At 38.8% G+C, this 115,920-nt stretch overlaps 4 protein-coding genes, 1 long non-coding RNA gene and 1 other non-coding gene across 7 annotated transcripts; 3 read left to right on the top strand and 3 right to left on the bottom strand.

Moving 5' to 3' along the window:
- Positions 1-47,398: 47,398 nt before the first annotated feature.
- On the top strand, positions 47,399-63,612 carry MED8 (mediator subunit 8). The gene is made up of 12 exons (XM_077382383.1): positions 47,399-47,708; positions 48,872-48,996; positions 49,207-49,331; positions 49,418-49,601; positions 49,778-49,885; positions 50,033-50,103; positions 51,510-51,788; positions 54,774-54,830; positions 55,378-55,587; positions 57,638-57,685; positions 62,774-62,834; positions 63,311-63,612. The coding sequence occupies exons 1-12, from the start codon at positions 47,524-47,526 to the stop codon at positions 63,493-63,495; spliced, it is 1,638 nt and encodes a 545-aa protein (XP_077238498.1). The 5' UTR covers positions 47,399-47,523; the 3' UTR covers positions 63,496-63,612.
- On the bottom strand, positions 61,035-61,137 carry LOC143880512 (U6 spliceosomal RNA). Its single transcript, XR_013251736.1, has one exon. It is a non-coding gene; the product is annotated as a U6 spliceosomal RNA (small nuclear RNA).
- Positions 63,613-65,194: 1,582 nt separating the features above from the next.
- Positions 65,195-81,823, bottom strand: LOC143879796 (putative ATP synthase 24 kDa subunit, mitochondrial). The gene is made up of 7 exons (XM_077382384.1): positions 81,665-81,823; positions 77,973-78,066; positions 77,042-77,186; positions 70,039-70,149; positions 67,398-67,544; positions 65,698-65,820; positions 65,195-65,531 (listed from the first exon to the last, which is right to left on the bottom strand). Exons 1-7 carry the CDS (start codon positions 81,701-81,703, stop codon positions 65,468-65,470), a joined length of 723 nt encoding a protein of 240 aa, XP_077238499.1. The 5' UTR covers positions 81,704-81,823; the 3' UTR covers positions 65,195-65,467.
- A 1,989-nt stretch (positions 81,824-83,812) lies between these two features.
- LOC143878403 (uncharacterized) lies at positions 83,813-88,690 on the top strand. Of its 2 annotated transcripts, XM_077380693.1 has the most exons (5): positions 83,826-83,979; positions 85,428-85,648; positions 86,711-86,798; positions 87,172-87,317; positions 88,266-88,690. In XM_077380693.1, exons 2-5 carry the CDS (start codon positions 85,549-85,551, stop codon positions 88,454-88,456), a joined length of 525 nt encoding a protein of 174 aa, XP_077236808.1. In that variant the 5' UTR covers positions 83,826-83,979; positions 85,428-85,548; the 3' UTR covers positions 88,457-88,690. The 2 variants fall into 2 exon arrangements, with proteins under 2 accessions (XP_077236806.1, XP_077236808.1); XM_077380691.1 differs by lacking the exons at positions 87,172-87,317; positions 88,266-88,690 and having other exon boundaries at positions 83,813-83,979; positions 86,711-87,137.
- Positions 88,691-91,581: 2,891 nt separating this feature from the next.
- On the bottom strand, positions 91,582-92,809 carry LOC143879798 (uncharacterized). The gene is made up of 2 exons (XR_013251392.1): positions 92,371-92,809; positions 91,582-91,925 (listed from the first exon to the last, which is right to left on the bottom strand). It is a non-coding gene; the product is annotated as an uncharacterized LOC143879798 (long non-coding RNA).
- Positions 92,810-95,815: 3,006 nt separating this feature from the next.
- Positions 95,816-113,140, top strand: DWF5 (Ergosterol biosynthesis ERG4/ERG24 family). Its single transcript, XM_077382385.1, has 13 exons — positions 95,816-95,961; positions 97,092-97,314; positions 98,867-98,922; positions 100,154-100,256; positions 100,354-100,419; positions 104,284-104,397; positions 105,437-105,563; positions 110,448-110,548; positions 110,782-110,907; positions 111,041-111,105; positions 111,281-111,362; positions 111,451-111,533; positions 112,615-113,140. The coding sequence occupies exons 1-13, from the start codon at positions 95,870-95,872 to the stop codon at positions 112,679-112,681; spliced, it is 1,305 nt and encodes a 434-aa protein (XP_077238500.1). The 5' UTR covers positions 95,816-95,869; the 3' UTR covers positions 112,682-113,140.
- Positions 113,141-115,920: the final 2,780 nt, after the last annotated feature.

Here is a 115,920-nt window from a genome sequence, read left to right on the forward strand (position 1 = left end):
GACAGCAATAGCAACCATCTGGCTGTTCTTCCAGTAAGAGCGGGTTTTTCGAACAAATACTTCAACGGATCCATCCGTGAGAGCAAAAATATCTTGTTCGACAGAAGATAATGTCTAAGCCTTTGAGTCGCCCAGACCAATGCTAAACACGTCTTTTCCAAGACAGTGTATTTGATTTCATATTCCAACATTTTCTTACTGATGTAGTAGATGGGCTTTTCTTTCTTAGACCCTGCCTCCTGCTGAGCAAGCATACAACCCATTGCTGTATCCATGATGGACAAATACATCAACAACGGTTGACCAGGAATGACTGGGGATAAGACAGGAGGCAAAGACAAACACTGCTTGACCTTTTCAAACGCTTCCTGACATTCTTCATTCCATTTCTTGGAGGAATTCTTTTTTAATAACTTGAAGATTGGTTCACATGTCATAGTTAAATGAGATATGAATCTCCTCAAGTATTGCACTTTACCAAGAAATCCACGAATCTGCTTTTCTGTTTTTGGTGGTTGCATTTCTTGGATAGCCTTGATCTTCTGAGGGTCCACTTCGATTCCTCTCTCACTGACCATGAATCCAAGCAACTTCCCTGACGTGACTCCAAATACACATTTATTAGGGTTCAAGCGAAGCTGAAACTTTCGGATTCGCTCAAAGAACTTTCTCAAAGCGACTGTATGCTCTGGCCGAGTCCTGCCTTTGACAATCATGTCATCTACATAGACCTCGACCTCCTTATGAATCATGTCATGAAGAAGAGTAGTCGCGGCCCTCTGATAGGTGGCACCAGCATTCTTGAGACCAAATGGCATCACTCTGTAGCAATATGTCCCCCACTGAGTAATAAATGCCGTCTTCATCATGTCCTCAGGCGCCATTTTGATCTGGTTATACCCTGAGAATCCATCCATAAAGGATAAGAGTGCATGTCCAGCAGTATTGTCAACCAGGAGATCAATATTCGGAAGCGGAAAATCATCTTTTGGACTTGCCTTGTTCAGATCTCTGAAATCGACACACATCCTGACTTTTCCATCTTTCTTGGGCACAGGTACAATATTTGCAAGCCATTCAGGGTATTCAACTACTTCGATGAATTTCACTTCGAGTAGTTTCTTAACCTCATCATGAACTTTCAACTCCCATTCTGTTTTAAGCTTTCAGAGTTTTTGCTTCTTCGGCTTGATGCCAGGGATTAGAGGTAATTTGTGTTGGACAATGTCCTCACTCAATCCTGGCATGTCGTCGTAAGACCAAGCAAAAACCTCCTTAAACTCTTTTAGCAAGGTGATTAATTCTTCACGCTCCTCAGGAGATAAAATTTTGCCAATTCGTATTTCCCGAATTAAGGTTTCATCACCTATATTTACGGTTTCAATTTCCTCTTCAAGTGGTTTAGCGCGGCGACTCTCCTCTTGTTGAATCATATGCTTGATTTCAAGGGGAGTTTCGTCGGCTACCTCATTAGAGGGGGAGTCTTGATTATCATTATTTGTTACTTGATCAGGTTTAGAAGCAGGATCAGTAGAAGAGACAAGTACAGGAATGTAAGCAAAAGAATCTTTTATTTCATCAGAATGAATGATTACATCAGATGACTTGCCCACATCAGGCGTTACAGATTTTGAAACAGAATGAAAAAATAAGTCGACATCAGTATCGACACAACTAGAAACATGTACAGCCAAAGAATCAATGAATATGCCCTCAGACTCGGACTCAACGCTACCCAGGACAGACTTGTCACCTACTCCAGAGGTAGACCCGACTTCTACAGTACCTGCATCAAAAGAAAAATTAGAAATGACAGACTCTGGGACGGACTCAGAAATTGACACATACTTTGAAATAACTGACTCTTTTGAAGGGACTGGAATGTACTGAGGGATTACTTGGGGTATAACCTGTGAGGTCCAGTTATCCAGAGGTCCCTCGGCTGGGGTGATATAGTCCTCTGGGTTCAGAAAAGGTGCGTCTCTTCCAATCATAGCAATGACTGGTGCCTCAGTTTGAAACAAAGAATCTAGGAATTCTGGCTCAAAATTTTCAACCCAGTCTGAGTCTGGTTCCTCTGTCACTACTGCCTCTGTAATCTGCTTACTGTAAAATTCTGCTGGCAGCTCATCTGCAAAGAAAATCTCAAGACCCGGCAGCTTGGTCCCATTCTCATCATACCATGGCTCTGAGAAACCGTAATAAGGGCAATCAGCTCCCTCTTTTCGGAATCTACCATTCATGACTTTGCTGAAAGGTCCCATTGGAAACTCTAAGCCTCTGCGGCGACATTCTGCCCATTTAAACATGTAGGCTCTCATTTCCTGCACCTCCTTGCGAGTCGGCTTATATCCCAACCCAAACAACCCATCAGATGTTTTCAACTCGGGCCGCTCAATCAGACCCTGCATATTCTTTCCCAAACCTGCCCCTGGGAGATACCCAAATCGGCGCATCATCTTGACTACCCGAGTATTGGTGCTAGAGAGAAACATAATTTCTTCACTCATAGCCTCTTTCATGGTGATAGCCGAAACTTCCATTGAAAATCCTGTCAGACTGATATCTCTTGTGTTTTCAGTAACAAGCTCTTGAGATATTTGTCCAACTTCTGGCTCGGGATCTCCTTTGACAGTGATCACCCGATTGTTTCGAATGAATTTCAATTTTTGATGAAGTGTGGAAGGGATAACTCCAACCTTATGCAACCAAGGTCGGCCAAGCAACAGACAAAAAGAAGTCTTGATATCTAACACCTGAAATTCAATATCAAAAGTTTCTCCTCCAATGACAATCTCAGTAGCCAATGTTCCAATAACATCTCTTCGAGTCCCATCATATGCCAGTATGCCTTGCTCAGACGGAATGAAGTCTTCAGGCCCAAAACCTAGAGTAGTGGCAGTGCTCAAAGGACACACGTTCAAAGCTGACCCATTGTCTACCAGTACTTCGGAGACTTTCTTCTGGTTGCAAAGCAGGGTAATTTTGAGAGGACGAGTATGGTCCTTCCCTTCTGACGGCAAGTCCTCATCTGAGAAAGATAAGGCTTTTGAAGCCTTGGTCATGGCCACCAAACCGACCAGCTCGTCAGGAGTGATCTCAACTGATACCTGGGATGAGTTCAACTCACGAAGTACACCCTGTCTGTGCTTCGGCGATGCCATCAATAAACCCCAAATGGACACATTGGCTTGTGTCTTCTTGAGCTGATTCAACAAGTTATCTTCTTCTTCCTCAAGCTTCTGTTTCTGCCTCTGACTATCAACCCCTCTCGCAACTTCAGCGGGATTATCAACTCTGAGTTCAGCTGGCTTAAAGACTCGTCCACCCCGTGTGACGTGGCGGAGTTCATCACATTGATCGTTCAGGAGCAACAAATCTTCATCTTCTATCCTAAGGGTGTAAGGGGTTTTTATTTCTTCTCCCTCATCATCACTCACCCTTAAGACATATAGAGATTCAGAATCTTTCTCCTCATCTTCACACTGGAAAATATATGACTGGTTTGATGGCCCAGCCACATCAGGATCGTTCCAGGATAAAACATATGGCCTTTCGGATTCTGCCAACTGATCTCCTTCTTCAAATTTCCAGACATAGGGTTCTTCGGATTCCACAGCACATATGAAGGAAGCCGGATCAATGATAGACTCCTCGGCGCAAATGACATTGACCGAGGATGGAGGCGGCATTGCATGCGTAGGAAGAGGGTTTCTAGTTACATTTGGTAACTGGATTGACAGTTCCTTCCTATCGATCATGTTCTGAATTTGGTGTTTCAAAGCTAAACACCTGTCAGTGATATGGCCAGTGTTACGGTGGTAATCACAGAATTGATCTTCTCTCCAGGTTCTTGGCAACGGGTTGGGAGGAGGTTTAATGTCAGGCAACTTGATCTTCTTGTCCTTCAATAGCTTCTTCAAAGCTACGGACAAAGAATACGGAAGGGGATCGAAATGACGAAGAGGCTTCTGCTCCATTGTCGGCCTTCTTACTTCAGTAACTACTCTGGGTGGGGGCGGCCTGACATAATTGACATTATGGACCTCTTTCGGCGCCATCACAGGTCGCTTCCCTTCTCTGCCATCAGATGGTACTCTAGATCTCAGGCCTTTAGCCAATGCATCTTCTATCTGAGTCCCAGTTTTAATAAGATGGTTAAAATCAAGGAAATATTGGATAGCCATATGGTGGTAATATTGTGGTGATAGATTTTTCACCACAATCTTGATCTGATCCTCATCTGACAACCGATGAGTCATCTGGGCAGCTTTCCTTCTCCATCTACGGATGAAGGAAGTAAAAGTTTCATTATGGCCCTGTTTCAAAGCCTTCAAATCTCTCTTAGTTACATCGATCCCCTCTTCCATAGAGAATTGTTCGACGAACCTGTTTGCAATACTCTCTAGAGTTCGGATCTCCTCTGTTTTCAAACTCAGGAACCACTTCTTAGCTGTTCCAACAAGGGATCTAGGAAATAATAGAGCAACTTGCTCCGGAGATAGACCATGCTGTTGTAAAAGCGGAAGAACTGACATTAGATGGCTTCGAGGACACCCGGTCCCATCGTATTTATCCATGTCCGGAACTTTGAATCTAGGAGGCAATGTGACTCCCGGATACAACATAAAATCGGCCATGTTCAACTTTTTCGGGCCTTGAAATTTTATGTTTTCCATCTCTTGGGCCAGCCTATCCATTCTGTCCGCCATCGCTCTGTCCTCATTGGCTCTATTCAGATTAGGATGACGATTTTCTTCTTCATACTGCTCATTATCAAGATCGTCTTCGACGTTCAAGACAGCAGGCCCGGCCATTGCAGGAGGGGGAGGAGGTATAACTGATGGGTGCTGAGCTACATGCTCTCTGGAAGTAGACTCTCTGTCATTTTTCAGACGGGCTATCTCTTCATTCATATTATTCATCTGTTGAAGCATAGCCTTCATCATCTCACTCATCTCAGCTATAGCGTTTCCAGAGTCAGCCATCGGTGCAATAGGAAATTGGACAGGCGAAGGGATTTCCTGGATATTGGAGAAAGGTAATGCAGGGGAGGTAAAAGAAATTGGTGAGGAAGAAAAACGACTCAGCCTGGAATCAGCGGACTGACGGGACCAGGTTGATTTTGAAACGAGGATTTTCTTAGGAGCAATGGCTGCTCAATCAAGAATCCTGATATGGAAATATAAACACTAGATTAAAATTTTGATAATCGAGATAAACTATTTTGATCAAATAATGACAAAAGAGACAAAAACACACTTTCATTAATAAAATTCGAATTGTGATTACAAAGGATGAAAAATATTAATCTCTAATCACAACTGGATAACAGACTCACAAAAATGAGAAATGCAAAAATCAGAATAACAAAACATGATACGGATCTTCAAGGTTCCTCAATCCGAACTCTTTTGCTTGCGGGCTTTTCCGATATTTCTCCACGTCGGAATTTGCGAGATAAACCTAACCTTCTTTCTACATTTTTGTTTCCCCAAGCAGCCACAATGGATCGGACGAGATCAGGAGTGAGATCTTCACAGAGAGGAGGGACTATGATTCCGGGAGGACACGGAATTCCCGTAATTTGGTGGAGAATTCGCATGGGTGCATAAAAGGAAGATTTCTCGGTACCCATGAGATAAACAAATGAATGCGGGTAAGTGCATGTAAAAACATGGAAACATGAATGACTTATCCAGCGAAACTGATTCTCCTCTACATGTTGCAACCAATTGTGCCATTCATCGATGGACTGAGGTTGATGGGCTATTGGTTTCCATGTATGGAAATTCTTCAGGGTATATGGATTTTGGTTTTGTCGCTGAAGAATTTGAAGTTTTTCACCAAGCCAGACATACAATAACTTGACACATCCATTGAAATTGTCCTTGATCTCTTGGGAAGCAATAAGATCTAATCCCAAGAAGGTCTCTGCTAACATGGTAGGGATAGGATTCCTCCCCTCATTGATCTGATCTACCACTCCCAATAGTATCAAAGATGCGACATGAGAATTTCTGCGAAGAACATGACGTGCGAAGACCATAAAAATCAAAGCATTACGTCGGCAATCCTGAAAACGAGAGTTAGTAGGATCGACGTTTTTCGAAAAAAGTTTAATAAGGTCTTGAATTTTTACGCACGTATCCGTTAAACATGGCAGAGAATCCACAGTCTCATTTTTGAACAGTTTACAAAACAGACCATGAGGAGATTCTATCCTTGAAGGTTTGATCCAGAGTCCCTCAGATGGGAGCTCTAGCATGGTACACCAATCTTCAAATATGGGACAAAGTTCAAAACGGCCAAATCGGAAAACATGAAGAACAGGATCCCAAAGTCTAGCAGCTGCTTGGAGAAACTTCCAATTTATATCCCGACTGTTCAAATAGGTGAACGAATTGATGAAATGATCAGCCATATTTCTCTGCGACTGCTCACGCGGAAGAGCTTTAATGGTATCGGCTATCCAGTTGTCCAACAAAAGGTTTGCCATAATCAGACCTGACACAAAGATAGGACGGGATAATGAGGGAATGAAGATAACTTCGAATAAATAAAGAATAAAAATGAACTTAACGATCAAGCATAAGAAGGATATTATGGATGACATCGAATGTTCCACTACTGATCAAAGATGATCAGAAACTCAGAAACGAGACCACGGTCACAAAATGACAAAAGTAGATCATAGACCGGATCTAAATCTGGAAGATGGATGTCAAAACTGAACGATCAAAGAGATCAAAAATAGAATATGACCATAAAGACAGCAGACAAACTGTCGATCATATCTAAAGACGAAAGAAGAAAACAATCTGAATAATATATGACACAACTAAAGAATGGATAAATGAAGCTTCAATCTGAGGGATAAAAACAAATGAATTTTATGATCACCGAGTCAAAGAATAAACTGTAGCTATGAGGGTGACAAGTAGAAGCCACTAGCTAGGTTTAGATCTGAGAGATGCATAGACATGACTGATTGATCAAAGCCAGAAATCTCTACTAGAAAGTAGGTCCTGATCTTATAATCAACAGATATAGGGACATAATCTCAATAAATAGAACAACAGAGAGGCCACGACCATGAGAGGGGCAAGTAAAAGCCACTGGTCGGGTCTAGATCTGAAAAAAAAAAGGACTGACACAACTGATTAGATTAGACAAGGAAACCTTACTAAAGAGTAAGCCCTCAATCTGATAATCAATATATAGATATATACATATATATCCTAACCAGGGGCACCAGCCATAAATATAATCCCACAAAGTCAAGACACTTGACTCAATACAGACATGTGAGTGTACTAGGACTGCGTTGTAGCCACATAAGGTGAACTACAATAATCTATGTATAGGACACGGCTCCTAGATCTAGGCTCCAACATGTGTAAGCAACACATGTTCGTCCTTATATGAATGCAATATATATATATATATATATACGCACATGCAGATCCTAATTGGGTTTCACTAAGTTAGCAAATATATTCATATACATAATATATGTAAAATGAAAGTAGAGCTCCGGACTCAATATATCAGGTACTATGCTTATGATCCATACTTAAAATGTATAACACAAGTACGCCTAGTGTTATACATAGTATGCTTCATTGCTCATCGGCTGCTGTAAACACAAGTACGCCTAGTGTTTACGACTGCAGCACTGGCGCATAGTTTGGTAATAGATACAACAGCACCATCTGGATAGTGATATCCCATGAGGTACGCATTATATCTATCCCATGGAGCTAATAATAAGAAAATCAATAAAAGAAAAAAAAGAAAAGAAAATAAAATGATGTATGCTGTGCAGTGTGTGAATCCCTTGTTTTAAACACCTATCTGGTGCCCCTGGATTCTAAGCGATTAAATTCCCATTTATAATGATTTTAGCTCAAAATTCTTCAAAATTATTAAGTAAATGGCATTTTAACAGAGTTAGGCAATATCTTGAAAGAAATCCCCAGCAGAGTCGCCAGCCTGTGGACCCCGATCCGAGAGAGAGGCGGGGAACGGGCCCCACACTAAGTCTCAGGATCATCCACGTGAATGGAGAGCTCTACCAAGGAACTCTCGAAAGAAGTGCCTCTCACAGCATGAGTGGCGATATGAAAGGTGAGATACCTCTCGATTCGGGGACTAGCCCAGATTCGAGGCGTACCTTAAACAAAGAAGAGTCGCCATCCAAGGAAAAGGCAAATGGGCCCTGGATCCCATACTATGCTCTGTTGCAACGGATAACCAGAGATATAAAATAAGGTTCGTGCCTGGTTACGAATTCGGAAGGTCTAAAGAGCACCTCATCCGCCCAAGTGCAAACACCTGGTCTCTTATGCCATTTACTTAATAATTTTGAAGAGCTTTGGGCGAAAATCATATGGAATGAGAATGAATATCTCCGAGAAGACGTCTATCTAATCATGCATGTCTCGGAGATGAAATCAAAGGCACACGAGATAAAATAAAAGAAACATGTGTCACCTAAGCATAGCTAGGTTATAAGTGACATGCCTAATGGGTGTCTAAGTTCTGATGAACAAACACATGCACGACACACCAAAAAGTATAAGGTCTGCGCAATAAAGTAAGAAAACACTGCAAAACATAGAAAAATGACTCGATACTATACAACCCTAAGACTCTAATCTATACCTAGGCCCGAGTCTTTAGATGATCTGATGTTCATCCAAAGAAGCCTACGTATCCCCGCCTCCACGAGAATCAAGGCAACGTAGTTCTTCGCACCTATTCTAAGCTATGATGCCTAAGACATCTAGACCTCTATCCTAGACTCGATCTAAAAGACCGGACTAGTTCTTAAAGCTTCTTATGTGATTATTTAAATTCCAATGGATTGTAGATTTTAGGACACCCTATATGCCTTAACTAAATGCAGGTTAGCCCTAAGCTAATGCAGGTGGTTCCTATAATCTATGTGTAGCTAGGCTGTATATCCTAAGGAAAACAGTAGGATCTATCGCATCTTAGACCTAGTCATCAATTGGCGATGTGGATCGCCAACTGACCGGACGGAGGCGCTCCTATAACTCTAGGACAAACTCCTAACTCTAACACAAACACAAACAAACCACACAACACATCAAAGACAAATTCAAAACTCTAAAACTCTTTATCTAGGACAAACTACTAACTCTAGAGGAAGATCTTGTTGAAAACAAGGTTTTGAAGATTTTTGGTATTTTTTCTTAAAATGGGTAAATGATTTATTTACAAAGGTTTGGCTGGACCTGAGATAAGAATCTCAAGCTGCACTACGTACCTCGTGGAAGAGGATCAAGCCAACGTAGTTCGAAACAGATTTCCTAACTACTCCTAATGACTCAAGATTTTTGAGATTTTTGGTTTTTCAGATGTTTTTGTTGTTTTTAAGTGTTTTTGACTCAAGGGAGACAAATCCTATCATCATAAGGGGAAGACAGACTCCTGATATCCCGCAAAGGTTGGACAGCATCCTATGCTTTGCGGAGGGAAAATGAACAGAATAACAACTCTGCAAGGGTTGGACAGCATCCTATACCTTACGAGAGCGGATAGAAAAAACACAAGATTTGATGAGAGGTTGGATAAAATCCTAACCCCTATGATGATAGGACTGACTCCTGAAAGAAAAACAGACTCTCTAGCTAAGGACAGACTCCTAGGCTAAGGACTTACTCTAAAAATAGGATTCTTAAGAAGGAGGTGCTAATGAGACAAAGCCTGTCTCCTAAAAGAAAAAGAGATAAAGAAGGGTGCTAGTGAGACTATCAAGCTGAGATAAAACTCACAAGTAATAAGGAAAGACCTTGTGCATATTTAGCAAAGGTAAAACATCCAGCCGGGCCGGACAGCTACCTAGCCCTAGGGTGCAACAAATGTGCAACCAGATACCCATATAGGATAGGGGTATGAAGCCAAGCCGAGTAGGATGTTCTCCCAAAACCAAATGATACACAAAGAGGAGGTTTAGCAAGAAAATGAGACTAGGTAAGTCTCTTAGACACAGAGGTAGGATAGAGAAAAATATTAACAAGGAAAAAAAAAAAGACTTTGTGCATATTTGGCAAAGGTAAAACACCCAGCCGGGCCGGACAGCTACCTAGCCCTAGGGTGCAACAAATGTGCAACCAGATACCCATATAGGATAGGGGTATGAAGCCAAGCCGAGTAGGGTGTTCTCCCAAAACCAAACGACGCACAAAGAGGAGGGTTAGTAAGAGAATGAGACTAGGCAAGTCTCCTATATACAAAGGAGAGGTATGCAACTTGGACTGAGCAAGTCCCCTAAGGATGGGCTTGGGCTAGCGCCTTCATCGCCCTTGCAACGAGAGGGAATTCTAATATCTAAAGAATCTTAACAGAAATCTATAAGACTGTGTTAGTCTATCAAAAAGAGAAGAAAATGCTATCAGATAATCGCAAATTTTATTCTAAAAATAAATTAATTGCCAAGCAAAGAAAAATATACAATCTAATAGCAATCATAAAATGATAAATAACATTAATTAGTCCAGACCAGCCGCTGGATAGCCTAATAAAGTAAAAGAAAATAATATCAAACACTTCTATGCCCAACCACAAACACCACCCCAATATGGGGATGAAATCAGATGATGCTAAAGTAATCATCTGATATCATAATACACATGATAATATTTCCACATCCCGCCTTGAAATCAGACAGTACTCATGTCGATAACATCGAATAGAGTAGTCATCTGATTTCCTTCTTCCTATTTAACAATTTATTTAAATAAAAAGAATGAGTATAATAAGCTTCGAGATAAACTCACCTGAACAATCCATTTATTATTGAATTTTAAGGTGTCCAAGAAGATTGTATATAATATTTTAAAATGATCAAATGAGACAATGATATAAAATAAAGACTGCAGGAAGATCTCGTTAATATAAAATGAACTATCATAAACATTAAAATAATAAGATATCAGCAGTCTATACTTTTCTTAAAGAAATGACATCATCTCAGCTTAAAATATTATCAATGACAAGTCTCTTTTAAAACATTTGAACAAGCATGAATTATTACCTAAGAATTTAACCACTTATAAAGGTGGCAACTATGTGCAATAATGGGCATCAAACAATGAACTACAATGAACATCAACTATGTGCTAGTGAAAAGAACCAATAGACAGCTTGTTTATACAAAATAATGGGCAGCAATTTATACAAGATAATGGGCAGCAAGCGGTGAATAAAAATGGACAACAGCTTTGTGCTTATGAACCAAATCTATGGGCAGCAGTTATACACAAAATGAACAGCAAGTAGTAAGCAAAAAATGGACAATATCTATGTGCTTGTGAACCGAATCTATGGGCAGCAGTTATACACAAAATGGATAGCAATTAGTGAGCAAAAAATGGACAATATCTATGTGCTTATGAACCAAATCTATGGGCAGCAGTTATACACAAAATGGACAGCAGATAGTGAGCAAAAAATGGACAATATCTATGTGCTTGTGAACCGAATCTATGGGCAGCAGTTATACACAAAATGGACAGCAGATAGTGAGCAAAAAATGGACAATATCTATGTGCTCGTGAACCGAATCTATGGGCAGCAGTTATACACAAAATGGACAGCAGATAGTGAGCAAAAAATGGACAATATCTATGTGCTTGTGAACCGAATCTATGGGCAGCAGTTTATGCAAAATAAGAGGCTTGGGCTATCGCCTTCATCGCCCTGGCGATGAATGGAAGAAATTAACTTCGCACAAATTATGAGAACGTTAATACTGATGGCATTTTGGACACATTCATATATACTAGTAGTGAAAACCGAGACCCACTTTTAAAGTTGAAGCTAACCCATTCTCATTCTCACCATCCAACAATCATCATAATCATTTGATTGTAAACAAAATCTAATCAATGCGAAAAATAAAATAAAATAATGGATTCCAAACAACATGAATTAAGTAGTAGAAAGAGATACAAGCACAAACATGCACTCTCAGCAATGGTGAAGGGATCTGTCATTGAAGTGATAAGGGTAAGCTAGGAATGTCCCATAAGAATGTCGACTGTGTTAATGAGATAAACATGCATATGAGCTGTCCACAAGAACTGATGAGTGCCAAATTATATAACAATGCTTTTCACAAGGGAGTAGTGTAAGTATCTACCTATAGTACCACTTTAGGACAGTTGCATCACCACAAATGAGGCTGCTATGGTCACTATTCTATTCCAAACAATAAAATGAGGGCTGCCAATATCATAGTGTAAGGACTGTACATATCAAAATGAAATGGGCTACCATTATTAAAGTGAAATAATGGCTGCTAAAACAAAAGTGAAAGAAGGGCGGCCATTATTAAATTGAAGTGAGGGCTGCCAAAATCAAAGAGAAGAGGGCTGTACATATCAAAATGAAATGGGCTACCTAATTTCAAGCTACATGACCTGGGTATAAGTATTGGTAAGAATAGTCTATATTCTAGGAAAATGATTTTAGCACCATCATGATTGCTTAAATGCACCAACAAATATGGTCTTTTGGTACTTTAAGTGTTGTTGGGAAATTCCAATGATTCTTATGAGAGGACCAAGCCAAATAAAAGGAGTAGATAAGCCAATTGGTGTAATTTAGCAAAACATGGCTGTGCGGGTATCACTTTCGTAGAACATAGAGAAAGAGATAGAATGACTTATAGCCCTTTAAACATCAAATCAACTACGAATGAAAAGAGAGTAAGAATGTTACTTGAGTTATTAAGAAGGGAAAAATAACACTTCAAAAGGATGCTACGACATCAGGTCTGATGGTATGTAATGGCGAGTGCAACAAAGTGCTGAAGATGACATGATGTCCAGCAAGGATAATGGCCAGACCCCTATCCTTCTATTTCTCTCTACTTTTCTAAATCTTTCCCCCCAAACCCAAAAATGGCAGCCCTCCCCCTTTCTCTTGTTCCAGATTAAACCCTAAAGACCTTCAAATGTCCTTTTTTAAAAAAATCCAAACACTATTACAAATTCCCCTCAAGCTCTACTTCACAAACTCAATTTCTTAACAGAGGGGGTAAATGTCATGGGATCAAATAGAGATAGATGTCAATGGAGACAAATGACAGGTAAACTTGATTTAAACACTTCAACTATACTGTATTCTACATGATTTCAACAACTGATCGTATATATAAAAAAAAAATAATACAGAACAAAGAATATCCAATTTTTACATGCTCTTATGACATTAACTCATCAATCTGGACTTTCTCTTTATGCACGGATATTTTAAAACTAAGAACAAATGAAGAACAGAATAAGAGATCAAATGATTGAAACATAAATCCATGAATCTAAATGAAAACAGAGCTAAAACTGAAACTTATAAATTTACTACATTTCAAACAATTTAGCCTAGGATAACACTAAGATCTAAACTCCAATTATACAACATATACTTCATAAAAAAAATAAAACATAAGTAAAATATTACCTGAATTACTGAAAATTGCAAACCGAGGTGAATAGATCTTGCACGAGCTTCTCTAATTCTCAACAGAAAACCGTCATTGAAGATAAAAAACTAAACATAGCTCACCAAAAATCTGCCGAATTTATTTCTTTCTCTTCCCTTTTTTTTTTAGCCTCCCTTTCAACAAAATACACAAAGATGATGATCCAATGGTGAAAAATGAATTTCCATCAGAGGTGGATTGTAATCGATCTACAAAATGAGTAGATCTAGGGTTTGTAATCACAGATCTAAAATCTAAGATAGAAAGTGAGCAAATGAGATCTAAAATTTGAAATTACAAAGAACAGATCTAAGGTTATATACGAGTTAGGGTTTCGGTTTAGCTTTCTCTAGGTTTTGAGTGACAGATCTAAGAAAAATGAGGAAAGAACTAGAGAAATCATTTGACCGGAACTCTACCGGAGTAAGGCCGGAGATTGACGGAGAAGAAGATCCAAAAAAAATAGGGTTTAAGGGAATTTGGGGAAGAAGATATCTTTCGTTCTCTCTCTCCCTGCAGATCAGAAGAAGAAGATGCAGTGGCTAGCCGGAGAAGAAGAGCCGGAGAAGAAGAAAAATAGTCGGAATTTGTACAGATTCCGACCGGAATCCCGTCGGAGAAGATAACAGAAAAGGGATTAGGGTTCGGAAAATTTGGGGAAATATTTCTCTGCGAAATTTTTCTTTTTTGTTTAAGCTTTGATTTTTCGATTTTATAGAAAATTTGGGGAAATGATATTGGCAACACTAATTGATGAAATGCGCAGACTTTTGATAGGCGCGCGAAATTGCGCGTCTTTTTCGGCCTAAATTGCATTTTCCAAAAATAAATTCGCCCCCATCTCGGATAAATTCGCCCCCTTTTCTGATTTACACAACGGTCTTTTCTTGGCTTGTTCGCAGGGCAAACGCACTCGGAATTCAACGAAATTTTGCAGGGAGCTAGATGGGACCTTAAGCTAGCCTAGGATGGAGTTTGGGATCCTAGCTGCTTGATTTGATGGGGTTTTTGCTCAAACACAAGAGGCTTAGGGTACGGTCAAAATGGGGTGTCTACAGATGCCCCTCTTTGGCAGAGCGTGCTTGTCACGCGAATGTCAAAGCTGAACTGACAACACATTTTGACTGGCCCAAGATTAAAGAGTTTAAAATTTTTGGTTTTTGATTTTTGAAAATGATATCCACAAGATATATGGTGAAATAGCCTTTCACCAGACTCTGACTCTGCAAACGCTGGTGAGATAGCCTCTCTCCAACTCTTAACTCAGTACATATTGATGAGATAGCCTCTCTTGCAAAACATTAAATGACAGATTTGATTGTAAATGATCTTGAAATTTGGAGAGAAAATGGATTTGAATGCCGTGTGGAAACGGACTTTGAATGCCATGTGAAAATGGACTTGAATGCCGTGTGAAAACGGACTTGAAATACTTGAATGCCGTGTGAAAACGGACTTGAAAGACTTGAATGCCGTGTGAAAACGGACTTGGAATGCCATGTGAAAATGGACTTGAATACCTTGAAATGAAATCTTTCAAATGATGAGAGAAATGACCAAACTCCAAATCGTGGAGCCATTGGCAAAAACATCTTTTAAAATCTTTCAAATGGTGAAAGAAATGACCAAACTCCAAATCGCGGAGCCATTGGCAAAAATAGCTTTTAAAAATCTTTCAAATGGTGAAAGAAATGGCCAAACTCCAAATCGCGGAGCCATTGGCAAAAACAGCTTTTAAAATCTTTCAAATGGTGAAAGAAAAGACCAAACTCCAAATCGCGGAGCCATTGGCGAAAACAACTTTTAAAAATCTTTCAAATGGTGAAAGAAAAGACCAAACTCCAAATCGCGGAGCCATTGGCGGACATATATTTTTTAAATGAAAGGAAAATTCATTGAAGCGATTGAAGAAATGACCAACTTTGATCGATTTCACAAGGTGAATAAGTCATTCTTTGCCAAGAATGATTGAAAATGCATGATCTTCGCTGAAGATAAAACTCAAGGAACTTGAAGAAAATTTCAGGTATTGACCCTTTTAGAATGAGTGAAAAATATTTTGCTGAGGATTTGACGATTGCAGGAGCAAATTCTAAACTCCGCTAGAGATAAAATTTTCTGAAAACTTGACTTTAAAAGAAAATAATTTGATTGAAGAGATTGGCTCAAAGATTGTACTCAAGCTTCTCTGGTTTTCATTTGCTGAGAATAGCTATCCTAGTTATTATCACGCTTGATATCTTTTATGACGTAAGTCATAAAAGATGCCCCTAGTATGAAATACTTCCATAACAGATTCATAAGAGAGCAAAACACAGGAAATGGTTAAAAAAATTTCATTTCATTGAACATCTGAGGTTACAAACCTTTCAGGTTTACAACAGGCTGTATCTGCCCGACAATTGCCTTTCAATTCTGACGATCTCTGCCATTTCATATGGGCTTGAAAGCCTGCCATATGGACTTGAGAATCAATCATCTTCTGAACTTCACTCTGCTGCACATCACCCTTGAGGGGATACAAATTCATCATTTTTTTTTTTTTTCACCCCAGCCTTGGGAAAGATACTAAATACACAGGACTTTGGAGTTTAAACTTGACTTGACATAGAAAAGACTTGGACAACCAGCAAACGAGGACTTCGACGGGCACAATGACCTGAACTCTAAGAGAGACTGAATCTGCTTCTTAGTCTGATAAATATTTTTAAAATGGTACAGTCTACCACTCTTAAAATCTTTTGAAAACCGTATTTAAAGGTGTTTCATTCCTTTTTCCGGTATTTCCATCATGGTTATTATTCCCTTGGATTGCTTAGTCTTAACCCCCTTAGCCTTGAGAGTGTCAGAAGAATTTCTGTCGATGCTTACTCAGACTTTGAAGTAGTGCCGCCGAAGAAATGAAAGTCTTGCTGGCTTTCAGAGGTTCTGTCCTTTATGAAGTCACTGCCATGACCAAATTGCTTTTTCAGGTTTTCGATTTGGCGGACCGCATGCCTTAATTTTTGCCTAAGCCGCCCTTTCAGGTTTTCAGCTTAGCGGGCAAATGACCCTAACTTTTGCCTAGACCGCCCTTGCGGGTTTTCAGTCTAGCGGGTCTAAGACTCCATTATATTTTTTTTTATTTTCTTTCTGTTTCTCTACAAACCTGGGCCTAAGTACACCAGAAGGACTTTTAGGTAGGCTTGGGTTCAAACAGGTTAACATTTGGTAAGTTTTCATGTATTTGACCGAATCTGGCCCTCCAGACTGCCTACGTATCCCCAAAGAAATGGGAATCAGGCCCGCGTAGTTCGCCCCTTTGGGTTTCAAAATTTGTTTGTTTTGTCTTTTTTTTTTTTTTTTGAAGATTTGAAAGTTTTGAAGGATTTGACCGAACCCGAATTGATCAGGCTACCTACGTACCCTATAAAGAGGGATCAGGTCATGACGTAGTTCAGGTTATTATCTTTTATGACGCAAGTCATAAAAGATGCCCCTGGTTTGAGTTTATCAAAGAATGAAAGTGTTTTTTTTTTATTTAGGCCCAAAGTGTTTGCAAATGGTTTTTTGACTTTGAGGTTGTTGGCTTTTGAGCTCTGATCGATCAAAGACGGCCTCCTGGTGTATCTAAGCATAGTACTTTTTTAGTTGGTCCAGGTTTGTAGGTTCTGTTAATTTTTCTCCATTTTCATTGAGGAGTCTTACGGCTTTTCCAGGCAGGACTTCATCAACAATGTAAGGACCAGACCAATTTGGCCTGAACTTCCCTCTGGGATCAAACACTGGTGCCCTGTAAGACTTCAAGACGAGATCTCCTGGTTTCAGGTCCCGGACCTTGACTTTCTTGTTAAAGGCTCTTTCAATTCTTCTCTGATACCCTTGGATGTGATACAAGGCTCTCAGCCTCTTTTCATCAATCATCTGCAATTCCTGATGTCTGGCTTTAGCCCACTCAGACTCTGGCAGATTCGCTTCCATCATAACTCTTAGAGACGGGATTCTCACTTCAACAGGGAGGACTGCTTCCATTCCATACACCAGAGAGTATGGAGTTACACCTGTAGAAGATCTGATCGATGTCCTGTAAGCCCATAAAGCAAAAGGAAGCTTGTTCGACCAGTCCTTATAAGTCTCGGTCATCTTACTGATTATGACCTTGATATTCTTATTTGCTGCCTCTACAGCCCCGTTTGTTTACGGTCTGTAAGGAGATGACTTGTGATGCTTGATTTTAAACTCTTCGCACAGGTGCACTACCTCTTTCTTGAAATGAGATCCATTATCAGAGATCAATTCATGAGGTACTCCATATCTGCAAATGATGTTCGCACGGATGAACTTTGCAACGGTATTGGAAGTTATGGAAGCATATGAAGCAGCTTCTATCCATTTTGTGAAATAGTCAATGGCCACCAAGATGTACTCGTGTCCACTTGACGATTTAGGATAGACTTTTCCGATGATATCAATTCCCCATACTGAGAATGGCCATGGCGAGGTCATAGAATGCAGCTCTGACGGAGGCACATGAATAAGATTCGCATAGACTTGGCATTTATGACATTTCTTCACGAATGCGAAACAATCTGTTTCCATTGAGGGCCAATAGAAACCAAGTCTAAGGATTTTCCTTGACAGCATTTTTCCATTCATGTGAGGACCACAAACACCTTCATGTGTTTGTTCTATGAGCTCTGCAGCCTGATCTTCATCAACACACAGAAGCTGAATACCGTCAAATGACCTTCTGTACAACTCTTCACCACAAATGATGAAGTTGGCAGCGAACTTCTGAAGAGTTTTCCTCTCTTTGCTGGAAGCTTCAAGCGGATGCCCCTTGCCTGAAATGAAATTTCTGATATCTGTATACCATGGCTTTCCATCTGGACACCTGGCAGATATTTCAATGGCATTCACATGTGCTGGAGCCCATTGCAACCTTACAGCTAAAGGTTGAACCTCCATTGTAGCAGAAATGTCCAACATTGATGCCAGAGTAGCCAGGGCATCAGCAAAGTGATTTCTTGTCCTCGACAGATGAGTGAAGGTGACATTCCTGAACTTTTTGACCAGAGATTCGAGATAAGTATGATATGAGATCAACCTCGCCTCTTTTGTCTTCCAATCCCCATTTATTTGACAAATGATCAGGATTGAATCTCCGAATACGTCGATGTCTTGAATTCGCAAAGCCAAAGCCGCCTCAAGTCCTGCGATGCATGCTTCATATTCTGCCATGTTATTGGTGCACTCAAATTGCAACTTGATGGATAATGGAATGTACTCCTTCTTTGGAGATACCAAAACTGCCCCTATTCCTTGACCGTGATTATTGACAGCTCCGTCAAAGTACATAAGCCATTTGGAACTCGGAATCTCTTCTTCAATGTCCATAATCTCTTCATCAGGAAAATCAGCCTTCAGAAAAGCATTCTCTTCAATAGGAGCATCAGCTAGCTGCTCAGCGATGACCCGCCCCTTAATTGATTTCTGAGTGACATAAGTGATGTCAAACTCAGACAGCAATAGCAACCATCTGGCTGTTCTTCCAGTAAGAGCGGGTTTTTCGAACAAATACTTCAACGGATCCATCCGTGAGAGCAAAAATATCTTGTTCGACAGAAGATAATGTCTAAGCCTTTGAGTCGCCCAGACCAATGCTAAACACGTCTTTTCCAAGACAGTGTATTTGATTTCATATTCCAACATTTTCTTACTGATGTAGTAGATGGGCTTTTCTTTCTTAGACCCTGCCTCCTGCTGAGCAAGCATACAACCCATTGCTGTATCCGTGATGGACAAATACATCAACAACGGTTGACCAGGAATGACTGGGGATAAGACAGGAGGCAAAGACAAACACTGCTTGACTTTTTCAAACGCTTCCTGACATTCTTCATTCCATTTCTTGGAGGAATTCTTTTTTAATAACTTGAAGATTGGTTCACATGTCATAGTTAAATGAGATATGAATCTCCTCAAGTATTGCACTTTACCAAGAAATCCACGAATCTGCTTTTCTGTTTTTGGTGGTTGCATTTCTTGGATAGCCTTGATCTTCTGAGGGTCCACTTCGATTCCTCTCTCACTGACCATGAATCCAAGCAACTTCCCTGACGTGACTCCAAATACACATTTATTAGGGTTCAAGCGAAGCTGAAACTTTCGGATTCGCTCAAAGAACTTTCTCAAAGCGACTGTATGCTCTGGCCGAGTCCTGCCTTTGACAATCATGTCATCTACATAGACCTCGACCTCCTTATGAATCATGTCATGAAGAAGAGTAGTCGCGGCCCTCTGATAGGTGGCACCAGCATTCTTGAGACCAAATGGCATCACTCTGTAGCAATATGTCCCCCACTGAGTAATAAATGCCGTCTTCATCATGTCCTCAGGCGCCATTTTGATCTGGTTATACCCTGAGAATCCATCCATAAAGGATAAGAGTGCATGTCCAGCAGTATTGTCAACCAGGAGATCAATATTCGGAAGCGGAAAATCATCTTTTGGACTTGCCTTGTTCAGATCTCTGAAATCGACACACATCCTGACTTTTCCATCTTTCTTGGGCACAGGTACAATATTTGCAAGCCATTCAGGGTATTCAACTACTTCGATGAATTTCACTTCGAGTAGTTTCTTAACCTCATCATGAACTTTCAACTCCCATTCTGTTTTAAGCTTTCGGAGTTTTTGCTTCTTCGGCTTGATGCCAGGGATTAGAGGTAATTTGTGTTGGACAATGTCCTCACTCAATCCTGGCATGTCGTCGTAAGACCAAGCAAAAACCTCCTTAAACTCTTTTAGCAAGGTGATTAATTCTTCACGCTCCTCAGGAGATAAAATTTTGCCAATTCGTATTTCCCGAATTAAGGTTTCATCACCTATATTTACGGTTTCAATTTCCTCTTCAAGTGGTTTAGCGCGGCGACTCTCCTCTTGTTGAATCATATGCTTGATTTCAAGGGGAGTTTCGTCGGCTACCTCATTAGAGGGGGAGTCTTGATTATCATTATTTGTTACTTGATCAGGTTTAGAAGCAGGATCAGTAGAAGAGACAAGTACAGGAATGTAAGCAAAAGAATCTTTTATTTCATCAGAATGAATGATTACATCAGATGACTTGCCCACATCAGGCGTTACAGATTTTGAAACAGAATGAAAAAATAAGTCGACATCAGTATCGACACAACTAGAAACATGTACAGCCAAAGAATCAATGAATATGCCCTCAGACTCGGACTCAACGCTACCCAGGACAGACTTGTCACCTACTCCAGAGGTAGACCCGACTTCTACAGTACCTGCATCAAAAGAAAAATTAGAAATGACAGACTCTGGGACGGACTCAGAAATTGACACATACTTTGAAATAACTGACTCTTTTGAAGGGACTGGAATGTACTGAGGGATTACTTGGGGTATAACCTGTGAGGTCCAGTTATCCAGAGGTCCCTCGGCTGGGGTGATATAGTCCTCTGGGTTCAGAAAAGGTGCGTCTCTTCCAATCATAGCAATGACTGGTGCCTCAGTTTGAAACAAAGAATCTAGGAATTCTGGCTCAAAATTTTCAACCCAGTCTGAGTCTGGTTCCTCTGTCACTACTGCCTCTGTAATCTGCTTACTGTAAAATTCTGCTGGCAGCTCATCTGCAAAGAAAATCTCAAGACCCGGCAGCTTGGTCCCATTCTCATCATACCATGGCTCTGAGAAACCGTAATAAGGGCAATCAGCTCCCTCTTTTCGGAATCTACCATTCATGACTTTGCTGAAAGGTCCCATTGGAAACTCTAAGCCTCTGCGGCGACATTCTGCCCATTTAAACATGTAGGCTCTCATTTCCTGCACCTCCTTGCGAGTCGGCTTATATCCCAACCCAAACAACCCATCAGATGTTTTCAACTCGGGCCGCTCAATCAGACCCTGCATATTCTTTCCCAAACCTGCCCCTGGGAGATACCCAAATCGGCGCATCATCTTGACTACCCGAGTATTGGTGCTAGAGAGAAACATAATTTCTTCACTCATAGCCTCTTTCATGGTGATAGCCGAAACTTCCATTGAAAATCCTGTCAGACTGATATCTCTTGTGTTTTCAGTAACAAGCTCTTGAGATATTTGTCCAACTTCTGGCTCGGGATCTCCTTTGACAGTGATCACCCGATTGTTTCGAATGAATTTCAATTTTTGATGAAGTGTGGAAGGGATAACTCCAACCTTATGCAACCAAGGTCGGCCAAGCAACAGACAAAAAGAAGTCTTGATATCTAACACCTGAAATTCAATATCAAAAGTTTCTCCTCCAATGACAATCTCAGTAGCCAATGTTCCAATAACATCTCTTCGAGTCCCATCATATGCCAGTATGCCTTGCTCAGACGGAATGAAGTCTTCAGGCCCAAAACCTAGAGTAGTGGCAGTGCTCAAAGGACACACGTTCAAAGCTGACCCATTGTCTACCAGTACTTCGGAGACTTTCTTCTGGTTGCAAAGCAGGGTAATTTTGAGAGGACGAGTATGGTCCTTCCCTTCTGACGGCAAGTCCTCATCTGAGAAAGATAAGGCTTTTGAAGCCTTGGTCATGGCCACCAAACCGACCAGCTCGTCAGGAGTGATCTCAACTGATACCTGGGATGAGTTCAACTCACGAAGTACACCCTGTCTGTGCTTCGGCGATGCCATCAATAAACCCCAAATGGACACATTGGCTTGTGTCTTCTTGAGCTGATTCAACAAGTTATCTTCTTCTTCCTCAAGCTTCTGTTTCTGCCTCTGACTATCAACCCCTCTCGCAACTTCAGCGGGATTATCAACTCTGAGTTCAGCTGGCTTAAAGACTCGTCCACCCCGTGTGACGTGGCGGAGTTCATCACATTGATCGTTCAGGAGCAACAAATCTTCATCTTCTATCCTAAGGGTGTAAGGGGTTTTTATTTCTTCTCCCTCATCATCACTCACCCTTAAGACATATAGAGATTCAGAATCTTTCTCCTCATCTTCACACTGGAAAATATATGACTGGTTTGATGGCCCAGCCACATCAGGATCGTTCCAGGATAAAACATATGGCCTTTCGGATTCTGCCAACTGATCTCCTTCTTCAAATTTCCAGACATAGGGTTCTTCGGATTCCACAGCACATATGAAGGAAGCCGGATCAATGATAGACTCCTCGGCGCAAATGACATTGACCGAGGATGGAGGCGGCATTGCATGCGTAGGAAGAGGGTTTCTAGTTACATTTGGTAACTGGATTGACAGTTCCTTCCTATCGATCATGTTCTGAATTTGGTGTTTCAAAGCTAAACACCTGTCAGTGATATGGCCAGTGTTACGGTGGTAATCACAGAATTGATCTTCTCTCCAGGTTCTTGGCAACGGGTTGGGAGGAGGTTTAATGTCAGGCAACTTGATCTTCTTGTCCTTCAATAGCTTCTTCAAAGCTACGGACAAAGAATACGGAAGGGGATCGAAATGACGAAGAGGCTTCTGCTCCATTGTCGGCCTTCTTACTTCAGTAACTACTCTGGGTGGGGGCGGCCTGACATAATTGACATTATGGACCTCTTTCGGCGCCATCACAGGTCGCTTCCCTTCTCTGCCATCAGATGGTACTCTAGATCTCAGGCCTTTAGCCAATGCATCTTCTATCTGAGTCCCAGTTTTAATAAGATGGTTAAAATCAAGGAAATATTGGATAGCCATATGGTGGTAATATTGTGGTGATAGATTTTTCACCACAATCTTGATCTGATCCTCATCTGACAACCGATGAGTCATCTGGGCAGCTTTCCTTCTCCATCTACGGATGAAGGAAGTAAAAGTTTCATTATGGCCCTGTTTCAAAGCCTTCAAATCTCTCTTAGTTACATCGATCCCCTCTTCCATAGAGAATTGTTCGACGAACCTGTTTGCAATACTCTCTAGAGTTCGGATCTCCTCTGTTTTCAAACTCAGGAACCACTTCTTAGCTGTTCCAACAAGGGATCTAGGAAATAATAGAGCAACTTGCTCCGGAGATAGACCATGCTGTTGTAAAAGCGGAAGAACTGACATTAGATGGCTTCGAGGACACCCGGTCCCATCGTATTTATCCATGTCCGGAACTTTGAATCTAGGAGGCAATGTGACTCCCGGATACAACATAAAATCGGCCATGTTCAACTTTTTCGGGCCTTGAAATTTTATGTTTTCCATCTCTTGGGCCAGCCTATCCATTCTGTCCGCCATCGCTCTGTCCTCATTGGCTCTATTCAGATTAGGATGACGATTTTCTTCTTCATACTGCTCATTATCAAGATCGTCTTCGACGTTCAAGACAGCAGGCCCGGCCATTGCAGGAGGGGGAGGAGGTATAACTGATGGGTGCTGAGCTACATGCTCTCTGGAAGTAGACTCTCTGTCATTTTTCAGACGGGCTATCTCTTCATTCATATTATTCATCTGTTGAAGCATAGCCTTCATCATCTCACTCATCTCAGCTATAGCGTTTCCAGAGTCAGCCATCGGTGCAATAGGAAATTGGACAGGCGAAGGGATTTCCTGGATATTGGAGAAAGGTAATGCAGGGGAGGTAAAAGAAATTGGTGAGGAAGAAAAACGACTCAGCCTGGAATCAGCGGACTGACGGGACCAGGTTGATTTTGAAACGAGGATTTTCTTAGGAGCAATGGCTGCTCAATCAAGAATCCTGATATGGAAATATAAACACTAGATTAAAATTTTGATAATCGAGATAAACTATTTTGATCAAATAATGACAAAAGAGACAAAAACACACTTTCATTAATAAAATTCGAATTGTGATTACAAAGGATGAAAAATATTAATCTCTAATCACAACTGGATAACAGACTCACAAAAATGAGAAATGCAAAAATCAGAATAACAAAACATGATACGGATCTTCAAGGTTCCTCAATCCGAACTCTTTTGCTTGCGGGCTTTTCCGATATTTCTCCACGTCGGAATTTGCGAGATAAACCTAACCTTCTTTCTACATTTTTGTTTCCCCAAGCAGCCACAATGGATCGGACGAGATCAGGAGTGAGATCTTCACAGAGAGGAGGGACTATGATTCCGGGAGGACACGGAATTCCCGTAATTTGGTGGAGAATTCGCATGGGTGCATAAAAGGAAGATTTCTCGGTACCCATGAGATAAACAAATGAATGCGGGTAAGTGCATGTAAAAACATGGAAACATGAATGACTTATCCAGCGAAACTGATTCTCCTCTACATGTTGCAACCAATTGTGCCATTCATCGATGGACTGAGGTTGATGGGCTATTGGTTTCCATGTATGGAAATTCTTCAGGGTATATGGATTTTGGTTTTGTCGCTGAAGAATTTGAAGTTTTTCACCAAGCCAGACATACAATAACTTGACACATCCATTGAAATTGTCCTTGATCTCTTGGGAAGCAATAAGATCTAATCCCAAGAAGGTCTCTGCTAACATGGTAGGGATAGGATTCCTCCCCTCATTGATCTGATCTACCACTCCCAATAGTATCAAAGATGCGACATGAGAATTTCTGCGAAGAACATGACGTGCGAAGACCATAAAAATCAAAGCATTACGTCGGCAATCCTGAAAACGAGAGTTAGTAGGATCGACGTTTTTCGAAAAAAGTTTAATAAGGTCTTGAATTTTTACGCACGTATCCGTTAAACATGGCAGAGAATCCACAGTCTCATTTTTGAACAGTTTACAAAACAGACCATGAGGAGATTCTATCCTTGAAGGTTTGATCCAGAGTCCCTCAGATGGGAGCTCTAGCATGGTACACCAATCTTCAAATATGGGACAAAGTTCAAAACGGCCAAATCGGAAAACATGAAGAACAGGATCCCAAAGTCTAGCAGCTGCTTGGAGAAACTTCCAATTTATATCCCGACTGTTCAAATAGGTGAACGAATTGATGAAATGATCAGCCATATTTCTCTGCGACTGCTCACGCGGAAGAGCTTTAATGGTATCGGCTATCCAGTTGTCCAACAAAAGGTTTGCCATAATCAGACCTGACACAAAGATAGGACGGGATAATGAGGGAATGAAGATAACTTCGAATAAATAAAGAATAAAAATGAACTTAACGATCAAGCATAAGAAGGATATTATGGATGACATCGAATGTTCCACTACTGATCAAAGATGATCAGAAACTCAGAAACGAGACCACGGTCACAAAATGACAAAAGTAGATCATAGACCGGATCTAAATCTGGAAGATGGATGTCAAAACTGAACGATCAAAGAGATCAAAAATAGAATATGACCATAAAGACAGCAGACAAACTGTCGATCATATCTAAAGACGAAAGAAGAAAACAATCTGAATAATATATGACACAACTAAAGAATGGATAAATGAAGCTTCAATCTGAGGGATAAAAACAAATGAATTTTATGATCACCGAGTCAAAGAATAAACTGTAGCTATGAGGGTGACAAGTAGAAGCCACTAGCTAGGTTTAGATCTGAGAGATGCATAGACATGACTGATTGATCAAAGCCAGAAATCTCTACTAGAAAGTAGGTCCTGATCTTATAATCAACAGATATAGGGACATAATCTCAATAAATAGAACAACAGAGAGGCCACGACCATGAGAGGGGCAAGTAAAAGCCACTGGTCGGGTCTAGATCTGAAAAAAAAAAGGACTGACACAACTGATTAGATTAGACAAGGAAACCTTACTAAAGAGTAAGCCCTCAATCTGATAATCAATATATAGATATATACATATATATCCTAACCAGGGGCACCAGCCATAAATATAATCCCACAAAGTCAAGACACTTGACTCAATACAGACATGTGAGTGTACTAGGACTGCGTTGTAGCCACATAAGGTGAACTACAATAATCTATGTATAGGACACGGCTCCTAGATCTAGGCTCCAACATGTGTAAGCAACACATGTTCGTCCTTATATGAATGCAATATATATATAAATATATATACGCACATGCAGATCCTAATTGGGTTTCACTAAGTTAGCAAATATATTCATATACATAATATATGTAAAATGAAAGTAGAGCTCCGGACTCAATATATCAGGTACTATGCTTATGATCCATACTTAAAATGTATAACACAAGTACGCCTAGTGTTATACATAGTATGCTTCATTGCTCATCGGCTGCTGTAAACACAAGTACGCCTAGTGTTTACGACTGCAGCACTGGCGCATAGTTTGGTAATAGATACAACAGCACCATCTGGATAGTGATATCCCATGAGGTACGCATTATATCTATCCCATGGAGCTAATAATAAGAAAATCAATAAAAGAAAAAAAAGAAAAGAAAATAAAATGATGTATGCTGTGCAGTGTGTGAATCCCTTGTTTTAAACACCTATCTGGTGCCCCTGGATTCTAAGCGATTAAATTCCCATTTATAATGATTTTAGCTCAAAATTCTTCAAAATTATTAAGTAAATGGCATTTTAACAGAGTTAGGCAATATCTTGAAAGAAATCCCCAGCAGAGTCGCCAGCCTGTGGACCCCGATCCGAGAGAGAGGCGGGGAACGGGCCCCACACTAAGTCTCAGGATCATCCACGTGAATGGAGAGCTCTACCAAGGAACTCTCGAAAGAAGTGCCTCTCACAGCATGAGTGGCGATATGAAAGGTGAGATACCTCTCGATTCGGGGACTAGCCCAGATTCGAGGCGTACCTTAAACAAAGAAGAGTCGCCATCCAAGGAAAAGGCAAATGGGCCCTGGATCCCATACTATGCTCTGTTGCAACGGATAACCAGAGATATAAAATAAGGTTCGTGCCTGGTTACGAATTCGGAAGGTCTAAAGAGCACCTCATCCGCCCAAGTGCAAACACCTGGTCTCTTATGCCATTTACTTAATAATTTTGAAGAGCTTTGGGCGAAAATCATATGGAATGAGAATGAATATCTCCGAGAAGACGTCTATCTAATCATGCATGTCTCGGAGATGAAATCAAAGGCACACGAGATAAAATAAAAGAAACATGTGTCACCTAAGCATAGCTAGGTTATAAGTGACATGCCTAATGGGTGTCTAAGTTCTGATGAACAAACACATGCACGACACACCAAAAAGTATAAGGTCTGCGCAATAAAGTAAGAAAACACTGCAAAACATAGAAAAATGACTCGATACTATACAACCCTAAGACTCTAATCTATACCTAGGCCCGAGTCTTTAGATGATCTGATGTTCATCCAAAGAAGCCTACGTATCCCCGCCTCCACGAGAATCAAGGCAACGTAGTTCTTCGCACCTATTCTAAGCTATGATGCCTAAGACATCTAGACCTCTATCCTAGACTCGATCTAAAAGACCGGACTAGTTCTTAAAGCTTCTTATGTGATTATTTAAATTCCAATGGATTGTAGATTTTAGGACACCCTATATGCCTTAACTAAATGCAGGTTAGCCCTAAGCTAATGCAGGTGGTTCCTATAATCTATGTGTAGCTAGGCTGTATATCCTAAGGAAAACAGTAGGATCTATCGCATCTTAGACCTAGTCATCAATTGGCGATGTGGATCGCCAACTGACCGGACGGAGGCGCTCCTATAACTCTAGGACAAACTCCTAACTCTAACACAAACACAAACAAACCACACAACACATCAAAGACAAATTCAAAACTCTAAAACTCTTTATCTAGGACAAACTACTAACTCTAGAGGAAGATCTTGTTGAAAACAAGGTTTTGAAGATTTTTGGTATTTTTTCTTAAAATGGGTAAATGATTTATTTACAAAGGTTTGGCTGGACCTGAGATAAGAATCTCAAGCTGCACTACGTACCTCGTGGAAGAGGATCAAGCCAACGTAGTTCGAAACAGATTTCCTAACTACTCCTAATGACTCAAGATTTTTGAGATTTTTGGTTTTTCAGATGTTTTTGTTGTTTTTAAGTGTTTTTGACTCAAGGGAGACAAATCCTATCATCATAAGGGGAAGACAGACTCCTGATATCCCGCAAAGGTTGGACAGCATCCTATGCTTTGCGGAGGGAAAATGAACAGAATAACAACTCTGCAAGGGTTGGACAGCATCCTATACCTTACGAGAGCGGATAGAAAAAACACAAGATTTGATGAGAGGTTGGATAAAATCCTAACCCCTATGATGATAGGACTGACTCCTGAAAGAAAAACAGACTCTCTAGCTAAGGACAGACTCCTAGGCTAAGGACTGACTCTGAAAATAGGATTCTTAAGAAGGAGGTGCTAATGAGACAAAGCCTGTCTCCTAAAAGAAAAAGAGATAAAGAAGGGTGCTAGTGAGACTATCAAGCTGAGATAAAACTCACAAGTAATAAGGAAAGACCTTGTGCATATTTAGCAAAGGTAAAACATCCAGCCGGGCCGGACAGCTACCTAGCCCTAGGGTGCAACAAATGTGCAACCAGATACCCATATAGGATAGGGGTATGAAGCCAAGCCGAGTAGGATGTTCTCCCAAAACCAAATGATACACAAAGAGGAGGTTTAGCAAGAAAATGAGACTAGGTAAGTCTCTTAGACACAGAGGTAGGATAGAGAAAAATATTAACAAGGAAAAAAAAAAAGACTTTGTGCATATTTGGCAAAGGTAAAACACCCAGCCGGGCCGGACAGCTACCTAGCCCTAGGGTGCAACAAATGTGCAACCAGATACCCATATAGGATAGGGGTATGAAGCCAAGCCGAGTAGGGTGTTCTCCCAAAACCAAACGACGCACAAAGAGGAGGGTTAGTAAGAGAATGAGACTAGGCAAGTCTCCTATATACAAAGGAGAGGTATGCAACTTGGACTGAGCAAGTCCCCTAAGGATGGGCTTGGGCTAGCGCCTTCATCGCCCTTGCAACGAGAGGGAATTCTAATATCTAAAGAATCTTAACAGAAATCTATAAGACTGTGTTAGTCTATCAAAAAGAGAAGAAAATGCTATCAGATAATCGCAAATTTTATTCTAAAAATAAATTAATTGCCAAGCAAAGAAAAATATACAATCTAATAGCAATCATAAAATGATAAATAACATTAATTAGTCCAGACCAGCCGCTGGATAGCCTAATAAAGTAAAAGAAAATAATATCAAACACTTCTATGCCCAACCACAAACACCACCCCAATATGGGGATGAAATCAGATGATGCTAAAGTAATCATCTGATATCATAATACACATGATAATATTTCCACATCCCGCCTTGAAATCAGACAGTACTCATGTCGATAACATCGAATAGAGTAGTCATCTGATTTCCTTCTTCCTATTTAACAATTTATTTAAATAAAAAGAATGAGTATAATAAGCTTCGAGATAAACTCACCTGAACAATCCATTTATTATTGAATTTTAAGGTGTCCAAGAAGATTGTATATAATATTTTAAAATGATCAAATGAGACAATGATATAAAATAAAGACTGCAGGAAGATCTCGTTAATATAAAATGAACTATCATAAACATTAAAATAATAAGATATCAGCAGTCTATACTTTTCTTAAAGAAATGACATCATCTCAGCTTAAAATATTATCAATGACAAGTCTCTTTTAAAACATTTGAACAAGCATGAATTATTACCTAAGAATTTAACCACTTATAAAGGTGGCAACTATGTGCAATAATGGGCATCAAACAATGAACTACAATGAACATCAACTATGTGCTAGTGAAAAGAACCAATAGACAGCTTGTTTATACAAAATAATGGGCAGCAATTTATACAAGATAATGGGCAGCAAGCGGTGAATAAAAATGGACAACAGCTTTGTGCTTATGAACCAAATCTATGGGCAGCAGTTATACACAAAATGAACAGCAAGTAGTAAGCAAAAAATGGACAATATCTATGTGCTTGTGAACCGAATCTATGGGCAGCAGTTATACACAAAATGGATAGCAATTAGTGAGCAAAAAATGGACAATATCTATGTGCTTATGAACCAAATCTATGGGCAGCAGTTATACACAAAATGGACAGCAGATAGTGAGCAAAAAATGGACAATATCTATGTGCTTGTGAACCGAATCTATGGGCAGCAGTTATACACAAAATGGACAGCAGATAGTGAGCAAAAAATGGACAATATCTATGTGCTCGTGAACCGAATCTATGGGCAGCAGTTATACACAAAATGGACAGCAGATAGTGAGCAAAAAATGGACAATATCTATGTGCTTGTGAACCGAATCTATGGGCAGCAGTTTATGCAAAATAAGAGGCTTGGGCTATCGCCTTCATCGCCCTGGCGATGAATGGAAGAAATTAACTTCGCACAAATTATGAGAACGTTAATACTGATGGCATTTTGGACACATTCATATATACTAGTAGTGAAAACCGAGACCCACTTTTAAAGTTGAAGCTAACCCATTCTCATTCTCACCATCCAACAATCATCATAATCATTTGATTGTAAACAAAATCTAATCAATGCGAAAAATAAAATAAAATAATGGATTCCAAACAACATGAATTAAGTAGTAGAAAGAGATACAAGCACAAACATGCACTCTCAGCAATGGTGAAGGGATCTGTCATTGAAGTGATAAGGGTAAGCTAGGAATGTCCCATAAGAATGTCGACTGTGTTAATGAGATAAACATGCATATGAGCTGTCCACAAGAACTGATGAGTGCCAAATTATATAACAATGCTTTTCACAAGGGAGTAGTGTAAGTATCTACCTATAGTACCACTTTAGGACAGTTGCATCACCACAAATGAGGCTGCTATGGTCACTATTCTATTCCAAACAATAAAATGAGGGCTGCCAATATCATAGTGTAAGGACTGTACATATCAAAATGAAATGGGCTACCATTATTAAAGTGAAATAATGGCTGCTAAAACAAAAGTGAAAGAAGGGCGGCCATTATTAAATTGAAGTGAGGGCTGCCAAAATCAAAGAGAAGAGGGCTGTACATATCAAAATGAAATGGGCTACCTAATTTCAAGCTACATGACCTGGGTATAAGTATTGGTAAGAATAGTCTATATTCTAGGAAAATGATTTTAGCACCATCATGATTGCTTAAATGCACCAACAAATATGGTCTTTTGGTACTTTAAGTGTTGTTGGGAAATTCCAATGATTCTTATGAGAGGACCAAGCCAAATAAAAGGAGTAGATAAGCCAATTGGTGTAATTTAGCAAAACATGGCTGTGCGGGTATCACTTTCGTAGAACATAGAGAAAGAGATAGAATGACTTATAGCCCTTTAAACATCAAATCAACTACGAATGAAAAGAGAGTAAGAATGTTACTTGAGTTATTAAGAAGGGAAAAATAACACTTCAAAAGGATGCTACGACATCAGGTCTGATGGTATGTAATGGCGAGTGCAACAAAGTGCTGAAGATGACATGATGTCCAGCAAGGATAATGGCCAGACCCCTATCCTTCTATTTCTCTCTACTTTTCTAAATCTTTCCCCCCAAACCCAAAAATGGCAGCCCTCCCCCTTTCTCTTGTTCCAGATTAAACCCTAAAGACCTTCAAATGTCCTTTTTTAAAAAAATCCAAACACTATTACAAATTCCCCTCAAGCTCTACTTCACAAACTCAATTTCTTAACAGAGGGGGTAAATGTCATGGGATCAAATAGAGATAGATGTCAATGGAGACAAATGACAGGTAAACTTGATTTAAACACTTCAACTATACTGTATTCTACATGATTTCAACAACTGATCGTATATATAAAAAAAAAATAATACAGAACAAAGAATATCCAATTTTTACATGCTCTTATGACATTAACTCATCAATCTGGACTTTCTCTTTATGCACGGATATTTTAAAACTAAGAACAAATGAAGAACAGAATAAGAGATCAAATGATTGAAACATAAATCCATGAATCTAAATGAAAACAGAGCTAAAACTGAAACTTATAAATTTACTACATTTCAAACAATTTAGCCTAGGATAACACTAAGATCTAAACTCCAATTATACAACATATACTTCATAAAAAAAATAAAACATAAGTAAAATATTACCTGAATTACTGAAAATTGCAAACCGAGGTGAATAGATCTTGCACGAGCTTCTCTAATTCTCAACAGAAAACCGTCATTGAAGATAAAAAACTAAACATAGCTCACCAAAAATCTGCCGAATTTATTTCTTTCTCTTCCCTTTTTTTTTTAGCCTCCCTTTCAACAAAATACACAAAGATGATGATCCAATGGTGAAAAATGAATTTCCATCAGAGGTGGATTGTAATCGATCTACAAAATGAGTAGATCTAGGGTTTGTAATCACAGATCTAAAATCTAAGATAGAAAGTGAGCAAATGAGATCTAAAATTTGAAATTACAAAGAACAGATCTAAGGTTATATACGAGTTAGGGTTTCGGTTTAGCTTTCTCTAGGTTTTGAGTGACAGATCTAAGAAAAATGAGGAAAGAACTAGAGAAATCATTTGACCGGAACTCTACCGGAGTAAGGCCGGAGATTGACGGAGAAGAAGATCCAAAAAAAATAGGGTTTAAGGGAATTTGGGGAAGAAGATATCTTTCGTTCTCTCTCTCCCTGCAGATCAGAAGAAGAAGATGCAGTGGCTAGCCGGAGAAGAAGAAAAATAGTCGGAATTTGTACAGATTCCGACCGGAATCCCGTCGGAGAAGATAACAGAAAAGGGATTAGGGTTCGGAAAATTTGGGGAAATATTTCTCTGCGAAATTTTTCTTTTTTGTTTAAGCTTTGATTTTTCGATTTTATAGAAAATTTGGGGAAATGATATTGGCAACACTAATTGATGAAATGCGCAGACTTTTGATAGGCGCGCGAAATTGCGCGTCTTTTTCGGCCTAAATTGCATTTTCCAAAAATAAATTCGCCCCCATCTCGGATAAATTCGCCCCCTTTTCTGATTTACACAACGGTCTTTTCTTGGCTTGTTCGCAGGGCAAACGCACTCGGAATTCAACGAAATTTTGCAGGGAGCTAGATGGGACCTTAAGCTAGCCTAGGATGGAGTTTGGGATCCTAGCTGCTTGATTTGATGGGGTTTTTGCTCAAACACAAGAGGCTTAGGGTACGGTCAAAATGGGGTGTCTACAGCACTCAACATTGCTCTCTACTATAATTTACCGATGTATGTTATGACTACTGCTATGTCTTCTTTTTTTTCCTTCTCGAGCAACGACCGATGGACTCGGTGATGCAGGGACAAAATTAATTTTCGGCCTCGAAGCGTCTGCAAATGAGGTAGGGATCGTTGCGACACCAACATTTCGGTAAGAAATATGATCTTCATATACTTCACTTAAGTTGGCGTGACATCTGCGCAAAGGTGAGTAACAATTAAGGGAAGGCAATTTCACAAATGGATTGTAATCAATCAACTATTTTACCTATCACTCGTATATCCATCACCACATCTTCCTTCATCAGGAGGATCTCCACACCGATACAGCAGACCGACATCCGTAGGGTGAGGAGAATTGTTTCCTCCAAAATTGTACTATTTAGTTACATACAAGCTCAGAGAATTAATAACCGTACTATCAAAAAGCATCATCACCAGATCAAGGTCATTATCATCTCGAATATCGTATAAGATGATCTGATATGGGTCTAAAATATATCGACACTTGATGGATAAAGAAATATTACTTCGATTAGTCCCAATTTTCCTGTGAATTAGAGTGTCAAATTCTCTAAATTTTATTTTCTGACCCACAATTAATGGCAACTTCTTCCCTCCTACGTATTCAAATGATACCGCATCCTTTACAAAGCCGTCGACGTGTAAGATAAAAGAAGCTCTTCGTTCTACTGTTTACACAAAATTAAACCATTGTCAAAATAACCAATTCAAAAAAAACCATTCCAATTAACAAGTAAAGCACCCATTTTTGAATTATGCACAACTTCAACCATTGCTAAGTCTCCATAAAACAACATAAACCACTACTAAGACCTACTAAGTCATGACAAGGAAATATGAACCACTACTTACCCCATATAAAGCACTTAGAAATACTATAAACCACTGTTAAGCCAATATAAACCACTTATAAACACTTTAAACCAATGGTTATCCTAAATAAACAACTTATAAACACTCTAAAACCACTGGTAACTCTATATAAACTACTTATAAACACTCTAAACCACTGATAGGGTTATATAAACCACTGTTTACCCTATATAAACCAGTTGTAAAAACTCTAAACCACTGATAAACCTATATAAACCACTTATAAACAGTATAAACTACTTCTTACCCTGTATAAACCATGTATAAACACTCTAAACCACTGATAAGCCTACATAAACCACTTATAAACAGTCTAAACCACTGATAGACTTATATAAACCACTGTTTACCTTATATAAACCAGTTGTAAAAGCTCTAAACCACTGATAAACCTATATAAACCACTTATAAACACTATAAACTACTTCTTACCTTGTATAAACCATGTATAAATATTCTAAACCACTGATAAGCCTACATAAACCACTTATAAACAGTCTAAACCACTGATAGGCTTATATAAACCACTGTTTACCCTATATAAACCAGCTGTAAAAACTCTAAACCACTGATAAACCTATATAAACCACTTATAAACAGTATAAACTACTTCTTACCCTGTATAAACCATGTATAAACACTCTAAACCACTGATAAGCCTACATAAACCACTTATAAACAGTCTAAACCACTGATAGGCTTATATAAACCACTGTTTACCTTATATAAACCAGTTGTAAAAACTCTAAACCACTGATAAACCTATATAAACCACTTATAAACTCTATAAACTACTTCTTACCCTGTATAAACCATCTATAAACACTCTAAACCACTGATAAGCCTATAAACCACTTATAAACAGTCTAAACCACTGATAGGCCTATATAAGCCACTGTTTACCTTATATAAAGCAGTTGTAAAAACTCTAAACCACTGATAAACCTATATAAACCACTTATAAACAGTATAAACTACTTCTTACCCTGTATAAACCATGTATAAATACTCTAAACCACTGATAAGCCAACATAAACCACTTATAAACAGTCTAAACCACTGATAGGCTTATATAAACCACTGTTTACCCTATATAAATCAGTTGTAAACACTCTAAACCACTGATAAGCCTATATAAACCACTTATAAACACTATAAACTGCTTCTTACCCTGTATAAATCATTTATAAACACTTTAAACCATTGTTAATCCTTATAAATCAATTATAAACACTCTAAACCACTGGTAACCCTTAATAAACCACTACTTACGATTATAAACCACTACGGAGGAATCTTACCCAAAAAACCTATATAAACCACTTATAAACACCCACTTGAGTACTGGTTTATGGTAGTGAAATACTGGTTTAACTTAAGAAATTAGTGGATTACAGTAAAATAACAATGATTATAAAGTGTTTAAAGTAATTTAAATAAGATTAAATAGTGATTGAAGGCTTTCTGCAATGGAAGACAGTAGTTTAACATGAAAAACTTTCATTCAAGTTTATAAACATGCCTTATAATGGAAAGAGAAGGGAGAGGGGTAAAAATACACACCTTTCCATTCAATGGAAGCTTTCTGCAATGGAATGGTGGTTTCTAGTGAAGATTTTTAAGATTTCCAAATCCAATAACGTTTTTTTCCAATATTTGTTGAAAATGGAGGCGTTGTGCAGTGCAATGAAGGGTTAGGAAGGCTTTCACATCTAAAAATGAGGTTTTTAGCATTAGAATGAAGCTTTTGGCATCTAACAATGGAGGTTTTTGGGTTTCAAAAATGGAGGTTTTTGGGTTTTTCATACGTACGTTTTTTTGGTAGGTGGGAGGAAGAAGAAGAAGAGGGAAAAAGGTGGGTTTTGGGATTTGTTTTCTCCTAAATGTAATCATTTCAAATAGGTGATTTGATAGGGGAGAGAGAGAGAGAGAGAGAGAGAGAGAGAGAGAGAGAGTCAAGGGCATTTTAGTCATATGCACTCTTGATTGGTGATTTAGAAAACAGCCCTCTTGAAATGTCATAGTCAGAAAAAACCCCTTCTATTTGGTCATTTTCCCTTTAACTTAACTTATTTTTTGTGCCATTGGAAGATCCAAACCAATACTTATCAAATATAAGGTTTTCATCGACTAAAGGAGGGACCCAGTATGTGACAGGTAGCTAGGACCCACTTCGTCACAGCGGGTGAGCCTCGTATTACAATGAGGTCACACCAAATAGAAGCATCAATCTTGATTTGTGATCTCTAATGTTGTACTCACTCTGTAAAATAAATTCCAATAATTTTGTTTTGTTTTATGTTTACAGAAGAACCTAAGTTAATACCCTAGAGACCGATGGGACAATACAAATAAAGAGAAGCTATTTACTCATCCAAGGAGGAAATTTCATGATGGAGAATTTTGGATGATGGAAAATTTCATAACTATTATAGTCAATAAAACTTTGGTTAAATCATCCATATCTTCGCCCATATAACTTGTAACACAGACAAAATGCCTTTGTTAGAAACAATCAAAAGGAAATATCCATTTATACGTAATCAGAAGGGAAACTAAGGGTGTCTTCGGAAAGGCTTCTAATTCCCATCGATATAGTGTTTGTGGGAATGTTGAGAAGATAGATTCTCTAGAGTTGCTTCAAGGTGCGTAATCGCTTTCCTTAAGACAATTTTCACCCCCACCAGTTGTGTGCAAAGGGGATTCGAGAATTGCCTCCAAGATACGATGAAGCCTTGTAGGAAGATCCTACAAATGTTTGACGACGTCTCGCACAAGCGGAATCAAAACCTGAAACTCCTTGTGAGAACTTCAAGCCTTAGAGAAATCACTAAAGCTGTTTCTGCAGAAAACAGTCTTTAGTGCGCTGTTTTATGAAAATCTTATCTTGAAAAACAATAGAGTAGGAGAATGCTATAGAGAAAGAAAAATACAGCAATACCTAACTGTTTTCTATATATGAAAAGATAGATTTATGCCCTTTTTATAGAGCATTTGATGTCTTTTCTTTGAGAGAAGCATCCCTTTAAAACATCTATTGGATTGATTTGAATAATGGCCATTCGATCGCAACTCTTTGCAATTTAACCATTTTGGATCATCAATAAAGTGTCCCTTGAGTTTAAAATCATCCATGACTATTGAGTAGCAAAAGACATGAAAGAAGTTTCAAAAACGGAAGTGAAAAGTCATGTCTATTTTGTCCAACGGATATTTTTTCGAACAGCCGCGGTCGCCCGCCAATAGGCTTCTCGACTTTTATTTATTTTTATCGATCCAAAGAACCACGGCTACCGCAGTCGACCGTCCACACCTTTCTGGAAATAGTTTGCATTTCCAGTAACCAATCCACGATCGACTGAGCACCCGCAGTTGACCAACCTTGTTTGGAAATAGTTTTTTCTATTTTAAAAATAACTTGTGAAAATTCATTTAATTTTCCAATATTAATTTGAGAATCTCTAACATATAGTATGGCAGAAACAAGTTGATGAGAATCTGTGGAAGCGACTATGAGTTGCTCCGCGAAATCTCATCATCATTTATTCGTGCAGAGAGGAGAAAATTCATTGGAAATGGGCTTTGTGGGTCATGGCTTCCTAACAATATTTTGGGTTTCTTTTGCTTTTCTCATTTATGCACCTAAAAAATCGGAGGAAATCATTTTAAGAATGGTTGCCAAACACGTTCTAAGTGTTTTAGGAACAAAACAGGGCAATAGTTATAGACTTATTTTTTCTTGTTTCAAAAAAAAGAGTTATTGACTTATTTTTTCTAATGAGTAATATTCTCTAATATTTTATGTAAAAAATTTCACCGATACATAAAATATAAGAGCACCAACTCTTGTTGATTTAACTTATTTTTTGTGCCATTGGAAGATCCAAACCAATACTTATCAAATATAAGGTTTTCATCAACTAAAGGAAGGACCCAGTATGTGACAGGTAGCTAGGACCCACTTCGTCACAGCGGGTGAGCCTCGTATTACAATGAGGTCACACCAAATAGAAGCATCAATCTTGATTTGTGATCTCTAATGTTGTACTCACTCTGTAAAACAAATTCCAATAATTTTGTTTTGTTTTATGTTTACAGAAGAACCTAAGTTAATACCCTAGAGACCGATGGGACAATACAAATAAAGAGAAGCTATTTACTCATCCAAGGAGGAAGTGCCAAAGGTATATGCTCTTCCCAGTTGATGGGTTAGCTTTTATTTCAATTAAACGAGATACTTCTCTATCAATGGTTATTTTGTCGCAAAGTCACACTACCAATCATTTTGCTCCGTTTGGATACCAGAATTTTTTTGGTTCTTGGGAGTTTTGTGGAATTTCCGCAGGAAACCCACGTTTGGTTGCTAATTATATAGTGGGCAAAAAAGAATCCCCGCACGAAACCTACAGCTAGAAAAAAAAAAAATCCCAAGAACCAAAATAATCCCGCATGAAATCCGAGGAACCAAAATAACCAGTGATCCTTTAAGCAGTGATCCTCTTACATTTCAAAAAAAAAAAAAAAATTTACTAGCATTCTTGGCCCATTCTATGAGTGGGTGTAAAATAATGGACCCCACACCATCAAAACGTGAGGTGTAAAACAGTGGGCCCACCCCGCGCATGGGCTTGTATTGGGATGAGGTAAAATGGCTGGCCTTATCTGAGAAATGAGTTTGATTGGAGTTTGTTGGGCTTACCCTATCAAAACATGGTTTGAAATGAGGGGACCCACCCTATTCATGGATTTGAGTAGAGGTGGTGGTCCCACTAATGGCAGTAAAATGGCGGGCCCACCATATCCATGGGTTTGGGTGAATATGTTGGGCCCTACCATATCGAAATATGAATTGAAAAATGGTAGACCCCGCCCATGCTATGCATGTGTGTAGAGTGATGGACATCACCTTATCAAAACAAGTGATGCATAATGATGGGCCCACCACACTACGCACAGACTGCAAAAAAAACTCCATAAAAAATGTCATTAATAATTCTCCATGAAAAAGGTTTTCCAATAAATATTTTTCTCAGAAAGAAAACGAATGACAACGGAAAGACATGATTAATAGATAAGTAAAATCTCTTGTATTAATATATAAAATATTGGGATCAAATAAATATTTGGTAGATATTGTTAAATAATTAACTTACGGAAATTGCTAGCGTGCATCGCAAAAGGCATTTAGCAGATGGTCTGATGCATGTGAGAGCAGCCACACAGGCTCACTTTTCAGCCGATTTTATCTTCATTTACGAGGTGGCTGATGTCACATGAGTCCACGAAACGCCTCTTGCAATGGTCGCTAGCAAATCCCCTTAACTTATAGATATTATTAACTTTTTTATATGGGTATATTATTAATTAACTTAGGCGTGAGTCCAAATTCTGGACAAGTCATTTTCTATTAAGGTCTAGGTTATTAACTTTTCTAAAATCAACCTAGACATATCTGGCATAGCTGACCCTCATTGTACTACAATATGTACCGAATAAGTACCAAACAGAAGTATCCATCTTGATTCATGATCTCTACTGTTGTATCCATTTCATAAAACAAATTCCAATCGTTTTGTTTTGTTGTATGTTTACAGTAGAACCTGTCTCAGTTAATTAACACGCCAGGTACAGGTGGGACAATATTAATAAAATAACTTATTAACTTAATCAAGGAGGAGCTCCTAAGGGTTAATGCCCACCCCAGTTAATGGGTTAACAATATTTTCAATTAGAATTAGCATCGCTTTCAAGTAAACGAGATAATCTATCGATGGTTATATCGTGAAAGAGGCACTCTACCAATCGTAAAAAGATTTTCTTCACAGCACTTTAAATAAGATTATTTAAGTAGTAATTCTCTTGTATATAATAAGTAAAATTTTATGTATTAATATAAAAATATTGGGATATGACAAATATTTGGCAAATATTATTAAACAATAACTTATAAAGATTATTAACTTAGGCTCGAGTCAAAAATCCGTTCAAGTCATTTTCTATCATTTTCTATTAAGGAAGAGAGATTATTAACTTAATTCTGATATCAGCTTAGACATGTTCTACTGTACTATTCAAGTCACCCATATATTTGTCACTTAATTAATTAGTCACACCCAAATCCTCTCCAACACTGCAATTGCTATATAAATGCGCGAGGCAGGTGGCAATATCTTTAGATCGTCCATATATCTTTGTCATTCATCACACTCAGGGCATGTGTTGGTAAACATATATGAAAATATATTCCATGGAAATATGGAATATTCGTTGGCCCAATTTTAAAAGAAGAGCTAATATGGATGGAGGGGAGATATTTAAGAGGGCACGAGTGGGGAGGGCATGGAGAGAGCATGAAAAATCCTTAAAAATTAGTAAAAAAAATTGTACTACTTTCAATTAGTTTTTTTTTTTTCCTATTTTTCATGGGCTTTTCATGCTCCCCCTCACTCCCACCCCTCTTAAGTCTCTCCCTCCCGGCCAATCTCTAACAACTGGCTCTAGTAATATTTCATGGAATATTTTTTCGTGGTTTCCAGACATTTGTAGGGACTCTTAACAGTGTAGAACTCGCCCCTAAAGGCCAGCTGTTAAGGGGAGGGAACTCATTCCCTTATAAGGGGAGGTCTTCCCCGAGGGAAATTTCCATCATCGGAGTCTAAACCGGGGTTACCACGGCCCGGCTCTGATACCACTTGTTGGGACTCTTAACAGGGTGGAACTCGCCCCTAAAAGCTAGCTGTTAAGGGGAGGGAACCCATTCCCTTATAAGCCCATCCACATCGTAACACTTTTCCGATGTGGGACTATTTTGCGCTTTCACTTGGAACCCCCAACAATTCTTACCCAACCAGATGCTATATAATTACTCAGCTGGCCATTATCTTGTAGGGTGAAAGTCGTGAAAAGAAAAAATTGCTTTTGATGTAAAATGTTGTAAAATACTTCTGTATTTGTATTGCATCTACGACTCTTGCATCTTCAGTCAACAACACTATATTTGGAACTATTACAGCCTTTATCAACAAACTAGAGAAGCGTAACAAGGAGATGATGGTGTTAACTTACCAACTTCTCCAAAAGCTTAAGCTGCTGGAGAAAGGCGTTATTTATCTTTTATACTTTAACACTCCCCCGCACGTATGGCCCACTTGGCAAACATGTGGCACATGTGGTCCCACTTTGGGCCAACCATCGCACGTGGATTTTTGCTATCCGGGAGGTTTGAACTCGAGACCTTTGGCTCTGATACCATGTTAACTTACCAACTTCTCCAAAAGCTTAAGCTGCTGGAGAAAGGCGTTATTTATCTTTTATACTTTAACAGATGGTACTATTGTTAGAAAAGGGAGTGCCAATATCAATTCTCATACAAATAATTGAAGAGGAGAAGAAGCCGAGTTGCTAATGTCACCCTTTGATTTAGTGAGCCATCACCATTATATGTTGTGGGCTCCAATCCGATCAATTTCTGACCAAATGCTAAGGTATGGTGATGGAAGCCATTGATCTTGAGGGCCTCGATGCTGATATTAACCGTTTAAAAAAAGCCTTTTGCTTGGTAATCTCAAAAAATATTCTTGTGGTGATGTAAAGACATTGATCTTGTATGCCTATATTTACACCCATTTTTGGGTTTAGTCGGCTGTAAAAGAACAGCTCGAACTGGGTCGATGAAGTTATATGCCACGCTCGCATTTGATCCGTATGTGAGGGAATGTGCATATAACAGAGCCCGAGAAGGTTGACAATCGTTAGATGGTTTCCAGGAACATATTTATCTTTTAGGCCAATCGGTTGAGTGGGACCGTATTAGACACATCTAGATAAAATGATTCAAAGATGTGGCACTACATTTGCCAATTGTGGGAAGGTGGGTGATAGCCACCTACAAGAATGGAGGATGTGAGAATAAGGGAGCCCAGTGTGGGTAGTTACCAAAAAGTTCCCTCCGGGAGAACGTGGGGTAATGAGGAGCGGTTACCCGAATAAAGGTACATATAAGGAGGCATGCGTCTCCAAGGAAGAGGTCCGAGAACCAAATACAAACATGTTTTTGCATCTTATCTTTATCTTTTGAGCACTATACTTTTTACTTTTCCGTAGCTATAGCTTTTATCTGGATTAAGGAAGCAATGAATTCATCTTTCAAGGTGAGTCTTTCTCTTTAATTCAACTATCTTTCGTACTGGCATTAGGGGTACAACTCGGGTCAATTTTGGGAATTCAGGTTGAGCTTTTACCTTAAAATCAGGTACGGGTTGATTCTAATTGATTTTTTAGATAAAGCTCAACCCGACCCGACCCAAGTTGCACTCCTAATTGGCATTTTGTTTGTGTCGTTTAGCTTGAATAGGACGGTCTGTCGACCTTGAGAGTCATTTGCATTATGCGTGCATCGATGTTAGCATTCTACGTGTATCAACGTTTGACCAATCACGAGTCGTTCACATTCTGCGCGTGTCGACATGTTGTTCACATTCAGCATGCGTTGACATCACCACATTTCGTGTCATGTCTGTACTGTAAAAAGTCATTTCCATCCGTGTAAAGGCAAAGGATCCCAAGGAAGAAGCGATGTTCCCCTTTTCTTCTTAATCGCCTGAAATCCAATCCCAGGGGACGGAAACGTTTCAGCCATCAAATTCCTTGAATTGAGTTTCAGGCTTTCTTGCCTCGATAGAGGCTGGCACGCCCGCGCAAAAATCACACACATGTTCCACTCCACTCCACACATACGGCCGGAGCATCTTAGACCGAATAGCCGGTATTAACCAAAAAAAAAACCTTTTTTTTTAATTCGTTATAAGATTTTATGAGATTTTACGTGTGAAGTCTAGTCATTTTCAAAAATTACTATGGGGCCCACTTCCTAGGATGAACCAAACTGGCCATTTATTGGGCACAACGTAAATAGGATTTACATCATCAATCACCTTCATATGACGATCCTAACACTCGTATGTAGATGATTTATGGGGTACAACCTATTTATGTTGTGGGATGTGTCTTGCACGGGTTCGATCATCCTACGAAGTGGGTCCCACCGTACATTTTGAAAAATAGCACAGCATAAAAAATCTCGTATTTTTATATGTAGGATGATCCAAACTGCTCATTTAATAAGCTGTAACGTAAATAGGAGCCTACAGATTGTCTTTATTGATGATCATAACCTGTAGAGGATGGCCCAACAAATGAACGGTTTGGATCATCCTATAAAGTGGGCGCCACTGTAGCTTTTTGAAAAATTATAGCCTTCAAATGCATACAGCACATAATTTCTCAGTTACTCTTACGACAAGGGACAATATAAACCTGTATTTTTCAAAAAGTATTGTACGGCCCCCACCATAGGATGATCCAAACCATCCATTTGTTTGGCCAACACGTAAATAGGTGCCCCCAAAATCATTTCCATAGGATGATCATAACCCTCCAATCCATATGTCTTCATAATCTGTAGTCCCTTTGTAGATCGGATGGTTAGGATCATCCTAGTGTTTTCTTGCTAGTTTCAGTGGTTCATTTTTAGCAGTACATTGCTCATACTTTATCCAAACAGAGGTACTCTTCTCTTCTTGGTCGAAGAAATTCCATCGTGGAAAGGGGAGGCCCTGTTTCAGCAATGGAACAAGGGCACTGAAACAGGGGCAAGGGGAGTGGGGAGTGGGGAGTGGGGAGTGGGCCCTTCAGTAGTGAATCACCTATTAAAAAAGGGTTTGGCCTGCACGCCACACCCCATACAATGTCAGCCACGCAGGCGGTGGATGTAAAATATTGAAGATTTCCACTAATCTTTGCTTATCTTACAATCAAGCCTAATGAGTGTTTATATAGAACACTCAAGAGGATAAACATAGAAACTAGTATCACAAGATTTATGGAAAGAGATTTGACAAGATATGAGAAGATAATCTCAATACCTAATCTAGCATCCCTGCATAATCTTCCCCAATTAATCCAAATCAAATCTTGGAAGATGTGATTTTATTCTACCTAATCAAACCATAGTTGCCTAATCTAACCTATTGGTGAGATCTCACATATTCTAACATGCCCCCTCAAATGTATATGGATTGAAAATCGATATATGTTTGATTACAATGAATATCCCCAAAAAAAATTTAAAATTTGCCCATTTTGTTGCACGTTGTCACGATTGATGTTTGCTTGATGTATGTTGCTAATATTGTTGAAGATGATGGATGATGGCCGCTTGTTGTTGAAGATTGTGTCGCATTAAAAAGGTGAGCCGCAAAAAGCTTCAATGAACTGGATTGGACTCAAGCCTGAATGAACGAGTCATTAGGCCGATTAGAATATCGAACCTTCTGAAAATGGGTCACAATGGACCAATGCCAGAATGGGCAAAAAATGAGTCACAATGGACAAATGCCGGAATGGGCAAGAAATTGCCTCTATGGGCAAAAGAAAACCTCAATGGGCAAGAAATTGCCTCTATGGGCAAAAGAAAACCTCAATGGGCAGACTTTACAGGTCAGCTTGAGATATTGATCCTTATGAAAGAGAGAAATTGCTCCATCAGGTACGAACCTCAAGGAGAGAGGCCCTTCAACTGAGTAGAGCTCCTATTTCAGGCACGCACTACAAAGAGGTACCTCAATAGGCGAAAGACAAAAATATAAAGAAAGAGAGGAAAGAAATAGAAGAGAAAGCGACAAATAACGGCTAGAAATGGTAGCAACAATTATCGACGAAAAATTGGACATTGGGAAAAAGTGTGCAAATATCAAATATGTGTTTTGAAAATGCAATTTTTTTTTTTTTTGTTTTGTGAAGGTGTTGACAGCAAAATAAGGAGACCGTGTAATGGGCACAAGATGATGAGAGGAGCGCATTCAAGAAGATGAGGGGGTTATTGAAGTCAACCAAGAAAGTCTTGAAAATTAGATGGGAAAAGAATGCAAGGAGATTGAACAAGAATGCTAAGGATGCAAAGAGATTGAAACTAATGAAGATGGTAAGGAAGGCACTACTAGTGGTGCTAATTTGAGAAAGAGAATGTGGGAGCAATGGTGGCCGGGCGGATGGCTAGATCGGCCGTCCGCCGGAGAGAACAGCTATTTGTCTTGTGGTGACTCCAAGATCGGTGGCTCTGATACCATGTAGAATATTGAAGATTTCCACTAATCTTTGCTTATTTTAAAATTAAGCCTAATGAGTGTTTATATAGAGCACTCAAGAGGATAAACATAGAAACTAGTATCACAAGATCTATGGAAAGAGATTTTACAAGATATGAGAAGATAATCTCAATACTTAATCTAGCCTCCCTGCATAATCTTCCCCAATTAATCCAAATCAAATCTTGGAAGATGTGATTTTATTCTACCTAATCAAACCATAGTTGCTTAATCTAACCTAATGGTGAGATCTCACATATTCTAACAGTGGACTCTTTCATTAAGGAAGGGAAGAAGGTGCCTAAGCACAACAGATGCCGTACGCTTGAGTGGCAAAGGAAAGCAAGACCGTTTCCCAGGAAGCTAGACGATAAGCTGAAAGCAATGGGATGTAGTCACCATTACATCCTTCTCGGGATTAATCATGCGTGGTTGTCCCTTTTCCCCTCCTGGAAAAATCTGGATGGTTATGATCATCCTATGGAAATGATTTTTGGGGCACCTATTTACCTAGTGACCCAACAAACCGTGATCATCACATGTTGTGGGCTGAAAAAAATCTGGAGGGTGGGGGCACTCCCTATAGGATAATTCACACCATTGAAACGTGATTTGCGGTAAAAAAGCGTTAAAGTCTGCCACAGTTGATCGTTGTTAATCAGGGGTGCGAATTATCCTACAAGGGGTGCTAATTTATCATCTCCCTTTATACAGTCACACATCATACAAAATCTCTAATTTCTCATTGTTATATATATATATATATATATATATATACTAGTAAAAAACCCGTGCATCGCGCACGGGCCGACAAAGAACTGTACGGACCACGTCATAGGTTGATCCAAACCGTCCATGTGATGGAACACAACATAAATAGGTTGTGCCCCAAAAATCATTTCCATAGGCCGATCCTAGCCCTCCAATCTATAGCTGTTTTCATAATTCCTCTTATCTTAAATCGGATGGTCAAGATCACCCTATAGTTTTTAAATTAAAAAACCATAATGCTCTGTATGGTTGCCGGGTTTTTTTTGTTCCTGGGAGTTATGTGGGAGAAAAAAATACCCTGGGAGATAGGTGGGAAAAAAAAAGTCCTAGAAGTATCCTGGTAAAAAAAAATCCCATGTTTGGTTATGTGGGAGAAAAAAATACCCTAGGAGATATGGTGGGAAAAAAAACAAACCTTTGTTTGGTTGCTTGAACTGTTGGGTAGAAAAAAATTCTTCTCAAGCTTATTTTTGGTTCCTGAGTTTATTTTTATTCCTGGGGTTATCTTGGGATGGGATGAAAAGGCAATCATTACAAAAGTGGGATTAAAAATTTCACCCAACAAGTAATCATTACAAGAGTGGGATTAAAAAAAACCTAGTGCTAAAAGGCAACCAAACATGGGATGGGACCAAAATTTAACTTACTCTCCCACAAAACTCTCAAGAACAAAAAAAAACCCGGCAACCAAACAGAGCATAAAGGAGGGGGGTAAGATCGAAATTATAGGGGCTTTAATGGGTGCCTTTGTTAAAGCATAAAGGAGGGGTAGGATTGAAATTATATGATTCAATGGGTTCCTTTGTTAAAAGCATAAACGGGGGTAGGATTGAAATTATATGAGTTGAATGGGTGCATTTGTTCAGAAAAGTTAAAAAATGTGACGTGTATTTATCATGTGATTTAAAAAAAAATGGAAAAAACTCTTCTTTTCTTTTATTTTCTTTTCTTTTCATCCCAGCTTATTGTATTAGATAGATTAGATTATCTCTCTCTCTCTCTCTCTCTCTCTCTCTCTGTGAATTTAGCCTCATACGCTTTGTGAAATTATTTGCCACCATCAGAATCGGTTAAATTGCAAGGAATTTGAAGCAAAAACCCTTTCGTCTCGTTTCGATGGCAATGGCCATGGAAGGTGGAGGGGGTCAAGATCAGGCCAAGGCGGAGAGGTTGAACTCGGCCGTGGTGCAGCAGCTTAACCTAGACTCCGTCAAGGCTCGAGCCCTCGGTCTTTACAAAGCCATCTCTCGCATCCTCGAGGATTTTGATAACATCTCTCGCTCCAATTCCAACCCTAAATGGTCAATTATCATCCCTAAAATTACTGCAATTGTTCTTACTCCTGTTTGCTTTATTGAATTCACCTTTCATTTTCTCTTCTCATTTTTTTTTTTGTTCTTTGTCCTCTGTAATGTCGCTGTTCAATTTTTCTGCTACTAACCTAAATCAGTTCAGGTTAACCAATTTGAGCAATACGATATATTTTTTGTTTCTTCCTCTCTTCTTTTCTTTCCTTCTGTTGTTTATTCTTCTTTTTTTTCCCTTTGCGGAAGCCTTCTCGACATTGTTCATGCTGCACAAATTAAACTCTTCGCTCAGCTTCTTCAGACATGGAGGTTCCTCTAGCTTGAGGCTTAATGCCGATGCCATTCGATTGCAACTGGCATTTAGTGAAGCTAGATGCCTTTTGATCTGTCGCATTGTCTCCTCCCAGTGGTCCATTGTTTCTTTGATTTGCTTCTACCTAAGGCTGCAGGATCGTGCTGCTCTGGTACCAATTGTGACGAACCCAAAAGAGTTCGCAAAGTGATTGATCTCCTTAGAGCGAAGATCAGCCCTTGACCCATTTTGAGGATTGGATCAGTCCTCCTTTGTTCATCTATTGAAAAAGACTACTTACATGTTATTTATTGAAAACCCACTTGGCCACTTCATGTAAAACTCCTACCCAAGCCCATCCAGATAACCTTTATTTTTAAGACTCCATTCCATACCAAACAACTAGAGAAAATTCCACAAGCTATAAAAAATATAAACTAATTTATTCTACCCTAAGTGGGACGCATCTAGGCACTTAACATCTCCATCATATTCTATTTGTTGGTTGTTTTCCTGTATTCTGGTTATTCATTGTTGGATTGTTGCAATTCCTCAGATTATGCAAATCCTTTTCAGGATTCCTTGTTTTTTACATTACGACAATTTATTCCGGTTATTGTGATTCCTCATCAAATGTTGGAAAATTCTCTCACCCTATTCTCTCTATTTTTTTTCTTTCAAAGTTATTCTGTGGAAGAATCTTGTATTATGCTAGAGTTTTATTTCTCTCTTTGTCACATAATTATAGATCTTACAACTCTTTAACATTTTTTCCCTTTTTATTTTCTTGGGAAATCATAGAAAGGATTATAGTGAGAGTTTCAAAAATATGGTCATGTTGTTCTCATGCCGTTGAATGTGCCAGGCAAGATGTTTTAGGGCAATTTTCAATGGTAAATCTCGAGCTTTTCAACATTGTGGAAGACATAAAGAAGGTTTCCAAGGCATTTGTAGTATATCCAAAGAATGTAAATGCAGAGAATGCAACAAGTATGTACTCATAGCCTTCCTGTAGCAAAGGATGAGGCATTCTTTTGCTTTGGCTTAGTTTTGATCTTCTGAATATTCTGTGTTAAGAATTATTTTTTATGTTTCATTTCTTTCCTCTTCTTTCTATTTTTCATTTATTTGTTTTCAAGTTTCAAGTCTACTTATATTTCTTTTATTGTAGTTATATATGACAATGACTTATTTTTACAGTATTACCTGTGATGTTGTCATCAAAGCTATTACCGGAGATGGAAGCAGAGGATAACTTGAAAAAAGAGCAGTTATTACTTGGGTTACAAAACCTCCCTATACCCACACAAATTGAAAAACTCAAGGTGCTTTAAAGTTCACTGGAGCAGCTAGTAGTATTATTTTGTCATTCTCATTTCATTCAAAACATATGGCTTCTGGAATTGTACAGGCTAGGATCGATATGATTGGAGCAGCCATTGAAAGTGCTGAAAAAGTCATAGCCGATGCTCGTAAAGCCTATGGTTTGGGTAACCGTCAAGGGCCAACAATTGTTCCAACTTTAGACAAGGTGCAAGCCGCAAAAATTCAAGAACAGGAGAATCTACTTCGAGCTGCTGTAAACTTTGGTGACGGTGGGTCTCATAATTGATAAATTTAATTTTATTTAAAAGATTGCGTCATTTTTTTTTTGATCTTCCACTTTCACTGTGATTGTTATTGGGGGAATGAATAAACCATTCTGAAGGACTTGAATTTGGGGTATGCATGTTGATTTATTATTTCACAAAGTAGTACGATGGATTTTCAGGATTACGAATACCTGGCGATCAGAGGAACCTTCCATCTGCCCTTCCTGCACATTTGGTAGATGTGCTTACTTTTGGTGACGGTGGGCAGAATTTTAGCGACACTTCTGGTAAACAGTCTACTAGGATTATTCGTCTTTCTTGGTGACTTTGACTAACAATTACTTCTTCATTCTTACATAGATATTTTCTGGGATTTCTAGTAAAATTAGTATGTTAAATGCAGTTAACATCAGAGTTCTGATATATCTTTGCAGGTGTTTACCCAAAGAATACCTCATCGTCAATGCCATCTAACAATGTCAACACTCAGGGATCTGTACTGCAGGTTAGACATAATGACTATGACATGAGAGATTACTTGCTGAATTATTTGAGAAATGTGAGCTTGCTCTTGCACCATGGTGTAAACGAAGGTTTCACATTAATGGTGTCATGTGTTATTTGAGGTACTTTCTTATTTTGTTATCATTTCGATCATTTGTGTCTCCCCTTAGTTCCGTCCGGTTGGTATTTTGTTATTTCTGTTCTCATTTTATTGATGCTCTTCGAAAAGTGCAGCAACTACTTGAGTATTGAGAGTTGTTCCAATGCTGACTGGAATGATGATCTTCTAGTAGAAGGTCCACACCTAAGTATTGTATAGGTAACTTGGTCATTTAAAAGTAAATAGCAGAGTATGGTTGCTAGGTCTAGTGCATAGGCTGAGTACATGGCAATACTCAACTCAACTAAGCCTTTGTCCCAAACTAGTTGGGGTCGGCTAATGAATCATTTAGAAAATTTTGATGAATAAGGTGAAAGAATCTACAGGGCTCAAATTGATCAAGTCTAATCCTGACACTAGTTGGGTTCGTCTACATGCATTCTCTCCTATCCAAGGTCATGTTCTCTGTTATTTTCCTAGCCATCAAGTCTTTCCTTCAATGGCAATGGATCACACTAATTGAGAGTTAATGTGGTTGAAGACTTTAATGTTCGAGATGGGTTTTAAAGTTGAAGAGCCTATGAAAATGTATTGTGACAACCAAGTAACCACGCATATGACAAGAAATTTAGCATTTCATGAGAAGGCTAAACATATTGAAGTAGATTGCCAGTAAAGGTCTTGAGTAAACAAACGCATACTGTATGTGAAATCCAAATATTAATTAGCTAACATCTTTACCAAAGCTTTTGGTTGTGATTAGTTCGGAGAATTTTTGCCAAGCTGGGCATGAGAGACATTTATGCTCCAACTTGAGGGGGAGTGTTGAAATTTTTTTCTTATTATGTTTAACATCGTTGCTAATGTAAGGGTAGAATAGTCTTCATATGCTTATGAGTGGAACTTCTGTAGCCATTCAAAAAAAAAATAAAGAAAGAAAGAAAAAGAAGAAGAGTGGTACTTTTGTAATGAGGCGGGCATTTCTAATGATGGAAATTGTAAAGTGTCATCATTATGCCAATGAGTCAAACAATTCTATTTGTACAGCTAAACTTGAGTCATTTGACAAATTGCATCTCTATTATGAATTTTTGTTGATGACAAGGGAATGAATCATCAACATCATGCAGTCTCTCATCGTAAAGTTGAAGCGATTTAAAAAAAAAAGTTAGAGCGATTTAGGTAGTAAATATTGAATCATTTTTGGTGCAGGCAAACTATTTAATGTTCCATCAGAACACAAGGCTTTTCTTGATAGTGCTCAAATTGGATTTCTCTTTTCTCATTACTGAAGGTTTTTGCTGCAGGCTTCGGGAGCACAATTAATTGGGAGGTCAATTCCATCACCGTCTGGTGTCTCTGGAGCTACTTCCTTTGATAATACATCAACATCTCCTTTGCCATATGCCAACTCACCTAGATCTGGTACAAATATGATGAACACACCTTCACCTATGCAACATGCACAACAGCAACATACACAACAGCAACAACAGAGGCAGAAAATGTCGCAATTGCCACAACATCAACAACAACTCCTCGTTCAACAACAGATGAGGCAATCTTCGACCCCAGGACTAGGGCAGGTAGAGCCTTAAATTTTATTTTCAATATTTATAATTTATGTATTAAATTCTTTTTTTTTAAAAAAAAAAGGTCTTTTCCACTTTTTTTTTTTGACCTTCTGTATGTGACACTTAATGTTCTTGATCTGAATGATTTTGAGGGGTACACTTTGCATAGTGTCATTAGGCTGGAGTTTGGATTATGAGATTAACATAGGATAGAGCTGCAGGAATTCCAAATGCTTTTGTTTAAAAACACAATGGATTGGGGGATCTTATTCTTCCTTGGGTATTTAGTCCTTTTAGTTGATTAGATACACACGGATGATGTCTTCTCATTAGGATCCCAACATTCATGTATGGTATGATTGCTCCTACCACAATAGGAACACTTCTTTTCACACTCATCTTCCTTTGTGTTTGCCACCACCCCAATTATAGTTATTGTTTCCTCTACCACTGGTCATGGTTTTAAATTTTCACTGAAACTGACATGAAACGACCAAAATGTTTATGTTTCCCTCCGAAACCGAAACCGAAACCGATACCGAAACTGAAAGGCATAACAAAACCAAAATCGTAAGTGTATTAGTCGTTTACTATATCAATATGTGTTACATATTTATATGTATATGAATTGCTTAATATATGTATTATATATACATACTTATATGAATTACATGTGAAATGTGGTATGTACTAAATTATCAGACATGTGTGACAACGCATGCCACACTAGGTGTTCGATGTTAAGCCATTATGGATGCTTATCTTGCTTATGTGATGGTTTCTAAGTATGTATATGTTCTTATTCTAGCATTTTCTGAATTTTCATTTTAAAATTCTATCGTTTGCATATGTTTCCATACATTTCCGTAATTTTACAGGATTTCCACCGAAATTCCCAACCGAAACCGAAATGTTTCCGTTTCCATGACAATTGAAACTGAAACCGAAATTTAAAACCTTGCCACCACTGCCACTATTTCAACCACTTCTTCTACCCCTAATCCCCCAAAACTGATAACATGTCAGGTCTATCATCTATAGAGGTAGAGGTATCCATAACAATCCTTCTACGATCACCTCTTTGAAGCAAACCATAGACGTTGTTTAGGGATGGAAGAGTTTGTGAACCAAGTGTTTCAGCTTAAATGGGCTCTAATTCCACATTCTAAGTTGACCAATAACTTAAGTATTTTTTTTTTCTTGATGCTACTTAAGTTGTTTGGCATCTTCAGGACAATGGAAGTGGGTGTCTTCGAAAAATGGTAGCTCATTGTGCAAGTTGCGCAAATCAGTGTTATAGTCCTAAATAGATTTGTTTCCCTGGCTTAACTGTAGAATTTTTTGGTGTAATCGAAACACCCATGCCATGCTGTTTTGATCCGAATATAATGCGGGTGTTGTATCCCATATTTCAGTAGCAGTAGAAAAAAATAACATACTTGTAACAAATTGAGATTCCATGGATTCTAACATTCAAAACATTACCAAAAAGTTGTTTGACTCCCAATCAATGTACTTGGGGTCTTTAGGTTTCAGAGGTTGGATTGAACCATTGCCATATTCTAACTTTTGTTTACCTCCAATGAATAAGTTTGCAGTCCGTGACCACTATAAAAAATTCACTCCTTTCAATCGGTGGTTGTGATCTGCAAGCACGGATTTTCCATATGGTTGAAACTGAAGATCCCCATGTGCGAGGACCCACATCATTTCATTTGCCTGTTTGCTAAATATTTTAAAGGGATTTTTGCCGATTAGTCCCTACATGGCAAAATAATTGCTAATTAGTCCCTAAGAAAAGCATAATAGTTGAACAATCCTACTTTTAGAAAATATTTGGTAAAAGGTCCCTAAAACTCACGAACTTTATTTTTCTCCCTTAAAAATTTTAAAATGGCAAATTTACATCCCCCCCCCCCTTGGCCCAACCCATTTAATCCATTTTAGCGTTTTTTGATCTCCCTTCCAATATTTTCGGAAAAAAACTAGGAAATAAGCAACAAAATTATCTCTTCCAATATTGACTTTCCCTTTGACATTCTCCCTTCTTCTTCTCCTAAGATTTGAAGCCAAACCCTAGTTCTTATTCCCAAAACAAAAGTTCGGAAAGGAAAAAAATCTAAAATTTCTTATTTCTTACACGAAAAAAAAAGATAAGGTAAACCAACCCTATTCAATTTTTCAGTTAGGGACCTTCGGTTTATGATGTTATCCCTCTAAATTAATCAGACATAAATCCTCAATGAAAAAAATTTCCATAGAAATTATTTTCCATCAGAGATATTTTCTTGTAATCCAACCAAGATAGGAATTTCTTAGGAAAAAGTTAGAAACAAAAAATATTCCTAAAATTTCTTACTTTATTTATCTATGAAGAAAATATAACTCAATCCAACCCTATTTAATTTATTATAGAGGAATTTTGAATTTATTTAATTCCTAAAATGATTTTTTTTGTCGAAGGTTTTTTGACGAGAATATTGGAAGAGATAATATTGTTGCTTATTTCCTAGTTCTTTTCCAAAAATATTGGACGGGAAATCAAAAAAAGCTAAAATTGATTAAATGGGTTGGGGGTAAATTTGCCATTTTAAAATTTTTAATGGAGAAAATTGAAGTTCATGAGTTTTAGGGACCTTTTCGCAAATATATTCTAAAAGTAGGACTGTTCAGCTAATATTCTTTTCTTAGGGACTAATAAGCAATTATTTTGCCATGTACGGACTAATCAGCAAAAATTCCTATTTTAAAATGCTCCTAGCTTTGTTCTCATTACCATTGTCCTCTATTTTCAAACAACTTTTTTATCCCTGAAAAATCTTGATTGCTTTACTCCTTTCTAGTCCTGCAGCTTAATTAATCTGGAAATTTGTCACTGTTCATGCAATGTTTTCCAAGATTGGTTCAATTAGATTGATTGTATGCGATTCACGTGTTAGAGCACTCATGAGCTGAAATATCTGGGCTGTCTGAACCACTAACAATTTTCTATGGCAGACTTCAGTTTCACAACTACAAGATTTACAGGGGCAGACTCAGCAAAAGTTCCAACAGGTATCCATTCCAGCCTATTCATTTTCATCTTATGTACATGTAATTATTAAAATCCCTGTTGGATTCTTCTAAATGGGTGAAGAACCCGTGTCGGATATGTCTCGGATTCCAATAATTCAGGATTATGTAAGACACTTCTAGATCTCTTTTATCTTCTTCTTTTTTCCTGAATACTACGACCACAACTTTACAATTACCACATGTTTTGAGTTTTAACCATCCTAATAGTAAGTTTCTTAAATGGAAATAAAATATTATATCTATTTAACCTATTAAAATGCTATTATATTACTTATTATATTCATATTAATATATAAAAAATAAATTTTGGAATTTGATTAAAATATTTTGGCGAATCCACGAATGGTCCTTTGAGGTTTGCTGAATCCGACACTCGATACCCTGTCAGATTCCGACACTTATATCCGTACTATGCAACATAGATTAAAAATGCTCTTATAAGTCGGGCTAACCTTCTTTAAATTTCCATGGAATTTAGAATTGGCGATGTTTTGTTTTGTTTTAGCTAACATAAAGCATCTCTTAGGTACATGGACAACATCAGATGCAGTACTCCCAGCCGCTAGGGCACCAACAATTCCAGGGCCGACAAATGCAGCAGGGGCACATTCAGCACAACATTGGGCAAAATCAAATCAACCAAGGGAATCAGTTAAGGAGCCATTTAGGCCAGTTTGCAGGAAATGCCAACAGTGCATTGTTCACTGCTGCTCAGACTTCACCAAATTCTCAGATGGTGAGACTTTTTTATTTAATATAGACATTATGTAGGGTTCATTTTTATTTTATTTTATTTTATTTTTTTATGATTGGCAATGGATACTTTATTAAGAAAAACAAAATTGACCAAAGGAGGAATGGATCTTTTATTAGGTAGGCTAGGTTCTAATCCATGATCTCACATCAGCACATTCTAATTGAACCATGGATTCAATGTGAAAGGCTCACAATGACCAAGTTGGCCTAGCACCACTGTCTTGCTAGACAGCCGTCCACATCATTGGAAACTTTTAAAATGGGTAAATAAAAAACATCTAAGGTTTTAAATTTCGGTTTCGGTTGGAAATTTTGGTGGAAATCTTGTAAACATATGGAAACATACGCAATAAAAGAATTTAAATATTAAACTCCAGGAAATACTAGAATAAGCACAAATACACCTTAGAAATCATCACATAAGCAAGGTGGCCATTCATAATGGTTTAAAAATATCGAACAACTACGGACATGCACTGTCGCGCATATCCGATAATTTAGTACATACCAAATTTCACACGTAATTCTTATAAATATTTATACATAATACATGAACCACATTTCGCATGCAATTCATATAAATATAATACATATAAATATACTATACCATTATTACACTTACGATTTTGGTTTATGCATTTCGGTTATTTTGGTTTTGGTTTCAGTGGAAATTTAAAACTATGGAAACATCAAAGCTCTACTTCGATCTTAGATCTCATTAATTATGAATCTCCAGAATGTAGCCCTAGCAAAACGCTTTGGAAGAATTACCCTCTACACAAACCAGCCCATAGAGTTTATATTAATATTATTGCCTCTATTGTAGCTTGGGCCAGGTGTTTGCCGCCGTTCCAGTTTGTTTCTGCCTTAGACTTATGGGAAGGTTGGCGAGTTTTGTGTTTGGAAGGGGAAATCAGACCCAAGGTGGTGCAAAAATGGAGCCCTCCCCCTCCGGGTTGATTAAAGTTTAACTTTGGTGGCTCGAGTTTTGGAAATCCCAGCCCGGCGGGTATTGGTGGGCTGTTTTGTAATTCCAGTGGGGAGACTATATAGGCATTCTCTGGTCTGCTGAGGGTATGTGATTCCAATGAAGCTGAGGTTAGAGCTGTTTTTGAAGGTATTAAAAAAATTGCTAGTGAGGTTTTGGATAATACTATTGTGGAAGGTGATTCTCTGAATGTGGTTAGATGGCTTCGGGGGCACGGTGCCGCCTTGGAGATTCTGGTCTTTCTTTGATGAGATCCATGCCATTGTTGTGGGCTCATCCATTGCTTTTGCTCATGTTCGTAGATCGGCTAATGGCGAGGCGGATTCATTAGCTAGAGATGGTGTTGTCAGAGCGGGTTTGGAGTTTTTTTATTATCTGCCCCCTTGAGGCTCTTGTATTTTTGTGTTTTTAGTTTTCCTTAGTTGTTCTCCTCTGGGTGACCTTCTTGGTCTTCCCTTTTCTTTTTATATATTTATTGACTACCTTTTCAAAAAAAAAAGATTCCAATGGATTGGCCTTGACACAGCTTCATTAACGTATATCGGCCTGGCTTGAGAACATGGTCACTGCCTCTCCATTCTCATTGCTAAATACACCCCACCTGATCCCAACATGCTGAGTGGACTTGGATTACCAAGGTACCTTCCATTAATATTAAGCTTCAAGTGTCAAAAGTTGGCACTCATCCCACCATGATTCAACCTATTGCAGACCCGCCATAGAAACAATGGTTTGGATTGTAGTACATACTACATAGTGGTGGAGATGATGTGAAGGATAGTTTTCTATGGAAAGCTACGTAAAAATTGATGTGAATTGTGGTATGGTATCTCTTATATGCTAAAGGTGGATAATGTATCTAGTTACTGTTAAGGATAAACTGATTTTTATGTCGTTTGGAAAATTTATGGGAGACATTATTCCAATTTCAAGAGTAAAATTACGGTGAGTATGCACAACATAAACACTAAGATAATAGCTGTAAATATTGTTTTAAGGCTATGCGACTTTAGATTCTCACATTTATTTTCTCCAATTTCAGATTTCGAACATGTCGGCAACAATGTCATCCCAGTTGCCTCGAATGCAGGTTAGTTTTGGGTGCATTTTCCTTTATGAATCTCAAATGATGTTGGACTTGGCTTCTTTAGCAAAACTCAAATGCAAGTTTTCATTTTCTAATCCAATTTTTGAAAGGGAAAGTGATGCAGACGTAGGCCTAATAAGAGGCACGTGGAAATAAAAATCCTAGAAACTAAATGACATGGAAATAAAAATCCGAAAAGTTCTAATGGGCAAATATGCCACTTATTGGGCCTACGATCTGCATCAGAAAGGATATACGCACTTCCTTGTTTTGATAAATGCACTCCTTACTATAGTAAAAAAATTTCTATCGGCTGTTGATAGATTTGTGAGAATTGTAATAGCTGTTAACGACGACTTAGGATAGCACGAAGAAAGGAGTGCCATTATTAAAACAAGGGAATGAGGATATAAGTAAAGATGCTAGATCAAACAGATACTTCATTAAAATAAGTTAGTCCATGACATTCTCTCTTTTGAAGTTTGGAGTGTTTTTTATTTTTATTTTTTTGGGTTAGTAAGTTGGGACCAAAGCTTGACTTCAATGCTAACAATGAACACTTGGAACCTAGATATCAATCTCGTCTCGTTTCATCCAAACCGAACAAAACAATTCGTACTAGTAAGAAAATCGGTACACGTAATAAGAAGGAAACATCCTGATCAGAATTGCGTTCCGTATCAATCCGTTTGGTTCTGTTAAGGATGGAACACGACGAAACACACGGTTACGTCGATTTTTTTTTATTTTTTTTTCAATTTTTCCTATTTTAGCCTGTTTTATAGCTATTCTAAGGGTATTTTATGTTGTTTTACCCCCTCACAAGAAAGAGTTAAAAGCACATAAAATGCCTGTTATATCAAGAATTCCCAAACTATCCATAGAGAAGCAGCCCCAAAATAAATTTTCCTTCCACGACGCTGCCTAGGAAACCCCAGAAAGGGTGCGCTGCCCCATGCACCCCAGTGTTAGTGCCGCACAAATTAGTCTGACCGGGGCATGAATCACTTCCAAAATACAAGATATCTGCACAACATTTTTATTATTTTTCTATGCTTCTACTTCCAAAGCATTCTACGTAGAGAGGGGGGGAAGGGGGGTCTTTGCCTACGTCAAAGTGGTATTATATTCAAAAGAGTTACCATATTTAGGTTTTATTCGTCTTTTTAAGGGTTTTTTGTTGTTGTTTTTTTTTTTTTTTTTGTAACATACTTGTTGTATTTTCATTTTTTGTTGTATTTTTTTTTTTTGTATTTTCATTCAGGAGTCTGTGCGATCGTAAAATCCCTACCAAGTTGAAGGGAAAGTTTTATAAGACAGCTGTGAGGCCAGCCATGCTGTACGGCTCAGAATGTTGGGCCACCAAGAAGCAGCATGTGCATCAGATGAGTGTAGCGGAGATGCAAATGCTTAGATTGATGTGTGGCCACACAAGGCTAGATAGAATTAAAAATGAAGACATTCATAAAAAGGTGGGGTTGGCTCCAATTGAGGAGAAGATGAGAGAGCACCGCTTAAGATGGTTTGGACATATCCAACGTAGGCCTTTGGATGCTCCGGGGAGAAGAGGCGACTCGTGCCAAATTGATGGAGTAAAAAGAGGTAGGGGCAGACCGAAAACAACTTGGGTAGAAACAGTGAGGAAAGACTTGATAGCTAGGAACATAACAGAGAACATGACCTTGGATAGGATAGAATGGAAGAAAATGATCCACGTAGAAGAACCAAACTAGAACCAGGATTAGAGCCGGGTAGATTCCTTTTACCGTCTTCATGAATTTTTTCTACAGGATTCATTTAGCCGACCCCAACTAGTTTGGGACAAAGGCTTTGTTGAGTTGAGAATATACTTGTAATTAACATTTAGTATGATAATTGGCTAGTTTCATTGATGTTTTGCTCTAAATTTGATATTAATTAGGCCTTGGTATAATAAATGGTACCATATTTTAGGTCTTATTTGTCTTTTTAGGGTTTCTTTTGTTGTATTTTCATTTTTATTTGTAATATACTTGGAGTCGTATTAGATATGATAAACGGTTGGTTTCATTCTTGTTTTGCACTAATTTGATATTAATTAGGCCCATCAAGAGCCAGTATGATGTCTATTGTAGATGCTTTAAGTAGTAAATGTGTTTTCTGTTAAATTTAGCTGATATAGTGGTTTTTATACTTTTATAATAGTTTTCTTTTTCTTTTTTTAAGTTTAACTATTAAAAAAATTCTCCAGGTGTATCATCTTTTCCAAAACGAAACATCGAAATTGATGAAACACCGAAACATCCCGACCCACTGACCAAAACGAAACAGACCGAATTGGTATTGACAACAATGCTTGGGAATGAACCTTTAAACCAGATAGATACTTGTTCTTACTCATATAGGTACATGTAAATGGAAATGTAACATCAATGTTGATTTTAAATTTGAAATCCGATGGATCCTTCACTGGTTTTGATTATCATGCTGTAGGAATCGAATAGGATGGGCCATTTGTCCACATTAGCTAATTGAATTCCCTGCCAAGTACTCTACAATATTTTGGGCTTTATCAAGCCGATATTCATTGAAAGTAGGATGTGTTGGGCAGTTCCTTATCGCTTAGACAGTGAGTTTTATTTGTCAGTCCTTTCTTTTAGAGTATTATTGTCTCTTCTTTTTCTTTTCTTAGGTTTATATGTGACATATATTAAGTTATTAACAATGCCTATCTGAAAGTTTCTCATGTTTCCTTTCTTCTGGGTAGAGCAAATCTGTTAAGGAGTTCCTCAAGTTTGCTAGTGTTGCTGTATGTGACTACTTCCTATGCCCATGTCATACACTACATGCGTCCATTGTCTCCATTCTTCATGTTACATAGATGGGACCCTTCTAGTTTAGACTGTTGATACTTGATTACTTGATGTCTGAGGAGGTGAAGTAGTTCAAGGCATTGTGTGGCCTATTTTTGTGGAGTTTTACAATGGGGGATTCCATTTTCTGCCCGACTTCGGACTGGAAATCTGCTCTAGAAATTCACTTTGGATTTCTACGGGAGGCTGTCAACAGAGTCTCTTGCTGTGTGATTTATGCTTTCTTTAAATCAAGTACACACGGTTGTAGGAATATTTGCAGCACATTCTGTAAAAACCTCTGTACATCAAGAAACCTTTCCTAAAATCATACAAATACTCTTCACCAGCCATTCATTTTCATATCCCGTTTCTTATATTCAATTGGTTTTTGAGTCATCTGACTGGACACTTGACAATTTCTTCTGCAAGTTCTCCGATTTAAGTCCTTTAATTCTCTTGTTAGCCTCTGCCATCTGTGTTAGATCAACAAATTCGGCATATTTGAGTTCATTTACAGATATATCTTGGGGACTTTCTCAATTTGTGCTTGTCATCCTTGCTCATGGGCCACACAAATCTTCTTTGTATAGTTCTAATTTTATTGGATGTCTCCGAAAAGACTTGCCAGATATATATTTATTTCTACTTGCGTGTGCTTCGAAGTTGAAAGTCCGGCATCAAGAGTCTTCCTGCTCAAGGGAGGTAGAAAAGGAGATACTCTGTATCGAGGAGCTAGAGAAATTAAAAGATGATGGCACCATTTCTGAAGGAGATGAGCTAGAGAAGAGAAATGGATAACAATGTATGGAGTTAATCTTTCTAAATCAGCATTTGGGAATATATAGAGAAAAGAGAGGATAGGCGAACACCCATGTCAGTTCCTCTTAGTTCGGCCGCCGCATGGTGTTAAAGATCAATATCCCTTCTTAGAGGTTTACTTTGACCTTCAGTGTGTTTCTCCAATGCCTGTCATGCATCAATCGAATGCATCATGTTTGTTAGAAACAGCGACATGGCTAAAATAGAAAATATATAATCATGATTTGTGGACATGGATTAGTGCGTCGAGTTTCGACACAGATACAAAGTGTCTGCCACGGTAACTCCGAAAAATCTAGAAATGGTGACACACCTATACATGCACATGCATATAGAATTACTGAGTTCGTAATTTTCAACAATATGCATATGGTATTCATTTAACAAACTAATAAATCTTAGGGTTAATCAACTATAAACTAAAACTAATGTGAGATAATCAAATAACATACGCATTCAGTTTCCAATATGCAGTGAGAAAGGGAGAACAATAGAATACAATGAATATAATATTGGAATGAGAGTTTGTTTAAGGTTTTGGGTTTAGGAAAGGGGATATAACAGTAAATATTTGTTAAAGAAGAGTTTATAATAAAAGAAGAGCTAATAATAAAAGAGGTAAACGTAGTATTCAACAATAAGATAGAATGTCACACTTGACACAGTACAAAAATGCGTCGACGGGCTCACATTAAGTCTTACACTCCTAGCAGTACATTTAAAGGTGTGGACGCATGTGGACACGTGTGGACGCGTGTGTGAGCAATAAATTCAAAGTGACGGCTGAATCATAGGATTTTCTCTGTCATGTCTAGATTAGTGATTGGTATGGTTGCTTATCACGAGGTTGGCAGATTTGCAAACCATGTGATTGCAATTGGTTCTTAAAGTTTGGCTCATATTTCAAGAAATCTGAGGGCAGGTTTGGCTTCTTTTGCATTTCATTGTCTGTTTTCTATTTCTTAAAATGATTTGCATTGCTGGATGGAAAGGAAAATACAATAGGAATTTTGCAGGTGGATAGCTCTTAAGCTTTTTGGAAAGCTCATGCAAACAGTCAAGTTTTCCTTTCATTTTTTGTTGCTAATGGGTTGATCATTCTAGTTGAACGTCCCTTTTTTTTGCTATTATAAGGCCACCATTTTCAATCTTCAACTAGTAATTGAATCTTCGAGTTGATTCCTTTGATGTGCTTCTGTTCACAGTCATGTTGACTGCAACACATCAACAACTAGTTAAAAATGATGTTTTTTTAATGGCATAGCTGCATAGTTAAAAATGATGTTGTAGGCTGCCATATCAACTTTGTACTGTTGCAAAAAGTTTTCAGTTTCTGTATAAATGTGTTACTGTTTTTTGTCACTTGATGTATACTAGTTTTGTTAGTGTTCCTTGTGCACTTGATTTATACCCTCATGGTATGTGTTATTGCAACCAGTTTGGATTATCTGCGGGGCATCCTCAGAGGACTCATGCTTCCCAAATCATAAATGATCAATGTATGTTCCCATGCTCATTTTCTCACCTTTTCTTTAAGTTGTGTATTTGTATTCATATATATTTTTGCAAGTTCAGAACAGAAAATGTGAAATTAATTAACCATCAATTTGTGTTTAGACTCTGAGAAACAGAGTATGGAAACAAATAGTCTTTTTTTTTCATCTTAAAATTATTTCATTTGCATATGTTTCCATAAAATTTAAGACTTTGCTTTGTGTTGCTACCTTATGTTCATGGATTAGTCTACTAAAAGGAAATGTTTCAATAGATAGTAGTCATGCTCACTACCATTTCAAAAATAGAAAAAAAGAAAAAAAAGAGATAGTGGTCATGCTCACTCTGATGTCAATGAGAACAGACTTCTTTCTGCAATTTTTTGTTTGTTTGGCATGAACCCAATATACATTAATTTGATAATATGTTCCCTAGAATGGGATTATAGACTAAAGTATAGCCACTTAACTTCTTGTTGCAGTGTTTAACATGGGAGCTACAAATCCGGCCAATATGCTCCAAATGCAACAACAGCAACACAACAGCCAAGGTGGATTTGGAAACATGCAAACAAATACTCAAAACCTGCAATCTGGGATGGTAACCGCCCTTCAAAATGCACAGAATCCCAATTTTGCACAACAGAGACAGCAAAATCAACAGTAATGTGTAATGTTTTCTCACATGCTGCAACTCTTTAACCCATCATCTATTGTCTATGAATATATACCAACAGCTTGGTATTTTATTCATATATTTATGAATGTGTGATCATTTTCTATAGTTTCTGTCTCAAAAGCATTGCTATAAAATGAGAACAGATTTTCAAAATCACTTAAGAGGATGGCTTTGGCCCCCCTTTGAATTGAGAGGTGTTGCAAGTTCCAACTATCATCTGAAACATCCGTGGAGGTATCTTAAAGTTTTGATAATCACACCCTTTTTTTTCTGTTAGAGTCGAATTTTGTAGTGGAGTTGCACATTCCAGGCATGGTAGAATTTCGGTTGTCAATCGTCACAGGAAAAGAAATACGTACAGTAGATTTTCTTTTTGTAATTTCTGCTCAAATTGACATTGAGTTCTCTAGTTTTTTCGCTTAGTTTCTGTTTGTTTGAATGTTAAATGGGTGTAAAACAAATTTTACACCCATTTTCAGGTAGAAAATTGACAATTTTTTTAAGGGAAATGTTATCAGCACTACTGCATTTTGATGAGGGCACTCCTCACTTTATTAAAAGTACTGTATGGCCCGCACCATAGGATGATCCAAACCGTCCATTAGATGGACCGCAGCCTTCATAGGTTGTGCCCCAAAAATCATTTCCATTGGTTGATCCTAACCCTCCGATCTGAATGTTAGAGGGTTGATCCTAAGCCTCTACATATCGGAGGGTTAGGATCAACCTATGGAAATAATTTTTGAGGCACAACCTATTTAGGCTGTGGCCCACCTAATGGACGGCTTGGATCATCTTTTAATAAAGTGAGGAGTGCCCTCATCAAAATACAGTAGTGCTGATAACATTTCCCTTTTTTAAATCCAATTTAAAGATTAAAGCCTAGGAACTCATTAGGTTTCTATAAATTTTAAAAAAAATAAAAAAAATAGATGGGAAGTTTGATAGATTCCAATATAATTTTCATTAGAAGGTAGAATGAATCATCCATATGTTTTCGTCCTGTTCGTTTCGGATAGTGACGACTTATTGTTAGCCCCAAACCTATTATCGGACTCAAATTTAAATGTAATTTTGAGTCCAATAATAGGTTTTGGGTTCATAAATCATAATCGGTGAAATGAACAGGCCCTGGGTACGAGGATAATCGGTGAAATGAACAGGCCCTGGGTACGAGGATAATCGGGAAGTGATATATTTGCCCCTTTTCTTCCCTGGGCCACCTCCTCCTTGGCTGAAAATAGTCGTCATATAACTAAAGAGAGGGAGTGACCGAGGGAAGTAAAAAAGGGTGAATATATCATTTTCCCTTGATCTGGGTACAACCAAACCATTTCTCTCTATGAGACGAACCACATGCTCCGTTGTGTCCATTAGATTGAGGCCTACAGAAAATCAATGCTTTTAAGGGGCTAGGATAATTCAGTCAAGGCAGGCCCTACATGATAGTCATCACGTAGCATGGATTGTTGAGAGTTGGCACTAAGAGGTCATGATCCAAGGGCTAGAAACATCCATTCACTAAGGGCCCTGGGGTGGCCCTTGAGATCAATGGCTTTATTCACAATATGTTTTATATGGTTAGGATTGTAAGATCATAAGAAACATTGGGCTATGGCATCCTCATGGTGCAGCCCAACATATCAAACATCATGTAGTGGACCCAATAATGGCCTAGACAGCAGGGTAGCAACATAGTCAGCATAGATTCAACCTCAACTTATCCTGAAGATTCTTTGAAATGCAAATCCGAAATACATAACCAATAATCAGGTGTCACAATTGGCGGCTCCAGCCAACTGATGATATTATTTCAAGTAAACAGTTTGTCTTCTAGTCTTCAAAAGAGCCGATTCTTGATTTGAGAAAAGTCGGCAATTCGACACAGTAGCAAAATAAAGCGTCAAATGGCAACAGCAGAACCAAATTAAGCAATGAATTACCAGAACAAACCCCAGTCTCAAAGGAAGTTTCGGATGTCCAATGACTTCACATCCACCATCTCGTCATCCTTGAACTCCTCCCTAAAGGGGAAAGAAGAAGAAATAAGGCCATGAGGAAAGAACTTTATACAGTATCTCGGCATTTCGATATGTTCATCATTATGCGTAGATAGAGGAAATCCTCATGAGAAAGTGTCATAGTGGAAAGAATATAAGAAAAGGAGTTCAGTTAGCACAGGGAACTGACCTTTTTTTCTGGGTCTCCATTGCTTCCAGTGCATCCTTCTTCAGTTCCTCCAACTGAGCTTTTGAAATTTTAAGCTCCAGCTCTTCTTCATACTTTGGCAGATCTTCCTTTCGAATGCCGAGCCTAATTCAAATCCATAGATAGAGGAATAAGAATATGAAGTTCACTCTCCTGCCAGAGAACTGTGTATGCATGTTAAGAAAGCAAATCGTAATCAAAACATGTTCATTCAAAAAGTAGGAGAAACTATAGTGTCCCTTGGACAACCAATTAAGACAATGCATGCATGTGATAGTGCCCACCTAGATGAACTTTAATTGGGGTTTGCTTAGCATTCAAAACGCCAAAACAAAGATTGCAATTTCACGGATCCAACAAAGAGTGCCAGTTAGCTATAGCCAACGCGACGTGACACATGCGAAATTTAAGGCATGACTGTTCAGAAGATTATAAGTAACATTTGACATAATTTGTCTCTTGATTCTCTGAAAAGTTATGTTATTGTCTTGTGATATAGAATGTCACCTTGCTGCTATGTACTTGGAACAGATCACCTCTGTTGAAGCACCGACAAAGACAATAAACTGAAGTGATGATCCGGGCCGTCTCAACTTACGAAAATACTCAAGGCCTACTTCGATTGGCATTGAATCATAGCAAGTTTGAAACCTATTTGCTCTTAATGCCAGATGTAATGAGACTCTTTACATTGGTTTAATGCATTATACGCAGTTCTGAACATACATTTGGTACATGTAACAGGTCATTGATCTACTCAAGCACTATGTGCATGGTGTGAGCTCCTTGATGATGGCAGTGCTTTTTTTTTTTAAAGAAACAATTTTATTAAAAAGAAAAAAATGGTAACAAACCACAAAGGGGTAGTGATTTCCCCTCAAACTACAATGGCAGTTATCAAAGACAGTCCTAACAGCCTGCTCAGAAAGGAAAATGTGTAGGCCTTTCCCATTGAATGTCAAAGACAGTCCTAACAGCCTGCTCAGAAAGGAAAATGTGTAGGCCTTTCCCATTGAATGTTGATTACTTTCATTTAAAACATAATATTGTGACTAAAATGTTTTTAAAAAAAATACGGTGACTAAAATCGTTCAGTAACCACCATTCCCAAGGGCAGTCGATGTGGTGGCTGACCACATCAACAGCCCCAATCACCATGGATGCACCATGGTCTATGCCTGGACCTGCAAGTTTTGGCTGGTTCAAGCCCAGAAGGCTACTTAAAGTTTCTGTTTGATTATATCATAACTTTACCAATTTGTATGTCGTATGAGTTTTTTTTTTTTTCTAAAGTTTCTCTTTGCAGTTAATTTACACTCCCTTGACATTTTTCCAATCTTCCCATCTTCTGTATCATATCCTTTCGGAATAAGCCCATGCTTCAAAATCCACATCCATGCTTATTTCCTGGCACAGGCAATAGGTATAAGACCCTTCCATGAAAGTCTCTTGAACAAAAACAGAGACCAGGATATAATTAAAAAAATATATTAGTGCCTTTAAGATAGAACATCCTGGATTAGATCACTAAGTTTGCTATGTTGGGAATACTGCCTTGGAAAGTATCTCGTTCTCGAGAAGATAAATAGGACTGATGAATAGCTTTGTCATCAATAGGAAAAATAACATTGAAGACTAAAATGATGTAAATATGTCGGTTCAATGTCCAAAGTGATACTTACTTCTTATTGACCTTATCAAATTCAGCTAGAAGAAGAGCCATTCCCTTCTTGTCAGACCTCATAAGTGGCTTCTTAAGTTCTTTCTCAACTTTCTCCAGTGCATCCATCATCATAGCCTCCGCACCAAGTTCATCATTGAGGCCTCTCCTATTAGACATATATTACATAGGGGATCTATATTATTAAATAGAAAAACGAGAAAAAGCATTCCATGCAAATACATACATAGATGCCAATGGCAGAATCAAGAACTTCTGTAAATACACATTATAATCAATAAAACAACACAGAAAGCTGAAGATAGCCTATGATAGAGATCATAAATGATATTTATGAGACATGTAATATTTGTTACATTACAGGAAACTGGTGGGAACCCACTGGACAACTGAAGGCTTAGGGCTAGAGGATTTTTTCCGTTGAGCGAAATGATCAACACTAGAAGTAAGCCAAACATGAAATTACACGATTACCCTGCCAAATTAGACACTGATGAACTTCAAACAGTAAAATATTTACTCTAGCTTAATACCAATGACTACTTCAAACCAAAAAAAAAAAAAAAGATAACATCGACGAGTCTTGATGTAGTAAAAAAATACAAGTCCTTCAAATTGATGCAGAAACACCTTGGAGGCACCACATATTTCACCTAAATATCTGGTTTTGGCGATCTATAGCTAGTTTCATCTCTACTTTCAAGATCTTTGGCGGCTACTTCTATGGTTTCTCCCAGATTTTGGCATTTTGTGGGCCTCAAAAATAGCTCAAGGATCAGTGACGAGAATATTGTCCAAATCAGGTAAAATGACAGAGCTTTGATTGTTTTTTACCGCAAAAGTAGCTCAAGGATCAGTTACAGGACTATTGTCCAATGTTGATAAAATGTTAGAACTTTAAATGTTTTTCCAATTGTAATTGTACGAGTACTTAGAACTTTAGAAAAGAGTTAATACTTAATAGGACTAAGATTAGACAATAAAGAAGGGTTGAGATTAAAAGATGGGTTTCAGGGTTTCTTAGGGAGTATACAGCTTGCTCCTCCCCTAACTTGCGTGTGTTCTGGTTACTTGAAGATACTTTTGACAGTTCATGTGAGGTGGTGTCGCCACTGATTTCAGCCTGCATATGGAAGGACTGACTTTCATTGTCGCAAAATTTCAGAGATCTGAAACTTCATGCATGCAGAAAATTTTCTGAAATCTGAAATCTCTTGTATGCTGATTCCTGAAAATGTCAGTTCTCTGAAATTTTCAAAACAAGAACTGCAGCAAGCGCTTAATTTACTGTGTGTAAAACACAGCAGGTAGTAACTGTAATTTTCAGATTATGGAAGGGTGCAAACCGAAAGATCTTTTGCTAAAATTAGTTGGGCAGAGGAGCCACAACCTGTTGACATTTGCTTATAAGAATCAGAGATATCAATATGCAAGGAGAAACAGGATCTTTTGGGCCTTTTTTGTGTAGGTAAGTTGGGATCGAACCTGCGACCTCAAGGTTGAGATACAAAGCCTCAACCATTGAGCTAAAGGCCCAGCCTCCTTTTGGGCCTTTCTCACCAAGTGAAAAGTTCAAATGTCCTGTTTTGGGTGGTTCTGTTCCCCCAAGTTTCACAGAGACTTTCCCTTTCTCTTGATCCATGCATGGAACTCAAAGGGCCTGGCACTTTAAGCGTCTAACATGACATCAGATGTTGGATAATTGATCTGAGTCTGACACTGCTGACCTGTACACTGGGATGCAGCTCTAGTTCAGGAATCTAGAATCTAGAATCATGAACATTAATCTACATTAATTTTTCGTGGTTGTTGGACCGCATTCTACCAACAATAGGGCCATGAGATACAAATGGATTTTTCATGTTTGTCTTAGGTTTATAGATTGACAATAGTTTTAAAATTGGAAGCTTATAGTTTATGTAGTTTTTGAGTGCCAGTCTGCCACCATGCTGCACCAATCAGCAGACAGCATTCATAATCACAAGCAAAGAAATAAATTCTTTTTTGTGACCATACAATTGGTGTAATAATTATTCCACATGTTTATTTTGGTGGCTATATGGAAAACATCTTAGGCCTACTCAATATAGGCATGAAAATTAGCAAGTTGACACTGGTTTAGATAAAATGCATATTCATGACAAGAACTTCATGTGACCTAATATCTGTCAGGCTCTAATTGAGATTAGACTAGATAGACTGTTGCTTGAAGTGGCAAGAGACATCCCTAAAATCCTCTCAAAATGTTTACGAGTCCTCAAGATAGTCATAATGGAGTTTCCTACTTTAGGACCTGATTGGATGCATAGTACACAATTTTCTTATTGTGATTTTTTTTTTGCACCCTAATAAAGTATAATAAATTGTCTGAACAAAAATCACATAAATGGATTTATTTTGCAAATTTGCAATGAGAAAATATCTCATGAGACGTTCGCTTTTGCAAAATATATAAAAAATAAAATAATAAAAAAAAGGATTCCCAATATGGATAGCTAGACAACAAATGTGATGGCAAGTTTAAATTTATTAACTGCATGTAAATTCTCTTACGTAGCAAAAAAAGAATCTGCATATTAGAAACTTGTGACTACTATTAACAGCTCCAGCATTCAATGCGAAAATTTAAAAACAGAACATACTTAATCCGTATCTCCTTCAATGTCAACAAATACGTCCGAGCATCGGGGATGTCTTTTGTCCGTGTCTGAATGGTGTACTGTATTCTCTGGGACTCCGAGAATAGGTCTGCCCTGCAAGGAGACAAGATGATACATACAAATGACTCAAATAAAATAAAAAAATTGCAGATCGCAAATGACAATTCATGGAGAAACAAACGATGAGTACAAGTTTTCAGTTTCTTTAATAAACATTTATGTAATGAGAAGAATCAGTTCATATCTCTAATGCATAGATGTGACCTACATTAAGTTATTGACAATGACATATTAGAGGGAGACTTTTTTTTTTAAATGGCAAAATATTATTAAAAGGAAAGATTTGAGCAGTGTTGATATTGTCTTCTCTTGATTTCTGTGGTGCTTTGTTTTATACTTTTATCCTGGTCCTGATCAACTCAACCAGGGTCTTGTTTGAATTTTGTTTTGCTGAAGAATGAAATTGCAATTAATTTTTTTTTTTGAATGTTGGCAATTTCATTAAAACAGACCGAGATGGTCCAACAAAAGTACAAATGATCAATATAAAGGGTTACATCGAAGAAATATAAAATTGTAGTAGAATCAAGGGGGGAGGAAATCGAAAAAATCGACCCCAAACCTTCCAACGCCGTCCCGTGCCAGTCTATCTGCAACAATATTAGCCGACTTTGACATGGTTAAATGTCGAGGATCCACCAATCCGGTCCTGAATGTCATCAAAAAACCTTGTGAAGCGCCAGGGTGGGACCAACGACCGTCTCAACCAACGTATCACATTCATAGAATCACCTTCAATAGTTGTTCTATCAAACATATCTAAATCTAGGTATTTTAACGCCTGGTGAACTGCTCTAACCTCCGCCTCATTAGCGTCCGCTTTCCCTATTGACCCCGAGAAAGCCCATATGGCATTCCCCGCTGAATTTCTCAAAACCCCACCAATGCCTACAGGGCCCGGGTTTCCCATACTAGACCCATCAAAATTCAATTTGAGCATACCTTCTAATGGAGGTATCCATGCTTGGACGATCAGTGACCTCCTCTCCATGCTGACACATACCTCCCTCAATCCTTCCCAAAGTTCATAGGCTGATACAAATTGAAATAGAGGGAGTATCCTTGCCCATGCTATTACTGCAGCGATTACTTCGAGAAATTCAGAGGAATGGAAATTTATATGAGGCAATATCATGTTGCATGTACAGGAATGGAATTCCACTTAATGAGGCAATATCAACATTTATTCGATGATATGGTGAATGCAATTAACATTGGGCCAAGGGGCTACAAGGGTTTAGGCTATGAAAAGTTAACAATGACATTGCTTGATAATGAAATGAGGTAGGTTAACAAATGTCTTGCCCCATTGATGGATAAATGGCCATACAATGTACTCCCAAGTTTTGGCCACCACCTGCAATGCTGCTGGAAAGTGGGAGCATCGGATAATGGAAGTATTTACATTTTCTGGTCATACTTGAGCTTATTCATGAAGAACATTGCCAACTCAAAGGATGAAAGTCGTGCTTTTGTAAGGGGTGACAGAAAAGGGGAAAACAAAGGTGGTATATATATATATATATATATATATATATATATAGAGAGAGAGAGAGAGAGAGAGAGAGAGAGGTGTTCCTACGCAGCTGCTTAGATAGCTTATCTGAGCAGCTGCTTCAAAAACTCATGTGGCCCCACATTTTTGGGGTGATCCAAAGCATTCATTTGGAAGGCCCTTTCATGGATAGGGTGTGTACCAAAAATGAGCCATTTAGGATCATCCTAACCCTGCCATTTGTGGAGGGAAAAAATGGTCAGAAACAGTGTCTGTCCATTTTCCCTCCACCTTTGATTGGGTTAGGATGATCCTATAGGGCTGATTTTTGGTACACACCCTATCCATGGAAGGGCCTTTTAAATGAATACTTTGGATCACCCCAAAAATGTGGGCCACATGAGTTTTTGAAGCAGCTGCTGAGATAAGCTATCTGAGCAGCTGCGCAGGAACACTATATATATATATATATATATATATCCATGTTTCTGTCTATTTTTCCCCTCCACAAATGGCAGGGTTAGGATGATCCAATGGGGCTGATTTTTGGCCACACCCTATCCATGGAAGGGCCTTCCAAGTGAATGCTTTGGATCTCAAAAAAATGTAAGCCCCCACCCTGTTTCTGCACTCATGTGGAGGTAAGATTACCTGCACACGTGTGCAGGAACCCTTTCCTCTCTCTCTCTCTCTCTCTCTCTCTCTCTCTCTCTCTCTATATATATATATATATATATATATATATATATATATATATATATATATATATATATATATATCAAGAATCACTCATATGTCAATACGTATTTTCGTCATTCCCTAACTTCTTTTTTTTTTGAATGGTGAAAATTTTCATTAATAAAAGACCGAGGTGGCCAATACAAATCAAGAAACCAATAAGAAAAAAGGAGAAAAGAGAATCCCGAGGGGAAGGAAAGAACAAAGACATCGAGGGGGGAGAAAATCGTATAGTTCCAACGCCTCTTTCAGAACCCCTTCCTTGGCTAACCTATTGGCGACCTCGTTGGCCGACCTCGGTCATTCCCAAACTTGGGCCTTTTACAAGTCAAGAAGATGAGGTTCGGTATCTCAACATTTTTTTAGGCATTCAGTGGAAGTGAGGATGCCTTTAACCACTATCATGTTGCATGATAAGTGGGAAGGATTCAAGAAAAATAAGAAAAGGAACATGATGAACCTGGCAAGATCTGCTAAATGATGTGGACCGAGATTTTTGGAAGAAACCAAAGCTTCTCTAGAAGTTTACTGAACCTTCATGGAAGATAATAAGATTTACAAATTCAAATAAAGCCATTATAAGGGGCATTTATGAGCAAATGGACACGATGTTCGGCACATCGAGGAAGACATTATTATTTATGATCCTATTGTGTAAAACTTATGTGTATGAGTATGTTTTGAGCAAGGGGGAAAGTTAAATGTCAATTGCATGTCATGCATTGCCAATCATTCCTAAGTATTGCTACCATTTTGTGGTCGCCGTCCAATAAAGCTACCTTCATGGACTTGTCAGTGTACGTAGGAATCCTGTTGAAGGTGCTCTTTCAAGGGGACAAGTAATTTACTTTGAAGGTTCTCCCCATCGTAGACAGAGGAACACAAAGTGCTACTCCTAACTTCGTGGTATTTATATTGTGGGCTATGTTAAAAATTGGAGGTGTTGGCTGTGAAATTGTTAGTGCAAAGTCTGACCAAGCCATGCACAACAAGGTGTTGGAGATCGTACAATTATACTGAGTGATCATTAGACTAGTCTCAACCACTCCACTCCTAGCTTCTAACGTCTATAGGGCTTTGTTATGTCCGAAATTCAAGGGCTTTGATTATTTTTAGTTGTTGACAGCTCCAACTGCTAGCTTCTAACATCTAAAGGGCTTTATTATGCCCATTCAAAAAAGGCGTTATGTCTGAAACTTCAGACCTTTGGATATTTTTATTTATAAAGAATTAGGGTGACTTTTAACTGATCTTTAAGATGAGTTTAGATGCATTTTTTGAGATGAGTCCATTTGGAAAAAAATATGAATAGTGCTTTCCTCTTTCTAAATTGAGTTTTAGTAGTCGGTAGCTCTTTGTAAGAGATAAAAATTAGACGGTTGTGAAATTTTAGTGATTTCTATTCATTTTTAGGTAATGTTTAAGGAGGTTTTGTGGGCACTAGCAAGTAAAGATAGGAATTATAGATTTGGGACTATATCTTTTTTCTTTCTGTTTTGGACTAAAGAAAGAAAAGTGCCTTTAGGATATTCTTTTGTTTTGTATCTTTAAACAAGTAATTCATTAATACAAGCCAAAGAACAATACAAAAGGCTCAAGAAAGAACCAACCAAAACAAACCTATTCCATGAAAAAACTAAAAATTACAAAATAGGAATATATTGCCAAAAAAGGGAAAAAACTAGAAGATACCCCAAATTTTGCTAAGCAATCAGCCTTAAAATTTTGGTCTCTAGATATGTGAGATATAACAACATCAGTTATTGATAGAATTGTGGATAGTTCGCATCTTGTCAGAAGCATACTCTATCCCCCTTATAGACTCTAAATCTGATCCCTTCATTGAATTTATTGATTGTGGTACCTCGCCTCTAGTAGAGCTTTTTCCAAAGTTGCACAGGGTGGTTGTTGACAAGGTGGCAGTTGTACTAGATTGCTATGAAAGGGTAGAGGCGAGGATAACGTGGAAGATACAATTTAGACGGAACCTTGAAAGGGAGATAGGAAGGGTAGCTCACCTACTAAAGTTATTGAAGTCATGCAGCATAAGAAAATCGGAATATGACAGAAGGGTTATGACCATGTGGCACCTAGATATTTCAGCGTCAAATCATTCTACCACCACCTTTTACCTTGCCCCCAAACTGCACATATAGCCAAGGTATGGAGCATACCCATCCCTCCAAGGATATGTGCATTTAGTTGGACAGCCCTTTGTGATAAGATTCTTCAATAGACCACCTTAGAAATTGTGAAATGATCATTGTGGACCATTGTGCAATATGTGTGGAAGCAGGGGGAACGGTGGTCCATATTTTTATCCACTGTAAGACTGCAAGGGAGATATGGGGTTGTATTCTGAGAAGATTTGAAACGTCCTGGGTATTTCCACTACACTTGACCGACTTATTAGACTCCTGGTTCTATGTTCCTTGGCCGGAGAAAAGAAAGGTTTTGTGGCGTGTAGTTCTCTTGGCTACAATATGGGTGATATGGAAGAAAATAAATGCTAGGGTCTTTAGGGGATAGACAAAAAACCCACACTTCTTGTACATGAAGGTGATAGCACTCACCATATCATGGATTAAGACCCTTCCCAGCTTCACTTCATCTCTTATTATGACTTATGGAGGGGATGGAGAGAGATATGTGCCAGTAGAGTGCAACTGTGCAAGAACACGTCCGTTCTCCTAGCTGGGATCCCCTAAGCCAAAACAAGCTAGAACTTAACTCTGACGGATCCGGTATTGGTAACCCACAATCAGCTGGGGTGCGTGGAGTTCATAGAGACGAGAGTCGAGAGAGGTGTTACAATTTGGGCCTTCTCAAGCCCGATAAGAATAACGGACTCGAATGAAGCTGAGGTTAGAGCATTATTACAATAAATAAGGATTGTAGAGAGCTCGAATCTCAGTAGATTGATTGTCAAGGAGATTCTCTCATCGTTATTTGGTGTGCAAGTGGGAGCCAGCCATCTTCATGGAGATTCAGACACATGTCGATGAGATTTTTAACCAGGTAGAGGGTGCTTCAGTGATGTATCAGTATGTTCGAAGATCGGCTAATGCCAATGCAAACTGTTTAGCTCGGTCAGTAGTAGAAAGGGATAGCCTATCTATTTTTTATTTCTTACCCTCTTGTGAGTTGTGTTTTTCTCTCTTCATTTTCTCTTGTTTCTTCTGCTTCATCTTTCTTTGCGACGTTTGGTGTTCCTATTTGTAGTTAACCATCTTGGTCACTGCTTATATTAATATAGATTGATTTGCCATTCAGAGAGAGAGAGAGAGAGAGAGAGAGAGAGAGAGAGAGAGAGAGAATTCACATGTTTTTTCAACAAAGTTGAAGCTACTAAAGCTTTTCTCTTTGATGGAATGATTCCAGTTCATCGGTTTTTGTTATCTTAGTTTTTATTAACTGCAGTGTGGAATTTTGATTTTCTGCTTATTCATTTGATTTCCTGCATCATCAAGACTTAAAAGAAAGGAAAACAAACAGATAGCTAACACTACAACAGCTCTTACAGGCTCACCAACACATTACAAACAAAGTAAATAAATTATCAAAGCATTGATATTTGTTCTAGAAAATCCCCAAATAAAATAGAGGGAAGTGACATCAGCGCTACCATGTTTTGATATTTCCACTAAGCGCTACTATGTTTTGATATTTCCACTAAAGCATCTTGTCTTTTAGTATTTAAAGAGCTGTCAAAAGGTTATTACAGCGCTACCATGTCTTGGTACACATGCCAATATTGATTGCTCAACCTTAATTGGAACATTATCTATCAAAGAAACCACAACTGCGAAATTCCTTTTATTTGTTCCAACTTCTGAGAGAGATACCATTATTCAAGGAACCAAAAAATAAAGGAGCAGAGGGCCGATATTGTGAGAGATGTAATAGTACTCTTATTATATTCAAGATGCATGCCAGTACAAAGCAACAAAATGCATACCATTTAGCTAATTGAGAATCCCTGGGAACATTATAAAAACTGAATCGCATGATCACTAAGTAAGTGAATATAAAAACTGACAGTTCTAGTCTCGGTAATCCTTAACTTTCTAGGATTGGTGGCCTTTTTAGAAATGAGGCAGAAGTCACGTTGTGGGCGTTTTCAGGCCCCATTGGTTTGGCGGACTCTAAAGAGGTGGAAATCAGGGCTCTATTGATTTGGCTAAGCTTATAGTGGAGGGAGAGTAATTAAATGTCATCGGATGGCTTCAAGGTAAAAAGTCGGCCCCTTGGAGATTTGGGAGTTGGATGGATAAAATTAAGGATCGTATTGGAGAGGCGATTGTAATTTTCCAGCATGTAAAAAGATCGGCAAATGAGGAGGCAGATAAGCTTGCCAGGGAAGGAGCAGGGAAGCAAAAGCTCGAGTTAATCGATTTTCTCCCTCCTTGATGTTCTTTTGTTTGTTTTGTTTTTTCTTTTCTTTTAGTCATCCTCCTCGGTCGGCTTTGTATATTCTTTTTTTCTATTAATGATATCTTACCATTCAAAAAACAAAGAGTAAATGAATATACAAAGCTTCACATCATCCACATGGGATTTACTAAAATTGAGTTTTACAGCGTGCAATGTTTAAGGTAAACGGTAAATGAGTTTACAAAAGTCCAGCAGAAGTAAATTACAAACTGATCGACTGAAAAATAAAGAAGTTAAAAACTAAATTGAAAGGCTTACTTCTCTCTTACGGTCTTCATAACGTTAGCATACTGAGCAACTGCAGCAGGATCATCAGGGTCTATAGTGACCTTTTCCTTCCGAAGTACCCCAATGGCTGTCTCAAATTTCTTTTTAACCTCAAAGAAGATGTTCTTCAACATCTCTTCCAGCCCAAATGGATATGCCATTGTCAGAAATAGGACATAGAAAGTGATAAAAATGACGAGTACACAACAGCTAGTGTTGAATGTAAGAAATTCTACAAATGCAAGAGATCAATAGATAGCAAGTAAATGGATGAAGTGATCTTTTAAAAGTGCATATGTAAAGTAGAAACTAGTAAGTATTCAGAAATTAGTAAGTATTACCATTCAAAAAATAAAATAAAAATGCAATTTCTTAAGAATTTTAAAAAGCCACCATGCTTATCATGCAAGCTTAAACCATGCCTAGTTCAGTTCATTGTGTTGAAGGAGACACCAACCATATTGGATTCAATTGCCAAAGATAGTGTGATGATGGCACCTTTGTCTCACATTCAATAATAATGACTATGAATAGGATATTCTTGTTTTCTCTTTCTAATTCATAAATTGCTTTGCCATCAATACAAAAAAAACTACACATCCTACTTTACCTGGATTGTTGGTTCCTCTAGTATTGTTTTATGCATGTTTTGTCTAGCATGCAAGCTTACCATCATCCCATTCTTAATTTCTCCTACAATCATTATTATAGCGATTTTTAAGATATAAAAATTTCTCCTATATTCATTATTATAGCGATTTTTAAGATATATAACAACAAATAATATGCAATTGCACAAATTAACAAATAATAGCTATTTTATAAGTTTAGCACACCACGATAATTCTAATTACAACATGCAACTATTTATAACTAGAAATGTTTAAAACTTAAAGCATTGAAGACTTATCAATCCACTCACCATCTCCCTTAAGGACAGGTGGAGCTGCCTCTTTAGCAAAAAAGCGAACTGGAACAACATGCTCACGTTGGAGAATGATGTGACCAGAATACAACTGTAAAACCACAAGAAGCTTATAAGCAATACTAAAAAAGCAAATACCAAAAATAAACAAATAAAAGTTATAGCAAAAATAAACAAATTTATATGTAATATATATATATATATATATATATATATATATATATGTGTGTGTGTGTGTGTGTGTGTGTGTGTGTGTGGAGAGAGAGAGAGAGAGAGAGAGAGACGCCCACACACGCCTGTGCACACTCACGCATACCCGAGCGCGCGCACACACACACACACATATATATATATATAGGGCACACTCACGCATACCCGAGCGCGCGCGCGCACACACACACACACACACACACACACACACACACACACACACATATATATATATATATATATATATTGGCTTTACGAGCACTCTATGCATGGGTGTAAAATGGTGTGCCTCACCCAATCAAAATATGAGATGTAAAATGGTGTGCCCCACCCCAATGCATAGGTTTTGGTAGAGATGGTGGGCCCAATTCCATCAAAACCTGATTTGTGAAATGGTAGGCCCCACCCCATCAAAACACGAGGTGTAAAGAGGTGGCCCCATCCCATCAATAACATGACATGTGAAATGTGGGCACCAACCTATGCATGGGTTTGGGTGGAGATGGTGGCACACCACATCAAAACATGAGGTATAAAAATGAAGGCCCGACCCATGCTACACGTGGTCATAAATTGTTGGGCCTCACCCATCATAGCATCAGTTGTAAAATAGTGGGCCCCACCATATGCTGAGTTGCAGAAATTAGCAATAAGAGTGAAAAAACGGAAAAAGAAGGAGACATAGATTACAGAATTTCTAGAGAAAGAGGTTTTCCTATAAAAAAATTTCATGGAACGAAAATGAATGACAATGGAAAGAAACATGGTTAGTATATATTAAAGATATACATACATACACGCATGCATTTCTCATTATCTCAAACACAAAATAACACACAAATACACAATAGATAGAAATGCATGTGTCTGTGTATGTATATGCACATATATTTAGGTATGTGTGTGTGTGTGTCTATATATATATATATATATATATATATATATATATATGAGAAAAGAGAAGGTACTCCCTGGAGTAGATAACTTATCTACTCCCTACCTTAAAATAACAGTTGGGGCCACATTGTTTGGGTGATCCAAAGCGTTCATTTGACGGGCCCTCACATAGATAGGGTGTGCCCAAAAAATCAGCTCGATAGGATCATCCTAACCCTATGAACTTTGGGGGCAAAAAATGGACAGATTTGTGCAGGTTTATACACGTCCATTTTTGCCTCCACAGTTCATAGGGTTAGGATGATCCTATCGAGCTGATTTTTTGGGCACACCCTATCTATGTGAGGGCCCATCAAATGAATGCTTTGGATCACCCAAACAATGTAGCACCAACTGTTATTTTAAGGTAGGGAGTAGATAAGTTGTCTACTCCAGGGAGTACCTTCTCTTCTCTCTCTCTCTCTCTCTCTCTCTCTCTCTCTCTCTCTCTCTCTCTCTCTCTCTATATATATATATATATATATATATATATATATATATATATATATATATATATATATATTGATGGTTATGAGAGTGATCACACAATATATGTGTGTGTGTGTTCAAAACGCGAATGTGGGTCAAAATGCGGCCAAAACAAATCCTACTCTATTCGGCACGACGCGGTTGAGTACTCGGTTACGGTCATAACTAGGGAGAGTCAAGAGTTTTGATTGACATTGTAGGACAAATCACGGACTCGTTATGTATCGATTTTTAAGAGTGTATACGCATATCTATAATTCTATATATGTATAGGTATGGATTATATATGAATCAATGATTATACGCATATCTATAATTCTATATATGTATGGGTATGGATTATATATATCAATGATTAGGAGAGTGAATCAGGTACAGAGAGACATAAATCGATTTATCAAAAGAATTTTCCAACCCTTTTGTTTTTAACATCAAACATCCCATTCAATCAAATGGATGAGCATTTAGGATGCTACATCTAGATAGAGGTAAGAGAAGACAGCTCTGGCATACTACCACTGAATCATCAGATAAATACATGTCGCTCCATCCATGGTTTTAAATTTCGACTGAAATCCGAAATTTCAGGTTTTGGTCAAGACCAAAACTGAAATCCGAAATTTCAGGTTTTGGTCAAGACCAAAACTGAAATCGGTAATACCCAAAACGGTCGTTTATTTCCACCGAAATTTCGTTTATTAAGAAATTTCACCCAAAAATCTCGATTTTTTATAATTATTTAATATTTTCCCAAAATTTCGGTAATTTTGGTCGAAATTTTGTACAAGATAAAATAGCCGTTTATTTGATTTCGTCAGATTTCGGCCAAAATTTCGGTTCCAGAGAGGAAGACATGCATTCCGAAACCGAAATTTGAAACCATGGCTCCATCTAAGAGTAATTTGTTAGCATGCCAAAAAGCCTAATAACGTCTCCAACAGCCAATATATTTTTCAAACATTTCATATGTTCCTACGTGTAAAGCGAATTATTTGATTGTTGGGCCACCTTTCTCGAGGCATAATACCCTACCTCCGATAAAATGTTTGTCCTATAATTTTGCTTCAATGTTTTCAAAGCCTCTAACATGCAAAATATTGTATTCAAATAGGTGATTTAGTATGGGATTCGAATGACAGAATATCTGTTTATAAATGCCACTAGGTCTCAATTCCCTAAGCATTGCTATACAATTCAACGGGCTTAAAAGTATCTAGTTCACTTAAATAATGATATCATTTGACCATAACACATCTTCCTTTCAAACAAATCCATACATTTCCAAAGTCCAATCACAGTTAGATAAAATGCACAACCTCTACTTCCTCACGTATTAAAGCCTACATGATTGACAATGCTGCCACTTCATTTCAGAAATTAAAAGCATGGGTTTCAAAAATAACCTCTAAAAAATAAAAAGCACACTTCTATGTACCTTTTTTAGAGGGGCAAGAACAATGGGATTTTCCAAGCTAAATTGCATAAATCCAAACAAAAATACTAGATTATCCATAATTTCCTATAAATAAATAAAGAAAATGATACCTAAAAGACATAAAAATAACCAATTAAAGGGTTCTGATCATCGAACATTTTTCAAGTTCCAACAGATAAAACAAAGAGAACCTAGAGGTGACCAAAATACACAAAAATAATCCCTTAATGGTTCCGATCATCCAACATTTTTCAAGTATCAAACAAAGAGAATCCGCAGCCCTGAAAACTCCAGTATTGATTTTGAACCGACATTCAGTACTAGGGTTAGGGTTAGGGTTAGGGTTTCACAGAGCAGAGACTAAGCTGTAAATAAATAGAAATAAAAATTTTTAAAAAAAAACATTTGAATATAAATCTCTCGATTAGGGCAATGAACTAATGAAAACGAAGCTCAACCGTCGATCTATTCATGAATCGTAATGCCCTAGAGAGAGAGAGAGAGAGAGAGAGTCTAAATCCGTTCCGAATCGGACATTTACAACATATATAAGCATCAAAATTGAGTGGTGGATTTGGGGAAAAAATCGCTTTTTTCAGTAACGAGGAAGAAGAAATACCTGTCTCGATCGGGATAAGAGACGCGAGGTTAACGCCATGATCGGAGATTTTTTCTTCTTCTTCGATCTCCGACTCGGATGCTTTTTAGAAGGCTTTTGATTCTCTCTCTGGTCCGTGAGAAAGCCTAGAGTCGCCGAAAATAAAAACACGAACTCGAGGATTAAATTACGGAAATGCCATCTTCCGAAAATTAGGCGCAGATGGCCACTGAGAAAATGACTTAGTTATTCTTCCGTCTGTAAGAAACGAAAGTGGGCCCCTCGTTGTTTTCTGGATTTACATAATCGATTCTGGGTCCAAAATTGATTGTTGGACTCGAAATCAAAGAACAAACAGGCCCTTTGGTGATATAACCGTTGATATGTCGGACATCATAGGATGTTCAGGTAGGTCTTGTTGGCGTGCGATGAAATACCACATAACTACTCATCTTACGCTCGTAATAGAATTCTAACAATATAATTAACTGTTAATCATGCTATATAGCTAAATGTAGGGCTACCCTAAACGCTTATGCCTTAATGGGATAATAGGATAAGCTGCACTAATTGTCCTCTTAACAGTTACTGATCACTTTAGTGAGAGAGTAGATCCAGTGATTTCACTCTTAATATCATTTGTCAATCTAATCTAGATCGTTGATCTGTCGACACAAGATCTTACATTCTCTTATTGGGCAAAAATCATCAAAAGACTGTCATCAACACGTTTAGATTGAATAAGACCTAATAGCCAAATAAGATTAATGTGAGTAGCACCACATGATCAAGATTCTATCTACCAAAAATATGAATAACGAACCATATAAGTTTATGCTCTTATCAACTGGTGTACCAATTATCAGTATTATGCCTACCCTACTTGCTATCTCGGTGGTAAGGGTGCAACTCGGGTTGCGTTGGATCAGGTCGAGGCCTACCCTAGTCCAACCCGAGATAGCATTCCATCAACCCTAACCCAACCCAACCCAAGCCTCAGTCTAGGTTTGGGTTCACCTAGGGCCAAACGGGAAAAAAAAGAGACAACCTTAAGAATATCACAATTAGATCAAAAAATGGAGGTCAAGTTTGGGTCGGGTTGCCCATGTCTCAATCACAACCCGACCCAACCCAATCCGAACAAAAATCGGGTTGGACCCGTCGGATTCGGGTTGATCCCGACCTAAGTTGCACCCCTACTCGGTGGACCATTGTTAACAACGCAAACCTCAGCTTGGCATCCTCACTCCAATGCATGTACAATGATCGAACCACCATATAAATGGGCTATAGCATGAAATTTGCAGCAATTGGACAAACTTACACATTGGATTATTGTTTATCGGCATTTACTTACAGGCCATGCTTGGATACCCCCATGCTATTGTATTTGTATTTGGATACAAATACATAAATCATCCCGATGGTGATGCTGTATGAGAGAGGGAGGGAAGGAGGCAAACGACGTCTCGCTGCTACTACAGCAAGGCCGAGGAGCAGCGAGGGTGAAGATAATTGCCACAAATATTGATTTTCAATTAATATTTTGCAGAATATATTTGAAAATCGGATTTTTTTTCATTGTTGCAGCTGATTTGGAAATCTAAGGATATGATCCAATTCCAATTCTCAAGTGCAAATGTGAGAAATCCAATTCTAAATCCTGTTGGTATCCAAACATGGCCCCATTGGTTAGGGGTGCAACTTTGGTCAGGTTCAACCCAAAAAAGAAAGGTTTGGTTAGGTTGGGTGTGGTTCGGGTCGGGGTCGGGTTGGGTTTTCCTAACCTGGGTTGAGTTTAGGTCGGGCTGGGGTTGAGGGTTTGGGCAACTTGACCTGAGTGAAACCCGACATTTTTAAATTTTTTTTATTACTTTTAGTTTTTAGCGACCTTAAAAAATCGGGTTGGGTTGGAACTCGGGTCGGATTGAGTAAACGGTTCCTGGGTCGGGTTCAGGTTTGCCTAATCCTGACCAAACCCGACCCGAGTTTCACCCCTCCTGACATTGGTTGATTGTCTTGGATAACCCAATCCCGTGTTTGTTTTGGATCACGCCCCACCTGCATGGTAGTTCGCGGATTGGTGGACCCCACATCGGTGATGATTTTTTTGTGGGGCCTACGAATCCTGGTCGGTCTACGAGTCTCTGACTAGAGCGAATTACATAAGCATACTTACTCACCTTAATCAACTTAAAAACCCTAACAGTATTCTTCTTGGAGCTTTTGAAGTCGATTCTAAGGTCTCTCTAATGGCGGAAGAAGCTGAAATACACCCTTCAAACAGCCCTTCTTTGATACCAAAGTCATCAGATGATAATGTTAAGCAATCCCAGGTGCGCCATCCGAAGGCCTCTTGAAGTTTCTGATTCCTATATCGTTAACTTCTGTTATTTTTACATGCAATGCATCGATTTCTGTGGTCAGTGTTCTTAAATTACGATCGAAGTCAGTTTTTTTTCTTCTCAATCTCTGCGAATCAGTGACTGTATTTTATGATTCGAATTTGCTTCTTTCCTCTTTTTTCGTTGGTTAGAAATTGGTATTTAGGGTTCTTGAGCCATAATTAGGGTTTATTTATTTGTTATTGTTTTCGGATTCTCTAACTTTTTATTATCTATGCATCAGAAAATCTGGTTTCTTTTGCTTTTTCACTAGATTGTTGAGCATTTTCATTATTTTCACGTCTATGGATCGGATTTTAGAGATATTTTTTTACGTAATTTTCCTCACTGGCCGCTGCAGAAAAGAAAAGAAAAGAAGAGATGAATTTTATTTTTTTTCTTTCTTTCTTTTAATTTTGTAAGTCTCTTTAGGGGTCTTGATTAGGGCTTATTTTGTATATATTTCTTATCAATCCGCAAACCAATGGCTGCATTGTGGTTCTTTGGTAGAATTATTGGATATTTTCTGACACACGATTCTTCTTATGAGGAATTTTAGATAGATTGTTTTACTTCGCCGGAAATCATAACCTCCAAGACTCTGTCTGAGATTAACTGCTTGCCTTGCATTCATTCAAGTGGTGGGTATAAAATTTACAGCCATAACCAACATCCTTAATTCCATGATCCCACTGTACGCATACTGCGCTAGCGGCTTAGTAACTCCAGCTCACAACTCATAAACTCATCCCAAGTCCCACCATACTAACAACTAAATAACTCCCCCACTACACTACCAACTAAATAACTACAACTTTACATGTACACGATGCCTAATCCAACACCAATGATACCATCAATCCCTTGCATCCAGCACACAGGCCCATGTCGGACCCTTTGCACATGGAGACATATGACTATGACATTTTCTTCTTCTTTTTGCAATGAAACACTTTCCAGGATTCTCATACCAGTCTATTACTCAATTTGTCTGTGTAAGGTTCTTATCCTATTGCCATTAAAAAAAGGCTCATATCCTACTAATAGAAGTTAGGACGGTTGTTTCTAACTCTCTGTCAAAGAAGAAGAGAATGGTGGTGAAAGTTTGGTTTTAAATCATTGAGCCAATTTCTGACTTTTTCCCCTTCTGATTGATAAGGAGAGTTTCATCATAATCATCAATAAAGAAAGGCAATAAAGTTACAAGGGAACTTGAGTCACCATAAAAAAATAAAATAAAATAGAAATTTCCTAGCAAGAGCATCTGAAGTTTCTTTTTTATCTTAGCAATATAGAATATTTAGGGTAAAACACCATGTGTAGGCTGACTATTTCTTTTTAATTTTTTATTTCTATTTCCTTAACATTCTTCTGTTTCACCAATGGCTTTGATATGTCAGGTACCCGCATTCCCCAGTTTCCCGGCTCTTCCCAATTCCGATATCCAGATGCTTCCACCCATGTATCCTGCACTTGTCCCTGGGTTAGTTCCTATGCAAAACCAGGAACAGAGTAATCGTGATGCAGGAATTTATGCTGTTCCTGTTCTTCCATTCATGCGGCCAATGTCTGGACTTCCTTCCAACACCCTCATTCCTCTTACCTACAATGTGCCGACGACGTAAGTATTTCCAGCATCAAACTTTGTCAATGTAAGTTCTTTATTTACCATGAATAGAATCAATAGATCATCTGCACCTTTGCTTTTTTTAACCATTTTTTTCTTACACATGCGCAAAACAAGGTTTATAAGGATTTATATATCTTTGTTAGCGTAATGCTAGATATGATAAATTGTGGGTATTTTATGATGCGAAACAAGTTCAAGGAATATCGTTTTTTTGAATGAAATTTATTGAAAGAATAGAAGAAATATAACTCCTTCAATGATTTTCATTAATGACATATTAATGTAGTTAACATATTATGTCTGTACTAACAGGGATGCTTGTTTGAGCTATCATCATGGTTCCATAAAAGAATTAGGTTATACAAGGAAGTTATCATCATGGTTCATTCAAGAGTGATTAAAATAGCATTTTTCAACTTTTAAAAGATAGCAATAGCATCAATTTTGTTCAAAAAGTGAGACAACATTCTGCCTTCTAGTTAGCCTTGATCTTCTGTAAAGAGAAACAATTACAATTTTTAGGATTGCCCAAATGTTAATGGGGCTATTCTCCATGGGGATAGCAAGCCGAGGTTTATTTTATCCTTGGATAGGTTCGCTATCCTTGTGGGTAAGTTCTGCTGTGATTACTGAGTAGGGTAGCCAATCCCAGTGGTTTATTCAAGATAAATCCAAGCAGGGTATTGAATCCCGGTTCCAACTTACCAAGGATTTCTATGCCTATGGAGAACAGCCCCAATGACTATTGCTCATCATTTTGAATAGCTTGTTTACTTGGATAGGAGCCGTAAAATACCTCTGTTTTCATTTTTAAGTGGGCTTGAGTTCGAAATTCCTGAAACTTGAGTATTTGTAAGTGGTACAAATGAGACTGAACACCAGAATAAGGTAATCCATTTATTATCATGTTTAAAAAAAAAAGTTGAGATTTTGTCAAAAATTTCTTGCAATTTAACATTAGATGCATAAATTTCTCGCCCAGAAGTTGTTGATACTGAGATATAGATTTATGAAGCTGACAATTTCATCGAATCTTTGCATGGGTTCCATCAGAAGACCAAATCCTGCCGAGGGAGGAGCGGTGGGTGAGGAGCGTGGTCAAGAAGGAAGGCAACAACATGCACCACAAAGACAAATTGTTGTAAGGAGATTTCAGTTTGGATTTCAGCTCGATTTGTTGCTCATACTAAAGCTGGCAGCTGTGGTCTTTGTGTTCAACCAAGATGGTTCAACACAAAGGCTCATCCTCCTTCTCTTCTTTGCTTCATTTGCTTATCTCTAAGCACCCGAGCGTGGTCTTTGCTATTAGTTAACATGGTTCTTATAATCTCTGAATGCTTTGTTTTATACGTTGTCTACTGATAATGTTCAGTTAAACAAGGGAGTTGATATTTATGCTACTATTTTTTTTTTTTTGAAGATTGAGAACTTTCAAAAGGATTTCGGTGTATTGGTAGTGATAGCATGGATTTAAATTGCAGCCACTAATGTTTGTTAACTTTGTGGTCCTACAGCTATCAGACTGGAGCTCTCACACCTTTTATAAGATGGGTTTCACGAGGCATGCACAGGGCCGCAGCGCCTCTACAGCCTCAACCCGTGGTTAGGGCAGAGAATGGCCCTGCTATTAGGCCAGAGGATAATAATGCCCCCCAACCTGGTAACTCTCCCTATCTCTCTCTCTCTCTTTTACGCATAGGATCAAGGGCATTGATATCAACTGTTGATGGTTGTTGGCCATTGATTAAATGGCTAGGACCAATTGCTGAGATGGTTGGATCACGAGTCATCCATGGTGGCGGCCATCTCATCTCTTGGTGCGATCCCACATGCTCAAACTAGTGTATATGTCTAAGAGTAGAAATCTCAGCCTTATTAGACCTGGAACCATGGCAAATGATATTCCCACCCCTAAAACTGACGCTCACGCCATCCTTTTTTAATTTGTCAAGACTGGCTAAGGTGCTCCTTGATGACCTAACCAGCGACCCATATTTGAATAACATAAACACATTAATAAATAAAGACATATTGCATCTCTCTCCCTCTCTCATGCAAAATGGAGAGAACCACTGATTCCATCATATGACTCTAGGCCCCATTTTATGGCCTCTTTGTTTTCCAGTGCTTGTAAAATTGCACATCATGGCTCTGCAGAGGATTCCAGAGCCTCAGATTTGTGGGTAATTTTGGATTTAGACTTGACATGAGCATGGGTAGGTTTCTTGTCTTTCACAAAAAGAATTCAAAGGTTTCTGCCTCTTCTTTGGGATTTCAGATGGCAAATTCGTGGACGAACTGTTATAGCCAACTGTCATGACACCTTCTAGAGAGAGAGAGAGAGAGAGAGAGAGAGAGAGGCTATAAATTTTTCCCGTTTTAAGAACTAAACTATATACGAACAGGGAAAGGCGTTGGAATGGCTATATTTAGGGAGGGAAATACCTTTATATGCTTGTGTATGGAAATAATATCTGCACTCCCTTGTCTTGATAATGGCACTCATCATTTTATTAACAGCTACTTAGAAGAGGGTTTATATAACCAGAATGCTGAAGATGATTTATCTTATGGTTAATTTCTAAACAGTAAACACTATCTTGTGCAGAGAGAAATCCTGGAGTTCAGAATGAGAATCAGGCCAGGGACAATGCAAACCAATCACGTGAGAACGAAAACCCACCAGAACCCGGTAGAGATGGTGGTGTCAACTGGTGGCAGATTGCCAAAGAGATCCAAATGATCATCGTTGCCTTTGTCACATCTCTTCTTCCTGGATTTCAAGACCATGTCGATTAAGTTGTTTAACACCTTCTGGGAACCTGATTAGGAGCCAAAGGAATGAAATTTTCAGTAAAAACAAAATAGTATTGCTCAGGTACATTGTCTTCAATTGTTTTATTTTTCTGTTTCTGTTTAATCAGTTTTGTGTTTAGATTTTATTGGACTGGTTCCTAATTTTGTTTTACCCATTGAGGAGGCTCTTTAATATTATTATGAAGGGAGATCTTTATGTTGTTTTGCCATCAATTTTGAAATACTCTCTGAAATAACTGAGCAAGGTTTTGGAGCTTTGACATCGATGGCTTTCTTACGTATTTTCTTTGAGATAACCGTCTGTAAAAAAATACAGTGGCCCCCACCTATTTGGATGATCTTAGCCATTTATTTCTTGGCTCAGGCGAAGCCTTTTGATAGAGAAATTGTTTGGTGGCCGACCGTCAAGTCGTGGTACGATGGAAGTACCATCCTTGATATTTGATCCAACAGCAGCCTCTTAAAAAGTGCGTTGCTGTTGGATCAAATATCAAGGGTGGTACCACTTTCACGGTACCTGACGGCCGGGCACCATATAAAAACTCCCTTCTGATATAGTGTAAAATGGATGGCTTAGAGAGTTAAAAAAACAATGGTGCAGAAGCCTTTACAAATTGAAAAGATAGGATAGCAAATGTTAGGTACCTAACCAATACGCCTAGCTGACGGAAGGAAGGCGTTAGGCTAGGCCCTTTAAACCAGTCCCATATCAGGTTGGGTCCCACCTAGGTAGGCCACATACAGGTAAGTGGGGGCTTGCCTAGGTCTGGGGGCCTACCTGGGTGGGACTAGACCTGGCAAATAGGTGGGTCGGCCGGGTTTCACCCAACCCGTATGGGTCCGGTCATAAAACACCCGGAATTTTATGTGCCACAATTTGGTGAACCTGTACCCCACCCGTACGGGCCGGGCCCCCCCGCGGGCCACCCGAGTTTTTTTTTTTTTTGGTTGTTTTTATTCCCACACTATAATAGGATGATCCAAGCCGTTCATGTGATGGGCAATAACGTAAATATGTTGAGCCCAAAAAATCATTTCCATAGGATGATCCTAGCCCCCTGATCTATGTAGGAATCACATATTATTATTTATGGAAACCTCTACAGATCGGAGGGCTAGGATCATCCTAAGGAAATGATTTTTGGGGAACAATCAATTTAAGTTGTGTTCCATCACATGGGCTGTTTAGATCATCCTAAGATGTGGTTCGTACAGTACAATCTAAAAAATACGGGATTATAAGGGCCTACACCATATAAAATCTAGGGAAAATTACATTTACACACGAAGTTTCTGACACATACACTTCTACCCCTGTGGTTCTAAACATGACAACTACACCCCCTGTGGTTCCATTGGGTTTTTTAACTGGACGGACTAGACGGCAAGGTGGAAATGACCAAAATGCCCTCGTCTTCCCCAACTGAAAATTATGGTTTTCAGACTTGAAAACTAAAAATTAGGGGTTTGATTCAAACCCTTGTTTATTTATCAACATAAACCCTCGATTTAGGAGTTTTATTTGTCTTCATTTACACTATTATCTTGATTTGCACATAAACCCTAATATTTTAGGATTTTTTTTGTTTTTATCAATGTTTTTTTTCTTGAAATGTGGGTTTGATGTAACCATGGGGTGGGGTTTCATTGTCTATGGTAGAGGTGACGGCGGTTACCGGAGATGGTGACGGCAGCGGTGGCCGAAGGTGGCGACGGGAAATGGCGTATCCCTAACCCCTATGCAAATGAGGGTATTTCTGTCCTAAAAATATTAACCATGGTTAGTTTCAGTCTTTTTGTCAGGTTAAACTGACGGACCGTCGACAGAGGGGGTGTACTTGTCACGTTTTGAAACCTCAGGAGGTATAGTTGTCACGTTTAGAACCACAGGGGTAGAAGTGTATGTGTCATAAACTAGAGGGGGTGTAAATGTAATTACGGGCACCCGCGTGTCCAGCTGGCCCGCCCAGTTTTGACGTGACTTGTATGGGCTGGGTCAAATCTCAAACGGGTCACTAGTTCGGGTCACTAACTAGTGACCCGGCCCCCGTAAATTACGGGCGGGCGGGTGGACCTGCGGATCCGGGTCACTTTTTGCCAGGTCTAGGTGGGACCTAGCCTGGTATGGGACATGTTTAAAGGACCTAGCCTAACGTATTCCATCAACTCTAGAGCTTTTGATGTATTGGTTAGGTACCTAACCTTTGTTAGGATCTTGAGTGGTGGCCCGCCTAGGTATGGGAGTGGGTGGGGCCTGCTTGGTATGGGACATGCAGGTAGTTTTAAACTTTAAAGGGCCATGCCTAACACGTTCAATCAACTCTGTAGCTTTTGGCGTGTTGGTCAGGTAGGATGGTCGCCGGGAGAATATTGTTCGGGCATGGCCTATATATGACCAGGAGGAAGAAAAATGACGGTTATGACTCTTTTTTTGTTCGGCAAAACTTAAACGAGTTTTAACTGATGAAGGGCCTAGAATCATCTGATCAAGTAGTCTTCATTAATATTTGCCCATGGTTTCTGTTCAGATCAACGGATATGATCAGGTAAACCAGGCAAATCCCCAACCCTCATATCATGGCCCACTTATCGTCCCCACCCTTTCAAGATCCTATTCCCACAGTACTCAAAACATTTAAAGGACAGGTACCCTACAGAAGAGGTACCACCCTTTCACCCAATTAGACCTGGCAAACGGGTGGGCCGGGCCGGGTCAACCCGCGGGTCATGCGGGTGCGGGTCAACGGGTCGGGTTATCAAATGACCCGCATTTTTGCGGGTCAGAAATCTCGTGACCCGCGCGGCCCGCGGGTGGGCCGGGTCAACCCGCGGGTCACCCGCAAATTCAAACAGTGGTTAATTTAAATGATTTTTTTAATTTGGGAAAATGTTAAAACTTAAAAGTAGGGTATGGCCCGCACCGTGGGATGATCCAAACCGTCCATTAGATGGCCCACAGCCTAAATAGGTTGTGCCCCAAAAATCATTTCAATAGGTTGATCCCAACCCTCCGATCTATAGAGGGTTAGGATCAAGTGATCAACCCCCTAACATTCAGATCGGAGGGTTGGGATCAAATACAGGTCTTTCAAACATGTAGTTAAAAATTAAAATCAAAAGTTAGAAATTTTCACTATGAAGTATGTGTTGTTACCCAAGGAATACACAATGGAACAATCTCTCTCTCTTGGGTTCAAACATTCTTGACCCCACCACAGTACCAATAACAACAGCAAGCACATTCATCATCACATGCAAGCAGCACTACCAGTAGCAGCAGTTCTTCCTCTTTTTGAGTACCTTTGAACCATACGCAAGTTTGGAGACTTGGTTTTTGTTGTTTGTTGATGACCTGACCGATCCTCAACTTTCCATGAATGAGCATAGCAACAGAAAGTGCTGGAGGCACCATTGTCCCTCTCATTTGTTTCACTGCCTTCTCTTCTTCCATCTGCAAAACATAGACAAATGAATCAAAACCCCTTTAAGAAAACATAGATCTAATCGGCTAATCCACACAAACTAATTGATTCATTTGTCTTGGTTTTCTTAAAATACCACTTTAAGAAAACCAAGACAAATGAATCAAAACCCCCCAAAAAAAAAAAAAATTTGGTAACCACAACTCAAGTCCACAATGATCTAATCGGCTAATCCACACAAACCAATCGATTCATTTGTCTTGGTTTTCTTAAAATACCACTTTAAGAAAACCAAGACAAATGAATCAAAACCCCAAAAAAAAAAAATTGGTAACCAATGATATTTGGGTTTAGGAAAAACCGAAAATAAAATTGGTAACCAATGATATTTGGTTTTCTCAAATTTTCATTTTCATTTTCATTTTCAAAAAAAAAAAAGCAAAAATATCGAAGACAGAGTCTCAGAGAGAGTACCTGTGCGGCTGTGCTGTGCGGCTGTGTAGCTGTGCTTCGGCAGAGAGGCAGAGGCTGAGAGAGGGCGATGACTCGGCCGAGTGTAACTCGTGAGGGAGTGAGTTTGGGAATGGGGTGGGGGGGTGGCCGGTGCCGTCGCCTTCTCTGTGTCTTCGACTCTTCGTCGTTTGGGTTTGGAAAAAACCAAAAATGAAATAACGAGGAAGAGGAAGAAAGAAAGTAAGAAACTAGAAAGTAGAAACCCTAGGTAAGTAGTAAAGTAGCTAATAAGCTAAGTTAGGTTTTTTAAAAGAAAAAATATAAACTAAAAAACCAAAAAGCCCGCGGGTACCCGCGGGTTGACCCGGCCCAACCCATGTTTTTGCGGGTTGGGTTGCCCGCGGGTCACATTTTGGCGGGTCACTAAAACCCAGACCCGTGCCCGCAAATTTGCGGGTGGGCCGGGTCGACCCGCGGGCATGGGTCGGTTTTGCCAGGTCTACACCCAGTATAACGTGCTCTCTTTACTCCCACTAATGGAAATAGGTCCCACAAAAGTTTAGCAAGGGCCAAAAGCAGATCAACCCAAAACAGGAAAGTTTTGAATAATATGAGGCGGTGTTTTTTTTTTTTTTTTTTTTTCCGGATTTTGCTACATGCCCTTTGCATGAGGACAACATCCACATGACCGTTTTGAAATTTTGTTGAGGTGTCCAAAGGTGAGAATAATATGAGCACAGAACACATTCTTCAATCAAATGTGCCTATATAAGTAAACACTACAGCATAGAAAGTGAAACAGGGAAGTGAAAGAGAGAGTTCCACACCTTTTCATCCTGCTGTTTTTCTTTGATTTTTGCTGTGGCCATTGATAGCACACGTCGAAGGACCTTGCATGAATAGGTAGAGATCAGAATGAAGCCAAGAATGATTTGCCGACGTTGGCCAGGTGAGTAACCACCTCAACTACAAATCGACTGCAAGCTGGTCTTTGGCTTCATTGGGCTCTCTTCTTCTCATGTATGGCCAGGGTGACTCCAACAATTTCATTCAGCTACCAAAAACCAATGTGTTGAGCCTAGTAATCAAGCATCAAAATGAATATACATGCAAAAGCATGACAGTATGGTATATGCCAAGGTCTAAACTTCCGAGGCCGCTAATGAATTCCGTCATGTTCTTCATTTCGTTGACATTATTTATTCTCTTGTTTGTGTGCGTGTGTCGCATATTTTTCCTTTTTACAAAGCCCAAGTATCAAAATGATAGTTCCTGTAAATTTTTTATGTATCCTAATGCTATCCATATTTATGCTCTCAATTTCCTAATAATCTCCATGTTTATCATCCATGATCATCTATCAGTCTATCACAGTCTCATAGATTTAGAAGTCAAAGTTAAAAATAGTACGGGCATCATGAGGATTAAAAGATCTCCTAAGCTTCTGTTGAGAACTTAGCATGTAGTAGAGGGGGAAAACATCAACTTTCCTCAGGAAGGGGGTAAAAGTAGACCTGGTAAAATGGGACCCGTACCCGTGGGTACACCCGGCCTGCAGGGGTACGGGTACCAATTTCATTACCCGTGAAAAAAAATACCCACACCCAACCCGTACTCGTGACCCGCGGGTGAGTCTGGGTCGGGCGTTGGTGCCCGCGGGTTACCTGCCATTCGGTTTTCAACTTTTTATTCTTAAGGCCTAAACACTAAACAATAAAAAATAGACTATGTGGGTGGGCCAACAAAACAAGTCAAAGCAATTAGACTATGCGGGTGTCCAACAGTGAATTGAACTTACATGTCCCTGTGTGTGGGACTCAAATTTCAATGGTTGGGATTGATCCACCTAATTAACTTTAATTGGGTGCTGAAATTTGCAACGAATGGTTGGTAAACTTACAACAATATAGGCTGTTAAATGAATGAAATTGTCGTTGCCGCAAAGTTTTTTTTTTTTTTTTAAATAAATATAAATTTGTTGGGTTACCCGCAGGTTTACCCAACCCGTGCTGGTTGCGTCCGGATACATGAAAAACCTACCCGTAGAATCGCGGGTATTTTTTACCGTACCCGCGGGTATCGTACCTGCACAGGTCGTACCCGTACCCGCGTTGGTTACCCGTTTGCGGGGTCTAGGTAAAAGTGACTTTCTATTTCCAACCCTGGGCCCTGGCCACTCTCGCTCCATCAACATTGCGTGTGGAGAGAGGTTTCTCGCGTGTGACGCCTCACGCGGGGCGTGTAAGAAATATCACGAGTCAAAAAGTGACTTCTAAAAAGCCATTGGCTCGAGTAAACGGATTCTTTCGCCCCCTGTAGGATTATGCGCCCCACTGGCAACGTGATTTTACGTCAAAAAGTGTTAAAGCCTGCCCACAAGGCCACAATTCATGTTACAGTGGGGCGCATAATCCTCGGGGAGGCGAAAAAATCATCCTTAGTTTTTCCTTCCTTGTCTCGTTGTCTGAAGAATGTGAATCGCTTTGATTAGGGAGAATTTTGGGGAAATGATACCCCAAAAAACGGTTCGGAGAGAATGGTTCACTGCTTGAGGATAAATTCACCCCCTTGTAACCTTTTTCTTTGCCTTTAAAATTTCAACGAATAACCTTAAGGAGGTGGGATTTATCCGTCACAGGGGGGAATATCATTTCCCAAATTTTGGAGAGGCCTTGCAAATGGATGGTTGGATCATTAAGCACGTGGCCTTCAGTTGTTTAAAGTTTTTGTTTTTCTAGTATGGGATTTTTCTAGGCACTAACTCTGCAGAAAAAAGTCACTTTTATGATCAACAGTAAAAGATCATTTTTTGGTTCTACAAGTGGGCGTAGTGGCATGTATGAGAGTGATCAAGACCGTTGATCTCGTAGAACATCATGAGGCAATCCAGATGGCTTTTGTCTCATCCCAAACGAATCATCATCCATATAAAGGGCTTACAAAAAAATCAACAGTTTAGCTTCTATTGGAGGAACCCTAAATCAGGATTGTCAGACGCTTGATGGATCATTGGCCTAGGATCATTCGATCTTATTGTCATTTTGCTGACCTCAGGATTGTGTTTCAAATCAACGGTCCGATCAGACAGAAGTGGAACCCAATAACTGCACATAAAAGTAACTTTCTTCTAAGCATTTCCTTCCTTAAAAATGACCAGTGAGATGCTCCAAAATATCACCTCCGAAAGATCTGACCCATAAATTTGTTTCCTTTTAACTGTCCATATGTGGGCCACAACAGTGAACAGAGATCATCTTATTGTATAATGGTGGGACCATCAAATATGGGCCCCACTGTAGAAGTGCAATGGGACGGAATTGACTACTAGGTCATTGTATTTTGCACTCTTTTACTTTTAACCGTCGATTTGGAGGCCATTGTTAAGATTGTTCTTGTACGGTAAAAAAAAAAAAAAAAAAAGTAACAAGGGCATTATTGGAATCGTAAGATGCACATATATATTTCGTGCATTCCTAAAATCATTCATCGTCTTGAGAGAGAGAGAGAGAGAGGGGAGAAAATGGGAGAAGCAAAGACCGTACATTCGCCTCTCCTAACCTACGTTTCTATGCTTTCTCTTCTCACTCTCTGCCCTCCCTTCGTCATTTTACTGTAAGTTCTTCCCTTTATTTTTGCCCTCTTTTATTGCCTAGATATCTTTCAAAGATCGCGAAATTCTGTAAATTTTTTTTCCTAATTTTGGCCAATTTTTATGTGTAAATGTATTCATTTTCAGTTTCATGTGACAATAATCATCGAGTTGGAACATCAAGTGTGATTTTTTTTGCGAGATTTTGAGATTGATCCGTAACGCAATTAAGTTTAAAAAAAATAAAAAAATAAAAAAAATCTTTGTTCTCTTCTTGACTGTTATTGACCTAAGATTATTCTGTTTTTGAGTTAGATCTCTGCATTCTCACTCTAAATGTTAGAAATTTTGTTGAATTTGAGTTAAATCCTTTTTTTTTTTTTTTTTTGCGGCTGATTTTCTGCAATTTTGATCTCATATAAGAAAAATTGTCCAATCGGAGTACTGAAGGAGTAATTTCTTTTGTCTTTTGAGCTGATGTTGAGTAATTAAATTGCAAAACTTCTTTGAATCTTAAATATATTTGTATTTTTTGCCAGATTTACCTTAAATCCACTTTTCTTAGTTTGATCTCTGTGATTTAAGTTCCATTCAAACAAATTAATGAATTTTGAGCATCAGGGGGTGGAGGTGGGAATATCTGCTAGATATTGTGTTGGTCTTGAGCACTTGAAAATTTAATACTTCTACAACCATTTTATCCAAGTTTTATTTTCTTCGCCAACTTTAACTTATGTTCTTACTAAGATTCAAGCAAAATAATTGAACCTGATATTGAGTACTTTCTCATTAGATTTTTTAGCTGATATTAAACTATAAAATGTGCAAGTTCTTCCCGATTTTATGTTTATTCTTTTTGAATGCTTGATCATTCTTTTTGTTTCCTTCCCATTTTCAACGTATTCCTTATTTTTAGCCGTCTATAAATTTTCTTTTATCTATTTGTAATCTTTTTGGCCGACCCTAACTAGTTTGCGACAGAGGCTTAGTTGAGCTGAGCTGAGTATTTGTAATCTTTTTGGACGTTTGGCAGTCTTGTTTGTCTACCTTTTTTTCCTTCCAGATGTTTAGTACTTTGTTTTTTCATCTCAAGACGAGCTGTCAGTCTATCACAAGTTACACTAGTACCCATTTCTTTTACTTCATACTGCAGATGGTATACAATGGTTCATGCTGATGGGTCAGTTTCCCAAACTTGGGAGTATTTCCAGCAACTTGGGATGCAGGGGTTCAAGAATATCTGGCCAAAACCGTCTTGCGTTGCATGGAAAATAATTGCTTGCTTTGCAGCTTTTGAAGCTGTACTTCAGCTGCTGCTTCCAGGCCAAAGGGTCGAGGGCCCAATTTCTCCTTCAGGGAATCGTCCTGTCTACAAGGTTTTTGATGTTTCACAATCGCTCTTACTGTTATGGTAATTTGGATTTTATGCACGTGCACTCTACAAGACGAAGGTGAACTTTGCTTCATTCTGTGACGTGTTCCAAAGAGCGGGCTGTTCACACACACACACACACACATGTATTTACGATCTACTTAATGCATTTGCTTTTCATTTTTCTTTATGGATAAATGTCTTTGCAAAGTCATACCATTATTGTTCACGGCAAGTGTCTTTCATATGCTATTTCCATAAAGTTTACTGTTTGTTAGTTGTTGATCTTTTGTAATCTTTTGAACACAAGGAACCATATCTGCAGATACAATTACCTGAATGGATTTGGAGAATGAGCTCCAAGTATTAGTAGCTATGAACCTTGGCAGCCCAATGGGTAATGTTTTTGAGGCCAATTAGCCTGGAAAATTTTTTGAGCCTGCAGTTTTTCTTAAGATAGAGGTGGTTAAATTCACACACTTTTTTATGGATTGATGTGGACACTTAAAATGTAATTATGTGGCCAAATCAATTGTGCCATCTTTGCCATCTTTCTATTTTCGGAAATTGGGACCTCACGAATCTACTCATATTCTCTCAACTCCATTGCATTAATGCAAATGTGGTTGTGGTGGATACCATGGAAAAATAATTCGTGGAAAAATAAAGTTCCTGACCCGAGACATATTAAGTTGGTCTCCTCCTAGCTTTCGGATACTGTTACATATCTGTTGGTGTATTCTCTGCTTTCTTTCTAGTTTGATTGGTGAGGAAATTTTATTGAAAATGGGGACAGGTAAGACCGAGATGGTCACATACAAAAACAACAGAAATGAAGAACTTGTCTGCTTTCTTTTTAGTTGATTTTTTACTAATAAGAAATACCTACCAAAGAATTCTATTGGGTTCTCGTATTTTGGTTTCCAGGATTTCACCTGTCCTTCAGTATTAATTTTTTTCTTTTACTACTGTCACTCAAAGACTTATATGCTGTACCTTGTCAATCTTTATGCATCGTGTACCTGGCAGTTCGCCGGTGGACATTGTGTACTCATATTGTTGAGCATGACCTTCTTTAAAGTAACTATAGCTAAAACTATGTTATATCACAAATAGAAAATTAATCCAATCATTGACACAACTCCTTTGATTTCTTAAAACATTGCTGCTAGGCATGTAAAATAAATCATTTTTGCTGATCTAGTTAATAGCTTTAATCTTTAAATGGAATAAATGCCTTTTATGAAATTGGTCTACTGGTTTTTATAATTATCTAAAATATAAAATTTTAACTTGCAGAAATTTAATCAATTACCTTGTATATCTCAAAAATGTGATTAGTGTTAAGTAATAGCCAAGGTATAGTTACATAATTTTAAATAGTGACACAGGATGCACTATATTAATGAATCTTTAAAGAACTTGCTGCTCACCATCTAAAATTCTAGGATGGCATCATCACTGGAACTGCTGTGAGGCATGTAAAATTCTAGGAAGGCATCATATCGCCGTTGAAAACAAAGGAAGGCATCATATCATTTTTCTGTTTTCTGTAGGCAAACGGAATGGCAGCATATGCAGTAACATTGATAACTTATCTCAGCCTTTGGTGGTAAGATATTTTCTCTATTGGGCTTTTTAACTTTCTTAACACAGTAGGTAGCTTCAAATTCCTGGATTTGAAGCTAGAAATGTGTATGCAGTAACATTGATGCACTTTTTAATCTTACAGTAATATCATTTCAATGTTTACGATGTATGTAGTTTTCAGATAATCCTGTTCTGATGGAAGTTATTTATCTACATGTAAGGCATGCATTTACACTTACAATCGATGAATGATAATTCAGTGTACGAGTTCTTAGACCTTCTTTTGAAGATGATGCCATGTACTTTGTGTTCCCAAACATAAAGGTCTTGGTAGCTTTGATGGAATGCTTGGGTCAGTGAGATATATTAAACCTGTTTCTCTTCTTAGATCAAAACAATGAAGGGAAGAGCTGCTCCAACTAGAAGGTAATCAAACAAGAAGGGAGGAACAAAGACAATAGATTGAAATCCCTTAATATGGAGATTCATTTCGGTCCATTGGATACAAATGCTAGGACCAAAATGGATCTCGGATTGGATCCACACACACACACACACACCACCTCCAAAAAAAAAGGAAAAAGTCAAAAGAGCAAACAAAAATTAAGCACCCCAAAATGCAAATCCTTTGTGAATTAGTTGGATCAACTCCTTGCCTGGCCAAGGGACCCCCCCCCCCCCCCCCCCAAGCCCCGCGCAAAAAAAAAAAAAAAAAAAAAAAAAAAGAGAATCCTGCAGCTCCAATTTGAACATGTGATAGCATGAACTTCTGCTTGAGTGATATGGATCTACAATGTCATTAGCTAAAACATCATGCATCGGTACCCCAACTCCATAATGTCTAGCTTTACATCCACTCATTGAATATCCATTTTTTGAATGGTTTTTTTTCTTTTTCCCAGCTCACTCAAGTAATATCCATTTTTTATATTTGTTCTTTTTAGATAATTCCTTCTTCATGAAAATTTTCTAAAGGATTCATTAGCTGTCCCCCACTAGTTTGAGACAAAGGCTTAGTTGAGTTGTTCTTTTTAGATAATTCTAAAATCTAAGTGGATGTTATATTGGTGCACTTTGAAGTTTGAAATATTCTCTCTTCATTCTTCTTCATATCCTTGTTTCATTCATATGTTGGTTTAAGGTAGTTGCATGAACTGCCTGAGACATGATTGCAATTCTCTGCCCCCTTAGAATTTAGATGGTAGCTCATTATTAACTGTAGTTGATATGTTATTTATGTGTTTATCATTCAGGTTTGGGATATTCAACCCTGCAATTGTATATGATCATTTGGGAGAAATTTTCTCTGCACTCATTATGGGAAGCTTTGTCTTTTGCATTTTCTTATACATAAAAGTAAGGACTCCCAATTGGAATCGTTAACATTCAGTTGCATCACTATGTATTTTATATTATTTCTTATTTTTCTAATTGCAAATTCTTCCCTCTGAAGGGTCACTTGGCACCATCTTCATCTGATTCCGGATCATCAGGGAACATATTAATTGATTTCTATTGGGTGAGTCTTTAAGTGTTTTATATTTTTTAAACTATTCGCATTAGTCTGGATGTGGCTCCAAAACTGAGTATGCTGATAACTTTATGTGGTTTTAGAATCCGTGATCTTGAAATTTTGTTTCTTGATTGGAATGAGAAATACATTTAACTGAATCTTTAGATCTAAACTTAGATTTCTTATCTAGTCTTGTTTGAAAACTGTATAAAGTTGCTATTTTGTTTTGTATTGAACGTTGTGGCAATAAAGACAAGTGGACATATGTAGAAAATGTAGCATTTTTATTCGATCCATATGATTTTGAATATATACTATCATAAGGTCATAACTTAAATACAAAATAAATGCAAGCATGTGAGCACAACACATATGGTTTATGTTTCAATCTGGACTCTGGAGTACCTATTCCATGGAGATAAGAACTATCTCTAAGACATGAATTTGGTGAGCTTGGTGAGATTGATATTTTGAGGACTGAGAACTACGAGCCTCTAACCCTTTGAAAAGTCTAAGTATGAAGGATGCATGAAAGAGAGGTTGTAAGCTTGGATGCTTTATATCTAAGTAGTTGATGGTCAGCGATTGTAGGGCCATAGTCTACCTTATTTGTATCTTGTGACACTTCACATAGTTTGAGAGAACCATATCTGCCTCGCTCCAATATTTCCCCCCACCACAAGAGTCCTACCGCCTGAATCCGTTACCAGGGCTCTGAACGCATACTCCCTATCTGCCTGTCTTCAATATTTCCTTCACTTCCAGCAGTCATTTCTTCTTCTGAAGTTACAGAAGGCACATTTTCTACAGGCCCAGTCTCCCAACTTTCTTCTTTCTTTTTCCAAGATGTCAACCGAAACACCACGACGACCAACCCAACTGAGAAGCTTATGTTCCTATCTGGAGCTCGGCTCAACGTCTCCCACCAAACTCCTTTTCTGGTAACTGTTTTTTTTTAATGGTAATTTTCTGGTAATGTTCTCCGTCCAATAATTTTTATCGATGTTCTTTCTGAATGTTGGCGTAGTGTCATGATCTTACTTCCTGAGTCTGCCAGGAAAAAAAAAAACTGTAGAGATGTTGCGCTTCTTTCAAGGGGATCCATATTCTCCTTCTTGAACCCCCAGTATGCTTCCAACACAGTCCCGGTCCACCTCCTGACTTCGTTACCGGGCTCTGAATGTGCACCTTCCCATCCACTTGGCTCCAATATTTCCCGCACCTTCGTTAGGAGTTTCGTCTTCTAGAGTTATAGAAGGCACATTTGCTACAGGCCCAGTCTCCCACCTTTCTTCTTTTTCTATCATCCACCGCCCTCTTTGAACTTCTGTTGCTTCAGGCTGCTAATCTCTTCCCAAGATTCTTCCAAGATGTCAACTGGAGCACCAAGACGACCTACCTGACTAAGAGGCCTCTGTTCCTCTCTGGATCTTGACCCTGCTGCCCAATCACTTCTGCCGAACTCTTTCTTTGGTCATATTCTCCTTCCAATGCGTTTTATAGATGTTTTGTACATGAAATTACATAAGCTTATAGCCTCAATGTTGGAGTGGTGTCATGATCTTAGTTCCTCAGTCTGTCAGGAAAAAAAAGGAGAACTGCATAGGTTTATCTCATTGCACTTCTTGCAAAGGGGCAACCTTTGGGAAGTAAAATCTTTGTATATGCATGAAGCAATGTACCATTGAGGACATATTAGAAATCTGTCCAACCTGCTCTTATATTGATTTCTTTCCCTGCATTGATTTCTTTCCCAAGTAAAATGAGCCCCTGAACTGGAAGATCAACCAACGCATTTCTGCCGATGAAGTCCGAAAAAGTTGAAATACTAGTGGAGATATGAGTGCTGCCTGATCTCTCGCTCATGAAGTAATATTGAAATCTCCACCAATACACCTAGGAATATGTCACCTGCCCCGTATCATTTCTGATTCAGATCACATGCTGCTGGGAAGAGGAGCTGAGGAGCATCATTGGGGCATAGACAGCTGACAAAGCCCACGATGAGTTATTCTCCTTCGGTCTCAACTGATCTGAAACCAGAAAAGTTCCAATCAGCTCATCCTCTAGAGCGAGCACTGTCCCATCCCAAGCTACCAAGATTTCTCCTGAAGCACCAATCAATCAAAAGGAGAAAGCCTGAAACTGGAGTTGCAGCCTACCTCTCAAATCAGCCATAGTCAAGCCCCTCATCTTCGTTTCTTGAAGAGAGGAAATGGAAATTTCTCATTGTCCTTTTTCTCATGGGTCTCCAATCCCTCTATATTCCAAATTAAGAGCTTCAAAAGGCAATTGACAGTTATAATCCTTCCCCCCTTTCTCTCTCTCCATACCTCTGCTACAGCTCCTTGGCCTTCCTCTCGAAGGTAGGGCACTTGCTGAACCGTCGTAATTCAATTGGACATTGGTTGGACATTGGACACTAGCCTAGTCATCTCTTGATCTCTTCGACTGAAGCTTTCCCCGTTAGCCCTCCTTGAGGAACTAGCACCCTGTGTATCATGCATTTCCATTGCCATGAAAAATGCCCTGGCTTCACTTCCCATTCCAACCGGAGAAAGCCCCAAAGTCTTGCTGACTTCCAAAATATGATTTTCAACCAGCTCCTTGATTTTTTCGAGGTCAGCATCAATAAAATCAGCACTCTCTATCACCAGGCAACCAATAGATAAGACTTTCTTCTGCATCAACGACAGCCACCAAAGCCAAGTCTTTTCTATCCCTAAGTTGATTATGTAACTACTCTAATCTGGGAGAGCCAGCCTTGATTTGCCCCCGAACCCCTGTTTCTGGTGCCAGACCCGCTGCAAGAGTACTTCCTACCCTATTGTGCTTACAACTGATTCCTCCTTCCTGTGCTTGGAAATTGGTCCTCAATTGGCCACTATGCAATGCTTGGTTACAACTTTCACCAGGATTCGACGAGCTGCCTGAGTCTGCCTAAAAACACCCGGAATCACTACCAGACCCCGAGTCAAATCGGCTGACGAATCGGAGAACTGGGTTGCTGAGTCAATGTTCTACCATATGACCCTTTTATTTTAGCTTATTAGGAGTATATTTTACTTAATTCTGCTTGTTGTTCCTAGAGTTTTGCTGTCAGAGCATTACAAATCTCACTACAGTGATTTTCTTGTTTAGTTAAATGGGGATTCGGACAGTCAACCATCTTTGGTATCATATTAAGGGTTCTAAATGTGCCGATTGCCGTGTTCTTTACAAATTTCATGCATTTTAAGCATCCTATGCTGCTCTTTATGTGCTGGTAATGGTGCAAGTGCCAGGAAGCCTTACTGTATGGTGGAACAGGTTACTAAGTTTGTGTTTCTTCTTTCAATCAATCTAATTCAGTATCCTTATAAGCTTATAGTTTTTTTTACCATCAATAAGCTTACCATTGACAGGCAATTTAAACCTCTTCTTAATGCCTTTATTTCCACTGTATACAGCCTGATTAAAAAGCTGAAAGTAATATTTTTGTATTACAGTTTTGGATCAAATTCTGCATCATATGCTCTATAAATCCATGTCTAAAAATGTCTAACACTGCAATTACATGAGTCACTCTGCTCCACGCAATAAACTGCTTAACTCCGGACATATACTTTTAATCAAATTGTCGTGTTGCTTTTCACTCATCATGCCTTTTCAGTTGGCTCAGCCTGTGCCTTCTTCAATTATATTTTTTTTCGGTAAACATCCTCAAATAAAATACGAATCATACAAATGAAACCTCTCATCATATAACTTTTTTGTTCGCATGCCATTTGTTGTGTCTTTTTATATGGAGATTATATCTGTGACAAATTATGTGGGGAATCCTCCCAGGCCATAATTCAATTGCTTATCGTTTACTTGGCATTTATGTAGGGAATGGAGCTGTATCCTCGGATTGGTAAAAGCTTCGATATTAAAGTCTTTACAAACTGTAGATTTGGTATGATGTCCTGGGCAGTTCTTGCGTTAACCTACTGCATCAAGCAGGTCAGTCACAGTGATGATTATACACATTAACTTCAACTTTTTATTATGTTTTGAAACCTACCTACACAGCATTTTTTAGAAAGGACCACCTTCCTTTTGCCTGTTTATTGTTAGTGTTTGCATATATATATGCTTTCAAAGAATAATTAGTCAGGATGGTACTTTCCTTGATCATTCATGTTTCTGTTATATATTTGGGACTTCATCTTCTTTATAGCCACAGGTAGGGGTGCAACTCGGGTCGGTCGGGTCGAGGCCAACCCGAACCCAACCAGAGGAACCATTTACTCAACCTGAACCTGAACCGACCCGAGTTCCAACCCGATGAGGTTCAACTTGACTCAACCTGAGGAACCATTTTTTTCAACCTGAACCTGACACGACCCAAGTTCCAACCTGACCCAACCCAAGTTTTTAAGCTTTAAATGTACAAACTAAAAACTCAAATAAAAAATGATAAAAAAAATGTTGGGTTTCACTCGGGTCGGGTTGCCCAAGCTCTCAACACCTATGATTTGGCCGATACTTTGGATTTATTGCCGACACACGTGTCGTGTCCGTGTCCACATGTGTCGACACTCCTCTAGACACTTTTAAATGTACGACTAGAAGTGTCAGTAACTTTATATGTTTGTATGTGTATGATTGTGACACTATTTCTAGATTTTTAGGGGTTGCCATGTCAGATACCTCATATCCGTGTCGAATCTGAGCAAACAACTCCATGTCCACAAATCATGATTATATGTACTTTCTATTTTAGCCGTGTCCCCGTTTCTAACTTTTTGGAGTTTGCCGTGTCCGACACTCTGTGTCCGTGTCCACAAATCATATAGCTCAACCCGAACCCGACCTGAACTCAACCCGGGTTAGTAAAACTCAACCCGACCTCGATCCCGACCTGAAAGAAACCCAACCCAACCCGACTTTTTTTTGGGTTGAACCCGACCCGAGTTGCACCCCTAGTCACAGGTCAATAGCTAGTTATGTCTATCATCGCTTCTTCTGATCTTTTCATTTATTGACTTTATGATTGCAGTATGAAGTGAATGGTCGGGTAGCTGATTCCATGCTTGTGAATACAATACTGATGCTGGTGTATGTAACCAAGTTCTTTTTGTGGGAAGCTGGTTACTGGAACACTATGGATATCGCACATGATCGAGGTATTGAAATTGCTTTATTGATGTTCATTTACTTAGTGCTTGAATTGCTATTTCATGTAGTGAAAGTAGAACTTATGGGAGTGGGCCTATACGCTAGGTATGATGACCCCAAGCGTGTAACATTAGGTCAGGGGCTCAAACCTTTCCTTTTTGTAGAAATGAAAATTGAAACGGAAGTTTGATACCTATGCTCGAGTATCCAATACATCTATTTATTACAGATTTAAAAAAGTGTTAATGTTGTAATTTGAAAAAGGAAGACATGATCTGTTGTACACATTCACCTGATGGAATCAGTTGTACACTAATAGAAAATTGGAGAACTCATTCACCTGATGGTGCTGATTATTTGCTTTTCCTTCGTTTACCTTGTATTTGGTTGGATCATGGAATTTATTTTCTTTGAATTAGGTATTTTTACTTCTAAGACCTGCTTTGAGCATGTGAATTTATGAAATCCATTTAAAGTAAACTTTAGGATACACAGTAGTATGGAGGTGACTCGCTACCTTTGGCACCTGTGGCTCCCTACCTTTGGAACCTACTCCCCTACAAGGTTGTCCTTGAATAAGTGGAGGGTGGAAATTGTCAAAAATAAAAAAGATACGTTAAAAAATTAACATATATGCCATTAAAAAAAAATTAACATATATTAAATTCACCTAAAGAAAGTAATATGAAAAATAAAATACTGTAAAACAACAATAATGCGGAACTAATTAACTAAACATGCAAAGGCTAATATGAAATATGTAATGACCCTTTTCTTCAACCTCTATAAAGAACATTAAACACTCAAGAAAAAGACTGCATTGCATTCATATAGCACTAATGGCAGCACTCCATTTAATATACCATATGCAAAAACACAATATAAAGATAGGTGGAAGATGGGCAATCTGAAGTTAATCTCTTCATGTATCAATTCAGTCACATACAAAAGATTGGGGGCATTACATGGAGGGATGTTGTGGAGAATATGTAGGGAAGGAGAAGAGTAGATGGGGAAGGATAGATGGTTGCCACATTGAAGGGCGCACTGCTCATGGAGGGGGTGTTCTCTTGAATGATTGTGGAAGATGGGCGATCTCCAAGTGCACACTGCTGCGAGGAGGATGGGGGATGGAGGATAGATGGGGTGCTCACTGCACCTTCACCATGTTGGAGATGCACTATCTCACTACCACGGCTGATCGGCTACACTAGCCAACTTCACTTCGAGACAAGGAGATAATAAGCAAGCATAAGCCCTTTCCTTACCTATCCAACCTACTTATAACCAATACATAACAAGGTGCCCATATCAAATCAATGCCTAAGCAAAAATGTCAAAGAGAGTGGCTTTTGCCCAATGCACACAGAAGGGGTTCCCCTATCATTTCAGTACCACTCTGAAACACTCCAAAGTGTCATATCATATCCTCTTTGAATGCTATATGGCCCTTGGCGCCATGCCCTATAGAGTGACTCCCACTCCATTTGCCTCATAAGTAAGCCACCTCCCATGACCGGGCCCCATGAATGATGTTCAATCACACAAAAATCTGTCCCATACGGCCCATCCATTCGATCTACAAACACTAGATCAATGTTTCTAAAAGGGAACATAACAAATCTCCCCTTCCCAAATTGCTTGCCCCCAAGCAATTGGAAGAGAAATGATACTACCATGTAATTGTGTCGTCCGCGATCAAATGGGAACTTGGGAGGTATATTGGGGTCACGTGTTGGATGTCGTCGATGAGAATAAAGCGAATATTGAAGCCAACCCCACTGATCAATGTTGGGGCCCCAACAGTCCCATGTCGATTCCTCTAGACAAGGAACAAGTACCAATCGAGCTTCTCCAGATTGCTTTTCGTTGTCCATAGGAACTCTTACGATTGAGAGGGTCAATGACAGTGGTGAGTGCAGAACAATAGCCCCATCATGGTGCACAGATTGGACTGGTGAACCATGCTCCTCGATTGCGTCCTCTTCACACAAAGAAACATTGATGATATGAACCTGAAGCCTGTGGGCCTCGGCTGTGCTATCATCCATGCTCTCAGTGTAATCTTCAAGGATCTCATCACCCTTGACCTCTAAATCAGCCCCAATAGTCTCAATGTGAATTGACCTCTGTTGTGTCGGCGAAGGTAGTGGTGGTGTAGGCATGCAAGTCACCAAGGCACTCACTTCGCTCTTGCTAAGGGAAGTAGAAATGGTGCTCTCCAAATATGGGAGCTCAGTCACTGCCATGAACTTGTCATCCATCCTTGAGTTAGTTGCCAACCGCTCTATAGCCTCGAGTAGTGTGTGCTCAAGGCGGGCAAAGGATGCGTCCATAGCGGTGGTGAAGCATGCCACCAATCGTGCCTCTGCACCATCGTCCTTAGGCCCCCTCCAAGCGGACTCCATGGGGTCTTTGTGAATAAGTCCACTTAATGGGTATGCAGTGCTTCTAATAACTCTAGTTGTGGAGTCTCACAGACCACATAACGGATACTTTGTGTTTAGCCCTATATTGGATGTACAGTCCCACACAGCCCACTCGACAAGCAGTTGGTGTGCATACTAGAAGGCCTTGCTATCCCTTGTAGAAGATCATGTACAACGCTTGCATTTCTAAGATCCAGTCCCAACTGCTTCTAGGGCCAATGCTTGATGCCTCATAAGAGGGATGGCATGCCAAGTGCTCCAATCAGACCACTCAACAAAGATGGAGTATAGATGTGCCAACTACACATTCAACTATACATGCCCCTCTCACAAGCAATAGGTGTACAACTTCAAGCTTCAACTTGGTGCATGCGGCCTCGTGGGCAAACATTGACACAACACAAGCCACCTAATAACAGCACTTTCAACAACTACAGATGTGTCACAGACCAAACAATAAGCACTTGTTGTGCATGCCTTTCTAACGTCTCACAGGGCATCCAACAAATGGTTCGTGTGCAGGTTCGAGCAAACAAGTTGTGTTGAATAAGGTATGTAGGTTTACGCTATGCCCCTTCGCAATACGGTTCGCATAGACGTTTCTTCAAACACCTGGTGGGCATCACTGCTAGAATGTCCCTGCAAACAATAGTTTGCAAGTCTCTTTGAGGCATTTCATCAAACATCAAGGAGGCGTCATTGCAAGAGTATTTCTGCAACTTTAAACTGCCTAGAACCGTGCCCTTCACTGGAGAATTTCCTCAAACAGTTGGAGAGTGTTGTAGCTAGACCAATCCGGTCACCCAACGCGGACCAAACATTGCTCCATTTTCATCGCAGCTCTTGTGTGACGTCGACTATATCGTCGGCAGGAGGCTTTTGCAACAAACAGTTGGCAGGCTTAGTGAAGCATTTCATCAAACATACGGAGGGCGTCCTTGGATGGGCATTTCTTCATCCAAAATTTGGCCAAATTCGTGTATACTCTTGGGTCTTTCTTCAAACAGTTGGTGTGCCAATGATAGAACGACCCTAAAACTCCCAGTTAGCCCATCTCATTGAGGCATTTCTTCAAACACTTGGAGACGTCCTTGGGCAAGTCTCTACAGCAACAGAAAACATATGAGAAGTGGCTCGAATTCTTCGCAGCTTCTTCATGACTTCTTGGGGCTACAAAGGATGGCAGGACGCAGCTTTGATATAGCACTAATGGCAGCACTCCATTTAATATACCATATGCCAAAACACAATATAAAGATAGGTGGAAGATGGGCAATCTGAAGTTAATCTCTTCATGTATCAATTCAGTCACATACAAAAGATTGGGGGCATCACATGGAGGGATGTTGTGGAGAATATGTAGGGAAGGAGAAGAGTAGATGGGGAAGGATAGATAGTTGCTTATTATCTCCTTGTCCCGAAGTGAAGTTGGCTAGTGTAGCCGATCAGCCGTGGTAGTGAGATAGTGCATCTCCTACATGGTGAAGGTGCAGTGAGCACCCCATCTTACCTCCATCTCCCATCGTCCTCGCAACAGTGTGCACTTGGAGATCGCCCATCTTCCACAATCATTCAAGAGAACACCCCCTCCATGAGCAGTGCGCCCTTGGATGCGGCAACCATCTATCCTTCCCCATCTACTCTTCTCCTTCCCTACATATTCTCCACAACATCCCTCCATGTAATGCTCCCAATCTTTTGTATGTGACAGAATTGATACATGAAGAGATTAACTTCAGATTGCCCATCTTCCACCTATCTTTATATTGTGTTTTTGCATATGGTATATTAAATGGAGTGCTGCCATTAGTGCTATATGAATGCAATGCAGTCTTTTTCTTGAGTGTTTAATGTTCTTTATAGAGGTTGAAGAAAAGGGTCATTACAAAATATCATAAACTTCAAAGTGCACACTAATATGCTAGAAAGCAAATATAAACAATATTAAAAAACAATAAAACAAAAAAAAATATTAAATAGAAATATACATCCAAAAGTCTAGTGCTGAGAGTAACATACATCAAGACACCTAATTAAGTGATTTTAGCCTTAGGTTCTCGGGGTTGCCTACGCCTTAGGTTATGGACCTAGGCTCAGTTGCATGTGTGCTTAATTAGTCAGCTGTGAGTCTGTGACTGATTTATTGGTAAGATTTGTATTGTATTGTTTATTTATTTATTTGTTTTGAATGATCAAGATTGGTGTGATAGTGCCATTAAAAAAAGAAGAAGAAGATTGGTGTGAATGTGTGATAATAAGCAGTTTCAGCTATTCAATGCAGTGGCATTTAATCTCTCAAAAAAAAAAAAAAATGCCGTGGCATCTAAGTGTTCGTGGTGATTTCCTAGTTTTTGTGTCCTTTAAAAAGTTAGTCTGATGCCTAGGTGTGCTGATGCTATGTATATAAGCTATCCTGATGCTTAGGTTTATTAATGCTATTTATACATTATCTGGATTTTACAGCGGGATTTTACATTTGCTGGGGATGCTTGGTATGGGTTCCATCTGTCTATACTTCTCCTGGCTTATACCTTGTCAACCATCCCGTGAATCTGGGTGCTCAGGTGAATGAATCGAATTATTTCATGGTTAAATAAGAACAGACTATATGTATGTACAAGACTGTTGACGAGTAAGATGGAAGAATGGTGTCTGAATTATCTGTTTTTTCTTCAACGGAAATTTGGGCTTTGCTGAGTTCATATTATTACTGATTCTCATTAGATTGAAGAATTAATCTAATATCATTTTTTTCTTAATTTCATTAAGTCCTAATATAATTTCCTAGATATTGCAGCTTGCACTTTTTATTCTTGTTGCGGGCATTGTATGCGTATATGTCAACTATGATTGCGACAGGCAAAGGCAAGAATTCCGCAAAACAAATGGGAAGTGCTTGATTTGGGGAAAACCTCCATCAAAGGTATTGGCGTTTCATAAGACTCACTTTCTGTTTCCATTGTATGCGGCCATTTTACTATATCTGGGTGATGGTTTCTTATTCTTTCTGCAATTTGGTACACATGATAGACCATTCCAAATCTTTTGTTTTGCAGATAACAGCATTCTACCATACCACAAATGGGGAAACAAAATCCAGCCTTCTTTTGACCTCTGGCTGGTAAAATCTAAATTTCTACTTTTGCATCATATCAAGCAAAAACTGCCTTGATTTAAAAAACTATAGTTAATCATTAACTGGAAAGTGTATCATTAGCTAAACTTTTATGTGAGATAAACAATGTGTTATAATAGGTTACAGAACTAACAGTCTGCTTGTGTCATGCTTCCTGCAGGTGGGGTTTGTCTCGACACTTCCATTATGTGCCTGAAATATTAGCTGCTTTTTTCTGGACCCTGCCGGCTCTTTTCAACCATGTGAGGATTCTTTTTCTATGCTATGCTTCTTTACTTATGGAAATAATTTTTGAATGAAATTTTAATGTCTATTCCCAAACTCTTTCAGTGCCTGCCTTACTTCTATGTGGTCTTTCTGACAATCCTTCTTTTTGACCGATCCAAAAGGGATGACGACAGGTGTCTGGCCAAGTAAGTGGATGTTACCTCTTTAACCTTCCTGTGAGATTGCTATTATTTGCTTGTCTCTACTTCTAAGTGCAAATTTATCATTTATTTTAAGATGGTTACTGTACCAGGAGTAAGCTTGTACCAGCTCATGCTTCCAAATTTCAAAGCTGTTCAATTTTGCAACACTACAAAAGTATCTAGATTTTGAAATCAGTACTGATTTCCTATTTTCAGAACGTCATGACCAGAGTTACTTCCAACAATAATAGAAATATTATGATTTTTTTCTGTTTTGTCTCTTTACCAATCACACCAGAAAGAAAAAGACCAAAAAAGCAGAAACATGATCCTGTATTTCGGCCTTTGTAGTGGGACTTAACAGATGTCTAAACCACTCTGGGAGAGACATTTATTTGGTCAGCACGTTCTAGATAAAATGGCAATGCCCATGCGAATTACCCATTATGGACTGTGATTTGGTCAGCACATCGTAGATAAAATGGTAATGTCCACGAGAATTACTCATTATGGGAATTAAATTTTGATACCATATAGGAGCCTAGTCAACAGGCGCATTTTAGGATTTTCACAAAACTAGGATTTTATTAGATCATCCCATTTTCTGAAAACTTAAACATTAGATTGACTTCGGACGCCTGATTACCAGTAGGTGAGATGCATAGTTTCCTGGTTTTACTGGAGACTTTGGCACTTGAAAAATTCCCAGCACGAAGTTTATTCGTCTTTTTCTTATTTCAAACGACAAGATTGCTCCAAGGAGTTTTGTTCGGAGAAATGTTTTTTCATTTTCAAATACAATGTTGCAGTTTCCTTATAGGAGCTTGATTATCCTCACCATTATAAAGTCTAGGCATTTAGCATTCTTTGCATGCTGTATCATCTGGTATATTTTTCTTTTCTCATTCCCTTTCATGGAAGATAATAAGCAAGGAAACCCTTGAGACAGGATTGTGATGGTTGTTGATTTTCCAAAAATCAGTTACTATTCCACCGTGCATGCTGCTTCTGGAAAATATACCTTACTATTCTATTGTTTCTTTTCCGTTACATATTAATAGTTGCTATTGCTACATTGCAACAGGTACCAGAAATACTGGAAAGTATATTGCGAAAAGGTTCCATATAGGATTTTACCTGGAATCTACTGAGTCTTAGATTTACTGGCCTTAACTGTGAGTTAAGAATGCATTTTTACCTATGCTATTAACACTGAAGTGCTTGTTAGTTTTGAAACTGTATGATATGTATGTATCAATCAGCAAGAGATATACAATTTGTATTTCTTGCTTGGTAAGAGGAGGTTTTATAGGCTCTCTAATAACTAATATTCGAGTAGGTAAGCTATCTTACAGGTTATTAGAGGGTATTACTTATCAGTTATCTCTAGTTTCATTTATCAAAAAAAAATGTTCCTCATAATAATATCTTCTTTTCAACTTTTGTGAACAAGGATGTCATGATTGGATAATAATTCTTATTTGTATTCTTCAGTGAAGAGTAGAAATAGGGAAAAGAGAGATGGTTTATATTTTCTGAACTTGAAGAACATATTCAATCTTGTTTTTGGTGGATGACATGAATTTCAGTCCAACTTACCTTTGATCTCATATTGTTTTGTATGATTCTTTTAGGATCTCATATTCATCTCATGGAAATATATCCGATGATAGACATTTAAGATGAAACTTTAACAAGTGTTCGATTATGAAAGTGTATACATACTGAAAAACCATCATATAAGAAAAAACCACACATAATTAAACACTTAGCGACTTGCGTTGTCGTGCATGTCTTATAATTCTGTAATTCAGTACATATCAGATTTCATATGTATGTCCGGTCTGGATTGAAAGAATTTTCTGGAAAAGTTTGAAATATCTTTTTTCCAATATTTCTTACTTTTCCATTGTTTGATGAGAAATGAAAAAAGTAACTTGAACTACAACAGTTCAAATTTTGTACAGAGGAACCTTCAAGTGTTTACACGTTATAAACAGAAAAAAAAATACATACGCTTTTGGCCAAGTCTTCCCTAGCATTTCTTGATTTTTTTTTAACATTTTGCCATTTTTGGCAGCCATGAAAACTTATTCTATGTAAAACTCAAGGGTCCAATTTTGTGAGGGGTGGAGGGAGAGGGAGAGAATTGAGTGGGCAAGAGTGGAGAGAGAGCATTACAAATCCTTAAAAACTAGTGAAAAAATTAAGGGTGCAACTCGGGTCGGGTACAACCCGGAAAAAGATCAGGTCGAGTTCGGATCAGGTTCGGGTTGACGTTTCCCAACCCGGGTTGGGTTGGGTTGGGTTCGGTTTGAGGGTTGCAGGTTGAGGGTTTGGCAACCCAACCCGAGTGAAACCCAACATTTTTTACACTTTATTTTTTTAAGCTTAAAAACTCGGGTTGAGGTCGGGTTCAGGTTGGAAAAATGGGTCGCTTGGGTCAGGTCGGGTTGAAAATCGAATCGGGTTGGAAAAATGGGTTCATAGGGTCAGGTTGAGGCCACCTGAGTTGCACCCCTAGAAAATATTCCCTATTTAAAATTGGTTTTTTATTTTCATGATTTTTTTAGGAGCTTTTCTGTGCTTTTTATTAGGGGTGCAACTTGGGTCGGGCTCAACCCGAACCCGACGGGTTCAACCCTATTCTGGCTTAGGTTGGGGTGGCATTTTCTTGGCCTGGGTTGGGTTAGGGTTGGGAAAAGCCGACCCGATTTAATTTCGGGTTGGCTAAGGTTGAGGACTTGGCAACCTGACCCGAACCCGGCCTCCGTCCTCTAATTTTTTCATGATTTTCCTAGGATTATGTTTTTTCTTTCTTGTACTTTACTGTTTAGCCCTAGATGAACCCAACTCAACCTAACCCAACTTGACTCAACCTGAACCCAACCCAACCCGATTTGGAGGCGGGCTGGGTTAGGGTTGACCCCTCTCAAGCCTTTCCCTCTCACCCGCCCATCTCTCGCACCTAGACCTGCAAATATTCCATGGAATATTTTTTCATGATTGCCAAACGTTGGTTCGTCAAATTATAATCCGAACTCTTTTGAATTTGAACTGACATACTTTCTCGAGATTTTATACGGTGTAAGCCCTTGTAGTCCCTTATTTTATAAAAACTACTGTACGGACCACATCATAGGTTCTCAAATCTCAACTATATTTTGACTTGGTACACAATAAGTAACACGTGAAATCAGCCTCTCCAATTGCTTCTGGGTGGGCCCCTTATGGACCAATATGTAAGTCTCTTTTCTAGACCTGGCAAAAAGTGATCCGGACCCGCGGGTCCACCCGGCCCGCCCGTAAATTTAGGGTCCGGGTCACCTATTGGTGACCCGTTAGAAATTGACCCGCGGGTCCACCCGGCCCGTCAAAAGTGGGCCGGGTCGGGTGGACCCGCCGGTGCCCGTAAAAAAGTGCAAAAGACGGTTTTTTTCTTATAATTGTCATATTGTTTTACCTTTTTCCGTAGTTTTCTCGGTAATTGTCATATTTTATATGTAATTTTTTTACTTTTCACCTTTTTGCGGTAATTTTTCATTTCAAACTTACAGAATCTTTTACTTCTCTTTATTGCTAGCCACCTTTGCCCTTTGCCCAGACCATACTTCACCCAATCTTTACAGCAAAGGAGGGGCTACAAGCCGAAAAATCGCCCAGGAGAAGGTGGCTAGCAAATCCCTAAATAAAAAAAAAACTCTTAAAAAATACGTCAAAAATCCGGGTGACCCGCGGGTCGACCCGGCCCGTACGGGCCGGGTGCGGGTCCAATGTCAATGACCCGTAGAATTTTCCGGGTCACTTTGACCCGGCCCGTTTGACCCCGGACCCGTACGGGCCGGGTCAAATCCGGCCCGGCCCGCCCGTTTGCCAGGTCTACTCTTTTCTCTCCACCATAACCCACAAACAAGTGGGGCTCACCTATTTAGATGATCCAAACCATTCATTTATTAATCTACGGTGTTGAGAGGGGCTGCACCCCAAAATCTTCACATATTTAAGATCACTATCACAAAGAGTCCCCATAAGCATCTTGGACTTATGGTTACAATTACGTAGAGAGTCCCATAAGCATCTTGGACTTATGGTTACAATTACGTAGAGAACTAGCAACTAAAACTATCAACTAACCAAGGAGATGATGGAGATGAGCATTATCTCAAAACTAACTGTCTACATCAACAAGGGTGAGAATAGATTTCCACAACACTCTAGAAGAAGATGCCGACTAGGTTTACTAGATTTGCTAAGCTTTAATTAATTCCTAAGAAGTACGCTTAGCTAGGATTTTTGTTTTGCTCTCCTATTTAAAACCCATTATGTATATTCTGTTTTATTGAAGGTTAAGAAAAAACAAACAAAGAATAAGGGACGAATCCCTATTCCA

This window comes from Tasmannia lanceolata, unplaced genomic scaffold, assembly GCF_043159265.1.
Source record: "Tasmannia lanceolata isolate RefF3 unplaced genomic scaffold, GAP_Taslan_0.1 ptg000006l, whole genome shotgun sequence".
NCBI classification, from domain to species: domain Eukaryota; kingdom Viridiplantae; phylum Streptophyta; class Magnoliopsida; order Canellales; family Winteraceae; genus Tasmannia; species Tasmannia lanceolata.

Excerpts from the sequence above, each read along its gene's own strand:
- MED8 (XM_077382383.1), top strand. The coding sequence starts at position 47,524 with ATGGCAATGGCCATGGAAGGTGGAGGGGGTCAAGATCAGGCCAAGGCG. Across the intron at positions 47,709-48,871 it reads TCCAATTCCAACCCTAAATG|GCAAGATGTTTTAGGGCAAT; the intron begins GTCAATTATCAT and ends TGAATGTGCCAG. Across the intron at positions 49,886-50,032 it reads GAATTTTAGCGACACTTCTG|GTGTTTACCCAAAGAATACC; the intron begins GTAAACAGTCTA and ends ATATCTTTGCAG.
- LOC143879796 (XM_077382384.1), bottom strand. The coding sequence starts at position 81,703 with ATGGCGTTAACCTCGCGTCTCTTATCCCGATCGAGACAG. Across the intron at positions 70,150-77,041 it reads ATGAAGACCGTAAGAGAGAA|GGCAGACCTATTCTCGGAGT; the intron begins GTAAGCCTTTCA and ends GTCTCCTTGCAG. Across the intron at positions 67,545-70,038 it reads TTGAAGGAGATACGGATTAA|GAGAGGCCTCAATGATGAAC; the intron begins GTATGTTCTGTT and ends TATGTCTAATAG.
- LOC143878403 (XM_077380691.1), top strand. The coding sequence starts at position 83,896 with ATGGCGGAAGAAGCTGAAATACACCCTTCAAACAGCCCTTCTTTGATA. Across the intron at positions 83,980-85,427 it reads ATAATGTTAAGCAATCCCAG|GTACCCGCATTCCCCAGTTT; the intron begins GTGCGCCATCCG and ends TTGATATGTCAG. Across the intron at positions 85,649-86,710 it reads ACCTACAATGTGCCGACGAC|AAGACCAAATCCTGCCGAGG; the intron begins GTAAGTATTTCC and ends GGGTTCCATCAG.
- DWF5 (XM_077382385.1), top strand. The coding sequence starts at position 95,870 with ATGGGAGAAGCAAAGACCGTACATTCGCCTCTCCTAACCTACGTTTCT. Across the intron at positions 95,962-97,091 it reads CCTCCCTTCGTCATTTTACT|ATGGTATACAATGGTTCATG; the intron begins GTAAGTTCTTCC and ends TTCATACTGCAG. Across the intron at positions 111,106-111,280 it reads CTTCTTTTGACCTCTGGCTG|GTGGGGTTTGTCTCGACACT; the intron begins GTAAAATCTAAA and ends TGCTTCCTGCAG.